We start from the raw sequence: 140,156 nt of genomic DNA, 5'->3' as shown, positions 1-140,156 counted from the left end.
ATTCTTCAGGTTCGGGGATGACTTCCTTCCACTCGACTTGATGGGTTCTGAGATGTTAAGTCCAATATGCCCAGACTGCCACATGTGGGCAGGTGTTGCTTGGAAGGTCACTTAAGTGAATTGCTTGGAGGTTTCTGCACTCTTTCCACTGCCTTGACTTGACTTCTGTGTGTTCCTGACGAAGTCTCTGTGTTCAAACCTCCCATTTTGGCCAGTCACCATGAGTTGGTGGAGATGTTTGACCTTTTCAGGGCATCACCAAAGCGTTTCAGCGAGGGTGGTTTTGAATGATTTAGTACCTCAATTTTGGGCCTGTTGGCTTGGGTGAGTATCTTGCTGTTGCGCTGCCTTTCTTGCCACTGGATTTGGGTGTTGCTGGCTGGTCCAGAATATATGCCCATCTCTAATTGCCCTTGTTCACAAGGCATTTTAATAGGCAACTACATTGCTGTGGGTCTAGAGTCGCGTGTAGGCCAGGCCAGGTAAGGATTTCCTTCCTAAAGGACAGTAGTGAACCAGATGGGTTTTTTGCATCAATTGGCAATGGTTTCATGGTCATCGTCAGACTTTTAATTCCAGATTTTTATTGCATTCAAGTTCCAACATCTGCTATGGTGGGATTTGAACCTGGGTCCCCAGAGTATTACCCTGGGTCTCTAGTCTCTCAACTAGTTCAGTACCACTATGCCACCGCCTCTTTTGGCAACACTGCTGTGCTACTGATTCATCTGCTGCAGTCTTGGAGAAAGACCAGTTTTGGCAGCTCCAAAATGAATCAAGACAATTGCAGAGTCAGCCTCCTGAAAGGGTAAGTAATGTGCACCCTGTACTTTTCACCCTTCTGAGACAAGGAAAGCATTTTTAACTATGTACAGAAGCAAATGCCTCTCTGTCAAAATTTAAAATGGCTTCTGTGCCTCTCCCACAGCAGGCAATCCTGGGGCTCCAAAACTGAAATCATCTTCCAGGGTCAGGAAATGGACCTTTTCTGAACAGAAACGAGCAGCCCAGGCTTCAACTTTTAGATTGCAAAAAAAGAACTTGGTTTGGGTATTCATTCTTCAGAACTTCGCTGCCGCTTTTTCTTAAATCAAAGTTTCCTGGACTGTAAACAGACACCTCACTTTCTTCACAATGGTGCCGATCAGGCCACGAGATCAGCAGACATCAGGTCAATGTTAAACAATGAGCTGGCAGCAGCGACGAAGCGCAACGACATAAAAACGGAAATTGAAACGTATATCGGAGAAACAGGCTCTAAAGAATAAACAACTTTAAAACAAAGCTACATTAACAGGGGAAGGGGCAACTTAAAGCAAGGACTTACTGTAGCTGGAAATGGAATTGCAATGTCATTTAAACACTCAACTATCACACACACATTTGGGCAGTAAATGTCAAGGTTATTCAACCAGGGGAACATCACAGAGCCCGTCTGATGGTCGCCCATGTACACTTTATAGGAAAGGTCACAAGCCAGAGGGGTAGACCAAATTATATTGAAATTAAATTCCCCAACTGGCATGGTGAGATTTGAACTCATGCCTCCGGATTATTAGCCCAGGACTCTGCTATGGCACTGCCAGTAAGTCGTGCTGAATACAAACAGTAGACTTAGGTTTTTTTTCAGCAGCAATTAGTTTGGACCAGGCATTTGTGATGAATCGTATTTGGGACTGAAACCTCACACAGCCCTTTGTTAATCTCATTGTGTTTAGCAAAAAGGAAAGTGCAAAACAAGGGACAGAATTTTAACTGCCAACATGGGGATGGATTGGTGTATGGGCAAGAGGTTACATTTTTGAACAATGCATAGATTGCCGGAAACCTGACAGGATCCTGCACACTTCCAGCTTTTACTGGGGCATGTTCCGAGGTGAGCAGGAAATACCCACAAAGTTGTTTGGTCAAAGTGTCCTTTGCCAGTCAGCTGTATGGAACTCACCAGGGTCAACAAAGCAAGAGCACAGCTAGGAGTCATTGCTCAAATAATCTGACAGGCTGGAAATTCTTCAGACAGTGAATCACACAACAGCTTCCCTGTCTTTGTGAAGAACTTGTGCTTCTGAGTGTGATTTCACTGCTTCACAGGTGATTTCCACTTTTAGGAAGCCATTTAATCTATTTTTGACTTTACTAACCTTGATCTGAACTCAACTCTCAGCCTTCACTGTAGCATGGGAGCAGCTTAGGCAGCTCTACCTTGGGCCCCTGATGATGAACAAAAGGAGCAGCCACACCAGCGCCAAGAGCAGGAACAGCAGGTGTCTTCTCCACAACCAGCAACATCTTGCTCCACAAGACAGAGGGGATGGACACAGAGCTCCAGCTCAAAGGAGGTGATGCCCCTAGAAAGGGTCTCCAGGCAGAGGATCAGCTTCGATGTGTCGGAGCAACGGTGCCTCAGGAAGGTTCCCCTTTTGTGGCAGGTTGCTGCTGACAACTGCAGCCTCCTGGAAACAAGATATCCTTCCAAGAGGGCCAGGTGGGAACACACTGCCATTGCCTGTCTACGTCACCATAGTCCTGAATTTCTTCACTTACGCTCCTTTCAAGGATCTACTGGTGACAACTGCAGAATTTCACAATCCGCTGTGCATATGTATATCTCCCAGGTGGCTACTGCCATGTTTGCCAAGGCTACCTCTTGCCACTTTGACACTGATGAGGCCAGTCAGACACAGGACTGTCACATTTGCAAAAGTGGCTGATTCCCATAGGTTCAAGGAGCCGTTGACTGCACATGTGTGGCAATCAAGGCGCACTCAGACCAGCCTGAAGTATTTATCAATCGGAAGGGATTTCAGTACACACCAACAACAATGTCAGGAATGGTGGTGGTCTGCTGTGAGAGGGAGGTATTGTGGCGCAATGGATAGTATCCTTGCCTCTGAGCCAGAAGCTCCAAGTTTGAGTCCCGCCCCAGGACCCAATGGCCACGGAAGTTGTGTTCATAACGTGGCCAACCTGTAGAATCCCTCCAATACACCTGTAGCAGGTGGTAATGGCACAAGAGTCTCCTGGTCAACCAGAACCATGTGGCAGCTGCAGTGCAACAGTCTCCCTGCGTTAAAAGACTTCATGTGCAAGCTCTTGCCACAGGCTGGACTCTGTGGCAAGCATCCTCCTTGCTTCAAGGAGCTGCTAGAGACAGAGAGAGAGAGGTCTGCTGTGTCTTGCACAACAACATGGAGCTGCAGGAGGCGGAAACTGCAGACCATTTGGCATCCTCTGACAAGGAGGATGTGACCAGACTTACCTGCAGCTGCTCACAGGCTCACTTCAGATAAGTGTGTGAAGCCACATGGCAGTCCAATTGTAAGCCCTGAGGGCCCCTCCGCCTAACCCCTGTCACTAGTACCACAACTCCTGACACCAGTCATTCCCACAGTCATAAACCTATTCATCACATTCACAGCCTTTGCTCATCCTCCACTGGTCATTCGATTCTCCTGAAAGCTATGTTCATGTGAAGTTCAGGGTGGGACAATGGAGATAACGGTGTAATGGAGAGTTCAAATAAAGTATTTGATTCATTTACAACTCCACATACAGGGCAATATTGATAATGTGACATAGGAACATATTTAGCCCATTGAGCCTGCTCCACCATTCAATGTGACCACGGCTGATCATCCACTTCAATGCCTTTATCCACACGATCCCCATATCTCTTCATGTCATTGGTATTTAGAAATCTGTCAGTCCATGCTTTAAACATACTTAATGACTGAGCTTCCACAGCCCCCGGGGTAGAGAATTCCAAAGATTCACAAGCCTCGTGAGTAAAAACATTTTTCCTCATCTCAGTCCTAAGTGGCTTCTCCCTTGTTTTGAAATCATGTCCCCTGGTTCTAGACTCCCCAACCAGGGGAAACATGTTACCTGTATTTACCCTGTCTATCTCGTAGGTTTCAATGAGATCACCTCTCATTCTTCGAAACCTTTCCCCTTTGCGGCGGCTGCCCCAAGCTTTAGTGCGTCCCTCTGCACGTAGTCCTGGACCTTGGAATGTGCCAGTCTGCAACACTCGGTTGGGGACAACTCTGCGCTGGAAGACCAACAAGTTTCGGACAGACCAAAGAGCGTCTTTCACCGAGTTGATGATCTTCCAGCTGCAGCTGATGTTTGTCTCGGTGTGTGTCCCTGGGAACAGCCCGTAGAGCACAGAGTCGTGTGTCTCAGAACTGCTCGGGATGAACCTCGACAGAGACCACTGCATCTCTCTCCACACCTTCTTTGCAAAGGCATAATCCACAAGGAGGTGAACAACGGTCTCGTCCCCACCACAGCCACCTCGAGGGCAACGTGCAGAGGGGGTGAGACTCCTGGCGTGTTGGAAGGATCTGACGGGGAGGGCCTTTCTCACCACCAGCCAAGCTACAACTTGGTGCTCGTTGGAAAGTTCTGGCGATGAGGCATTCTGCCAAATGACTTTGACAGTCTGCTCGGGGAACCAGCCCACAGGATCCACCCTCTCCTTTTTCCGCAGGGCCTCTAAGACGTTAGGTGCCGACCGCTGCATGATGGACTTGTGGTCAAAGGTGTTTCTCTGCATAAATTTTTCCATGAGGGACAGGTGGTACGGGACAGTCCAACTACTTGGAGCGTTCCACGGCAGCGTGACCAGACCCATCGTTCGCAACACCGGGGACAGGGAGAGACTTGGTATTGTGTAATGTGACAGGATTAATTAATGATCTTAGAGTAAAGACACCCCTAGGTATCAGCAACCACAATATAGTTGAATTTTACATATAGTTTGAAAGGGAGAGGAGTGAGTGTAAGGCTAGTATTTTAAACTTAAAATAAGGGCAACTGTGGGCGTGAAAGCTGAGCTAGCTTCCCTTACTCCCCCACCCCCCGCCCAGTCTACAATCCCAATAGACCCCTCCCCCACTCTATAACCCCAGTAAGCCACTCTCCATGTCTACATCCACAATAGAACCCACCCCCAGTCTACAATCCAATAGACCCCTCCCCAGCCTAAATCTCAATAAACCCCTCCCACATGTCTACAATCCCAATAGACCCCTCCTCCAGTCTACAATCCAATAGATCCCCACCCCTGTCTAAATCCCAATAGAGCCCTCCCCAACCTAAATTTCAACAGACTCCTCCCCCAATCTATAAGCCTTCCCTTAGATTCCTTCAACTGAAACTGTAAGTTTGTCATTCATTTTGTTTATTCTACATCTCATAGTAGACAAAGAGTGGAAACTAATGTGGGGCCTCCCTGTCCAATACAGATCGATGACACACGAGCCAATGCATTCACGGGGAGGAGAGTGTTTGTAACGACATCCCCCTTCCATCCTAACTGAGGTGTTTATGTTTAAATGATTTGATAGGATTGATAAAGAGAAACTATTTCCTCTAGGGCAGGAGTCCAGGACAATTAGAGCTAGGCTATTCATGGGTGATGTCAGAAAATGATTCTTCACACAAAGGGTAGTGGAAATCAGGAACTCTCTCCCTGAAAAACTGTGGACACTGAGGGTCAATGGAATAATTCTAGACTGAGATTGATTGATTGTTGCTAGGCAAGGTATTAGGGGTTGTGGAGCCAAGCTGGATGGATGGAGTTAAGATGCAGATCAGCTATGATCTAATGAATGGCAGAACAGGCTTGAGGGGCAAAATGGCCTACTACTGTTCCTGTGTTCCTCTCCTGTAATACTGGAACCATGCTTGTTAAATGCCTATCCTGTTACAGGCTTGGGATGGTGTTGGTTACAATCTTGTTCTGGAATGCTGGGATGATGTTAGTTACATTCCTATCCTGGGACTGTGACATCCTCTTCAGAAGTAAGAACCAATACAAAGTACCTAATTGAGTTAGAGCCATAAAAGAGTTACAGTGCAGAAAGAGGCCATTCAGCCCATTGTGTCTGTGCTAGACAAAAAAGGGAAAAGAGACCAGCCGCTCATTTTAAGCCCACTTTCCAGCACCTGGTCCGTAGCCTTGTAGGTTATAGGACTTATGATGCAGATCCAGCTACCTTTTAAATGAGTTGAGTGTTTCAGCCTCAACAACCAGTTCAGGCAGTGAATTCCAGACGCCCACCAACCTCTGGGTGAAAAGGTTTTTCCTTATGTCCCCTCTAATCCTTCTACCAATCACCTTAAATCTGTGGATCTGGTAATTGACCCCTCAGCTAGGGAAAACAAGTCTTTCCTGTTTATCCTTTCTAGGCCACTCATAATTTTGTACACCTCAATTAGATCACCCATTAGCCTCCTCTGTTTTAAGGAAAACAACCCTAGCCTATCCAATCTCTCCTCATAGCTGCAATTTTCAAGCCCTGGCAACATTCTTGTAAATCTCCTCTGCACTCTGTCCAGAGAAATTATGTCCTTCCTGTAATGTGGTCACCACGAGCTGTACACAAAATTCCAGCTGTGCCCTAACCAGCATTTTGTATAGTTCCATCATTACATCCCTGCTTTTATATTCAATACCTCACCCAATAAAGGAAAGCATTCCATATGCTTTCTTGACCCCCTTATCCACCTGCCCTGCCAACTTCAAAGACCTGTGGACATGTACTCCAAGGTGTCTTACTTCCTCAACCCCTCTCAACTTCCTATTTATTGAGCATTCCCTTGCTTTGTTTGCCATCCCCAAATGCATTACCTTACACTTTTTGGGATTGAATTCTGTTTGCCACTTCTCCACACACTCAACCAAACCATTGATATAATTCTAGAGTTGACAGCTATCCTCTTCACTATCAACTACATGGCCAATCTTTGTGTCATTTGCGAATTTCTCAATCATGCCCCCCAGGTTTAAGTCTACACCGTTAATATATACACCAAACAGTGAGGGCCCCAACACAGAGCCCTTTGGAACACCACTGGAAATCGCTTTCCATTTGCAAAAACGTCCATCAACCATTATCCTTTGTTTCCTGTCACTGCCAATTTTGGATCCAACCTGCCACCTTCCCATGTATCCTATGAAATCTCACTTTCCTGACCAGTTTGCCATGTGGGACCTTGTCAAATGCCTTACTGAAATCCATGTAGACAACATCCACTACACTACCCTCATCAATCCTCCTTGTTACTTCCTCAAAAAATTCTATCAAGTTAGTAAGACACAATCTTTTCCTAACAAAACCATACTGACAGTCCCTGATCAATTGGTGCCTTTCTAAATGACAGTTTATCCTGTCTCTCGGTATTGTTTCCAGTAATTTGCCCACCATCGAAGTGGTTATAGGCTGTCTGGCCTATAATTTTCTGGCCTATCACTCGCACCCTTTTTAAATAATGGTACAACGTTCGCAGATCTCCAATCGTCTGGGACTTCGCCTGTACCTAGTGAGGATTGGAAAATGATCCTCAGAACACCTACTATTTCCTCCCTGGCTTCCTTCAACAGCCTGGGTTACAATCCATCTGGTCCTGGTGATTTATCCACCTTCAAGGATTTCAGTCCCTCCAGAACTTACTGTCCCATTATACTTACTGTATCTAACATTTCACACTCCTCCTCTTTAACTAGAATGTCTGTATCATCTCTCTGTGAAGTCAGAGACAAAGTACTCATTCAGAACCCTGCCCACGTCTTCAGCATCAACCCACAAGTTACCATGTCACCTCTGATAGGCCCTATCTTTTCCTTAGTTATTGTCTTGCTCTTAATGTACTGGTAAAAAATCTTAGGAATTTCTTTGATTTTACCTGCGAATATTTTTTCGTATCCTCTCTTTGTTTTCCAAATTTCCATTTTTACTTCACCCCTCTACTTTGTATATTCCTTTAGGCTTTCTACAGTATTAAGTCTTTAGTGACTGTCATAAGCATTCTTTTTCTGCTTTATCTTGGCCTGTATGCTTCTGGATAACCAGGGGGCTCTAGATTTGGCAGTAACACCCTTTTTCTTTGTGGGGACATGCCTACACTGTGTCCGGAGAATCTCGCCTTTGAATGCCTCCCACTGATTTGACACTGTTTTTCCTTCTAATAGCTGTATCCAGTCCATTCTCGCCAGCTCACCTCAGCTTTGTAAAATTTGTCTTCCCCCAATTCAGAACTTTTACTCCTGTTCTACCTTTCTCCTTTTCCATAATGATGCTAAGTTTAAATGTCATAGAGTCATAGAGGTCTACAGCACAGAAAAAGGCCCTTTGGCCCATCGAGTCTGCACCAGTCAAACAAGTACCTAACTATTCTAATCCCATTTTCCAGCACTATAATGCATTATGGTCATTACTATACTGTACTATGGTTATACTGTATTACACTAAACTGTATTGTGGCCGCTATCTCCAAAATGGTCCCCCACTGCTTCTTCATTCACTTGCCCAGCTTCATTTTCTAAGACTAAATATAGAATTGCATCCCCTCTCATTGGGCTTGTTACGTGCTGGCTAAAAAAGTTCTCTTGAATGCAGTTCAACAATTTTGCGCCCTCTGTGCCCTTTACACTGTTTATATCCCAATTGATATTAGGGTAGCTGAAGTCCCCAGCGATTACTGCCCTATTGTTTCTGCACTCAGAAATTCGTTTACATTTTTATTCTTCTAAAACCTCTCCACTATTAGGGTTCTATAGTACACTCCTAGCAGTGTGGTCCTTCAGATATTTATTTATTTTCATACCTGGCCCCAATTAATTTCCTCAAAGGACCAACCTGGATCTTACATCAAAGAACTGAAGACGCCTCCCCCCAGTATATCAGGGCCATGGTGAGAACGTAGGACAGTGAGATTTGTTTTCATTCAATACAGGGCTATGATAGAGAGTGGAGCAGTGGGATTAGTTTGGGATTGATACAGGGTTCTGAGGAGAGTGCGGAGCAGTGGGATTAGTTTGGGATTGATAAAGGGCTCTGAAGAGAGTGCGGAGCAGTGGGATTAGTTTAGGATTGATAAAGGGCTCTGAAGAGAGTGCGGAGCAGTGGGATTAGTTTGTGATTGATAAAGGGCTCTGAAGAGAGTCCGGAGCAGTGGGATTAGTTTGGGACTGATACAGGGTTCTGAAGAGAGTGCGGAGCAGTGGGATTAGTTTGGGGTTGATGCAGGGCTCTGAGGACAGTGCAGAGCAGTGGGATTAGTTTGGGATTGATAAAGGGCTCTGAAGAGAGTGCGGAGCAGTGGGATTAGTTTGGGATTGATGCAGGGCTCTGAGGAGATTATGGAGCAGTGGGATTAGTTTGGGATTGATGCAGGGCTCTGAGGACAGTGCGGAGCAGTGGGATTAGTTTGGGATTGATGCAGGGCTCTGAGGACAGTGCGGAGCAGTGGGATTAGTTTGGGATTGATGCAGGGCTCTGAGGACAGTGCGGAGCAGTGGGATTAGTTTGGGGTTGATACTGGGCTCTGAGGACAGTGCGGAGCAGTGGGATTAGTTTGGGATTGATGCAGGGCTCTGAGGACAGTGTGGAGCAGTGGGATTAGTTTGGGGTTGATGCAGGGCTCTGAGGACAGTGCAGAGCAGTGGGATTAGTTTGGGATTGATGCAGGGCTCTGAGGACAGTGCTGACCAGTGGGATTAGTTTGGGATTGATGCAGGGCTCTGAGGACAGTGCGGAGCAGTGGGATTAGTTTGGGGTTGATGCAGGGCTCTGAGGACAGTGCAGAGCAGTGGGATTAGTTTGGGATTGATGCAGGGCTCTGAGGACAGTGTGGAGCAGTGGGATTAGTTTGGGATTGATGCAGGGCTCTGAGGACAGTGCAGAGCAGTGGGATTAGTTTGGGATTGATGCAGGGCTCTGAGGACAGTGTGGAGCAGTGGGATTAGTTTGGGATTGATGCAGGGCTCTGAGGACAGTGCGGAACAGTGGGATTAGTTTGGGATTGATGCAGGGCTCTGAGGTCAGTGCGGAGCAGTGGGATTAGTTTGGGATTGATACAGAGCTAAAGTGAGAGACTTTTGAATTGATGGAAGGAGAAGGTGGGATCAGTTTGGTAATTCTCTAGAAAAGAGCTGGCATATTCCCCTCTCAATCCCAACCAGGAGCTCTGTTCCTGCTACACTGCAACCGTGTATCTAACACGAGCCCACACCAATTTGGGGAATGATCATTTCGACAAGACCCTGAGGAACTGTTTCAGTGGCATGTATCCCAGCATGGATAGCTGGGATAAGGGTCCAGTATATGAGGAGCAAGAGAAAATGTCCCGCTGCTTACATTATCCTTCAACACTTCCATCTACTTAAACTTTGCAAATGTTTCCTCTTGTCCTTGGGAAGGTGTTTGACAAATTGCTGTACAATTCCTGCTCTGACTGATGGATAGCGCACAGTGTTCTTAATGACAGCTGGTGTGACAGGGCAGCAGGAGAAGGGCCACAGCTGGTTCAGGGTTTACAGGTGGAGGTTAGATTCCAATGAGGAGGATCCAGGGATAGGTGATTGAAGACAGGACACTGGATCCACTTAATAAATGCCAGTGGGTGGAATGGACACATAAGGTTGTCCTGGGCGGACCAGGTCAAATAGACTGAAGAAGTCAAAATAAAAGCAAAATACTGCGGATGCTGGAAATCTGAAACAAAAACAAAAATTGTTGGAAAAACTCAGCAGGTTTGACAGCATCTGCGGAGAGAAAGACAGAGTTAACATTTCGAGTCCGTATGACTCTTCTTCAGAACTAAAGAGAAGTAGAAATGTGGTGAAATATATACTGTTTAAGGGGGTGGGATAGGTGAAGCTGGATAGAGGGCCAGTGATAGGGGAGGCAAAGGAGAGATTGCAAAAGATGTCATAAACAAAAGGTCAAAAGGGTGTTGATAGTGGTGATACTGGCTAAAGGAGATGCTAATGGTGATATTAAGAGTAGAAAGCAGGATGAACAAGTGACAGATGGCCCTAGTGGGAGTGGGATGGGGAGAGGGGACGGTGTGGGAAAAAAGATTGGAATAGGCTAAAAGGTGGGGATAAAACAATGAATGGAAATAAATTTTAAAAATAATAATAGAAATAGGTGGGAAAAAAATATCTAAATAAAAATTTAAAAATAAACATTGAAAAAAGGGGATCAAAAAGGGGCGAGGATGGAGGAGAGAGTTCATGATCTGAAGTTGTTGAACTCAATGTTAAGACTGAAGAGGCCATGTTGTTGATATAAAGAGCAATATCACCACCCAGTGATAGAACATCGCTATTGCAACTCTGGGAGCAGCATCTGTCAGAGCCCAAGGTTTGGCAGGAAGGGCTGTGTGTCTGATGCACTCTTTGGTAAGTGTTCTTTCACCTTATATATAAATAATTTTGAGTCTTGCCTGTCCATCCTTACACCAGTTTCTTTCCTGTTTTTGACAGTGTCATGTCAGCAGTGTTCCGGTGTTCAGCAGCATGGAGAGGCCAGCGGTGCGGCGTTGGGGCTGGGTGGTGACAGCGGCTGTGGTGATCTGTCTGTTCGTGTACACAGGCACAGGTATGGCACACACTTCTTCCGCTACACAGAGAGGGAGAGGTGGGGCTGGCTACAACAACAGAAACAATAACTTTCATTTATATAGCATTGTAAAACACCTCCAAGTTTTTTGCAGTATTATCAAACCAAATTTGACAGAGGAAGAGGTATTAAGACAGGCAACCAAAAGCCTGGTCAAAGAGGGAGGTTTATGGAGTGTCTTATTGGTGGGGAGGGAGGGTGGGATGGGTGGAGGGGAGAAGAGGGGAGGACAGGAGGGAAGGGGAGGGAAGGGAAGCAAAGCAACGTGAAGAGATGCATAGTAGTACTGTTACTGCCCTAGTAATCCAGAGGCCCATGTTATCGCTCAGGGGACAGGGGTTCAAATCCCACCAGTGATGGAATTTAAACTCAATTAATAAATCTGGAATTAAAAGCTAGTATTGGTGACCATGAAGCCATTGTTGAATGTCATTAAAAACCCATGTCCCCTTCTCTGGCCTACAAGTGACTCCAGCCCACAGCAATGTCATTGACTCTTAAATGTCCCCTGAAATGGCCTAGCAAGCCACTCAGTTGTACAAAACTACAACGAACTCCCTCTGCCACACGGATGACTCACCACCACCTTCTCAAGGGCAATATGAGATGGACAATAAATGCTGGCCTAGCCAGCGATGCCAACATTCCGTGAAGAAATAAATTTGGAAAAGGTGGAAAGAGGTAGAGGGGTTGATGGATGTTGGATCCTTGTCTCCAGATCGTTGGATCCTGTTTGCACGCTTGTTGTAAGGGATGGCCGATTTGATACTAGTGGTTGAGTTGAGTAGCAGACACTTCATAGGTAGAAACTCTGTTTATTTACAAAGGTACTCAGCAACAACTAAACGTGTGCTTGCACTTCAAACTCTATCTCTACACTACTGCTGCTACTGACTACAGAGGTAGCCCGCGCTACTCTGCTATTGGATACTAAGATCATGTGGTCTTCCATTATAACATTCTTCTTAAAGGTATATTACACATCAGATTACCACAATGGAGTGAATTTCAGACCTCAGGGCCCAGTCAGCTGAAGGAATGACTGCCAATGGTGGAGTGAGGAAAACCGGAGATGTACTAGAGGTCAGAAATGGAGAAGCGCAGAGATCTTGGAAGGTTATAGAGCCGGATGAGTTTACCAAAACAGAGGGAAGAGGCCATGGAAGGATTTCAAAGCAAGGGTGAGAATTTTACTACCGACGCTTTGCTTAACTGGTAGCCAGTGTTGGTCAGCGAGCACAGGGGTGATAGGTCAACAGGACTGGGTGCAGGTTAGGACACAGGCAGCAGAGTTTTGGATGAGCTCAAGTTTGTGGAGGGTGGAAGATGCCAGGAAATTGTCAAGCCTCGATGTAAAAAGGCATGGATGAGGGTTTCAACAGTAGATCAGCTGTGGCAGTGGTCCAAATGGATAATATTACAAAAATGGAAGTTGGCAATCTTGGTAATGAGGAAGATATTGGTCAGGAGTTTATCTTGGGGTCCAATGGGATGCCAAGGTTACGAATGGTGTGCTTCATTTCCGACAGTTGCCAGGGAGAGGCATAGATTCGGTGGCTGAGGAGCAGAATTTGTGGCAGGGATCAAAGACAATGGCTTTGATTTACCCAACATTTAGTTCGAAGAACTTTCTATTAATTTTGGACTGCATGTCAGACAAGCAGAGTGACAAATCAGACAGGGAGAATTAATGAGGCTGGTTAAAGAAAAAGCAGGGCCAGCAGTCTCCGGGTAAAGGTGATGGAACAACTCCTGTCTGTGCCCTCTCATCCTGTACGCAGTTTCCTATCTCTCACCTGCTGTGAGTTGAGGGACAGCTCACCTTGGGGATCATTCAGGGGCTGTGTCGTTCAGTACATGAAAGTTTGTATCTGTGCTGCAGGTATATTGGCGCCTTATCAAAAAGCGGAAGGGAGTAGTGGGCAAGATTTAGAAAAGGCTCTGCCTTGATTCGGCAATTAGAGGGTGCAACAGGTCGCATGTTTCCCTTTCACCTCTGGGACTTGAGTTCAAATCCAGTCCAGGCTGTTGGGATGAACATTCCCCTGCCCGGCTGCAGGGGCCTCTGTGAAATGAGTCTGGCCATTCTTACCCCAATTTCTACTTGACAACAAGGTTCACTTAGATCCTTAAATTAGCAATTTGCTTGATGGGGCATCGGGTGGCGCAGAGTGTGTGGGAATTAGTACTGGTGCAGTAGATGGTGCTATTGAGCCTGAGATATATTATTGAGACAAAGCTCTGGTTAGGTAACAGCTCGAGTATTGCTTCCAGTTCTGGTCACCACATTTTAGGAAGGACGTGAGGTTCCTTGAGAGCAAATTTACCAGAATGGTTTCAGGGATGGGGAATTTTAGCTACAAGGTTAGGTTGGAGAAGCTGGGCTTGTTCTCATTGGAACAGAGGAGATTGAGTGGAGATTTGATAGAGGTGTACAAAATTAAGTCAGGGTTGGATAAGGCAGACAAGGAAAATCTATTCCCACTAGGAAGACTCAGATTTAAGGTTTTGGACAAGGAACGCAGCGGAAGAACTTTATTATGCATTGAGTGGTAATACCTGGAACTTGTTACAAATGAGGGTGGTGGAAATGGAGACAAACAATGATTTCAGAAGAAAATTGGATCAGAACCTGAATTAAATAACCTTGCATGTTTAAGGAGTAGAACGATGGAATGGCCCGGACTGGATTGATCCACAGGGAGCCTGTATAGACTTGATGGGCTGAATGAGCTCTTCCTGTACTGTATATAATACTCTATGACTTTTATGTGTTACATTTAACTATCCTTCTCATTTTTTATTACATTTCTGAGCTTTGTATCATTTGCAGGTACAGTGTGTTCCAGCTTATTAATTATATATCAAAGACAGCAGTGGATCAAATACTGAACCCTGGCTTCCCCATTCCCCTGCTCCCTTCTCTGTGCTCCCCCCTCCCTTCTCTGTGCTTTCCCCCCTCCCTTCTCTGTGCTCCCCCCTCCCTTCTCTGTGCTCCCTCCTCCCTTCTCTGTGCTTCCCCCCTCCCTTCTCTGTGCTTCCCCCTCCCTTCTCTGTGCTTCCCCCTCCCTTCTCTGTGCTTCCCCCCTCCCTTCTCTGTGCTTCCCCCTCCCTTCTCTGTGCTTCCCCCTCCCTTCTCTGTGCTTCCCCCTCCCTTCTCTGTGCTTCCCCACTCCCTTCTCTGTGCTTCTCCCCTCCCTTCTCTGTGCTCCCCCCTCCCTTCTCTGTGCTCCCTCCTCCCTTCTCTGTGCTCCCCCCTCCCTTCTCTGTGCTTCCTCCTCCCTTCTCTGTGCTTCCTCCTCCCTTCTCTGTGCTTCCTCCTCCCTTCTCTGTGCTTCCCCCCTCCCTTCTCTGTGCTTCCCCCCTCCCTTCTCTGTGCTTCCCCCCTCCCTTCTCTGTGCTTCCCTCCCCCTTCTCTGTGCTCCCCCCCTTCTCTGTGCTCCCCCACTCCCTTCTCTGTGCTTCCCACTCCCTTCTCTGTGCTTCCCCCTCCCTTCTCTGTGCTTCCCCCTCCCTTCTCTGTGCTTCCCCCCTCCCTTCCCTGTGCTTCCCCCCTCCCTTCCCTGTGCTTCCCCCCTCCCTTCCCTGTGCTTCCCCCCTCCCTTCCCTGTGCTTCCCCCCTCCCTTCTCTGTGCTTCCCCCCTCCCTTCTCTGTGCTCCCCCACTCCCTTCTCTGTGCTCCCCCACTCCCTTCTCTGTGCTCCCCCACTCCCTTCTCTGTGCTTCCCCCTCCCTTCTCTGTGCTTCCCCCTCCCTTCTCTGTGCTTCCCCCTCCCTTCTCTGTGCTTCCCCCTCCCTTCTCTGTGCTTCCCCCTCCCTTCTCTGTGCTTCCCCCTCCCTTCTCTGTGCTTCCCCCTCCCTTCTCTGTGCTTCCCCCTCCCTTCTCTGTGCTTCCCCCTCCCATCTCTGTGCTTCCCCCCTCCCTTCTCTGTGCTTCCCCCCTCCCTTCCCTGTGCTTCCCCCCCCTTCCCTGTGCTTCCCCCCCACCCCTTCCCTGTGCTTCCCCCCCACCCCTTCCCTGTGCTTCCCCCTCCCTTATCTGTGCTTCCCCCCTCCCTTATCTGTGCTTCTCCCCTCCCTTATCTGTGCTCCCCCCCTTCCCTGTGCTTCCCCCCCACTTCCCTGTGCTTCCCCCCCTCCCCTGTGCTTCCCCCCTCCCTTCCCTGTGCTTCCCCCCTCCCTTCCCTGTGCTTCCCCCCTCCCTTCCCTGTGCTTCCCCCCTCCCTTCCCTGTGCTTCTCCCGCTCCTTCTCTGTGCTTCCCCCTTCCCTTCTCTGTGCTTCCCCCCTCCCTTCACTGTGCTTCCCTTCTGCCTTCACTATTCTTCTCCCCTCCCTTCTGTGCTTCCCCACTCCCTTCTGTGCTTCCCCCTCCCTTATCTGTGCTTCCCCCTCCCTTCTCTGTGCTTCCTCCTCCCTTCGCTATGCTTCCCTCGTTGATTAATAAATTGGTTGTTAGTGAGGAGCTTCAGGAATTGATATCAGCAGAGAACAGGTATTGGAGAAACTATAGGGACTAAAAGCAGACAAATTTCTCGGAGCTAGGATTCTGAAGGAGTTAACTGCAGAGATAGTGGACGCACTGGTTATGATTATACAGAATTAATTCATTCTAGAACTGTACCAGTAGATTGGAAGTTGGCAAATGTAATATTGTGATTCAAGGAAGGAGGGAGAGGGAAACAGGGAACCACAGATCAGGTAGCCTGACATCAGGCATCGGGAAAATGCTGAAATCTATAATTAAGGAAGTTTTAACAGCGCACTTAGAAAATCATAATATGACCAAAGTCAACATGGTTTTACGAGCAAGCAATGAGGAAAGCAAGTGGTATGTAGCCATTTTTACAAATGGATTGGAGTATAGAAATAATGAAGTCTTATTAGAATTGTATAGAGACTTGGTAAGACCACACCTGCAGTACTATGTACAGCTTTGATCTCTTTAACTAAGGAAGGATGTACTTGCCTTAGAGGTAATGCAACAAAGGTTTGGTAGACCAATTCTGGGATCAGTGTCATAGAGTCATAGAGGTCTACAGCACAGAAGAAGGCCCTTTGGCCCATCAAGTCTGTGCCAGTCAAACAAGTACCTAATTATTCTAATCCCATTTTCCAGCACTAGGCCCATAGCCTTGTATGCTATGGCTTCGCAAGTGCACATCCAAATACTTCTTAAATGTTGTGAGGTTATCTGCCTCTACCACCCTTTCAGGCAGTGAGTTCCAGATTCCCACCACCCTCTGGGTGAAAAAATGTTTCCTCACATCCCCTCTAAACCTCCTGCCCCTTACCTTAAATCTATGCCCCCTGGTCATTGATCCCTCCACCAAAGGGAAAAGTTCTTTCCTGTCTATGCCCCTCATAATTTTATACACCTGTATAATACACCTGAGTAGATTGTTCTAAAAGGATAGATTGAATAGATTAGGTTTATATTCCCCAGAATTTAGAAGAAGGAAAGGTCATCTCATTGAATCATATAAAATTCTTAAGCAACGTGACAGGGTAGTTGCTAGGAGAATTTTACCCCCCAGCTGGGGAGGCTAGAACTAGAGAACACAGTTCTCAGAATAAGGGGTCAGCCATTTAGTATTGAGATTAGGATAAATGTCTTGATTCAAAGGATTATGTCTCTGGAATTCTGTAACCCAGAGGGCTTTGGACGAACAGTCATTGAGCATATTCAGGACAGAGATTGATAGATTTTTGGATAGTAAGGGAGTGGAGAGACATGTAGATTGTGCAGATCAGTGGAGCTGAGGTAGAAAATCTACCATAATCTTATTGACTGGTGGAGCAGACTTGAAGGGATGAATGGCCTAACCCTGCTTCTATTTCTTATGATCTTAAAATCCAGGAATGAAAAAAGACCATAATACGAAAAAGCTACGAAGAGCCCAAAAGAACATATCCTCCATTGCTGCAGCTTCCTCCAAGGAGTTTGGTTTCCTTTTTACTGCCAAACACTTATTTTCCTCTTCATCACGTTTAACTGCGTAAAGCCCAAATCCATTCAAGATATGGTTAGTACTATATTTTCTAGCAAGACTTTTTGGGTGTGTCTGTCACATTCCAGGACAGGGTACAAGAGAAAAGCTTTCATCTGAGAGGTGATCTTGAGGCTTGAACTTATCTCTCTACTGCACCCTTCTTTTCTTGTTTTAATGATACAGTTATGGTCAGTGCTTCTCTGAACTTTATTTTCCCGGTCCTTCTAAGCTCTAAAATATATTGTCTTACACCTTCTTCCTTCTCCCTCCATGTTCATTGTGTTGAAACCAAGACTCTTTGGATATTCTCTACGTTTACGTCTACTTTTGACAAGATCTTTCTTTCTTGCCTTCACCTTCAGTCCTTTAAAACCCACCATTCCATCTTTTCTGAAGGCCTCTATTGTTGAGGTATTGTTATGGGAGCACCACTTGGTCTCCAAAATATCACCTAATTCACTATCCTTGACCCTAATCAGCAAATAACAGCGGGTCATTTGGCCATATCGAACCATCACAGCCAAGCCTCACCTGGTCCTCACCTGATGTCCACCCAGGTACACTTAGACAGAACAGTGACTTTGGACTTGTGGTTCCCAAAGGACTCCACCACTGAGATTTGTTTACCTCACCTCATGTCTGGGTCTGTAGTAGGCTGAGTCATAGAAATTGATGGTTATGATTCATCAGTAACTCCATTATTGTTGTATCATCTGACTATCAGGATGGCAGAGAGTGAACTAAGTGGACCTTGGACTTTTCCATCCAGCAATTCACATCTTCCTATGTACAGGTCCTCCATGGTTCACAGGTAGTGAGAAGCAGCTAGACCTGAACAGATTTCTCCTTCTTGTCTACACAGATTATTGGGCCGGATTTTGCTGAAGTCGGACATCTCACAGTGTATATCATAAGTGAGACAAGAAACAGGAATGACAGAGATGGAGGGTGAATTAGAGCCAAATCAGGTACTGAAAGTAAAATAAAGAGAGGGAAAGCAAGATTGCATTTAAGAAAGAAAGAACAAAGAGACAGAAAGTAAGAAAAAAATTCAAATTAAAAATTGAAGTTTTTAAAATCTCTGCGAAGAAATTACTACATGCAGGAATGAGATTGAAAAGATTAAATTGGTCCCTTCCTGGCTGGAGAGGCATTGCATGAACAATTATCATGCTGTAAAAAAGGCTACTTACACCATTAATTGTGAGCCCAGAAAGTTCTGGAGATTTGCAATTCACGATGTTATTTGCTGTCCAATTTACACGTTAATAACAGAGCACATAAAAGAAACTCATAGAAACTTTGGGGGGTATTTGGACACTCTGAACATCCCTATCCCCCAGCAATGCCCAGGATTCTTCTTAAATGCATATTTTGTTTCAGATTGAACTACAAACATGTCCCAAAATGCTTCTGTTTTCTTTTAACAGGAACACTTCTTCTTTTGAAAGAATTTCCTTTAGGCCACCCGACTGAACATGGAGACAATGGGAGGTATTTCCAGGGTTGGCTGTCTCAGCTTTCAGATGAGATGGGTAAACTGAAGCCTGCTGTTTCAGGTGGATATAAAAGATCCTGTGGCACCATTCAAAGAAGAGCAGGGGAGTTCTTCCCATAACCTGATCATTTATCCCTCAACCAACACTTAAGCTAAATTAGCTGGTCATTCATTACACTTCTGGAATCTTTTTATGTAATTTCACTGCTGCATTTACCTCCATAACAACAATACTGCATTTCTAAACTTAAGCCATCAGCTGTGTAGTGGTCTGGGATGTGCCGAGTAAATTATATAGAATTAAGTAGAATTTTACAGCACAGAAACGGGCCTTTTTGTCCCAACATGACTATGCCGGGGGTGTTTATGCTCCACATGAGCATCCTCCCAACCGAAAAGGTGCTAGAATAAAGCAAGTCCATTCTCCTTCCTATACTATCAGGTCCTGGAACTGCAGCAATTGATGCTAATGTGCAAATGCTTAACTTATCCATCTGACATTACTCTGCTAGTTTAACTTTATCCCACTTACTTTAAACAGTTTAACACCTCTACTAAAATGACCAAAAAAGAAACTTCAGATGGACATCTAAACTATTCATATTTTAGTGTCACACTATGCTATTTCAGAGCCTGAGTGTTTTACAATAAATTGTCTTTAAAGTGGATTGGATGATCCAATGGGTTAGATACAGACCTTTAACCTCCTGATCCATTTACCAGGCAGAATAATGAGAGTGTTGGAGATGATCATTGCCTGGCACTTGTGTGCTGTGAATGTTATTTGCCACCTCTCAGTCCAGTCCTGAATGTTTTCCGGTTCTTACTGCATTTGAACATGGACTGCTTCAGTGTCTGAGAAGTCATAAATGGTATTGAACACTGCAATCATCAGCAAACATTCCCAATTCTGACCTTATGATAGAGGGAAGGTCATTGATGAAGCAGCTGAAGATGGTTGGGCCTAGGACACTACCTTGAGGAACTCTTGCTGTGATGTCCTGGGGCTGAGATGATTGACCTCCAACAACCACAACCATCTTCCTTTGTGCTAGGTATGGCTCAAACCAGCAGAAAGTTTTCCTCCTGATTCCTATTGACTCCAGTTTTGCTAGGGCTCCTTGATGCCACACTCGGTCAAATGCTGCCTTGATGTCAAGGACAGTCACTTTCACCTCAGCTCTGAAGTTCAGCTCTTTTGACCATGTTTGAGCCAAGGCTGTAATGAGGTCAGGAGCTGAGTTGCCCTGGCTGAACCCAAACTGAGCATCAGTGAGCAGGTATTGCTGTGTAAGTGCTGCTTAGTAGCACTGTCAACGACACATTTTGCTGATGATCGAGAGTAGACTGATAGGGTGGTAATTGGCTGGATTGGATTTGTCCTGCTTTTTTGTGGACAGGACATACCTGGGCAATTTTCCAAATGCCAGGTAGATGCCAGTGTTGTACCTGTATTGGTACATCTTGGCATAAGATGCAGCTAGTTCTGGAGCACAGGTAATCATTACTATTGCAGAATTTTGTTAGGGCCAACAGGGATAGATTCAGAACAGATTTAGCAACTCAAAACTGGGCATCCATGAGGCTCTGTGGGCCATCGACATCAGCAGAATTGGATACAACTACAATCTAACCTCATGGCCTGGCATATCCCCCATTCTACCATTACCACCAAGCCAAAGTTCAATGAAGAGTGCAGGAGGGCATGCCAGGAGCAGCAACAGCCATACCTAAAAATGAGGTTCCAACTGGGGAAGCTACATCACAGGACTATTTACATGCAAAACAGCAGAAGCAGCAAGTAATAGACAGAGCTAAGCGATCCCACAACCAACAGGTCAGATCAAAACTCCGCAGTCCTGCCACATCCAGTCTTGAATGGTGTTGGACTACTAAACAACTCACTGGAGGAGAAGGCTCCACAAATATCCCCATCCTCAATGATGAGATGGCCCAGCACATCAGTGCAAAATATAAGGCTGAAGCATTTGCAACAATCTTCAGCCGGAAGTGTCAAGTGGATGACTCATCTCGGCCTCCTCCTGAGGCCCCAGCGTCACATATGTCAGTCTTCAGTCAATTCGATTCACTTCCCGTGATATCAAAAAACTGCTGAAGCTACTGGATACCTGTTTGTGTGGTTCAATTTTATAAGTAACACGCAGTAAACTCTCTTTATGATTAACTCAGAGAGTTAGTTTGTTCCATATTTAAACAGGATGGGGTGTGGGAGTGGTGGTGGCAGGGGGCGGGGGGCAGGGGGAATGTTCATGACCCCTCTCTTACACAGACACATGTACAGTAAGGGGGATAGAAAAGAGGGAACTATGGATAACAACAGTAAAAGAACCACATGAATGAATATTAGCTCACGTGATTCCCAGAGTCCAGGAAGTCAAAGTCTAGGGGGTGTTTCCTTAGTGGTGGAGTTCAATTCAGATGATTTCTTGATTGGAGACAGCAGTGCAAAAATCATTGAAAGTGAATGAGGATGCAGCACAATGAGGTTTCTGTATGTAGATTGTTTGGCAGATGATGGTTGAATGCTTTTAAAAATAAAACAGGCTTTTGGAGTTGAGAGCTGGTGGCCAGCTGCTTGGTCAGCTGGGACCCCTGCTCTTGTTCTTTTCAGGTTGGAAGTACTGACTGACTGATCCGTGAGGCTAGAAATGTAATAGTAAAACTGTCCAAGAGGCTAGAAGCATTGGGTCATGTGATGTGGCCCATTAATGAGCAGTTTCTATGCTTCTGGCCAAAATCCATTGTTTCTCTTAGGAATGAAATGGTGACTGTTAACAGTTTCTCAGGTATAATGAGTTTTGATGGCTCTGTGGTATCGCCCTGGCTGGGCAGCCAATTCTTCTGTTAGCTTTCTAGTTTCATGATTATAATGTAGCCTAACAATGGGGTGTGAGAGTGGAACTCTTTTGTTCTTGTAATCTCTGTTGGAATCTTCCAGGACGGACAGCCAATCCTGTGTGCCATGTGACCTGTAGCAGCCATCTTTTGATTCAGCAAAAGTCCATCTTTAAAAATGGCAAAAAGAGAATAAAATTTTGCTGCACATGATTTCAATTTTTTTTCATGCCTTATTTATACGACAGTCCTTTCGCCCACAGGGGAAAAAATGAATTCTACTTTATCTTTTTTTATATATGGTCTTACAAAGAAAAACATAGACGTTCTAGACCTAGTCTTGGGGAACGAAGAAGGGCAAGTGGGTGAAATGACAGTTGGCAACCATACCGGGGACAGTGATCACAATTCAGTTAGATTTAGCATTACCATGGAAAAGAACAGAGATAAGGCAGGAGTAAAAGTCTTGAACTGGGGGACGGCAAATTTTGCAGAAATGAGAAGGGACTTGGCTGAGATGGACTGGACAGCACTGCTGGAGGATAAAACAGTGAAAAACCAGTGGGAAGCACTAAAAAGCGAGATCCTAATTGTACAAAGTAGACATGTCCCCTACAAAAATAAGAGTGGTACTGCCAAATCTAGACCCCCCTGGTTGTCTAGAGGAATACAGGAGAAGATCAAACAGAAAAAGAAAGTGTACAATAGGCACAAAGAACTAAGCACTGCAGATAGCCTAGACAAATATAGGAAGTGCAGGGACGAAGTAAAAAAGGAAATAAGGAAATCAAAGAGAGGGCATGAAAAAAGATTAACAAGTAAAGTTAAAGATAACCCAAAAATGTTTTACCAATACATTAATGCTAAAAGGTTAGTTAAGGAAAAAGTGGGACCTATCAGAGATGAAGATGAAAACTTGTGTGTAGACGCAGAGTCTGTGGGAAGGGTTTTGAATGAATATTTTGTCTCCGTGTTTACAAAGGAAAGGGAGGATGTAGACATAGTAGGCCAGGAGGAATACTGCGAGATATTGGATGGGATAGTCATAAAGAGAGAGGAAGTACTCGAAGGATTGAAATCCTTGAAAGTTGATAAGTCACCAGGGCCAGATGGATTGTTTCCGAGGCTGCTGAAGGAAGTCAGGAAGGAGATAGCAGATGCTCTGAGGATGATTTTCCAATCTTCACTAGATACAGGAGAGGTACCGGAGGACTGGAGAAATGCAAACGTAGTTCCATTGTTTAAAAAGGGATCAAAGGAAATGCCAAACAATTATAGGCCAGTTAGTCTTACATCGGTGGTGAGCAAATTAGTAGAATCAATCCTGAGAGATGGGATTAACTGTCATGTGGAAAGGCATGGACTAGTTAGGGATGGTCAGCATGGATTTGTTAAAGGAAGGTCTTGCCTCACAAATTTGATTGAATTCTTTGAGGAAGTGTCAAGAAGGGTTGATGAAGGTAGTGCAGTGGATGTTGTGTACATGGATTTTAGCAAGGCATTTGACAAGGTCCCACATGGCAGATTGGTCAGGAAAGTAAAAGCCCATGGGATTCAGGGTAATGTGGCAAACTGGATAAAAGGTTGGCTTTGTAACAGGAAACAAAGGGTAATAGTCGATGGATGCCCTTGCGAATGGAAAGTTGTCTCTAATGGTGTTCCACAGGGCTCGGTGTTGGGACCCTTGCTGTTTGTGTTATATATTAACGATTTAGACGTGAATGTGGGGGGCACAATTGGGAAATTTGCAGATGACACAAAGATTGGCCAAGTAGTGGATAGTGTAGAGGATAGCCGTAATCTCCAAAATGATATAGATGGGTTGGTGGAGTGGGCGGTAAAGTGGCAGATCGATTTTAACATAGAGAAGTGTGGGGTCATACATTTAGGGAGGTCAAACAGTTACAGGGATTACAAAATAAATAGGAATATACTAAGAGGGATAGATGAAGTGAGAGATCTTGGCGTACAAGTACACAGATCCATGAAGGCAGCAGTTCAAGTAGACAAGGTTGTAAAGAAGGCATATGGAATGTTTTCCTTTGTTGGCAGAGGTATAGAGTATAAAAGTAGGGATATAATGTTGGAATTGTACAGAACACTGGTGAGGCCACAATTGGAGTATTGTGTGCAGTTCTGGTCACCACATTACAGGAAGGATGTAATAGCTCTGGAGAGAGTGCAGAGGAGGTTTACAAGAATGTTGCCAGGGTTAGAAAAATGTAACTACGAGGAGAGATTGGATAGGTTGGGGATATTTTCCCTGGAACAAAGAAGACAGAGAGGTCACTTGATTGAGGTGTACAAAATTATGAGGAGAATAGATAGAGTGGACAGGATAAAATTGTTTCCCTTGATGGAGAATTCTAGAACCAGGGGACATAGATTCAAGATAATTGGCAGAAAGTGTAGGGGGGACATGAGGAAGAACTTTTTTACACAGAGGGTAGTGGGTGTCTAGAATTCGCTGCCCAAATTGGTGGTAAAGGCAGAAACTCTAAACTCTTTTAAAAAGTACCTGGATCTGCACCTTAAGTGCTGTAAGCTGCAGGGCTATGGGCCGGGTGCAGGAAGGTGGGATTAGAAAGGGCACCTAGGTGTCCTTGGGCTGGCATGGACAAGATGGGCCGAATGGCCTCCTTCTGTGCTGTAACTTTTCTGTGGTTCTAAGTAAAGAGGTATACATTCATTCTCTCAATCACATTGGTAAGCTAGCAGGTGCATTGTCATTTTCTGCTGCCTTTCTGAGGTTTAAACATGGGATAGGGCATCAGCAATGTCAATGCCCTTTCCCACAATGCGGGTAATGTTTAGGTGATAGGGTTACAATTAAAATCTGTCTTTATTAGGAAAGACTATTCTGGTATTAGAGTTCTGAATTTTTTTGCTCTTTTGCGGGTCAGGCATAAGCAACGATGTTGATTTCAGAACTCAGTGCCTGCTCCCTTCTTAAATCCCGATTATGTATTGTCTAAAGGGTCTTTGGTTTATACATGGTTATTAACACCCAGGTTTTTAGTAACAGTCAAGGTCTTCTTGGTTACCTGTAGGGGGATTCTGTGTTCCTCACTATGTAAAAACAAATTATTTTGACTGTAGGGCTGAGCTGCTCCTGTGTTAGGAAATAGAGATAGCTTAAGTAAGTTATACTTGTATTTGTGGATGTTAGGAATAAGTTTTAGCTTTAACGTTTAAGTTTGATTTGTATTTCTGTATCTGTGTGTTAAGAAAGGTCAAATGGAGTTTCAGTTTCACTTTAAAAGGCTGCTTGCATTTCTAATGAGATGTTTACGATCCCTATAAAGTGAAAGTAAACACATAAGAGTAGGAAGAACAATGCTGTTGCCTAGCAGCAGGGAGCCAGATAGGCAAGTTCCCCCCACAGACACACACACAAAAAGAAAGACAGCAGTTTGTTTTGCAAACCATTTGAGTTCAGTTGGCTTGAAGGCAGCTGTGGAACAGAAGCAGCCAAAAAGGGGACAGATAGCAAGTCCCAAGCTAAGAAAAACCTCAAAAGTCCAGGTGAGTGGAAGAAGAAAAAGCCCAAAGAAGACCTTATAGTTAAAGGAAAGACAGGAACCCGGGAAAAGGTCCAGTTAAGTGAAGTTAAGAGTGAGGGGCAGAGAGAAAGGCTCCAAGCTTCAGATTTAAAGTGGGAACAGCTTGCAAGAAGCAAGAATGTTCAAAGAGACAACTGATGGTCTGTAATTCTTTGCTATGGGCATGTGAAGCAGTGATGTACTGTTAAGGCTGAGTTGGCGAGAGAGAGTGCATGGAAGACAATTTGAGTGCATGTAGTGACCCAGGGAAGAGGAACATCAGAGAAGGAGAGTTCGAAACCCTGGAGGTGAGCCCTTTGGAAGGCATCTGAGAGAAAATGCCAGTTTGGGAGAAGATTCTAAAGCGAGGCCCTGGAAAGCGAAGATTGGAAACCCGCGAGTGAAGGACGGGATTCAGTGAGACTGGTTGGCTCATGGTGCGACAAGCGTCTGGGGGGAGTTGAGGGGAGATCCATAGCATTTGGTTGAGGTGGCATCTGTCACTTGGTTTCAGAGAGTGGTGTGTCTGACCACAGGGTGCCATAGATTCCCATAGACTGTGTACTTGCTGTGAACATTAGAGTATAAGATAGCTTTTGTAAATTGTGTTATCCTTACAAATCTGTATATATCTGTAAAGTATAGTTGTGGTTGAAGGGGTATTGTAATATAGTTCATCTTTTCTTATTCAATAAATGTTTTATTCTTTTATTAAAAGTTCATCAGCTGACTCCTAAGCCTCTGTTCCATAGCTACTGTCCACTTATCTAAACAAACAAAAGTAAAAGTTAGAATCCATTAAGCTGGGTTCCTCTCTGGGATCAGGCTTGTCCAGGGGTAACATCAGCTGGGATCAAAACATCCTGTGAAGTTTAACTCTTCCTTGTCCACCTTTGTAACCTGTGAATTTATCTGGTCGAACCCAGGCACTTTTACCAATCTGATTGCGCGGAGACTGGTGGGCTTTAATTTGACTTTTGCCTCCTATAGGGATTCCAATTTAGCATCCGGCTTGGGTGCAAGTACACCTGGGTGGCTCCAGTAACTGCTGCAAGGCTCTATTATTTGGAGCTGCAACATGTAGTTAATCCCCTCCCAAACCTGGGCTAGCTTCTCTGGACCCAGGCGATAGGGATGTTGCCTCATGGGAGTGGTCTCTCCACATCCACATCATGTACAGCTACAGTGGTGCGGCTGGGCTTGTTGCTATAGGTGCTTTTAAATGCAGTGAGCAGTCCTGTCAAGTCTCCTCACTGTTCTGCATTTTGGTGGGTGAGTATGGAGTCTAATTTCACTAAAACATCTGTGTTTGTTAGCCGGACAAGTAGGAGGTTCAATGTGGGCCACACCCACATCTCCCTGCAATTCATCCTCACTGTTCCTCTCGTCCTCTTTTGTTGGGAATGGGTTTTCCCCTAAAGTGTCCCATGTCCTCTGGAACACTATTGCCCTCAGGTGGATATTCAGCTCCTGCTGTACTCCCCTGGTACTCATCAACTAAGTGGGACATCACCCTCACTCTTTCTTGGTCTATCTGGGAACTTCCCTGGTCCCCATTGAAATCTGCTGTGAAGATATCTGCTAAACAGATCTTTGGCTCATTAGCTCGCTCCTTTATCTTGGCGTTCCCCTAACTTGTTCCATGTCCCCTGGAATACTTCTGCCCAAGTGGATGTTCGGCTCCTGCTATCCTCCTTTGTGGCTCTTCAAATGGATGAAGCATCTCACTCACTATCTGCTTGTCTGTTTGGGAACTCCCTTTGTCCCTATTTAAATGTGGAAAGTAGCTATACTTCAGGCAAATCTTCAACCTTTACCTTTCCTGTTTTAACAATTTGCTTTCCATCAGACTCTTCAGCTAATTAGGGCATTTCCCTCACTGTCTCTTTGTCTGCTCAGGGACTTATCTGGTCCCTGTTTTATTCTAAGAAAACTATTTCTGCCAACCCATTTTCCAGGTCATTCTTTTGGTCTGTTTTGCTTTCCACTTTTCCTTCTTTGACCTCCTTTAGGTCTACTGGCCTAACCTTGGCCCTTTTAAATCCAAGCAGCTCTTTCCTAGCCACTCCAACCATCACATGTTCTGTTGCACCCTGTAGAGCCTCTGTACGTTCTCCTGCTCTCTGCACTCCTGCAGAATTGTGCTTTTTGTTTCTGGTCTCTTTAAATGCAAGTAGCCCTTTGTTAGCTACTCCAAACCTCAGGGGTACTATCACTCGCTGTAGGACTACCAAACCTCTCGTGGTTCCCTGCATTTCTACAGATTCCTGCTGGCTTTCTCCAGCCTTTTCAGCCCCTTTTTCCCGCTGGTGACCACCTTACTGCCAGCCAGATCATTTCCGAGGAGGAAATCGATCCCTGCCACCAGCAGCTCGGGGACAATTCTTACCGTAGTCGGGCCTAAAACTAGATCACACTGTTGGCGGACTCAATGGAAGGGGACAGACATGCATCCTCTCCCAGTCCACTGATCAGTGCTTTGGCTTTCAGGGAGGACTCAGGCGAGTAGGCTTATGTTTCCCTCCAACAACAAGGACCGAGTGGCCCCTGTATCCCAGGACGGCACAAAGGACTTTCTCTCATCCTGGAATGGGTATAGGGACACTGTTCCTAGAAGGACCAAACTCCAAAAGCTCTCTAGAGTTTGTTTGGCTTGGCCACTCATAGGTCGATGCCCTCAGGGGGGCTAGTTTGTGCAGTGAGAGACCCTACCTGCTCTGCTGCGCAACCTACTGGCGCATCCTTCTAGAGGCTATTCTAATGGAGCCCTATAAGACCCACAGGCTTCCCTTTTAACCCCCAGCATTCAGGCCTGGAGTGCCCTATCTTGTTACAGTGGGAACACACCAGTCTTCCGTGTGTTCTTCTTTTGGGCTTGGGGAGGGCTTCTCGCCCCCTCATTTGTAACTTCGCCCCTGGGTGTAGCCCTGTTCCTATCCATGTCGTCCTTCTTATCTTTTCAATGGTTTTGGGGGTGGTTTGGAAAGGGTTTGCCTAAGTTTCCAGGCCTGTGGGTGAGGTCAAAGGTATCTGCATTCCTGGCGGTGAGGATTTTTTGCACCTCTAAGTGCATTCTTAGGTTGGAGGGTATGCAGTTTTTAAATCCCTCCATCAATATTAAATCATGCAACCCCTCTTGGTGTGCTGTATTTTTAAGGAGCGGACCTACTGGTTAAACGTGATTTGCTTCAGCCATTTGAGCTCTAGGTAGATCTGTGTGGGTTTCTTACGAGTGACCGGAATTGCTGGCAATATGCCTCAAGGACTAACGCATAGGCATTAAGCATGACAGCCTTGGTCTGTTCATAATTAGTGGACATGTAAGGAGTCAACATGGAATAGACCTTTTAGGCCCTCTCCAACAGCTGCCCTTGAATCAAAAAGTTCCAAAATCTGATGGCCATTTTAGCTGTCCTGCTTCTTTCTCAAACGTGGCAAAAAGGATTCCACATCACTCTCTTCAAATTTGGGAAAGAATCTAGTGTACCTAAGCACCTCTGAGATTGGTTCTGGGGTAAGGAGGCTTGGACAGTTGCCCAGTAGATAGAGGTTTTCCCTAGCAGCTTCCATCTATCTAATCTCTGTCTCCCTTTGAGCCGCTAACTCCCATTTCCAATTTTTGGAGCTGGAAACCTTCTCTTTCCCTTTCTCTCTCCCTTTCTCTCTCTTGAAACTCTGGCCAGAATTTTCTGGCTGATGTGCGGGTGGTGGAGCCTACACATCAGCACTTAAGATGTCGCGCGAGCATGCCAATGTCACTTCGTGGCATCGTGATATTTCGGTCGGCGGGGCATTCAACCGCCATTAATTGAAGGCCTTGTTAAGGCCCTTAACTTGCCAACTGTCCTGGATTTTGAGGGGTCCGTGCGAACTTCGGGTCAGCGCACGGGCGCAACGGGCAGGGGGGTAAGAGATTTTTTAATAAAACTCATGCAATGTCGGGATATGTAGACTCAGAGGGGTTGTTCATGTTTTCCACGAAGTTCTAATTGCAGAAAGTGTTTTAAAGTTGCCTGTTTGATTGTTAGCAGTTCTCATCAATTTCCAAGAGCTTTTTTACTTTGAAACCAGTCTGCAGACAGTAATCTTTCTCGGGCCTGCAGCTTTCCGGAGGCCTCCATTTAGCCTGGGGATATGGGTTCTGACATCTCCACTGGAGGCAGCTTCTCTGAGGAGGAAGGGAGGGATAGAATAAGGAGGAGGCCAGGAGTGGACAATCAGCCTCCAGGGGAACCTCCTTTGGGTGGCCAGGTGCAGGCACAAGGGGCGGCAGGGCCAAGAGGTTGTCCAAGGTGCAAGGGGCCACAGAAGACGCCACTATCCTGTTGCCAGTGTATACAGGCGGCGAAGCAGCTACCTCAATATGACTGAGGTGCAGTGCCAAAGGAGGCTCCGACTCTCAAGGGAGACAGTCAACTATATCTGTTAGATGATTGGCCCTGAGATCTCCCCATAACTGTGTGGGTGGGCATCCCATGCCAGTGGCTCTGAAGGTCACAGCTGCCCTCAACTTCTATACCTCTGGCTCCTTCCAGGGCTCGGTGGGTGATCTTTGCAGTGTCTCCCAATCAGCTGTCCACACTTGTGTCAAGCAGGTTATAGATGCTCTGTTCAGACGGTTATTGACCTTCATCCACTTCCGTTGGGACCAGGACACAGCGAGCCAGAGGATTTGCGGCCATTGCTGGGTTCCCTCGCAACCAGGGTGCTATAGACTGTACACATGTGGCTATCAAGGTGCCAGCAGGTGAGCCCGGCACCTTCGTCAACAGGAAGGGCTTCCACTCCATGAACGTGCGGATAGTGTGTGATCACAGGATGCTGATTCTACAAGTCTGTGCAAGGTACCCAGGCAGCTCCCACGACGCCTACATCCTCCGACACTCCCAGGTGCCGGGGCCCTTCAGTGCTCCAGCTCGTCAGGTTGGTTGGCTGCTGGGTGACAAGGGCTATCCCTGCGAAGGTGGCTCATGACGCCTCTCCGTCGTCCAAGAATAGAAGCTGAGCAGCGGTACAATAAGAGCCACAAGGGCTGTGGTGGAGAGAGCCATCAGTCTTCTCAAGATGCACTTCCGTTGCCTGGACCACTCAGGGGGCGCACTCCAGTACCCCCCAGATCGCGTCTCTCTGATAGTGGTAGCATGCTGCGCTCTGCACAATCTTGCGCTGGAAAGGGGGGATGCAGTTGACGATGAAGACCTTGATGCCCTGGATGAGGCTGCACATGATGAATCCAGCAGTGGCTCAGAGGATGAGGAAGCACAGGGCGATGATGAGGGGCAGAACACCGACCCACAATTACACCAAGGAGGCAGGGACACCCGGGACAATTTAATCTAAAGAACCTTCAGCCAGCTCCACACACATGGATCTGCAGGAACAGCATTGCCTGGCGCTTCTACATGTGGCACTTAGGTGCTACATCTTTCACCTTATCAGCTGCAACTAAGGGCTTAATACAGAAACATTAATGTCCACTCAAACACTCATGATAAATATGTGAAAAAGAAAAATGCACCACAAATGAAACACCCTCAGCCATGGTAACAAAAGTGGACTTTATTATGTCCAAAAGAAAAACAAACAATACTCCACTGCAATAAGAACAATTTGGGTCCCTGTTCTAAGGCCAACACAAAATCACCAGTGACATACCCGTTGAGTGCCTAACGTGCCTCATGCTTACGTTTGCGGGTGCTATGTCTAGGGGCCGCCCCATCAGTCGGAGTGGTTGAGAGACAGCCTGTTGACTCTACTGTCCTGTTCGCCTCAATGACCTTGGCGGGCGTCCTCTGGCCCGTGGAGCCTGTGATGGCTCCACCTGGGAGGGAGTGGCCAGTTCCTGAACTGGCACCTCCCCAGTTGTCGCAGCCTCAACGGAAGCAATGTTGACTGGCAGAGGGGCGAAGGAGCTGCTGCCCTCATCCGGAGCGCCCTGATAGGAGCTTGTAGCAGCTGGCTGGCTGGCAGCTGCTGCGCCGACATGAGGTCCCTTTCGACCTCCCTGCTCACCGCAGATGCATGGGCACCGAGTGCCGACGCCTGGTGCCCACAACATCTCCCACATTGGGAATGACCACCCGTGGCCAGTACCGCTGTGAGGGCTTGCAGGTCAGAGCATATCCCAATCATAAAATGTTCCATTCGATTGAAGCCCCTCTCAATGAGAGTTGCCAATCTCTCATTGAAGAAAGCCTGAAGCTCTGCCCTGAGGGCCAAACCTTCACGTGCGCTCTGCCTGGACTCCTCCGTCACAAAGAGCAACTGAAGCATTCCCTCATGCAACCCCGCCAGATGCAAACGCACTTCCTGCCGCCTGTCCTGCAGCTGCTGCAATGGGGACAACTCCAGAGGCACGTCATCAGTGCCGGACTCAGCGTGTGCCTGGTCCCCTGCAGCCCACCAGCTACTGGCGCCATCGGCACTCTCTGCCCCTACCATCTCCTCCATCGATTGTGAAGTGCCCTCTCCACTGTGACCCAGGACACTAGCCGACGATAAATCCCCCACTGAGGTATTTGTGTCTGCGCTGGTGCCTGGCTGGCCGAAATGATGTGCCACAAGTTGCACATGTTGGGCCTCAGGTTTGGAGGGGGAGCTGGGGTGTCGAGGTATGGGTGGCTCTGGTGGTGATGCTGAAATTAACAACAAGGACAGTGCATCAGTTAGCGTACAGTCAGTTCAGCCTTTCATCCCTTTCCCCCCCCAGCCTCACAAGTTGCTCACCCTTCAAGACCCTAAGGAGACGAACATTGGTGGGGTGGAAAGAAGTCAAGAGAAGCCCCAACCATTAAACGCACATGCAGACAGGCTGGTCAGATGGCCTCAGGAATGCCACATGGCATGTTATGTACCATTGGAGTGGGGAGAGTGCAGAGGTACCTGACCTGGATGCATGCTGGCCTGGAGAGTTGTGGGGCTGAGGAAACATCACAAACACTTGCGACATTTGCCGTGGATCACAGGAGATTGAGAGGTCACATTATTGACCTTCATTCCATTAGGAGGGGCATAGACCGGGTGGGCAGAAGGCAACATTTTCCCTTGGCGCAGGGATGAGTAACGTGGTGGCATTTATCTAATTGAGTGCCATGAGGTTCACAGCTGAGGTGCTGAGGACCTTTTGGACAAAGTAATGTGGGGCACACTGGCTGAAAGGATGGTGGAGGTCCCAACCCCCCTAAGATGAAATAAGTCTTTGGCTGTGCAGCAGTGATGCTATGGCATGTTAGACCATGGGGATAGTGGTCACAAATGGGATAAGGTGACTCTGGAAGGTGATGGAGATGCGAATCCTCAAGGGGACGAGTGTCCCTTCTGTATGACCCACACGTCAGAGTGTCTCAGTGTGTGAATGAGCAGTGTTGCAGCATTAACGATTCCAGCAGCCATCAGTGGTTTGGATGGTGGGCAGACAGAGTGGATGGGGCTGTGGACCTCAAATACCTGCCTGCCGGACCCCAGCCTCGCCGTCCCCGGCTGCCCTGGCCTCCTGCCTCCTCCCCAGCTCCATAGCCTGCTCTTCAAATGTGGTGGGGCGCTGGAGGAGGGCGTGCCCACCTCCAGTCCTCTGGCACTCCCATGAATTGTGCTGACTTTTTGCCTGCAGAACAGAGAAGAGCATTTATTGGTGCTGATTGCTCATGTACTCTGCACACGCACACAGCACCCCAACCACAGTGGCCCATCTGAGGCCTCCAGCGGCTCCTGTCCACACTACTGGTGATCAGTCCCCAGAAGATAGCATGGCTGGTCCCAACCCCCTCCCCCAACGGCCACCTTGGACACATTCGGCGTCCATCACTTTGAATAGCACACGGGTCTTAGTGCCCACGGCAAGGAGGCGCAACTAGGTGTGGCGCCAATGCCAGCAGATGGCACTTGGCCAAAACACCTTGAGGCACCCCTTGCACCATCTCATCACCATCAATATGACACGTGTTGGAGTTCTGAGTATGTGTCTAGCGGCATCCCTTCAACCACTAAGGCTGGTGTAAGTATGGTCAGTACCCATTTGCCCACCCAGCATGTGGCAGATATAAAAACAAAAAACTGCGGATGCTGGAAATCCAAAACAAAAACAGAATTACCTGGAAAAACTCAGCAGGTCTGGCAGCATCGGCGGAGAAGAAAAGAGTTGACGTTTCGGGTCCTCATGACCCTTCAACAGAACTGAGTAATATTAGGAGAGGGGTAAAATATAAGCTGGTTTAAGGTGGGGGGGTGGGGGGAGAGAAGTTGGGGGGTGGGGGGGGTGGTTGTAGGAACAAGCAAGCAGTGATAGGAGCAGGTAATCAAAAGATGTCACAGACAAAGGAACAAAGAGGTGTTGAAGGTGGTGATATTATCTAAACGAATGTGCTAATTAAGAATGGATGGCAGGACACTCAAGGTACAGCTCTAGTGGGGGTGGGGTGGAAAGACTGACAGGGCATTAAAGGTATAGATTTAAAAATAATGGAAATAGGTGGGAAAAGAAAAATCTATATAAATTATTGGAAAAAACAAAAGGGAGGGGGAAGAAACAGAAAGGGGGTGGGGATGGAGGAGGGAGTTCAAGGTCTAAAATTGTTGAATTCAATATTCAGTCCGGAAGGCTGTAAACTGCCTCATCGGAAGATGAGGTGCTGTTCCTCCAGTTTGCGTTGGGCTTCACTGGAACAATGCAGCAAGCCAAGGACAGACATGTGGGCAAGAGAGCAGGGTGGAGTGTTAAAATGGCAAGCGACAGGGAGGTTTGGGTCTTTCTTGCGGACAGACCGCAGGTGTTCTGCAAAGCGGTCGTCCAGTTTACGTTTAGTCTCTCCAATGTAGAGGAGACCGCATTGGGAGCAACGAATGCAGTAGACTAAGTTAGGGGAAATGCAAGTGAAATGCTGCTTCACTTGAAAGGAGTGTTTGGGCCCTTGGACGGTGAGGAGAAAGGAAGTGATGGGGCAGGTGTTGCATCTTTTGCGTGGGCATGGGGAGGTGCCATAGGTGGGGGTTGAGGAGTAGGGGGTGAAGGAGGAGTGGACCAGGGTGTCCCGGAGGGAACGATCCCTACGGAATGCCGCCGGTGGGGTGAAGGGAAGATGTGTTTGGTGGTGGCATCATGCTGGAGTTGGCGGAAATGGCGGAGGATGATCCTTTGAATGCGGAGGCTGGTGGGGTGATACGTGAGGACAAGGGGGACCCTATCATGTTTCTGGGAGGGAGGAGAAGGCGTGAGGGTGGATGCACGGGAGATGGGCCGGACACGGTTGAGGGCCCTGTCAGCGACCGTGGGTGGAAAACCTCGGTTAAGGAAGAAGGAGGACATGTCAGAGGAACTGTTTTTGAAGGTAGCATCATCAGAACAGATGCGACAGAGGCGAAGGAACTGAGAGAATGGGATGGAGTCCTTACAGGAAGCGGGGTGTGAGGAGCTGTAGTCGAGGTAGCTGTGGGAGTCGGTAGGCTTGTAATGGATATTGGTGGACAGTCTATCACCAGAAATTGAGACAGAGAGGTCAAGGAAGGGAAGGGAAGTGTCAGAGATGGACCATGTGAAAATGATGGAGGGGTGGAGATTGGAAGCAAAATTAATAAATTTTTCCAGGTCCCGACGAGAGCATGAAGCAGCACCGAAGTAATCATCGATGTACCGGAGAAAGAGTTGTGGGAGGGGGCCGGAGCAGGACTGGAACAAGGAATGTTCCACATACCCCATAAAGAGACAGGCATAGCTGGGGCCCATGCGGGTACCCATAGCCACACCTTTTATTTGGAGGAAGTGAGAGGAGTTAAAGGAGAAATTGTTCAGTGTGAGAACAAGTTCAGCCAGACGGAGGAGAGTAGTGGTGGATGGGGATTGTTCGGGCCTCTGTTCAAGGAAGAAGCTAAGGGCCCTGAGACCATCCTGGTGGGGGATGGAGGTGTAGAGGGATTGGACGTCCATGGTGAAGAGGAAGCGGTTGGGGCCAGGGAACTGGAAATTGTTGATGTGACATAAGGTGTCAGAGGAATCACGGATGTAGGTGGGAAGGGACTGGACAAGGGGAGAGAGAAGGGAGTCAAGATAATGAGAAATGAGTGCCGTGGGGCAGGAACAGGCTGACACGATCGGTCTGCCGGGACAGTTCTGTTTGTGGATTTTGGGTAGGAGGTAGAAGCGGGCCGTCCGAGGTTGGGCGACTATCAGGTTGGAAGCTGTGGGTAGAAGATCTCCAGAGGAGATGAGGTCAGTGACAGTCCTGGAAACAACAGCGTGTGACAGATGCCCTATGCAGTAATGACAGCAAGACGTAGCTCAAAGGCTAAGGCTGCTTTCTGGGTCAAATGGCCAAGACCGACATGGTACTCACCCATCCAGAGCGAAGCAAATCATTGAATCTTTTTCTGCACTGGGTGCCAGTGTGCCGCACATCATCATGGGTGCTTACAGCGTCACCCACCTCCTCCCATGCCTGGCTGGTGACATGGGGGGCCCTCCTCCTCCCATCCTCCCGATACAGCAGGTGCCAACAGATAGACACCTCTTGGAGGAGGACAGCAAGGCATGCATCAGAGAATCGGGGGGGCACAGTGGCCCCCCGCTGGCCTCTCCTGCAGCCTGCCCCCCTCCTCCTGCTCATGCTGCTGTCCACTCGGACCTCCCTCCCTCTCTCCATGAGTGGCCATGGTGCACTGCCTCAAGCAGGCTGCCTGGCCACTCTTTATGCAGACTACAGGTTCACGGGAGTCGCTAACCCTCTGGGTGGGCCTTAATTGGCCCGCCCGCGGAAAATGGTGGCGCGGCCCGTTTCGGCAGCTGCAATCAGCTGCCCGCCCACTGCCGAGTTGGTCGGGCCCACCTGACCGGCAAACAGAAAATTCTGCCCTCTAGCTGCATTCTGAGCTTTTCCAGCTCAAACTTGACTAGAGGAAGGGGTTTGGTGTCAGGGTTTAAATGCTCGTCTACCTGTTCTGGTTGATAAGTGGGGCCCAAATACTTGACCAGCAACTGGAATAGCTCACTTCTTTTGACCTTACTGAGTATTTTAACTTGTACCTCCCTAGCTTTGGCTTTCAGTTGTTCTGTGCTTAGGGATATTAACGTTTTGCAGTTTAAGTCTCCTTGCTTTACCCACATCTATGCATCGAAATTTGCCATTTTTCTAATGTTAGGGGAAGGGAATTTGCAGAGGTCATTTAATTGTGGTTTACAGATTGTTTCAGCCACTGAACTTTCCCTCTTGGCTTCCAATTGATTCCTTTTGTATTAGGTTCTGCCCGTTTCTTAAATTTGGACTTTGGTCAAATTTTTGGTCCGATTTTAGCTCGCTTGCAATGTGTCTATCCCGGACCAGAGCTCCCAATTTCTGTTACGGACAGGAGAGAGGTAAACTGAACTTCTTTATCCTCTCACCATCTGTCTGTAAGCAGAGGTGTTTTTGAATTATTTTTAAAGTAGGCTGTGGCACGTTCCCCCAAACCCTCGGTTTGTGTGATCCAATTTTGTAAGTAACAAGCAGCAAACTCTCTATACGATTAACTCAGAAGGTTAGTTTATGCCACATTCAAACACAGAGTGATGGTGGGGGATGTTCGCAAACACACACACAAGCACACATGCACACACACACACGCACACACACACATACACAAACACACAGTAAGGGGGGAATAGAAAAGTGGGAGTTTTTACAACTATGGATAACAACAGTAAAAGTACCAGAGAGATGAATATTAGTTCACGTAATTTCCAGAGTTCAGAAAGTCAAAGCCCAGAGGGTGTTTCCTTCATGGCAGAGTTCAGTTCAGATGAGTTCTAGTTGGAGAAAGCAGTGTGAAAATCCTTGAAAGCAAATGAGGATGCAGCACGATGAGGTTCTGTATATAGACTGACTGGCAGATGATGGTCAGATGCTTTTAAAAATCAAACAGGCTTCGAGTGATGGTGACCGGCTGCTTGGTTAGCCAGGAGACTTGCTGTTGCCCTTTTCTGGTTGGAGGTAGTCAGCAGGCTGATCTGTGAGACTAAAAATGTGTTGGCCAGGGGCTGCAGCTGAATTGCTGACACAGGCAAAAGAAACTTTTGATCTGAAGTAACCTGAGTCCAGTTACTGGCCTGAGCAACTTTTGAAACCTGACTCCAGTCACTGGTCTCAGCTGGTTGGAACCGGTTTTAAAGTAGCTGAGTGTCTTGAAGACAAAGGAAATGTGATGAGTCCTTATTTAGGAAAGGAAGAACGAGGTGATATTGCAGGTCTTGGAACAGAGCCAATGAGAACGTGCCACAGATCAGGCAAGCAGGCCTAAACCAACGGGAAAGAGACAGCACAGCTTGAAGAGATGAGATTCAGTATAATACTGGGAGGATTTTGGGCGTGGGGCAGCAAGACTCCGGAGACCAACCATCGCAGAAGCAGAAGAACCTACGTCAGCAACGTAGAGACGCAAGAGAGAGAACGGAACGCCTGGCCAGCGTCAGCTCTCCTTTTCGGGTATTAGCTTTTATATTCTGTGACCACTCAGGGAGTGTCAGAGAAACCTAGTGGGTGTGCGTTTAGATCCTGGTTTTGGGTATAAAACTGTATAACCTGCTGTAAACTGCATGTCTATATTTGACCAGATGTATAAGCTATATGTAGATGATCTAACGACGTGAATAAAGCGAGTTTAGAGTTAAGAGAGAGAATTGACTCTTCTCCTCTTTGTACTAAGCCAATAACCGTTACCGCTGACCTTCGGCAACATATTTGGCGTCGCTGGTTGGGCTCAAGGATAAATCTCTCTGTTGAGTCAGCGGGAGGCTCGAGCCGAACCAAGCTGGCAAAGTATACAGAGAACAGGAGTTTGGGTTAATTCATAGCTGTTAATATAAGATGATGAATCAAAGGGAATCTCCAAGCCCCGGGGGCTTGGGCTGTTTTGACTGGAAGGGACTCCTTCAAAAATACGTAATAGGGAAGTGGCCGCAATACGGGGAATATGCGGGTCACATTGGTGACAAGGGAAAACCCACTGGGGAAGCGCTTTGGAGAATTGTGCAAACAAAGATATCAGATAAGAAATTTAAAAAGGTACAGAAGTCCGTAGTGGTCGGATGTTTATTTGAGGAATGGATAGAATGCCGACAGCAGGCTAGGAGAGAGCGAGACAAACTAGAGGAAGAGAATAAGAAACTCCATGAGGAGATAGCCCACCTCAGTGAGAAGGTAACTGATTTAAAGGGACAGAGAAGTGCGGATTTGATGCACATGAACCAATATCAGTTTCAGTGCGAAAAATTGGCTAATGAAAAGAGTAAGAGAGAGGGAGAAGCCCAAGCAGCTAAAGCTGAGGTGGAGGGATGGAAACAACCATGTAGTGATTTAAAAACTGCTATGAGTGTGATTCACAGAGCAGCTCAGGAAAAGAGGATCAGTACTGGTGATCACACAAAGTGTCAGAAACTGATAGTGAAGATGCAAGATCAGCTAGCCGCACAGAGGGGCATACTGTGTGTTTTTGCACCCGGAAGAGGTGAAGAAAACGGACAAGGGGGTATAGATTGGGATGATTTAGCAGATGGGGCAGATAGAGACAGCAACGGTGATGGGGAACCTCCACCAGAGGATCCACCGCCGGCATATATTCCAGAGCCGGAAAAACCGTCTGCCCCAATGGCCCCCCTTGTAACCACTACAGCACAAGCAGGGGCAGATGGCCTGGGGCCAGCCGGCCCAAATATGACATATTCCACCCCACTCAGGGTACAAGAACTGAGGGATATTGCAAAAGATATAGGGACGTGTGCGCCCGGGGATGATCCTGGGGAGTTGTTCTTAGCGGTCAAGCAACAGAGAGGGGTACACGGTTTAGACGATGCTGAGGAAAGAAAATTAATCCTAATGTGCCTATACCCACATATACACTCCGCCCTGCCAGAGGAGCAAAAACTTGGTAGAGGCACAAATGAGGCCTTAAAGAACCAGGTATTATCTGTCATGGGCGATAATAGAGGGGACCCAGTGGAGGCGCATTTTTGGCTCGCATTTGGGCGGTGTTTCAAGGGGTCTATGGCACAGGCCTAGATAAGGATAATTTACAGCCGGAGGTTAGGAACACTATTGTCGCATGGCACTGAGGAGTCGAGGAAAGCATTAGATCAGTTTGATCCCACTGATGACACACTTACAGAGCCCTGGATAATTAGGAAGATGGTTAGAGTATGGGAAAGGGAAACACCAAAACTACCCAAGGCATCCAGGGACAGAGCAATGCCTGTTAAGAATCAGGCGACAACCTGGAGAAATGAAGGGAGGGGACCTACTCAGAGGGAACCCCCTCCAGCTTATCAGACAGTGGGTAGAGGTAGAGGAAAAGGAAACTTCTCGGGAATGGGGAGAACTCAGGGCAAGGTGTCCAGGTGCTATAACTGTGGCCAAGAGGGACACTTCGCAAGGGACTGCCCAAACTCGAGACGAGAGAATGCAGGTCGGGGAGGAAACCAGAGCCTACACGTGGAAGGGCCGAATAGACCAAGTCCTTAGTGTGATATGATAGAAATACCACCGAGTTCTGGGTTGTACCCCGAACTGCAATGACGGTCTCAAGCCTCTCCGTTATGGGTGTGTGATACACGGTGGGATGACACGGGGAGACACCTAGTGAATGGAAGGGTTGGAGGCCGCCCTATTACATTCCTTTGGGACACAGGGGGATCCCACATCACCGTTAACACCACTCAGATCAATGACGTAGATTGGAAAATTCAAAACAAAATTATTCTACGTGGATTCACAGGGCATTCACAAGTAGGATATGTGAGTGTACCGTTGGAGGTCGGTGTGGGAGACATATTGATAGAGCATTCAGTGGTCCTTATCAAATTAACCAGAGAACAAGAACATATATATTGGGGAGTGACTATATGGCCAAAGCGGGACTCTGCTTTGACCCCGTTAATTGTATGATTTGGCAAATGCCTTTGGGGATGGGCAGTATAAATCACACACTCGTCCCGGTGGGGGAATATCAGGATAGGATATGCACGATTGGGGAAATGTGGATAGAACCAGGAGTGACGATCGTGAAGTACAACAAATTATCGCACAAAACTCAATAGTATTTGCCCAACATAAACATGATTGTGGGAAAATGACCGGGAGTGTGTGTATACAAGGTCCAGACCCCAAACCACAAAAGCAGTATGGTTTCCCAAAACAAGCAGAAGAAGAGATAGAGAAGGTGATACAGAGTCTGCTGCAGCAAGGGATATTAAGACCAATAGCTTCTACTAACAACGCGCCTATTTGGCTGGTAAGGAAACCCAACGGTAGCTGGTGACTAATGATAGGCTACAGAGAATTAAATAAAGTCACCCCGTTAACAGCCCCTACTGTAGCAACTAGCCCAGAGACAGTAGTCTGACAAAAAAGGATGCGCAGTGGCTTATGGTTTTGGACATAAGTAACGGTTTTTGGTCTATTCCACTGGAGAAAGAATGTCAATATAAATTCGCATTTACTTTCCAAGGACAGCAATATACATGGACCGCCCTGCCCCAGGGATTTCACAATTCTCCGTCCATATTTCACCAACGGCTGAGGGAAGGGTTAAAGGATTCTCGAGGCCTAAATGCCTAGTGCAGTATGTAGACAACTTACTCCTACAAACTAAAACCAAAAAGGAACATTATCAACTGTTAAGTGAATTACTGCAGTTGTTACATGACTTGGGATTAAAGATTAACCCTAAAAAAGCGCAGATCATGAAACAAAAAGTTACTTACTTGGGAATAATTCTGACACTGGGGAAGAGGGACATTGACAAGCGAAGGGTAGAGGCGGTTGGCAGACTCCCTGTTCTGCAGGATATAAAAGGGTTAAGGTCCTTCTTGGGTTTGGTGGGATATTGCAGGGACCACATTGATGGATTTGCCACAAAAGCGGCCCCACTAATGGAATTATTAAAAAAGAATGTGGCCTGGGAGTGGAAAACAGAGCACACCCAGGCCATGACTGCTCTAAAGCAAGCACTAGTTGCAGCACCTGCTCTGAAAACCCCAAATCCAACTGAACCGATTTTATTGGAGGTGGCTACCACAGACACCACCCTTTAGGCAGTTCTATTACAGGAGGCACACGGGAAATTACAACCAGTAGCATACGCCTCACGTATGCTCTCACCAGTAGAGCAGGGGTATACGGTATGCGAAAAACACTTGCTAGCTGTCTTTTGGGCAGTACAGCATTTTACCTATATAGTGGGACTAAACCCACTTACAACATTAACAGAACACATCCCTGTACAGCTACTGTTAGACGGAAGGATTGAGGATGGTGCAGTTAGCCAAAATAAAATCGCTAGATGGACATTGTTGCTGCAAGGGAGAAATACAGCCGTAAAGGGGGTAAAAACCACCACTATGTTAGTAGACAACTTAGTTTATCAGGGAGAAAAACATGAGTGTCAATTGATGATAGCAAATGACCCCAAGGGCCCATTTGTATCAAAAAAAAAGGGAGGGAGTAAGACGGGGCCTGAAAGTAGAAAAACAAAGGAAACAGGAAAGGAAGAACCCTATTTTAAAATTTTTGTGGATGGCTCTTCATCAGTACAGGATGGGGAAAGGAGAACTGGCTGTGGGATATACATGGAGGATGAACACGGACAGGAAAGATTTAGTGCGGCTTTGAAATTACCTAAAACCATGGGTGCGCAGGCAGCAGAACTAGCAGCTGTCGCATATGTGGTTGGTCACCCGGAATACTTTCCGCCTAGATCAGTCAAATACTCTGATAGCATGTATGTCTGTAATAGCCTCACAGAACATTTACCCCTATGGGAAGCGAGAGGATTTGTCTCAGCGGACAGAAGGCTCCTTCCTTCGTCCCCGCTATTACGGTACATCTTTGAAGAAGCACAGGGGAAAGGATTTGGGGTCACAAAAGTGAAAGCTCATTCAAAACTATCCCCCAAAGGGAACAGGAAAGCTGATGAACTAGCCAAACGAGGTGCTGTAAGTGGACAGGAATGGCAGCCACTGATTGGGGAAATCGGGGGCCAGACAGAGAAGCAGGTTAAAGTAATGGATTTAACGGAGGAGCAAAAGAAAGACGGAGAATTGAAAAAACTAATAGGAGCAGAGTCAGATACATATAAAAGGCACGAGGGGGTCTATATTCAAGACGCAGTGGTTTTATGTGAGGGAAAATTTGTGGTGCCAGAGGGGGGACGAAACCAAATTATCCACTGGTACCATGACTTACGGGGACATAAAGGAATGGAGAGCACCCTGGATCAGATAAAGGAGGTGTGCTGGTGGCCAGGAATGAAAGGTGACATGGAACACTATGTCAAGAATTGTTTGATCTGTGCACAACACAACCCCGATAGAAATGTTAGGAAAGGAGCCCTCCGACATACTAGACCAGTAGAAGGGCCTTGGACTAATTTACAGATAGACTATGTAGGACCCCTTCCCCCAACTCCAGGAGGATACAAGTACATTCTAGTAATAGTGGATACCTTCACTAAATGGGTGGAAGCTTTTCCGACCAGAACAAACACAGCCAAAATTACTGCAAAAATTCTATTAGAGGTTGGGGTTTACCCCAAAGCATAGAATCTGATCAGGGAACACATTTTACAGCCCACGTAATGCAAGATGTTATGACCTTCTTTGGGATCAGACAGAGATTCCACATACCCTATAGACCACAGTCTAGTGGAATTGTGGAAAGAATGAATCGGACATTGAAAAACATGATAAGCAAAATGGTGCAGCAGCACAAGACAACCTGGCAGGTTGTTCTGCCCTATGTGTTGATGAAAATCAGGAATACCGTGGCTTCATCAACAGGCTACACTCCTTATAGACTCATGACAGGAAGGGACATGAGGGGAATGGAGGGGTTGGTAAGTTTGGATTTGTCCGAACCCGAGGTAGACCACATTATATCAGAAAAATGGGTACAACAGCTAGTAGAAACAGGAAAGGAAGCAAATTATGCAGCTGTTCACCAACAGGGAAAGAAGAAACAGCAAAACGAGGCTTATTTTGACGCAAAAGCCAGCCTGATAGAGTTGAGCCCCGGACAAAGAGTAATGATTAGAATACATCAACCCACCTCATTCTTGAGTCCAAAGTTTGCTGACCCCTATGAGATAGTAGATAAAGCTAGCCCATCTGTATACAAGATATTAATGACCAGATAAGAGTGGCTGGTATCACATTAATCAGCTAAAGTTAGTGGGAGAAAAACAAGATAATCACCATTGGCATGTGCTGCTTGATGCTAATGATGTTCTGAATCCCGAAGGTCAGTGAGATCAAGAACAGGACCAGCTACAGATCAAAGAGGAGGTGATTGAAAACAAATTTGATACTGTCTGTTCACATGTAGAGGCGAATCCAGGAAAAAAACAAAAGAAAAATAAAACAAAGAGGGGGAATAAGTGGGTTAGGAGAAATGGACGGTTAGAATCTGAAACAAATTGGGAACAGGATATGGACAGTCTGGCTCAGTATATGGAGAGACTGGACTTAAAATAGTACTCAAAAGAAACTGTAAATAAAAGCAGAAATTACACTTGTTCATTACAGGTCCAGCCTAAAATGAAAGGGGTAATGCATTTTGTTGCTATCGGATTGACCATCATCAGAACTGCGGTTGAACCTGCCTCGGAGCCGTCACAACGAATGAACGTGCCTGAAGCAGTGTCTACAGAGGAGGGATATCCCGAGACCAGGAACAACTTTGCTCTGCAGAATAAGACAGTCCGAACCAACAAAGGGAAAAGAGAGGACTTAAATTTTTATTAAACGGGAATGGATGGGTCAACGTGCGCGGGAAAAACTTTGGGTATACCGGAGGGAACGGGAGTACAGTTTTCATGCAACAAAGTTCTAGAGGTGATATTGTCAGTAATCCCAGAGGGAAAAATTATTAGTCAATTTGTGGGTCCATTTATTGAGCAACCATCGGGGAGCGACGGTCGAGGTAAAATTATGGTCCATTGGGACCACACCTATGTGAATATTGACTGGGGTAGCAACTCATACCAGAGATCTCTATTCTGCCTGTTAACAGCCAGTCCTTTTTACAATACGCTCTTGTGGGACAAACGTATTACATAGCCACAGCGGCTACGAACTATAGCAAAGGATGGAAACAGTGCCCTCTTGAAGGACACAATGTGGCCATTAACAATGTGATCTTAGACCTGCTTATCGGTGGACAAGTTCTGCCTAAGCCAATAATGAGGATGGTAATAAATTAAAACCTCACAGTCCAATGTACCGATATAGACCAAGATCTGTAGAAATATGTTCCTACTGAACTACCACCTATTCCGCACCTGACTGCGGATTGAACGCAAATAGTGGAGAAAGCCAATGAGATAATTCATCAATGGACTAAACATACTAAAATAATTAGAACTCATGCTGATAAAGCAGAGGAACTGCTACGGGACCCCAAGTTCTGGGTTAAGTTTTGGAATTGGGGATCTAATGTTTAAATACATCCATGGGTCAGGATTTTATCACATGCTGCTGTACTTGTGATCATATGTGCTTTAATGCTTGTCATATTCAACGTATTTCAGCTTAGAAGGTGGAAAATAGAAATTTTGCACCGATTGAATGCTAGTGCTATAATGAAACAGAAGATACGATTATCAGTATAAGGACATTGTGTGAAGAATATTTTGTATACGCTTCTCTTTTATATTTTCATATAACCATATAACCATCACAGATGTAACATGTCCATTGGGGGACAATGATAACCCCAGGAGTGGTACACAGAAAAGGAGAATAATGATCCTATGATAAGTATCTTTGGATCAGAAGGGGGGAGATGTTGGCCAGGGGCTGCAGCTGAATTGCTGACACAGGCAAAAGCAACTTTTGACCTGAAGTAACCTGAGTCCAGTTACTGGCCTGAGCAACTTTTGAAACCTGACTCCAGTTACTGGTCTCAGCTGGTTGGAACTGGTTTTAAAGTAGCTGAGTGTCTTGAAGACAAAGGAAATGTGATGAGTCCCTATTTAGAAAAGGAAGAACGAGGTGATATTGCAGGTCTTGGAACAGAGCCAATGAGAATGTGCCACAGATCAGGCAAGCAGGCGTAAACCAACGGGAAAGAGACAGCACAGTTTGAAGAGATGAGATTCAGTATAATAGTGGGAGGATTTTGGGCGTGGGGCAGCAAGACTCCGGAGACCAACCATCGCAGAAGCAAAAGAACCTACGTCAGCAACGTAGAGACGCAAGAGAGAGAATGGAATGCCTGGCCAGCATCAGCTCTCCTTTTCGAGTATTAGCTTTTATATTCTGTGACCACTCAGGGAGTGTCAGAGAAACCTAGTGGGTGTGCGTTTAGATCCTAGCTTTGGGTATAAAACTCTATAACCTGCTGTAAACTGCATGTCTATATTTGACCAGATGTATAAGCTATATGTAGATGATCTAACGACGTGAATAAAGCGAGTTTAGAGTTAAGAGAGAATTGACTCTTCTCTTTGTACTAAGCCAATAACCGTTACTGGTGACCTCTGGCAACAAATGTAATATTAAAGCTCTACGTGAGGCTAGAGGTATGGGGTTAATATGATGTGGCCCAGTAATGAGTTAATTGCAGTTTCTGTACTTCTGGCCGAAATCCATCATTTCTCTTAGGAATGAAATGGTGGTGGTTAACAGTTTCTCAGGTATAATGAGTTTTGATGGCTCTGTGCTATTGCCCCAGTGGGGAATCCAATTCGTCTCTTAGCCTTCTAATTTCATGATTATAATGCAGCCTGACAATAAGGTATGAGATTCCAGAAGGATGAGAGTAGAACTCTTTTGTTCTTGTATTCTCTGTTGGAAGCTTCCAGGGCAGATGGCCAATCCAGGGAGCCATGTGACCTGTAGCAGCCATCTTTTGTTGAGCAAAAGTCAATTTTTTAAAAATAGCAAAAAAAGAATAATGTTTTGATGTACACAGTTTTGATTTCTTTTAATGTCTTATTGACATGACAGTATCCTTAATGTGAAGATGGGACTTTGTTGTCACAAGGACTGTGATGTGGTCACTCCTACCAAAACTATCATGGACAAATGCAGCTGGACAGGTTGGTTAGTGAGGAAATGGCTGAGCCAGGAGTGGGAATGTTTGATGCTGAAACACTGACACTGGGTGCCTGAAGTAGAAAGGTTTTCAATCCTAGTTCAGCTTTTGTGCAGTAAGACAAAGTAATGTTCTGTCCCAAGTGTTAGCACTGTATCATTGAGATATTTTTCCATCCTGTGAGTTTACAGAGAGATGGACAATTTATTGGTCATCCATTACTCTGCAGTTGCAATCTTACCTGAGTCAGTGGGTCACAGGTTCATGTCCCACTTGAGAGACTTGAGGATAAAATCCAAGCTGACACTCCAGTGCAGTCCTGAGGGAGTGCCACACTGTCAGCAGTGCAGACTTTCACCTTAGTGAACACAACAGGAAAAAGTTTAATAAGTTACTGCATCCATTTGTCATCTTGGCTCCATTGGTACCACTTCCACTTGAGTTATGGGAGCATAATCCAAGAATTCAGCTCATCATCCACTTCAATACAGTACTGCAGTTCAGGCTGCCACTTCAGTGCAGTACTGAGGGAGTGCTGCACTGTCAGAAGTTCTGTCTTTCAGATGGGTTGTTAATCCCGGGCTCAGTCTGCCTGTTTTTTTGGGTGTTAAACATCTCACGATGCTATTGGAAGAGGAGCAGGAGAGCTTTTCCCAGCTAGCATTCCACCTTCAACTAAAAACAGATCAGCCAGTGATGTATCATCTACTGTTTGTGAGTCTTTGCTGTAAATTGGCTGTGTTTCTCAAACTTAACAACAGGAGTTACGTTCAAATAAAATAATGAATGAGGATAAAGTGTTTGGGACACCCTGAGAATGTGATGAAGTCTTATATAAATACCAATCTTTCTTTAATTGGGTGGTTGTTGGACAAATGCAGTTTCATAGATCACCTGGAAAATACCCGAATGGTTGGAAGGAACACTAGTTATTATCTATTCATCTATTAAAGGATGGGTTGAAGACACAGGTTATTTAATTACCAAGACTATTGAACCCTGTCCAGCACAGATTGTTGCCTGTGGTTACATCACTCTGGGTCTGAGCACCAGACTCAACTTTACGCAGTGTGTCTGCTGGCTACCTGCAGGCATCCTCAGGCTAATATCTACACTATTAGCAAGTGAATGGGGTTCCACTGGAGCTGAAAGCTGAGCAGCCAACGCTGACTTTTCTTATGTCAAAGTGCTATGGATGTACAATTGGATGGACATATTTCCTTGATTAATTATTCAGTTCACCTTTCATATAGAGAAAACACATGGGATGCCTCATGTTCATTGTATTTCAACTGGGGGTTCATTATATTCAGGTGGTGGGCATTAATTGGGGACACTATTGTGCACATAGCAGCAGAAGGGGCAGTTTATTAATTTGTTTATTAGTTAATTAGTTTATTTTGTTGGTATACTCCAAAAGAGTGTATAAGCGCAGACTTAAGGGACTATTCCTCACCCACTCCACCCCACATCACTCCCCACCCACCCCCTGCAACCCACCCCTGCCCCCAGCCCCCCATCCCCAATCCCCCCACCGCCCCCACACCCCTCACCACCCCCACACCCCTCACCACCCCCAATCCTCACCACCCCCCACCCACCACCCCAACACCCCCCAGGCCCCTACAACACCCCCTCCCCAATACCCTCCCCACCATACCCCACCACAATCAGATAAGCCATGATCTTAACAAATGACTGAGCAGGCTCGAGGGCTCCTACTCCTAGTTCGAACGTATGTATAAATTCTTGGATTGCTTGATAAGTAAGTATGTGAGAACGGCCACAGTAGAAAATGTTGGTATGTGAATTTGGCAACGGCCACGTAGACAACTCCCCTCCCATACGTACATTGCACCTCCCTCTATTTCCTGTTCTCCAGCTTTTGAGTGGCCAGGTTGCCCTTGGTGAGTAGTTTGGGGTAGAGACTGGTGGGCAGCACTTAATTATCTCTTCGATATTTCCAACATAGCAGCACCTGTTTGTCCTTGAACAATCACCAATATTTTCATTGCAGCTTGAAGATCATAGAAAAGGTCAAGTTAAAGTGCATCAGCCATTGTGTGGTGTGAGAACTGGAGTCTGTGAGCAGAGGCAGTGGAATTATCAAAGAAAATTATCCTGCCAACTTCCCCGGCCACTTTTAAAATGAGGGAAGAGCAACCACCCCAGAATGGATTTCAACACTGTGTTTAAACGGCTCTGACAGATGCTGTCAGCTTTTCACTCAGCCCCCTGAGAGCGGTTGCAGGTAAATGCTTCCTTTGCTGAAGGGTGATGATTGAGTTTTACCGTTGACTAACCTCAGTCAGGACAGTAGTGTTGGCTTTAGCTCTTGTGGGCTGGTAGGAAGGGAACAGCCAGGGTTCCTGGTTCTGTCCTAACCCAATGCCCACCTACCAGCCGAGGTGGTGCTTGCAGATTGGACAGCCCAAGCCCTTGTTCTCCTTCCAACTCCCGGAACCTGCATTGGGGATGAAACCTGCAATCTTCTGGTCAGTCTAGCTCAGTGCCGTACGCGGTTGTACATTTATTCTCTGAGCCTTTGGGGGAACTGAGGATAGCATTTTGATATGAAATGGGAGAATGTGTACTGAGTGAACAGGAAGTAAATAGCCAAGGAGCTCCTGAAAATTCCTTCAGGCGCTTCGCTGGATAGGGAATAGAGCTGAAGTATAGGCTCAGTGCAGAGGCGCTGAGCCACAGACATGTCTGCTCTGCCGGCCACCAAGAAAATGACCTTTTATTGACAGTCAACAGGTTCAACTACTTAATCAATGGGATGGAGTGTGGGGAGGTGCTCCAAGGGTAGTAAGAGGACCTGGGTTGGGGGGAGACCTGAGGTGTACAGCCATGCTTGGTGGCGAGTCCGATGCTTTAATAGCACCACATATGCCTAAATAAAATATGTTGGCCCAGCTCTCACTAACATTCCCTGAGAATCACTTTTTCGATGAATGACCCCTAACTTCCTACCATTTGTCCAATACGTAGATCATACGTTCGCTATATTTGAATCTGCAGCTGTATGTAAGAATTTCCATCCTGTGCTCAAACTTACTTTTGAAATGGAACAGCCTAACCAACTCCCTTTCCTTGACATACTAGTTGAGGAATTTGTTAATGGGTTCCCTGCTACTGTCATTGGTCACTATACACATTGGGATTCCTACAGCTCCATACACTATAATATTGGCCTTATTAGCAACCTGATAAATAGGGCCTGAGCCATTTTCTCACCATGCAAGTTTGATGCTGATATAAGGCACCTCAAGGCCATTCTGTGGGATTATGGCTGCCCCGATCAAATCATTGCTCGCTGTGTATCACACAGGCTCATGAATGGGCCGAAGGCTGCCACTTTCGAACCTGAAATGTGTCCAGTCTACCTCAGATTACCCTGGAAAGATAAGGTGTCTCAAAAATTGGAGCAACAAGTAAAGCTAGCCATTTCACGCTGCTACTATGCAGTAGCAAAATGAGTGATATTTTCCACTAACAGGGCGCTACTGTCAAGCCAAAAAAACATTCTGCCTACCACACAAATGAGTAATATGGCATATGAATTCAGTGCCAGTGTGATGCCAGGTATGTCCCAATGACTGGTAGATTGTACCAAATAGCATGTCCCTTCGGTTGTTCATAATAGGCAGAGTACTGACTGTACTCAACCAGCCCATGCTTGCAATACTCAGGACATAATATCTAACACTAGTAATATTGCATGAAATTCAGTGTCATTTCTGGACAATCCCAATTGTGCGAGGAACTACACTAATAACCAATTTAAGATTATCAGTCGGGCTCGCAATGAGGCTCACTTTTGCTTGCTGAAAGCAAGCATGGGTCCTATCCTATGCAGGGACCTATCCTGTGCAGGAAGAAGGAAATGTCCAGGAATTATAACTTTATTGATTTAAACAAAAGCATGGAGGACAATAGTTCCCTGGTGCATTCTCCATTGCAATCACAGTCAACTTGCCAATCAGCACCCTTTTCTCATGCGGTATGAATTGTTGCTCCCTTTGAAATTTGGCATTCTTGCATCTGTCCCTATGAGTGCAAGATGAAAACCTTCAATAGCATTTCTCTCTTTTCTGCAATACTCAAGTTCTGTATTACCAAATGACTAATTGTTGATTTAGATGGGCAGTGTTCTACCTGAACCATTACCCACCACCAGCCTCTTCCACCTCTTCATTTTCTTCATTGAGACACCAAGGCCTCTGCTCTTCTCTTCCCCACCTTCCCCGCACCCCCCCCCACCCCCCTCCACCCCCCACCACCTCCACCACCACCCCATGGTCTCTGTCCTCTCTCCTGGCTCTGATTTTGAAGTTACTGCATAGCTTAATTGTGTTTTCACAGTGTCTGACATTGAATGTCTCATTACCCTTCAGGCAATGAGCTATCTTGTGAAATATGGCGACAGTTGCCATGTAGGTGAACATGTGATCTTTCTGTGCACCAGTCACTCAGACCATTCTTAAGAACATAAGAAATAGAAGCAGGAGTAGACCATATGGTTCTCAAGCTTTGACTGCCATTCAATATGATCATGGCTGATCTTCTCCCTCAGTACCTCTTTTCCCCTCACTCCCCTTACCCCTTGATTCTCTGAGAGATCAAAAATCGATTTATCTCAGCCTTAAATGAATTCAATGATGGAGCATCAACAACCCCTCTGGGTAAGAGAATTCCCTCTGGGATAGAGAATTCCAAAGATTCACAACCCTCTGAGTGAAGAAATTTATCCTCATCTCAGTGCCAAATGATCAGGCCCTTATCCTGAAACTGTGCCCCTGTGTCCTAGATTCCTCAACTAGGGGAAAAACTTCTCTCAGTAACTACCGTGTCAAGCCCCTGCAGAATCTTGCAGGTTTCAATGAGATCACTTCTCATTCTTTTAAACTCCAAAGAATATAGACCCAATTTACTCAGCCTCTCATCATGGGCCAACCATCTCATCCCAGGAAACAATCCAGTGAACTTTAACTGTAATTTCCTCCATGGCCATATCCTCCCTTAGAAATGAAGACAAAACTGGACACAGTGTTCCAGGTGTGGGCGCACTAAAACCCTGTACAATTGTAGAAAGACTCCTTTATTCTGTACTCCAGTTCCTTTGCAATAAAAGCTGACTTGCCATTTGTCTTCCCAATTGCTTGCTGTACCCATATGCTAACTTTCTGCATTCCTTGTACAAGTACATTCAACTCTCTCTGAACATCAACATTTGAAAGTTTCATGCCTTTTCATAACTATTCTGTTTTCTATTCTTATGACCAAAGTTTTATATCATCTGCACACTGGGATACATTACTCTCAGCCTCCTCATCTAAGTCATTAGTATCAATTATAAGTAACTGAGGGCCGAACACTAATCCTTGCAGCATTCCACTAGTCTCAGCCAACTTGAAAATGCCCCATTTACTACTTTCTATCCATTAACCAATCCTCTATCCATGCTAATAAATTACCCCAACTCCATGAGACTTCATTTTGTGTATTAACCTTCTGTGTGGCACCTTATCAAATGCCTTTGGAAATCCAAGTACTAGCTCCCCTTTATCTACCCTATTTGGTTACATACTTAAAAAATCTCTCAAAATTTGTCTAGCATGATTTCCCTTTTGTTAAACCATGTTGGCTTTGCCCGTTCATACTATTATTGTCTAAGTACATTGTTCAAACTCCCTCAATAATATACTCCAGCATTTTCCTAATGACTGATTTCAGGCTACTGGTCTTTAGTTCCCTGTTTTTTCTCTCTCTCTCTCTCCTTTCTTGAATAGCAGCGTTACATTTGCGAATGACCAATCCACTGGGACTGCTCTAGAACCTAGGAAATTTTTCATAATCAGTACATCCACTATCTCTTTTGAACCCTAGGATGTAGGCCTGGGGATTTGTCTGCTTTTAGTCTCTTAAATATCTCTAACGCTTTTTCGCTGCTGATAATAATTACTTGAAGTTCTTCACTCTTCTTATCCCTTAATTACACTCTATATAATTTATGTCTTCTACTGTGAAGACAGACACAAAATATTTGTTCAATTACTCTACCATTTTTTCTCATTCTCCATGATAATTCTCTTATCTCTGCCTATAAAGGACCAACATTTACTTTAGTTACTATCCTTTTTATATACTTGTATATGCTGTTATAATCCGTTTTTATATGCCTGACTAATTCATTTTAGATTTTTCCTTTTTATGGCTTTTCTTGCTTTTAAACTGGGTGTGTTTCCTGACTGGAACGTGTCTCTCTGTAAAGTGAAGGTGCTTCTCTCACACTGCACTTACTCCGTTCGGAACCTGGAATGCCAACCCTTGTCTCAACATTTGCACTGAGAAAGGGAGTAGGATTTAGCTGTGTTAATCAAGGTGTCAGCTTGTGGACTCAGTATCTCAAGACCAGAATAAACAGTGACAGTGTGAAGTAGCTTGGGTAATTGGCCATTGCAATATAAAAAACAAGTAAAGGATTTAATCATTAGGTAAATAATACACACAAAGAACACTTGTTTCCAGCACCATGACTGCAGTCTGGTCACAGAACTAACCTTCTCCTGTTATCCCCTTACTTCAATAAATATACTTTGAAATCATTCATTTATCAATAGAAAATTCAGAATGTAGGACACAGGAAGGTACAGAAAAACATTCCTTTATTTAACTGAGCAGTCCCAAAACCCGATACTCCATGATCAGCCACAAATATCTATCCAATTCTCCCTTCCCCTACTTGCTTCCCCTTGACAGCACCTTCAAAACCCATGACTGCTACCATCTAGAAGGACAAGGGCAGCAGACAGATGGGAACACCACCACCTGGAAGTTCCACTCCAAGCCAATCACCATCCTGACTTGGAAATATATCGCCATCCCTTCACTAGCGCTGGGTCAGGATCCTGGAACTCCCTCCCTAACAGCACTGTGGGTGTACCTACACCACATGAACAGCAGCGATTCAAGAAGACAGCTCACCACCACCTTCTCAGGGGCAATTAGGGGTGGACAATAAATGCTAGCCTAGCCAGCGACGCCCACATTCCATGAGTGAATTTTTAAAAAGTCAATTTCACATGTTCACCACCCTCTTCATGAAGTAGTTTAAACTGATTTTGGATCTCCCTCCTAAAGCACCCACTGGTTCTAGAGCTTGTGTCAACGTTGGATTTGTTATTGGGAATCAATTCTCTCAAACCTTGGATAAAACTTCTCCCAAGCCTTATCTTCACAGTAAACAGTCCCAGGTTCTTCAAATTTTCCTCACAGCTCAGATGTCTTAAGCTATTTATCAGTTCCATTGCACTACCTCCAATGACAGGATATTCTTTCTGTAGCATAGCAGCCAGTATTGTAAGTATTGTTTGTATTTCTATAGCTACACATCCCACAGATCAGTTATCTTTCCTTGCTGCTGCCATATGCTTCAATGAACTATCCATCACTACCCCCGATCACTCTTCTGTTGTGTAGCCAAGTCACTTTGTTTATATTTGCAGTGTTAATTTGCCTTTCCTAATTAAATAACATTCCCTTCCTAACCGCACTGGGTGTACTTACACAAGGTGGACTGCAGTGATTCAAGAAGACAGCTCACCATCACCTTCTGAAGTGCAATTAGGGATGGGCAACAATTGCTGGCCTTCCCAGTGACACCCACATCCCATGAAAGAATAAAAAAGCCACTCACTTGCCAACTTTCCCAAACTAACCACTTTCCTGTGTATTTTGTCTCTTCTCCACTGTTTGGAGTCATCTGCAAACAGTTTCATTTTTGTCCCCACCTAATAATGTGCCCTCAGCAGTGATCCCTGTGGCACTCAATCATGATCCTTTTTCCACTCTGATACAGCTCCATTCACAAAAACACTTTTGCTTTCTCTAGTTTCATCAATTTTCAATCCTGCTCAGACCCCTATTGGATGTATTTTGTATTCTGACCACTTGTTTGGTAATAGTGTCAGAAGCCTCGCTGAAATCTCAACATATCAAAACATCAGATCGCCAGGATTTCACATGTTGTGTTCTGTAGCTGAGAGCAATTTAATTATTGGGTCGAAGAAACAAAAGAGCTTATATTTCCATAGCGCCTTTCACAACCTCAGGATGCCCCAAAGCGCTTCAAAGCCAAGTAAGTATTTTTGAAGTGTGGTCATTGTTATAATGTTTGAAACATGGCAGCTAATTTGGACACAGCTCGATCCCTCAAAGAGCAATGTAACACCACCTGTTTTAGTGATGTTAGGCAAGGGATAAATATTGGCCAGGACACTGGCAAGAACTTCCCTGGTCTTCTTTCAATAATGCCTTAGGATCTTTTATCCAGTTGAGAGACAAACAGGACCTTGGTTTAGCATCTCACCTGAAAGACACTTCTGACAGTGTTGACATCGGGTGTCAGTCTGGATTCTGAGCTGAAGTTCCTTGAGTGAAACTTGAACCCTTCTGACTCCAAGGTGAGAATGCCACCCACTGAATCACAGCTGACATTGGAATGTTTAGAGACATGACTGAACTCCATCTCAAAGCTTTCAGGACAGCCAACAACCCTTAGCTCAGTAATGTCAATCCCTATAGCTTGCAGGTTCTCTACAGATCTTTCACCTAGCAGGAAGTACAAGAACCCCAAACTGCCTGGCCCTGCAGGATTTCTTCACAAGGAGCGACTTATACATGATCGGTGGAAGTTAAGATGGGATCTACATGCGGAGCCTGAGCCTGAACATCGTGATGTGCACAGCTAATATTAACTTCAAGGTATTTGCATTTCCTTCTGATATGAACACTGAGGTCATCCTCTTCTGTCTTTCCCCAGCCCTGTGTTTTGTTTTGTTGATAGTTAGAAAAGGTAAAGTTACCCTCTTATTTGTAAGTTTCAAACATCTGGGATACAAATAGGGCAAAAGAAATAGTGACAGAATGGTAGTAAGTCTTTCTTCATTCTAATTGGAGTTCTCTTAAAAAAACACAACGGTGTGAACTTTGGAAGTCTCTTTGAAGGGAACTGAATGGAGGGATACTGGTTGTGGGTTAGAGGGTCCTGTCCTTTTACTAGCTGCTCTTCGGCGGGGCAAGTAGGAATGAGCTGAGTGGGGGCAGGGTTTGAGGAGAGTACCAGGATTAAACAAGTGGTGTGGTAAGTATACAATAGAATGGATTAGTGGGTAAGCACATCTTCTCCACAACCTCCACTACATTAGAGGCTCCTTGCATTGGAAAGGAAAGACAAGACAGAAAGGCAGAAGCAAAAAGAATAGTTAAGATGAAAGAAGCAGGAACAAAGAGAAAGCAATATGAGACATCAGGGACAGGCCAGAGATATTCTCTGACTTACTGTTACATGAGATCGTTTAGTTTCCATTATACATTCCTATGTCTACATTTATAATAGAAACGTCATTCGTAAACTTTTAACTTCGTAATTGCACCTTCCTAAAAATGGTGCTGCAGCACCTCCATTGGCAGGAAGGTGTGATTACATTGCTAAAAGTTTACATAGACACTTTACATTCTAAATGTGGACATAGAAGTTGATAAGGGTACAAATTGACAACAGGAAGTTGGCTTTTGTAGATAGGAAATACATGCAATAAGAAGATATAAAAATATTATCATAGGTAGATTTTCACCCTATGGTGTTTTAATATCCAAATTTTCATTACACTTTTGAGTTATTGTCAATGTCTATTTATCCTAATCCAGTGTGGATCTATCCTTATTAAAGCATGACATTATATTAACAAAATCTGCATTTATAGAGCACCTTTTAAAGTAGAGAAAAATCTAAAAATGCTCCAGAGGTGCAACCAAAATGTTGGGATGTTGAACTAAAGAAGGAGATATTGGAAGGGTGAGCAAATGCTTAGCCAAGGATGTGGTCAAGTTTAATAATGTTTGCACATTAGTTATTTCCTGATACCCTCCATTAATTCCATGTGTTTTTTCATTCTTCTCTTCCCCCTGCTCCAACTCCGAAACATGACTGACAGACTGGGGCATTTGAAAGCAATCTGTTTATTTTCAATGCGTGGTATATTCCAGATTGCTGTGAGGCTGTACACATTCACACTTTAAAGGAAACATTGCTCTCCTCCCACTCGTCACATTCTCCTTGATTATCCATTAGCACTTCCACCTCTCGCTGGCCCCAAGCCACCTTTCCTCTAATATGTCAATTGTACATCTGCTCTCACATGTCCCAATCCACCTCCCTCCTCACTGATCTCGTTCTGCCTGAAACCTGCACCTATCCAGTTCTCCCTCCCCTTACCAATCCCATTCTCCCTCATTCTCACATCCCTTCCATTCTCCCTCTCCTCAGGCATGCCATTCTCTCCTCTCCACACATCCCTCCTGCTCTCCTCCTCCTCACACATCCCACTCTCTCCCTCCTCATGCCCTTCCCACTTTTCCTAGCTCCCCTCACAATTCCCACATCTGAGCTGTTAGCTCTCCTTTTCCTGACACAAGACCTCACTTTCAGGAGAGATTATGAAATATGAAAGGAGAGGGGAGGATGTACACAGCTTGTAAGTATTGGCTTAGAACCTTGAAGATCCATTCATCTCATTAAGCAACTAAATGAAACTCACATAGTACAGTCAATCTTCCATTAGTCATTAACATAGACAGCTTCAATTAAATTACGGTTTCCATGCTGCTGTAGGTAGCTCAGTCAATGCTAAAGTTAGGTTCCCGTGTTGTTCCCTTTACATTTGGTATTCTTGTGAATTGTCCTGATGAGTGCAAGATGAAAAGCTTCGACAAAAATGTCTTTTTTCAGAAATATTAAAGTTAGGTGTTCATTGGTCATTCTCCATATGCATGATCAGTAACCCAATCTACATCACAACCTGCCCATCAGAAAACACTAGGTTTTTTGACATTGAGTCATTGATCAACTTCACCTCAGGCTCTGTGTGTGTTTATCTGTCCATGATGGGTTGTGCCCACTGGATTTATGGCTTAAAGTGGTTTTGAGCCTTTGGACTCCAGGCTGAGTCCTGGGGCATCGAGAGCTGCTGAATGTGGGGGGTAATCCTGGGTCTCACTCTGATCTAGGGCTGTTAACCAAATGTCCCGCAGGCTCATCACCTTCATCCACCTCAGCCCTTCTCCATTCGGCTACTGAAAAATTTTCAGGTGTCTTTCTTTGTGCCCTGACCAATGAATCTGGAGTGTGCTCCCCTGCTGAAGCTCAGTCCCTTTAGGCACTGAAAAACTTTTCTACTCCACACTTACTACCCTCTCGCCACACGCAGCTCAATTTTTTCTTTCTTTATTCTTTCATGGGGTGTGGGCATCACTGGCAAGATCAGCATTTGTTGCCCATCCCTAATTACCCTTAAACTGAGTGGCTTGCTCAGCCATTTCTGAGGGCAGTTAAGAGTCAACCACTTAGTGGTGGGTCTGGAGTCACATATAGGCGAGACCAGTTAAGGAAGGCAGATTCCTTGCTTCCCTAAAGGATATTAGTGAACCAGACGGGTGTTTACAATAATCAATGATAGTTTCATGGTCGACATTACTGAGCCAAGCTTTATATTCCAGATTTTGTTAACTAAATTTAAATTCCAGCAGCTGCCATAGTGGGATTTGAACCCATGTCACCAGAGCATTTACCCTGGGCCTCTGGGTTTCTAGTTCAGTGACATTACCACAACACCACAGTCTCCCAAATTCTGGGCACAACTCCTCTTCCCCACAACCCAGGTGCTTGGAGGGTCTGGTGGTCATTTATGTGGTTCCTGGTGGATAGCATTCATTGTACTCCGGCCAAAGGTGAAAATTCCCAAATACACCATGAAGTGTGTATCCAGCATTCAGTCCCATCAGCTGGAGTGAGACCTGCATGGATTTCCTTTAAAATTAATGGATGATGAGAACAGCTCAGATTTTTCTGGAGCAGGACATCTCACAGTGTGTCCACTTAGTTAGATTTTGTCCCTAACCCTTCAGTTCAAAATTCTTTTACCCTGTAATTTGCTTAAGTGTGAGCTGATATCAGCATGGTGAGGAAAAATGGGCATCTGGGAACTTTGTGGATGATGGTGTTTGAGGATTGACAAAGAAACAGGAAAATGAAAGAGACAGAAATAGGATGAACTGGAGTCAAATCAGGTATAGAATTAGAAATAAAGCGCAGAAAAGAAAAATTGGATTGTGTAAAGAAAATATCATTTTTCCAATATTACTGTAGGATACCGTAAAGCAGGCTTGTAGTGTGTGTGTGTGCATGTGTGTGTGTGTGTGTGTGTGTGGGTGTGACTAATTTAAATTAACTGAAGACAGTCAGACTGTAAGGTTTAAATCATCAAAGGGTTATGTGTAAAAGCAGGCATTTTGAAGTGGAAATGAACAAGCTAAGGTGGGATACCGGTAAATAAAACATGAATAGGAATTCACATTAGGAGATGAGTGAGGAGTTGAATTTTTAGCTGTTGAATTTTAAAGAAAAATCAAAGGAAGTTTTACAACTGGCAAAGATCATAAATGAATAAAGCAAAGTTATTAAGTTTATTTTTCCTGAAAGTTGTGGCCATTTAAGGCAACATGAAAGATTTTTATATTCTGGGAAAAGTAACTTCCAAAGAAAGTTAAGAACAATGGGTTTAAAGATGAAAGAGAAAAAACATATTTAAAGAAAGATTGAAAGCTATATGAGGGGTATGTGGCCAAGTGATCTTGAAGAGTGTGCTGTGCAAGGACAAACTTGTGAGGTTAGCAGCCTCTAGCCACCCCAGAGAAGTGTTTGTTTGTTCCAGAAAGTAAGGTTTTGTTACAAGCCTTAGATTTCCATTGTCGAGTGAGAGGAAGAGAGAAGCCCCTGTGAAATACCTCCCTTATAGCAACAATGGGTGTTTTGCATTAATACTACCGAATTTTCTATAGATTAAGAACCTATAGGGGATGTTGTCTGGAAAAGGCTAGAAAAGACTTGAGAGTCTAGCTAAGTAGAAATCTTTTGGGAAATGTTGTGAGACTAAATTTAACTGTATAGCTGTAATCTTGTGTGTTTAAGTTTTCTTTTCTTTTGTTAATAAATGTTCTAATTTAATATTTAAAATTTCCAAAAATGGCAGTGGAATCTTTACATCTGACTTCAGTACACATACCCTCTTGTAGTAAAAATACAATTTGCAAATCGTTGTGATAGTTTGTCCAAGTTTCCCTTTGAGATTTAGTCAGCCTGGCAATTACCACCTGCCATAACAATTGTGAGAAACCAAAAGAAAAAATAAGTCAAATTCTAAGCGTTTAAAGGTTGATCATTTTTTAAAAATCTAGTCAAGTGTTGCATTTAGCATTTAATTTAGTTTTAACATTAACTTGTCATTCCTTCCAGTCTTAGCCTGTGTTAAACAAGCTGCCCGCTACTGGCAGCTGGAGTTGGTTAATTAGGTGGCTAGTTAGAACTGGTTCCCTAGTCAGCAGAAACTGATTCAGATTTTTAGAGTTTTAGCTAGTATAAATGAAGGAGATTTTTGGAATAAGTTGCACAGAGGCCAGCTTGATGGAGTGCTACTAGACAGAGTACTGAACTTGGGAATATGGTGAGTGAGGAGAGGAGTTGCAGTTCTGGTCTTTACAGAATAAGGAGTAGTCCAAGAGAGGAGGAGACAGTGAGACCTGAGAACTGAAAACTGAAGTCCAGAGGTATTAATTAGGTAAGCATGTATGTGATTAGTTGATGTATTTTAACGCTTCTTTTTCTCTAAACTGGGGCAGTAGATTAAAATAGTATTGGGGAGATATTAGTACTGTATTAAATTTAAAGCTCAGCTAGGTAAACTACTTAATATAACTACAAATTACCATTGAACATTATTTCTAAACTTGAAACCTTAATTAGTTAAACAAAATACATTAAGGATGACAGGGCAGGTGATGTCTTGCAGTTGCAGCATGTGGGGGCTGGTGGTCTACTTGAGGTGCACTTGAGGAGCTTCGGCTCAGAGTTGATGAGCTGGAGTCCAAGCTTTGGACACTGTGATGCATCAGGCAAGGGGAAAAAGTACTGGGCTAGGATCAGAATCCCCTCCAACTGGGAAATTTATGGAACATAATTTCAAACCCATGGATATGTTTTGACCTCATGATTGGAACGATAAATTACAAAAGGTAAACTGCATTCAGCAATACAGGGCTGGGCAGCAAGGGGTTAATTTGGACATTTAGTGAAAAAACAGTGACTTATCAAAAAGGTTTGGAGATTGACTGACTGCTATCAGGGAACAGTGGTACCAGGGGAATGCCATTATCTGCCATCAACTAATGCAGTCAAGAAGCCTGATGACCCAGTATAATGGCACAAAGGACATATCATCAATATAATACACTCAAGGAATTATGCGACTAAGGTCTGCACCACAGGCACTAGTACTGGAATAGGGTCATTCAAACCCTCATTTACTTTGGAGCCAGGTGCTGTTACTGTGCCATCTCAAATAGCAGGAAAATTGCTCATACAATGAGAACTGATAATATTCGTCTGGATACATCTTCCATGAAAAACCCTATATTGTTTCAACCAGCAGGAGCTGATGACATTTGTCTAGACTTTGCATGGAGTCAACTAAATGGACATTGGAACAACAGGAAATATGTTTTGATATGTCTGAGTTAAATTATTATAAAAGAAGAGCAGATCTGAATATCTGGACTGCAGTTGGAAGGAGGGTCAGAGTTGGTCACCTTGACTCAGGCCTACATTCTACACCGGACAGACCATTCGAGTTGGGGATTGTAAGTTTCAGCCAAATTGTAGTGATATTGATCTGAGGGTTTTGTGAACGTTTGGGGTGAAGACTTGGTGCTTTTTGCTGGTACGTTGTAACTTGTTTCAGCCAAATCTTGGTGATATTGGTCTGAGGATGACTTGTGGGGGAGGGGGAAAAGGCAGCTGTGCTGTTGAGGTGACTTGTGAGGAGGAGATGGGCAAGGGCAGCCCTGCCATTGAGGCAACTTGTGGGGGGTGGCAAGGGCTGCCTCATGTTTGAATATAGTGCACAAGCATTTGGGGTGGAGGTAGGGTTAGCGAGGGAAGTGGCCACGCATTAGGGAAACCTGTATAAAGTGACCATTCCTCTACAACTCAGACAGTTCAGACACAGCCACATTGATATGATTGGAGTCAGGTTTCTAGCTTATCTGCCCACTCAAGCAATGCAGAGGTATCAAAATGCCACTAAGTACTCCAGAGCTTTTCAAGCACCTATCAGGCAAAACCAATGACTGAGGAAGAAGTGAAGGATCTTACAAACTTCCATACCCAGTCAGATGATGCAGAACCCAATATGTTTAGGGGATGGTTCCGTCGCTCTCCACCTGCTAATGGGTGGAACTATACAGATCATGGGATAAGAATCAAGCCTCCTCAGGAGCCGATAAACGCCACCTGTTGGTGTTCGAACCTTGCAACCGGTACCTATAACCTGGGAAACAGTAGTTGCAAGAACACCATATCTACTAGCCCTGGCAGTTATGACCCTCAAAATCCTCTAAATGGTATGTACTGGGTTTGTGGGGAAAAAGCATACCCCTGGTTGCCTGGGATGCCGTAATTATCTTCCTTCTTTAATCAAGATACCGGAAGTTTGGGCAAGGGCGCTACCACTCCCACCTGGAGTGGTTGCTGCTACCTAGCATATTTGAATCCCCATCTTCGCTATATAAGCAAATTAGATATTCACCCGCATCAGCGTCTACATCGCTGTGACATCTCGGAATCTGAACGATTCTGGATGATTGCTATCCCCTCTTATGGAGCTGCTTGTAATTCCCGAGAGATTGTCAACCTGGCAGCTGCACTTGAAAAATTTATTAATTCAACAGCTGATGCTTTGATTGAGACACAGAAACAGATTTCAGCTACCACTACTGAAATGATAGCCCTACGCCTGACCGCCTTACAAAATAGAATGGCCCTTGATTTCCTCCTAGCTGAAAAAGGTGGCACTTGTGCCATGATAGGTTCAGAGTGCTGCACTTATATGCCTGATGTTTCTGAGAACATTACTAACCTGGGACAGCATGTTATGGATAAAGTGCAAGAAATAAAGAAAGTTGGGGAAAGTCTGAGTAATTTTTATAACAAGGATTCCTGGTGGGCTACAGTAATGGGGTGGTTCTCCGGTTGGGGAAGTTGGCTGCTGTATGTTTTAATTGGGTTGGTCATAGCATGTGTTATAGGGTGTTGTGCATGTGTTGCTCTGCGAATTTGCTGTTCCCAGGTTATTAACAGTGTCTCTACTGGATTAGGTGGTGCCCCAATTGTTCCCCATATGATGTGCACTGGCCCCAGTGAAGCCCACTGGTGGGGAGAAAAGGTATACCCTGCCAGAGATCGGCCTTTTCCTTATGGTTATGAACCCCCTTATGAACTACAGGATAACAAAGGGTTAAGTGGTTAAACCATAGTGGAATACTACAACGAAGTCTCCTTGCACCAGTAGCAGACAAACCTGTGCTGTCAGCTATTGTGAAGGAAGAAAAACAAGTATCATAAACAAACTACCAGGAGTCTTTGAAACAAAGTTAGGATGTCTGTTATCAGCACATGAGACAGGGCCTAGTCATGCTATCTGTTGTCTGTCCAGATGACTAGTCGCCAGATGGGCTACTCAAGGTTTTGTGTAACTACTCAAGGTTTTTGCGTATTATAAACTAAGACAGAACAATTGTATGCATGCCAAAGATAAAATTTCAATGTTATTAATTACGCACGCTTTTACTATAACTATGTGTGTACTCTGATGCTTCCTCAGAGTGCCGGCTAGCTCCGTTGTATGCTGCTGGGCTCTCCATGATATCATGATTCAATAAAGACTTCCGAGACAAGCCTCCTGGATCTGAGAGTTCACTCCGTTTTTCGCAATATAGTCCACAGAGGGTGTCACACGTCGTTGTCGTCTGCTGCACCCTTTACAACCTGGTGCTGCAACAGGGAGAGGTGCTGGCTGAGGAGGGGATGGAGGGCTGTAGGTCTGGTGTATGCACCGGAACTGCATCTTCAGCAAGTTGCAAGTTGCAGCATGAGCCTCGTGAACGCCAATGTGGATGAGGGTGAGGAGGTCCTCGGAGGTGGCGATGACAGGGATGAGGTCCTCGCACTGGCTAGACGAGGCAGGCACACTCAGGAGGCCCTCATAGCTGCCAGATTTGTGGAGGATGATGACAACATGCAGTGAGGAGACCCCATGGATCCTCTCATTGCATCTATGAATGTTTGACTCCAGTCTGGCTTATGGCAGCATGCATACCCTCTTTGATAATGATCCTGTCATGGAGATGCAGTGGAGACCCTAATTGTCACTCGATTGCAGGAGGATGATGACGACATGCAGTGAGGACACTCCATAGATCTTCACATAGCCTCTGAAAATGTCTGTACGAGGGCAGCTCGCTTGCACTCTGTGATCAGGATCATATTATAGAGACACAGCCATGAAACTTTAGAAGCAGCTGATCCTTTGTCCGCCTTCAGCACCTGAGCCCTTCATGAGCACAGTGTCACTGGTCACAGATGCCGAAGAGTTGGGGGCCAGCCCCACCTTAAAGGTGCTGAGAGCACACAGAGAGAATGATGGAACTCTGTGACACCTGCCCACTACATTCTGCAATGACCAGCACTGCCAAGGTGCAGGCATCAGTAATGTGTCCAGGGAGTGTGAGGCTGGACCAGCCTTTGGCCTGAAGGCTGCACAGAGCACAGGGAAGAGGCCCTGGATTGAGACACCTGCCTTTATCTTGTGCAGAAAGGTTTCACATCTGAATGACACAAACACTGCCCATCAGAACAAGGAGCCATAGGCAGGGTGACATTCTTGGGAGTTTATTTACAATAGTGAACAGTATGTACAAGTGATTAACACCCATGCCCAGACTGTGCAACTCATTCTTCTTAACCTTCCTAACCCTGTCGCTATGTCTTGGTTCTCCCCTGACATCCGCAGCAGAGGTGGAGGCAGCCTGCTGATTTCAACGCCCTGTCTGTAATGACCTTGGTGGGCATCCTCTGGTGGGCCGAGACCTGCAGGGCCCCAGCCTATTTTCGGGGTCCTCTTGTGTGGCAGGGGCACCCTCCTCGGCCTGTGGAGCTGGAGCTGCTGAGGGCACAGGATGGGCCAGACACTCTTGAAGTCACCTGGATATATGGCCCCGGAGTGTGCACCTGCTGATCCTCATCCATATGGGTGCCCGACTGTCCCAGGCTGACTCCTTGAGGAGATGGAGTAGCTGGAGTGGGATTGAGCTGCCCAGCACCCCTCTCGTGTACACACTGTTGGAGGTCAACGGTGGCATCAGTGATGGAGTTGAGTCCATGCAGCATTGCAGGGCCAAGGTCTCCATGGCGGCCACCATCCTGCCAGTGTTGACCTTGGTGCGTTGGCATGCCGGTGCTATCACCTCAGAGTGAAGGTGGACAGACTCCTCCATCATGCCTTGCAATCTGAGGAGTACAGCAGACATCCCTTCATGATGTTCCCAAGCTTACCTTTGCAGCTCCAGCAACCGTGATATGACTGAGTCCAGAGGCTCGTCATCTGACTCAGACTCAGCAAATTTCTAGCCTCCAGCAGTCCTCCAAGTGCCGGACACCTGGGAAGTCCCTGTCATCGCTTGATGTGCTCACCAGATTGTGATTCTGAGGCTATTCTAAAGCTAGGTTCCACTGAGGTATGTGTCTCTGTGCTGGTGGAGGGTATGGGTGAGTGCTGAGATGGGACTTCAGGAGGACGTCTCTAGATTCTTCTTCAGAAGTTTCTTCTGGGCTTGATTGGAGGCCCTGGGTCGTGGACTCTATCAGCTGTTTCCCAGATGTTCATGCAGAGGCAAGGGGAAATAATTAGTGCATGGCAGTGGCCTGTGAAACAGGACACATCATACACAGCATGGTTGTCTGATGGATGTTGCACTGCTGGGTCCTCACTTGGTAGAGCACCACCGACCTCATCGTCAGCACAGGACTGGTCCAGATCATCGCCGGCCAGCTGGATGGCTCTGTTTTCAAATTCTGTGAGGACCTTGATTTCAGGCATCCTCCAGCAGTCTGTGACCTCTCCCACTTGTTGTGTGCTAGCTTGTCCTGCATGAATAGAGATGGGGAGAGTGTAAGCAGGATGCTTGCCAGATGATAAATATGCCTGGCTTGTGTGGGTGGTGAGTGGTCCCATGGACGGGATGAGGACAATGACAGTGAGTGAATGGTGATGTCCATTGAACTGGTAGTGAATGAGGTCCCTGTGGATGTGTGATGGGCTTGTGAGTGTGAGAGTTGAAAGTGACTTACCCTGGCAGAATGGAGAAGATCATTCATCCTCTTGCAGCACTGGGTGACTGTCCACTTTTGAAGGGCGTTAGCGCTGACCACCACTGCCACTGCCTCCCAAGCTGGGTTAGTGCTGTTGCTGCCCATCCTGCGGCCAGAGTGGGAATGGAGGACATCCCGGTGGGCCTCCATGGCATCCAAAAGGCGTTCCAGTGACGCGTCGCTAAACCTGGGGCTACAGTCTTTTTGCCTTTCATGGACACCTTTCCTGCAGCAGTCGTGGGCTGGAAGCACTCAGATGTCTGCGCGTGGCTGGACTTTAAATATGGCGCCCAGCATGATGGAGCGACGAGGTGATGGTGGGCAGGCAAATGAGAGCCCACCTGCCATTGAAATGGCGTTTTTCCCAGGAACGCATAAATAATGTGGCTGGTTTGGGATGATACAGCGCTAAAACCCGCCATCACAGTCAGCGGGTAAAATGTCGTTTTACCTGCCTGCTACCGCATTTAGTGCAAATCTGGGATGATTCCACCCTTGGAATTGGTGGGAAAGGATCCAGTTGCTGTGGTCACCATGGGTACCGATGACATAGGTCGACTAAGAAAGAGGCCCTGCTAAGGGTGTATGAGTAGCTGGGGACTAAATTAAAAAGCAGAACCACAAAGGTAATAATCTCTGGATTACTACCTGAGCCATTAGCATAGGGTAAATAAGATCAGAGAGGTGAATGCATGGCTCAAAGATTGGTATGGGAGAAATGGGTTTCAATTCATAGAGCACTGGCATTAGTACTGGGGAAAGAGGGAGCTGTACTGTTGGGAAGGCCTTCACCTGGATCGTGCTGGGACCAGTATCTTGGCGAATTGTATAACTAGGGCTGTAAAGAGGGCTTTAAACTAAATACTGGAGATCCATTGGTGGGGGAGATGAGTTCATATGAGGGAAGATTTAGAAAGTTATTGTGAGGTCAGGCAATTGTGCAGGCTCGTGATATGGATAATGATAATCAGACCCAAATTTCTCATCTTTGAACTGAATGTGAAATTTGATCACGTTATGATCACTCTTGTACAGAGGATCCTTTACTATAATATCATTAATTAATCCTGGGAAAGGGAAATTGTGTTTGACAAATTTATTAGAGTTTTTTGAGGATGTAACAAGCAGTGGATAAAGGGGAACCAGTAGATGTTGTGTATTTGGATTTCTAAAAGGCATTCATTAAGCTGCTACATAAAGGTTACTGCACAAGATAAGAGCTCATGGTGTTGGGGGACTAATATACTAGCGTGGATAGAGGGCTGGCTAACTAACAGGAAACTATGTGTAGGGATAAATGGGTCATTTTCAGGATGGCAAACTAACTAGTGGGGTGCCACAGGGATCAGTGCTGGGACTGCTTCTATTTTAATGGCTTGGATAGAGGGACAGACTGTATTGTAACCAGATTTTCTGACAATACAAAGATAGGTAGGAAAGCAAGGTCTGAGGAGGACACAAAGACCCTGCAAAGAGTAATAGGCAGGTTAAGTGATTGGACAAATATTTAGGAGATGGTATATAATGTGAGAAAATGTGAGGTTGTCCACTTTGGTGTGAAGAATAGAGAAGCAGAATGCTATTTAAATGGAGAGAAACCGCAGAATGTTGCAGTAAGGAGAGAACCACAAAAAGTTAGCATGCAGATACAACAAGCAATTAGGAAAGGAAATGGCATGTTGGCTTTTATTGCAAATGGATTGGAGTACAAGAGTAAAAATGTCTGGCTACAACTGTACAAGATTTTGGTGAGACCACACTTGGAATACTGTGTGCAATTTTGCTCTCCATATTCAAGCAAAGATATACTTGCATTGGAGTCACTACAGTGAAGGTTCACTAGATTGTTCCCTGGAATGAGAAGGTTGTCCTTTAATGAGAGGCTGAGTAAATTGGGTCTATATTCTCTGGAGTTTAGAAGAATGAGAGGTGGTCTCATTGAAACATTCAAGATTCTGAAGGGGATTGACAGGGTAAATACTGAGAGGTTATTTCCCCTGGCTGGGGAATCTGGAACACGGGGACACAGTCTCAGGATAAGGGGTCAATTATATAGGACTGAGATGAGGAGAAATTACTTCACTCAAAGGGTTGTGAATCTTTAGAATTCTCTACCCCAGAGGGTTGTGGATGCTCCATGTCTCAGTCAACTCACCCCTCATACATGCCTAATTGACTTTAAACTTATGATTCTAATTTCTAATTTAACACCACCACTTCAATACTTAAATTTTACCATATTGTGATCACGCTTTCCCAGAGGATCCTTTACTATATACTCACTGAATGTATTTAAGGCTGGGATAAACAGATTGTTGGTCTCTCAAGAATCAAGGGATATGGGGAGCGGGTGGGAAAGTGGAGTTGAAGCCCAAGATCAGCCATAATCGTATTGAATGGTGGAGCAGACTTGAGCTGTATGATCTACTCGTGTTCCTATAAAAAGAAAAAAAAGAAGAAAAAAGAAAAGAGAGATACAAAATATTTATTTATCTAATTTGCAGTTTTCTTATTCCTAATATAATTTCCCCTCTCTCTGGTAAGTAACATTCACCCCACACAATTAGTGATTTCACTAATCACTTGCGTTTTACACACCTGTGAAAGCCCTTACAATTTCTCTTTATATTTTCTTACTAATTTACTCTCATATTCTGTTATCTCATTCTTAATCAATTTCATGGTGATCCTTTGCTGAATTTTTAAAAGTCCTTCCAATTTTCAGGTTTTCTACACTCTTTGGCAACATTGTTTTCCTTGTAATCTAATACTGTCCTTAACTTCTCCAGTTAGCCATGATTGTACCACTTTTACGTTGGAGTTTTTATTCCTCAAGAGAATATGGATTCTTTGAGAATTAGAGTTATTTCCTTAAATGGCTTAACTACCATCATATCTTTTAATATAATTTCCAAATCTACCTCAGTCAACTCACCCTCATACATGCCTAATTGACTTTAAACTTAAGATTCTAATTTCTAATTTAACACCATCACTTCAATACTTAAATTTTACCATATTATGATCATGCTTTCCCAGAGGATCCTTTACTATGTGATTACTAATTAATGTGTTGCATTACATAATAAAATAGTCAATTCCTGAATGTGTTCTTTGACATATTATCCTTATTACTATTGTTGGTTATTCCTGCAGGGTACATCAGCATAGTGATTATATTGTTGGACTAGTAATCCAGAGGCCTGGACTAATGGCCCAGGAATATGAGTTCAAATCCCAACAAGGAAGCTGGGGAATTTAAACTCAGCTCATTAAATATATCTGGAATAAAATGTTAGTCTCAGTAATGATGATCGTGAAACCACCAGCTTGTTGGAAAAACCCATCTGGTTCACTATTATCCTTTAAGGAAGAAAATCTGCTGTTCTTACCTGGTCGGGCCTACATGTGACCCCAGACCCACAACAATGTAGTTAATTCTTAACTGCCCTTTAAAATGGCATGGCAAGCCACTCAGCTGCACCTAACCACTATGATAAAGTTGAATAAAAATAAACTGGCAGACCACTCAACATCGAGCTAGGCGCCAGACAAGACAAAGGCACACCCTGCCCAGATGACTCCGCAAAGTTCTCCTCACTAACATCTGGAGACTTGTGCCAAAGTTGTTGAGTTTTCCCATAGATTAGTCAAGTAACAGCTGGGCACAGTCATAATGATCATACCTCACAGCCAATATCCCAGGCTCCTTCATCACCATCCCTATATTTCTCCTGTCCCACTGGCAGACCAGGCCCACCAGAGGTGGTGGCACAGTGGTATGCACAGTCGAGAGGGAGTGGCCCTGGGAGTTTTCAACATTGGCTCCGAACCTCATGACGTCTCATGGAATCAGGTCAAACATCGGCAAGGAAACCTCCTGCTGATTACCACATACTGCCCTCCCTCAGCTGATAAATCAGTGCTCCTCCATGTTGAACACCACTTAGAAGAAGCACTGAAAGTGGCAAGGACACAGAATGTACTTTGATTGGGGGCTTCAATGTCCAAACCAAAAGTGGATCAATAGCACTCCAAGCTGGCCGAGTCCTGAAGGACATACCTGCTAGACTGGATCTGCAATAGGTTGTGAAAGAACCAACACAAGGGAAAAGCTGACTTGACCTTGTCCTCATCAATCTACATGTTGCAGATGCATCTGTCCTTAATAGTATTGGTAAGAGTTACCACCATACGGTCCTTGTGGAAAGATTCCGTCTTTATACTGAGGACATCCTCCATGTTGTGTGGAACGACCATCATGCTAAGTGGGATAGATTCATAACAGATGTAGCAGTTAAAGAATGGGAAGCCTTGAAGTACAGTGGACCATCCACAGCAGCAGAATTATACCCAACCACAATTTGTGACTTCAAATCCCTCACACTATCATTAGCATCAAGACAGAGGAGCAACACTGGTTCAATGGGAAATGTAGGAGGGCGTGCCAGGAGTAGCACAGGGCACACCTGCAAATGAAATCCAGCCTGGTGAATCTACAACACAAGGCACATGCTATAGACTAAGCTAAGCAACCCCACAACCAACAAAACAGATCAAAACTCTGCAGTCATTTCACATCCAGTCATGAATGATGGTGGACAATTAAACAATTAATGGGAGGAGGAGGCCCCATGAACATTCCCACCCTCAATGCTGGGGGAGCACAGTAATGGAAGGTGTAGAAAACAGTGCTATCAAGCAGCACTTACTCATCAATAACCTGCTCACTGGTGCTCAGCTTGGGTTCCACTAGGATGACTTGGCTCCAAACCTCATTAGGGCTTTGATCAAAACATGGACAAAGAACTGAACCCCAGAAGTGAGGTGAGGGTGACTGCCTCTGACATCAAGGCAGAATTTGACCAAATGTGTCATTAAGGAGCCCTTGTAAAATTGAAGTCAATGGGAGTTGGGGGGAAAATCTCCCCTTGTACAAAGGAAGATGGTTGTGTTTGTTGAAGGCCAATCGTCTCAATCCCAGGACGTTGTTGCAGGAGTTCCTCAGGGCATTATCATAGTCCCAACATCTTCAGTTGCTTCATCAATAATCTTCATCCATCATAAGGACAGAAGTGAGGATGTTCGCTGATGATTGCACATTTTCCAGTACCATTTGCAACTCCTCAAATAATGAGGTAGTCTGTGCCTGCGTGGAGCAAGACCTGGACAACATTCAAGCCGGGGCTGATAAATGGTAAGTAACATTCACCCCACACAAGTGCCAGGCAATGACCATCACCAACAAGAGAATCTAACCATCTCCCATGACATTCAACAGCATTGTATTGTTGAAGCCCCCACTATCAACATCCTGGGGCTTACCATTGACCAGAAACTGAACTGGACCAGCCATATAAATACTGTGGTTATAAAAGCAGGTCAGAGACTGGGAATTCTGTGGAAAATAACTCACCTCCTGACTCCACAAAGCCTGTCCACCACCTACAAGGCACAAGCCAGGAATGTGATGGAATACTCTTCACTTGCCTGGATGAGTGCAACTCCAACAACACTCAAGAAGCTTAACACCATCCAAGACAACAGCCCACTTGATTGGCACCCCATCCATGACCTTAAACATTCACTCCCTCCACCACTGACACACAGTAGCAGTAGTGTGTACCATCTACATGATGCATTGCAGCAACTCACCAAGGCTCCTTAGACATCACCTTCCAAATCCACAGCCCCTACAACCTGAAAGAAAGTTCAGCAGATGCATGTGAATGCCACCAACTACAAGTTCCCCTCCAAGTCTCACACCGTCCTGACTTAGAACTATATCACCATTTCTTCACTGTCTCTGGATCAAAAGCGTAGAACTCCCTCCCTAACACCAAGATGCGAATGCCTACACCACATGGTCTACACAAGTTCAAGAAGGCAGCTCACCACCTCAAGGGCAATTAGGGAAGGGCAATAAATGCTGGCCTTTCATCCCACATCACAAAAACAAATAAAAAATGAATACGAACTGTTTTAGGACACCTTGAGAATGTGATAAATTGTTATATAAATAGCAGTCTTTCTTTAATCAGGCAGTTGTTGGGCAAACACAGTTTCCCAGGGGACGTCCTAGAAAATATAACAATGGTTGAAAGGAGCACTAGTTATTATCTACAGTGTATTCATGTATTTAAAGGACATGTTGAGGACACAGGTTATTTAATTACTTTACCAAAACTATTGAACCTTTCCCAGTACAAATGACAGATTATCACCTGTGTTTAAATCATTCCAGTGTTTGTTTTAATACCTTGTGATTTGTTTCCTTATCATGTGTTAATATTATTATAATTCCCTGCCTCCTTGTGTGATTTTCCATCAGTCATGTGATCATCCTATTCCTAACCCGGTTAAAAAGGGAGTTGGCTGCCCCAGCCACCACATTCCTCAGGGACTCTCTGGGTTCTGGCTGTTGATCTCTCAGTCTCTCTCTCTCTACCTGCTTTGCAATGATGTGGCGGTGTTTGCTGTTGCTTTTTTGCGTGAGCAGTGCTCTGGGATACTTTGCCCCAGATGAAGTCCTGTCCTTGCCGGGTTTCAACACCAGACTCAACTTCAAGCAGTGGTCTGGATACCTGGAGGCTTCTCCTGGCCAACATCTACACTACTGGTAAGTGAATGGTACAGGAGGTGAGATACTGGACACCCTACCCTGGTATTGGGGACAAAGTAGAGCTCGTATCTGACAATCTCCTGAGCTCTCAGTGGGTGAAGATCCCAGATTAGATCCCTGGTTCATATAGAGTTGGACATTATAACTGAGCTAAACTAAACTCTGGACTTGTTGATGAGTTGGAGTTGGGGGAGATTGTCATTAAGTGAGACAGAAGCAGTGAAAGCTGCACAAATCACTTTCCAGTTAATTCCTGAGCGATGCCCTCCACTGTTCAATATCTCATTAAGATCCAATGTTTGGGATTGGGCAGGAAGAATGGGTGGGGGTGTGGTAACATAGTGGGCAGGATCTTTTGGTCGACAAGGGGGGGTGGGGCCCACTTGCCGACACGTAAAATGACACAGGATGACATCGGGCGGAACTCCCGACCTCACCCTGCGTCATTTCCATTTTCAGGTCAGCGGGGGCGCAGCCGAGTCAGCTGTGCACCCACCGACCTGTCAACAGCCTATTGAGGCCACTTAAAAAGTAATTAAGGTAATTAATGGACCCACCCATCCAACCTTAAGGTTGGCGGGCAGGCCGGGAGCCCTGGTGGGCTTCGGAAAAAGCATGAAACCTCAACCATAGGCGGGATGAGGTTTCATGAGGGTATTTAAATTTTTATCAAACCTTTCAATAAAAGTTATGGACATGTCCCAACTCATGCGACAACGTCACATGAGGGGACATGGCAGGGAAATGTTTTTATCATTTGTATTAAAAATTTTAATTCGGAGCCAATCAGCCTTAGGGAGATCTGTGCGCTCTTTCGTGCGCATGCTGAGGGAATCCTCCTGGCTGAGGGAATCCCCGCCCGCACAGGGAGCACATAGCACTTCCGAGCGGACATCACGCTGGGCGAGCCTTAATTGGCCCACCCTCATAAAATGGCGGCGTGCTCCCAATCAGGGGCGCCGATCGGAGGCACACCCACCCGTGCCCGCTCCCGCACTTCCCCCCCAATGGGGGGAAAATTTTTCCCAGTGTGACTGATTGTGGGATATACCCAGCAAGAGTCAGAGGGGAGAGAAAAGAAAGAGTTGCATTTATATAGCACTTTTCATGACTAACAGATGTCTCAAAACGCTTTGCAACCAATGAACTACTTTTGAAGTGTAGCCACTGTTGTAATGTAGGAAATGGAGCAACCAATTTGTGCACTGCCAGCTTCCACAAACAGCAATGTGATAATGACCAGATAATCTGTTTTTGTGAGGTTGATTGAGAGGGAAACATTGGCCAAGGTACTGGGGCGAACTCCCTGTTCTTCTTCAATGGGATCTTTTGGGTCCACCTGAAAAGGCAGGCAGAGCCTTGGTTTAACATCTCATCCAATAGATGGCACTCTGACAGTACAGCATTCCCTTCACTGGAGTGTCAGCCTTCGTTCCTTTTTAACAAAAACCCATTGGCCTGTTTCTCTCTCCACAGCTGCTTCCAGATCTACTGACTATTTCCAGCATTTTCTGGTTTAATTTTATATTATTTTACACACTCAAGTCCTGAAAGTATAGGACTTGAACACAGGATCTTGTGACTGAGAGGCAAGAGTGCTACCAGCTGAGCCTCAGCTGACACAAAGGAGAAGAAAATAAGTCTTACAAAGCCAAAGTTCTCCATTGTACCTATGTTTCCCCCATCTTCCCCACCCCTTAATGTCCCTATTGACTCCCTCCTGCTATAAGTGGCATGATGTGCATTGATGGAGAGGGCGCAGAATCCTGGAGTTATCCTAAATGAAGAAGATTGGAGGGATATTTGAGGGGGGTTTAGGCTGAGATGTCATTACACACACAGCTGTAATGTGATAGGATTTATATTGTACAGTTATTGCAGCGTGGTTAAAATAAATAGTTAAATATAAGATTATTTGCTACTATTACCTCTCGACTCATTTCTGGGTGGCCTCCCATGTTCTACCCAGTTTTCTGCAAATTAAAGATCTCAAGGGATATGGGGATAGTGTGGGAAAATGGCATTGAGGTTGAAGATCAGCCATGATTTAGTTGAATGGCAGGGCATGCTCGAGGGGCTGAATGGCCTACTCCTGATCCTATTTCCTCTGTTCCTACCCTCCACAAACTTGGCATCATCCAATACCCTGCTGCCCATGTCTTTATTCCTGTTCACCCATCACTCCTATGCTCACTGACCTATTTGGACTCCCAGTTAAGCAATGCCTCAATTTTGAAATGATCAACCTTGTTTTCAAAACCCTCCATGGACTTGGCTCTCTCTATGTCTGTAAACTCCTTCAGCATCCCTCCCAACCTTCCAAGGTAACTTTGCTTCTCTAATTCTGGTCTCTTACGCACCCCATTTTAATTGATCCACCATTGACCATGCCTTTAGCTGCCTGAGCCCAAAGTTCTGGAACTTGCTCCCTAACCCGCATATTCCATCTTTAAGATGCTCCTCAAAACCTACATCTTTGACCAAGATATTGGTCATCAGCCCTGATATATCCTTAACAAAAACAAAAATACCTGGAAAAACTCAGCAGGTCTGGTAGCATCTGCGGGGAGGAGCACAGTTAACGTTTCGAGTCCAAATGACCCTTCAACAGAACTAAGTAAAAATGGAGAGGTGAAATATAAGCTGGTTTAAGTTGGGGGGAGGGTGGGGGGGGCAAGTAGAGCTGGATAAAGGGCCAGTGATAGGTGGAGATAACTAAAAGATGTCACAGACAAAAGGACAAAGAGGTGTTGAGGTGGTGATATTATCTAAGGAATGTGCTAATTAAGGGTAGAAAGCAGGGCAAGCAAGGTACAGATAGCCCTAGTGGGGGTGGGGTGGGGTGAAGGAATCGAAATAGGCTAAAAGGTAGAGATAAAACAATGGATGGAAATACATTTAAAAATAATGGAAATAGGTGGGAAAAGAAAAATCTATATAAATTATTGGAAAAAAATTATTGATATATCCTTATGTGGCTTGGTGTCAAACTTTGTTCTATAATGTTCCTATGAGCGTGTTTTATTATGTCAAAGGTGGTTGTTGTTCCTTGCATGTTTATTCAGTTTACCTTTCATATAGAGAACACATGGGATGCCATGTGTTAAATGTATATCAATTTGGGGTTATTATATCCAGTTGGTAGGCATTAGTTGAGGACTCACTTGTGCACAAATATATAGGAGCAGACTGAAAATGTGTTTGTTGCATGAAATGCAATGTGTGTTTCTCTGTTAATAAAAGCTTATGTGCATAGAGACTGGGCTCCAGTGTTTGCTCCTTCACTGCCTGACTGAGTTTGAGCACCATATATTATATTTCAGTAGTTAGCACATGCAGCAAAGTTCCCTGTGATGATCCTTGTATCATTCACCTAGGTTTTGGTGGGAAAGGGTGTCCTCCAGATTAGATTTGAAGGGGGAAATAGTACTTGTTCTGGAAGTGGAACCTGAGGTGTTTGGAGATGGATGCACTGAAGGGAGAGATGTAAAAGTTCCACTTAAAAGTCAGGGGAAGCATCCAAGAACATTGATAGATGCAGAGGCACTATGGATTAAATCATCTGATAAATGCAGGGATAATCCTTATCTTGTTATTTCAATGCAGATGCATGGATCAGGAGCCAGAGAGTCAGCTGACCAATAATTTTTATTTATCAAGTACTTGTGAAAGAGGCACCTTTTTAATCTCAAGAGTAACAAACTCATTGGGGCTTTGTGAAGCCCTCTGACCTCCCTCTGTAACTTATTTACAGTTCCGGCACCCTCACCTACCCAAAATCTAGGTAAATGATAGCATGACCTAGGGATCACAACAGGAGGCTTGACTCTGTACACAGACAACTGGAATATAATGCTTCCCATTCTGTGCACTCTCTCTATATGAAAGGTGAATGGGTGGCGTGAAGGTAAGGTGTGCAATTATATATAGTTTATATAGTTATATATAATATATATATAATATATATTTATACAGTTCAATGCGTCATGTTAACATAAACATGTATATTGTGACTGCACCAGAGAGACTACGGACATGAGCACTGGAGGCTGACTGTTTGTTAAAAGGGCATTGGAAAAGGTGAGCAGCAATTAAAAGCTCAGCTGGCCGAGAAGAGGGCCCAGAGAAAACAGAGGCCAGAAAACCCTGCACCTTCTCAGCCCGCTGTCTTCCTCAGCAGAAAATGAAGCAGAGATGGCCATGCCAAAGTGAGGCTCCTTAGCCACACCAGGCGATGCTAAACACAGCACTGACCACCATGACACAAACCATTGATTTATAAGATGGAAGGCTGCCTTTCTCTCTGGAGAGGAGTTGACGAGAGGGTGGTGAGGGTCTGAAACTCACTGCCTGAAAAGGTGATAGGGCCAGAAATCCACATTGAATTTTAAAAATACTTGAGTTATTTCAAGCGCATAACCATCAGGCTACAGATCAAGAGTTGGAATGTGGGGTTAGGATGAATAAGCCTTTTTTAGCCAGTACAGATAGGATGGGCCAAATAGCCTCTTCTGCACCATAGATTTTTTATTATTCTATGATAACTCAGTATGTAAGAATGGCCACAGTGCAAAATGTTGGTAAGCGAGTTTGGCAGCAGTCACATAGACAATTCCCCTCCCACATGCGCATTATGGCTCACTCTCTCTACTTATTGTTCTCCAGACATTTCACATGTTTGAGAAGTCAGGCTGGCCTGGGGTGGGGCAGGCTGGTGGTGGACAGTGGTGTCAGAGAGCACTTTCTTATCTCTTTGAACACTCACCAACTTTACAGACATGTCCCCTCTCAGTGCAGTACTGAGGGAGTGCTACACTCTTGGAGGTACAGTCTTTGGGCGAGATGTCAAACCAAGGCCCTATCTGCTTCATCCTGTGGATGTAAAAGATCCCAAGAACAGGGGTGTTCTTCCCGCTGTCCTGGCCAATACTTTTCCCTCAACCAGCATCACAAATCTTGGTGATCTGGTCATTATCAAATGGCTATCGTGGGAGCTTGCTGTGCACATAGTGGCTGCAGTGTTTCCTATATTACCTCACTCCACTTCACCCCGGTTCAAAAGTACTCCATTGGATGTAAAGCGCTTGGAGATGTCCAGTGGTCGTGAAAAGTGCTATATAAATGCAAGTCTTTTTTCTCTCACTCGACTTACACTCCCATCTTTTAACTCTCCATGATCAAAGCCCTGTTAACCCCATAATCAGTACCATCCTACTTTATTTACAATTCTGAACATTGGAATTGTAGGTTAGACTCACAAGACATATAAAGGAACTGACTTTGACTAATTGAAACATTTTCATTGCCTCTTTGAAGGTTACAGAGGTCAAATTGTTGTGCATCAGCCATTGTGTGGTGTGAGAACTGGAGTCTGTGAGCAGAGGCAGTGGAATTATCAAAGAGAATTATCCTGCCAATTGCCCCGGCCACTTTCCAAATGAGGGAAGAGAAACTGCCCCACAACAGATTTCAACATTTTGTTCAAACGGTTTTGACAGGCACTGTCAGCTCTCTGATAGCAGTTTGGGTATAGCAGTTGATTTCACTGCCTCTGGGATAGGGAAGTGAAAAGTGTCCAGGCTTCACACAGCTAATCCTGTTGGAACAGGAGGCCATTCAGCCCCTCCTACTTTCTCCCCCATTTATTGGGCTGAATTTTTTTTATTCATTCATGGGATGTGGGCTTCGCTGGCTGGGCCAGCATTTATAGCCCACCCCTAATTGACCTTGAGAAGGTGGTGCTGAGCTGCCTTCTTGAACCGCTGCAGTCCATGTGGTGTTAGGGAGGTAGTTCAATGATTTTGACCCAGTGACAGTGAAGGAACGGCGATATATTTCCAACTCAGGATGGTGAGTGACTTGGAGGGGAACTTCCAGGTTGTGGTGTTCCCATGTGTCTGCTGCCCTTGTCCTTCTAGATCAGTGGCAGACAACCTGTAGCCCGCAAGACATTTTGTTGAGTATTGCTCACATGGAGGGTTGCCAGATTCCGCCGGCTTCTGTCTGCGTAATTTTTTTCCTACCGGTATTACTAAAGTAATATGCACGCAAAGCAAGAGCAGTGCCAGGAAGGCATCAGTAGCCACTGCCGGAAGTAATGGTGAAGAGAGGATCCCAATGCCTTGGAACCCCACAGCAGGTAATTTGGGATCTTGGGCTGGGATGGTTTGGGTAGGTTAGGGAGAGGGGCAGTGTTGGTGTGGGGAGGTGGGGTGGGTGGTGTTTAAAGAAGGAAGCAGGTAGGAAGGAAGGGGGTGTTCAATCTAAGAGGGGCCACCCCACAATCAGTAAAAGGCAGCCCCCAAAAAGCAAACCACCACTGCCCACCCCACTTCCTTGCCGCCCTCTAAGCACTTGAAGTAAGTGCCCGCTCCTGCCCTGCTGCCCACACCAAACATTTTATGGCGTGGGCAGTGTATTATCAGAGTCAATTATCTTCATAACAAGTCTAATTGACCCTTAATTGTTCATTTAAATATGGCAGGCGGGCTGGCAATTTCAGTGCCCGCCCCCCTCCCCCGTATTATGGGGCGTGCTCAGGGATGGGCGGGATAGTTGGATGGGCATCCACCCATTTTACATGCCCCCCTCTATTTTACATGCCACCGCCCCCCCCCCCCCCCCCCCCCCCCCCCACCCCCCCCACCTACACTCCCCCCCACCCCTGTGGGAAACACATCCATTAGCTCATGGCTGACCTGTACCTCAACTCAATCTTCCCAACTTTACTCAATAACGCTTGGTGACCTTACCTAACAGAACTCCTGAAAGCTCCAATTGCCCCCCAAAATCCCTAGCCTTTTTGGGGAGACCTCAAGATTTTCACTACCCTATGGTGGAAGAACTACTTCCTAATTTCGTTCCTGAAGGGTAATCCAATAAAGGAAATAGATGATCCACATCTACCCCATCAAAGCCTTTTAACATATTAAAGACCTCAATTAGATCGCCCTTGCTGGAAAATGTCAACATAGAAACTAGGAGCAGGAGTAGGCCATTCGGCCCTTCAAGCCTGCTCCGCCATTCATCATGATCGTGGCTGATCATTCAACTCAATAGCCTGTTACCGCTTTCTCCTCATATCCTTTGATCCCTTTTGCCCCAAGAGCTATATCTAACTCCTTCTTGAAAACATACAGTAAAGATAGAATCAATACTTTCAGAAAACGAGGGTCAGAAGTGACCCTGATGGACTGTCCTGCAAAAGGGTTAGTGAATCCAGTGACGGCAGAGTAGATAGGGAAAGACTGGGTCAAAAAACCAGAGGACATTGATTTAAAGTGATTGACAAAAAAACTGAGGCAACATGAGCAACAACTTTTTTACATGGTGAGTGGTTAAGATCTGGAGTGCATTGCCTGAGAGTGTGATGGAGGCAGCTTCATTTGTGATTTTCAAAAGGAAATTGGATAATTACCTGAAGGGAGAAGATTGGCTGGGCCACAGGGAACAGACAGGGAAGTGGAACTATCTGAGTTGCTCTCGCAGAGAGTTTTTTTTTCATTCATGGGATGTGGGCGTCGCTGGCTAAGCCAGCATTTATTGCCCATCCCGAATTGGCCTTGCATTTAAGAGTCAACCACATTGCTGTGGGTCTGGAATCACATGTAGGCCAGACCAGGTAAGGACAGCAGATTTCCTTCCCTAAAAGACATTAGTGAACCAGATGGGTTTTTACAACAAGCGATAATGGTTTCATGGTCATCATTAGACTTTTAAATCCAGATTTTCATTGAATTCAAATTTCACCATGTGCTGTGGTGGGATTTGAGCCGAGGTCCCTGGAGCATTACCCTGGGCATCTGGATTACTAGTCCAGTGACAATCCCAGTTGGTGTGGTTGCAATCGTCTGAATATCTTACTCCCTGTGCTGAACCATTCTATGATTCTGAAACCATGCCTTATCTCTCCATGATCTTACAGGGTTCTCAGTGGCAGACATTAATTCCAACTTGTTTTGTCTTCTGCAGGTTTCTGACATCTCAGCAAAACCCAACTAATGACCCTGTGGTCCTGTGGCTGAATGGTGGGCCTGGGTGCAGTTCCATAGAGGGACTCCTTGCTGAAAATGGACCTTTACATGTAAGTGCTTTCTTTACTGAAAGGTAATGATTGAGTTTTATTGTTGACTAACCTCATCAGGACAACAGTGTTGGCTTTAACTCTCCTGGGCTGGTGGGAAGGGAACAGCCAGGGTTCCTGGTTCTGTCCTGACCCAATGCCCACCTACCAGCCGAGGTGGTGCTTGCAGATTGGACAACCCAAGCCCTTGTTCTCCTTCCCACTCCCGGAACCTGCATTGGGGATGAAACCTGCAATCTTCTGGTCAGTCTAGCTCAGTGCAGTGCACGGTTGTACATTTATACTCTGAGCCTTTGGGGGAACTGAGGATAGCATTTTGATATGAAATGGGAGAATGTGTACTGAGTGAACAGGAAGTAAATAGCCAAGGAGCTCCTGAAAGGGGCTGTGGGGTGGGGGGAGCTATTGATGAGAGGGGTGCAGTGGTGTGTTGAGTGTGGGGGTCCAGGGATGGGGGTGGAGGAGTTGGTTAATGCAGATTTATGTCGATAGGTCACATCCTGTTAACTCCAGTGTGTTTGCTTCCAGGTGAATGAAGATGGCAGTACACTCTACATCAACAAGTACAGCTGGAACAAAGTGGCCAACGTTCTGTACCTGGAGTCCCCGGCTGGGGTTGGCTTCTCCTATTCGGATGATCAAAACTACGCCACCAATGATATTGAGGTATTGTGCCCAACCTGCCACTCCTGTTAGGACATCCCAGGTGGTGAGAGCTGTTTGCTGGGAGCTGGGTCACCATTTCCTGGCTAGGAGTGGGTAGAAATGCGCTTGTAGATTACAAAACACCAAACCATTGAAACACAGGGTCATTCATTTCTTGCATCCAACAATCAATGTGTCACACGAGGTAGCTATTTGAGCAGTGGGTGTTGACAATCCCATCCAGACTGTTGATTGAGGTGGACCTAGTTCTACCTGAACCTTTACACATCACCAGCTTCTTCTTCATTTTCTTCATTGAGAGACTGAGGCCTCTGCTCTTCTCTCCCCCCTCCCTCTCCAGTGCTCTCTGCCCTCTCTCCTGGCTCTGATTTTGAGGGTGATGGGTCTTCTCTCCACTGTGTAGCTCAATTGTGTTTTCACAGAGTCTGACATTGAAATGTTTCATTGTCCTTCATGTAATGAGCTATCTTATGATATGTGACAACAGTTGTTGTATAGGTGAACATGTGATCTTTCTGTGCACCATCGTCCTGGCAGGACTTTTCTTGCTTTAAACTGAGTGTGTTTCCTGACTGGGGCATGTCTCTCTGTAAAGTGTACGCTGCAGGGCCCTCACTACACTTGCTCTGTCTGGAATCTGGAATACCAACTCTTGCCTCAACATTCCCACTGGGAAAGGGAGTAGGATTTAGCTGTGTTAATTCAGGTGTCAGCTTGTGGACCCAGTGTCCCAAGATCAGAACTAAACAGTGACAGTGGGAAGTAGTTTGGGTAACCAGGCCATCGCAATATAAAAAACACTTAAAGGATTTAATCGTTAGGTAACTGGTACACACAAAGAGATCCTGCCTCCAGCACCATGACTGCAGTCTGGTGACAAAACTAACCCTCTCCTGCTAACCACTTCAATAAATATACTTTGAAATCTTTCATTTATCAATGGAAAATTCAGAATGTCAGGACACAGGAAGGTACAGAAAAATATTCCTTTCTTTAACTGAGCAGCCCCAAAATCTGATACTCTGCGATCAGCCACTGCCTCAAATATCTATCCAATTCTCCCTTCCACTACTTCCCCTCCTCAACAGTCCATTTCACACGTTCACCACCCACTTTATGAAGTAGTTTAAACTAAACTGTGCATCTTCCTCCTAAAACACCCACTGGTTCTAGAGCTTGCGTCAATGCTGGGTTTTTTATTGGGGTTCAGTTTATCAATTATTTTAAGAATCTTGGATAAAACTTCTCCCAAGACTTATCTTCATCACAGTAAACAATCCCAGGCTCTTCAAATTTTCCTCACAGCTCAGATGTCTTAAGTTAGTTATCAGTTCCGTTGCACGACGTCCAATGCCAAGATATTCTTTCTGTGGCATAGCCACTAGTATTGTGTGCAGTTCAATACTCTACTAGAATTTTCCTTCTATTCTTGTGGTTACACTCCACAATATTCATCTTACTGCTACCACATACAATGTTGTTGGCTTCACTGAACTCTCCACTAGTACCCCATATCACTCTATGTTGTGTCATGTAGCCCAGTTATTTGATTTATGTTTGCACTAATAATTTCCAATTCTTAACTAAATAACATATGCCACTCATTTGCGACTTTCCCAAACTATCCACTTTCCTGTGTATTTTGTCTCTTCTCTACTGTTTGGATTCATCTGCAAAGTTTCATTTTTGTCCCCACCTAATAATGTGCCCTCAGCAGTGATCCCTGTGGTACTCAATCATGATCCTTTTTCCACTCTGATGCGGCTCCATTCACAAAAACACTTTTGCTTTCTCTAGTTTAATCAATTTTCAAACCTCCTCAGATTTTTGACCGCTATTCGATGCCTTCCTACTTTGTATTCTGATCACTTGTTTGGTAATAGTGTTAGAAGCCTCGCTGAAATCTGAACATATCAAAAACAATAGATCCCCAGGATTTCACATGTTGTGTTCTGTAGCTGAGAGCAATTTAATTAACAGGTCAAAGAAAGAAAAGAACTTGTATTTCTATAGCGCCTTTCACAACCTCAGGATGTCCCAAAGTGCTTCAGAGCCAAGCAAGTATTTTTGAAGCGTGGTCATTGTTGTAATGTTTGAAATATTGCAGCCAAGGTTGGATACAGCAAGATCCCACAAATAGTAGGACACTGGCAAAAATTCCCCTGGTCATCTTCATAGTCATGCCATGCATCTGTAATATCCACCAGAGAAGCATTTTGAACCTTGGTTTAGTGTCTTGTCTGAAAGACAACACATCTGACAGTGCAGACAACCTCAGTACCAGGACTGAGTGTCAGCCTGGATTATGCGCTGAAATCTCTTGAATGGGGCTTCAACCCATAAGTTCAGAACCTGAGGCAAAAGTGCTACCCACTGAGCCACAGCTGACATTGGAATGTCTTGGGACATGAAAAAATTCCATCTCCAAGCTTTCAGGACAGCCAACAACCCTTAGCTCAGTACTATCAATGACTAACGCTTGCAGGTCCTCTGTGGGTCTTTTCACCCTGCAGGAAGCACAGCACTAACCCCAGTGTCGTATTCACCCCCACTCCTCCCCACTTCAACAGGTCGCAGAGAACAACTACCTGGCCCTGCAGGATTTCTTCAGAAAGTTTCCCAGCTTCAGGAGCAATGACTTCTACGTCACGGGTGAAAGTTATGGGGGTGTCTATGTGCCAACCCTGAGCCTGAAAATCGCAAATGGCCCAGCGAAGATTAACTTCAAGGTATTTGCATTTCCTTTTGCTATGGAACCCAGGATCAGCCTCTCGTGTGTTTCCCCGGCCTCGTGTTCCTCCTTCTATTGTTTGGGTGGTTGTCCTGCTGTAATCTGGGTCACTGCCCCCATCCCCATAAATGGGATTGAAGCATTTTGTTATAGGGTGTGTTAGTGTGAAAGAATGAAGAGTCTGTATTTGATACAGTACGTTATCACAATGCCCCAAAGAGTCTCACAGCCAAGGAAGTACTTTTGAAGTGTCGTCATTATTTAATGTAGGAAACGTGGCAGCCAATTTGATCACAGTAATCTTTCACAAACAACAAAGTGATAATTGTCAGGTAATCTGTTTTACTGATCTCTGATCAATATAATTTGGTCAGGGAGAATTACAGAGCTGTTCTTAGATATGGTGCTGTGAGATCTTTTATCTCCACCTGAGATGGCACGGTGAAGATTTGGTTTAATGTCTCATCAAAAAAAACAGTACCTCTGACAATGAGGCACTCTTACAACAGCACTGAAGTGTCAGGTTCAATTTCTGTCCTCCAGTTTTTGGAGTGGGATTCAAATGCAACACATCCTGACTCAGAGGTGAGAATGATACCCATTGAGCCACTGATGTATGCTGCTGTCCTTGGGTATCTTGGTGAGTAGGTGCAATGGAACAACCTCCAATCCCACAGCCAATCCCTGGTGTCATCTGTTTTACGCACATCGCTGCTGTTGGTATGGGGAGCATTGGCCCCAGGATCCTGCAAGTGAAGACTGGCTCCAATGGACAAAGCGGTAGTGGAATGCCAGCACTCGTATATCCTGGAGTCACCGTCTTCCAGGTGGGGGGGAGTTGGGCAGGAGCCCAGCTTGTGGTGATGCTACATTCTGTGTTCTAGGGGTATGCAGTCGGGAATGGACTGAGCAGCACATATTTCAACGACCAGTCACTCGTCTATTTTGGATATTACCATGGGCTGTTCGGCGACACGTGGGTATTGTATTTGAACCTCCAAACCGGGTGTTCTAAATCACAGCGTGAGGTCGGTCTAAAAGGGGCAGCATCCTCACCCGACCTGAAGCATTGCACAGACCAGGTCGGCAGCCCTGTTCAACGGGGCATGACCTGTTCCCGTTGAAGCAGCAAGGCTGCCATTCAAAGCAGTGATCTTATTAAAACATATAAGGTTCTGAGGGGGACAGAGTAGATGCAAAGAAAATATTTCCCCTCATGGCAGAACCTGGAACAAGGGCCGGAATTTTCAGGCCCCATTGGTGTTGGGCATCATGGTGGGGGCTGGGGGTGGGTTGGGGGTGGTGGTGGGAGAGCAATGTGGCAAGAAGACCAAAAATCAGTTTAACACTGGTGTGACAGCACAGTGGGATCACCCGATGGTGTCCGGCATGGCAGAACACCAATCCCGGTGGAGGCTGGCGGGAACCCGCTTTGCATCCTGCCGGGAAAACATGCCAGCCCAGGACTGGACATGTGTGATGTGCAAAAGTCTGGGCTTACTATTAGGGTCTTGCTCCAATCACTGACATCCGAGGAGCAGATGCTGGAGCCCTACAGCTACCAGACCCTGGGGGAGCACGTGTATCACATGCTTGGAGGATTCTCATGGATTTGGCTCCACTGCAAAGCAGCTCACGAAAGGTGGGAGGTCCCTGTTGATGTCTCGGGTCTACTTCGGGGCATCACGGTCTTGGCCATGGGCTGCTATAGATGATCGGTGGGGGGGAGAGGAAGGTGTGAGTCGGAGAGGAAGGTGTACTGAGCCGGGGGAGTTGGGAGAGGAAGGTCTAGATTTGACTGGGAGAGGAAGTGTACCAGTGGGGGGTTGGGAGGGGGGAATGAAGGTGTCAGGGGGAGTTGAGGTTGGAAGGTGGGGGAACAAAGGTGTTGGGGAGGGTGAGGTTGGGAGGTGGCGAAGGTGTTGGGGGGTGAGATTGGGAGGAGGGAATACAGGGGGAGAAGAGAGTGTAACAGGGGAGAATTTCATGGGATGTGGGCATTGCTGGCAAGGCCAGCATTGTTGCCCATCCCTAATTGCCCTTGAACTGAGTGGCTTGCTCAGCCCCTTCAGAGGGCAGTTAAGAGTCAACCATATTGCCATGGGACTGGAATCACATGATAATGATGGCAGATTCCCTTCCCTAAAGGACATTAGTGAACCAGATGGGTTTTACAACAATCAATGATAGTTGTCATGGTCACCATTACTGAGACTAGTATTATATTCTAGATTTTTTTTATTCTTTCATGGGATGTGGGCATTGCTGACTAGGCCAGCATTTATTGTCCATCTCTAATTGCCCTTTAGAAGGTGGTGGTGTGGTGACCTGCCTTCTTGAGCAGCTGCGGTTCATGTGGTGTAGGTACATCCACAGTGCTGTTAGGGAGGGAAATTTATGAATTAAATTTTATCACTACCAGCTGTTGTGGTGCGATTTGAACCCATGTCCCCAAACGATTAGCCTGGTTCTCTGGATTACCAGTCCCATGATATTACCACTACACCACTATCTCACCAATGAACCTATTAGCTCCTACCTGCTGAGGTAAGGAACTCAGTTCATGGAGGACCAAGTAACTTGACATGAGGAGACCGGGACAAAGGGTTGGAATGGGAAGAGGAGGAAGTCTCTTATAATAAGGGTGTCTGGTCCTCAACACACAAAAGGCACAGTCAGATGTTATGACTTGGATCACAGTTTTCTCTCTTTCTTTCTTACCCGATTTAGCTTGTGGAAAGACCTGAACACATATTGCTGCCAAGGTGAATCCTGCAACTTCGTCAATAACAATAACTACTACTGCCAAGAATCAGTAGGTTCCCTTCATTCACTTATTGCCCCCAGGTCACTCGCTCACTGTCTTATTCTGCACACTGTGGACATATGAAAGAAAAACTTGTATTTCTATAGTGCCTTTCACAATCTCAGAACATCCCAAAGTGCTTGACAGCCAGTGATGTACTTTTGAAATCAAGGTATTGCTGTAAATGGGAGCCAATTTGCACACAGCAAAATCCCACAAATCACAATGTAATATACCAGATCATCCGTTTTCAGTGATGTTGACTGAAGAATTTTTTTTAAAATTCTTTCATGGGATATGGTCATTGCTGGCAAGGCCAGCATTTGTTGCCCATCCCTAATTGCCCTTCACATGCTAGGTAATTTCAGAAGGCAGTTAAGAGTCAACCACATTGCTATGGACCTGGAGTCACATGTAGGCCAGACCAGGTAAGGACAGAAGATTCCCTTCCCTGAAGGACATTACTGAATCAGATGGTTTTTACAACACATGGTTATTATTAGTAAGACTAACATTCAATTCCAGATTTTTTTTCCTTTTAGTTGAATTTATTTTCCACCAGCTGCTATGGTGGGAGCTGAACCCACATTCCCAGAGCATAAGCGATTGGATTATTAGTCCAATGATGTTACCAATACTGCACCCTCTGCCTCTAAGGGCAGGACGCGGGAGAATTCCCCTAATCTGCTTCAAACAGCACCACAGAATATTTTCCTAGTCCTTTTGTTCTACTAAGGTTGACAAGTCTCAGTTTAACATGTCATTTAGCACAACTTCCTTAATTTTGCACTTTCTGCCTCTGTGTATAAATCTCAGGATCCCATAGTGTTTTTCAACAGCCTTACCAACTTGTCCTTCCATCTTCATGGATTTGTGTCTGTGACTGTCAGTTTATATGTAGATATAAACCTAGCCCAGATGTATGTTCGCAGTTGAAGAGAGAGACAGATGTGATGCAAAGTTGACAAGATTATACGTACTCAATAACCTGAAAAAACAGTCAATGAAAAATTATTTTCTTTACAGGTCAGAGAAGTCTTTACGATCATCTACAATAGTGGACTCAATATATACTCGCTGTACCTGAAATGTGCTGGGGGAATAGGAGCAAGTAACTCGCGCTTCCTCACAGAACTCAAGAACCTCTTCCGATTTTACAAGTTTGGAATAACAGAGGTACAAATCATCTATTACCATTTTTCATACCAACCCTTTCCCATTCACCCCCACTGTATAGAATCCCAATGAGCCCAGCCACATCCCATTCACTCCCAATGGACCAAACCACATCTCATTCAGTTCCACTGTATAGAATCCCAATGAGCCCATTCACTCCCAATGGACCAAACCCCTTCTGTTCACTCTCACTGTATAGAATTCTGATGTGTCCAACTCTTTCCCCTTCATTCCAGTTCTACAAAATCCCAATGGTGCATTTTCCTTCTATATATATATATTTCTTGATCTCACTGTAAAATATTTCCTAATTATCTGGAGTACATTTTTAAAACCTTCTTGCCTATCTTCCTGTGATTTTTTTTTTATTCCTTCACGGGATGTGGACTTCATTGGCTGGGCCAGCATTTATTGCCCATCCCTAGTTGCCCTTGAGAAAATGGTGGTGAGTTGCCTTCTTGAACTGCTGCAGTCCATGTGTTGTAGGTGCACCCACAGTGCTGTTAGGAAGGGAGTTCCAGGATTTTGACCCAGCGACAGTGAAGGAACGGTGATATATTTCCAAGTCAGGATGGTGAGTGACTTGGAGGGGAACTTCCTATCCCACCTATCTGCTGCCCTTGTCCTTCTAGCTGGTAGTGGTTGTGGGTTTGGAAGGTGCTGTCTAAGGAACCTTGATAAATTCAAGCAGTGCATATTGCAGATGGCACACACTGCTGCTACTGTGCTTCGGTGGTGGAGGGAGTGAATGTTTGTGGATGTGGTGCCAATCAAGCGGGCCGCTTTGTCCTGGATGGTGTCAAGCTTCTTGAGTGTTGTGGGAGCTGCACTCATCCAGGCAAGTGTGGAGTATTCCATCACATTCCTGACTTGTGCCTTGTAGATGGTGGACAGGAGATGAGTTACACAGTGCAGGATTCCTAGCCTCTGACCTGCTCTTGTAGCCACAGTATTTATATGGCTAGTCCAGTTCAGATTCTGGTCAATGGTGACCCGCCAGGATGTTGATAGCGGGGGATTCAGTAATAGTAATGCCATTGAACATCAAGGAGCAATGGTTGGATTCTCTCTTGTTGGAGATGGTCATTGCCTGACATTTGTGTGGCACAAATGTTACTTGCCACTTGTCAGTCAAAGCTTGGATATTGTCCAGGTCTTGCTGCATTTGGACATGGGCTGCTTCAGTATCTGAGAAATGGTGTTGAACATTGTGCAATCATCAGCAAACATCCCTAATTCTGACCTTATAATTGGAAGGAAGGTCATTAATGAAGCAGCTGAAGATGTTGGGCCAAGGACACTACCCTGAGGAATTCCTGCAGTAATGTCCTAGAGCTGAGATGACTGACCTCCAACAACCACGACCATCTTCCTTTGTGCTGGGTATAACCAGTGTAGAGTTTTCCCCCGACTCTCATTGACTCCAGTTTCGCTAGGGCTCCTTGATGCCACACTCGGTCAAATGCTGCCTTGATGTTAAGGGCAGTCATTCTCACCTCACCTCGGGAGTTCAGCTCTTTTGTCCATGTTTGAACCAAGGCTATAATGAGATCAGGAGCTGAGTGGCCCTGGCGGGACTGGGCATCAGTGGGCATGTTATTGGTAAGCAAGTGCCACTTGATAGCACTGTTGATGAACCCTTCCATTACTTTACTGATGATCAAGAGTAGACTGATGGGGCGGTATTTGGCAGGGTTGGATTTGTCCTGCTTTTTGTGTACAGGACATTGTTGGGTGATTTTCCACATAGCCAGGTAGATGCCAGTGTTGTAGCTGTACTGGAACAGCTTGGCTAGGGGCATGGCAAGTTCTGGAGCACAAGTCTTCAGTGCTATTGCCAGAATACTGTCAGGGCCCATAGCCTTGCATTATCCAGTGCCTTCAGCTGTTTCTTGATATCACGTGGGGTGAATTGAATTAGCTAAAGACTGACATCTGTGATGTTGGGGACCTCCGGAGGAGGCCGAGATGGATAACCCACTTGGCACTTCTGACTGAAAGTTGTTGCAAATGCTTCAGCCTTACCCTTTGCACTGATGTGCTGGGCTCCTCCATCATTGAGGATGGGGATATATATACACTGGGTTTAGTTGTTTTTGACATGTATGTGTATCTCATCGTGTTACTTGTACTTTCTCTTTCTTTCTTACCAGAATGCAGGTACACAAAGGAACTTGGCTCCCCCATGTGTGAATGATACTGCTGAGTGGATCTGGCTAAATCGCGCAGATGTGAGAAAGGCCCTACATATCCCAGACTTTGTGCAGCCATGGCAACTCTGCAGGTTAGAGAACATGTGGGCAAACTGGCATTATTGACCTGCAGGACACACCTTTGATAGGTAGTACTTCCAGCAGTGTAGCACCCCCTCAGTATTGCACTGAAGTGTCAGCTGAGATTTTGTTCTCAAGTTTCTGGAGTGGGATAAACTGGGCATCATATCAAGTTAGTCTAACCTCAATAGTGGCCGAATGTTCCTGTTCGTGGATCAAATGCCTGGGTTGCACCTGGCCCAGTTTCTAACCCCTTCAAATGGGGTCAGTGGAAATGAAAATCAGGAAGGTATAAATTGGACAGCTGACCTGTTACCTCCTGTAGGTAAAAGTGAAAATTCACCCCATAACCTTGAAGTTTGCTGATGTCCCCCAAAAGTAAAAGATTTGGAAAACAACTGAGGACTGGAAAAGACTTCCAGCGGACATAGAAATGTTAATGGATGAGTTGTCAGCTGGAAACTTCCACATGATGTGGATAAGTGAGAGGGAATAATTTTAGGAGGAAAAATTAGGGTGATGGAGTGTGTGCTTAATGGAAAGACATTGAAGGGTGTGGATGAAGAGACCCCCAAGAGTTCAAATTATTAATTCGCTGGAAGTTCAAATAAAGATAGATAAAGCAGTTGTAAAAAGGCCAATTGAATTTGGATTTTATAAATAATGGTGAAGAGATAATAATCAACTTATACAAAGCGTTGGTTGGGCCACAGTTACAGTATTTTGTAGGTTCAGACCTCCTATTATAAAAGGGACTCTACTGGATAGATTCACCAGAATTCTGCCAGGAATGGGGAATAACAGTTATGAGAGAATCGAGATGCTAGGACTACTTTAATTGGAGCAGAGAAGGATAGGAGAATGGTCTTCTCCTGTGCTATAAACTACTAATGAGTCTATTTTTCACTAGTTGATATTTCTGATGTCTGTTCTGGCTTAGTTTATTGTAATGTATTATTTTATTCAAACCAAGTTAGGAGGAGTGAACAGGCTCCTCTCCGTGTCCCACTCCTGAGTTGGTTTTACAGAGTTTGAATTTAAAAAGCGACATTGCCATTTCAATATTTATAAATATACTTAAGTGTACTCAGTGTAAGCCAGCCAAGGTTCCTTAAGTTAACAAATAGTGTTAGTTTTCAGAAGTTATTAACAAAAGGTTTAAAATTTATAAATATGTATATTTATACAAATATACCCACTAATGCAAAAACAACACATACAACCACCCCTCAAGCAGGCAAAAGAGAAATAAAACTCTGTAGAATATCAGATCTTAAAACTTGCCCAAGTAAAAAGTAAGATCAGAAAAAATTTATTCACAGATTGTCTGGATGTTTGTTTATAGCTGAAGGGTAATTTCCACAGGAGCTGCTGGTATTTGGGTTTCACACTGGAACAGTTATGGCCCATTAATTCTCTTTCCTCTTGGAGACAGTGGTGTTGATTTGGAATCCTCCTTTAATAGGTCTCAGTTTACAGCAATGAGGTCTTCTGGTGGGTTTTCAAATCACAAACAGCTCAGCTTTGACAGAGGCTCCAGAGAAAGAGGCTTAAGGTTGTTGCCCCAGTGCCAGTCTCTCTGTTAGTTCAAATTCAGTATATTTTACACCCAAGAACTGGGTCATGTGACCTTTCAGTCACTGTTTCTGAGAGCTCCGCAAACTGTGTGCCTCCATAAAACAGCATGTGTTCTTCACAAATACAACATAGTAGCTGCTGTGGGCCAATGTCCTTTGCTTAGCAAAAGTGTTCTTGCAACAAGTTCTATATGATCAGTCAATGACATTATAAATTAGATGTCCAGCTGATGATATAAATTATTATTCTATATAGTACATCTTCATGACAAAATGCTTTGGTTATCTCACTGGTTAAAATGCATGTTACATTAAACCTGTTTCTAAGAAAGAAAATTAAGTAAAATGCAGCAACTGTAATGATCTAATTACCTGGATTTACAATTGGGTGCGTTCAATACGAGCATTAACAGGAGGAAGTCCAGCCCCTCGAGCCTGCTCTGCCATTCAATAAGATCATAACTGGTCTTTCATTCAATTCCATTGGTTCTTTGACCCTTAACCCCCTTGACTAACAAAAATCTAACCTATTGACTCCTTTTTAATTTTAAACAACTTGGTTGGATTACCCTTCGCCCTTCTAAACTCAAGAACTGAAACTGGGATTAATTTCGATGCACTTATTCTAACCTGAGCTAAACCATTTCCTCCACTTGCAGTACAGTGGTTAGTGACACCTACGAACGTATCTACAGCACCATGCATGATTTCTACCTGCAGCTGCTCAGCAAAGGTCTCCGTGTGCTGGTCTACAATGGTGACACTGACGTGGCCTGTAACTTCCTGGGTGGAAACTGGTTTGTGCAGTCACTGAATCTGCAGGTATGTAGGATAGTTCTCGATACGCGGACTGGAGCTGAAACGTATCATATTGATTTTCAAAGCTTCATGGCTCTGTAAACTTTCCAAGTTGTAATATTATTACTGTCACATTTTGTGCTCCGTTAGGCAGCTGATTCAGCCCCAGGTGTAGGGGCAATGGAGATGTTTGTAGTTCAGGAAGGGGCAGATAGGTGGGAGTTTCCCTGCTGCTGATCACTGACCCCTGCTGGAAAGTGTGTGGGTGGATGTGGGGTGAGGCTGGGATCAATGACGAAGAGTCTGCTGAAGTTTCAGGATTTTTATCATTCACGGGATGTGGGCTTTGCTGGCTAGACCAGCATTTATGGCCCACTCCTAATTGCCCCTGAGAAGGTGGTGGTGAGCTGTCGCCTTGAACCTCTGCAGTCCATGTGGTGTAGGTACACCCACAGTGCTGTTAGGAAGGGAGTTCCAGGATTTTGACTCACCGACAGTGAAGGAATGGTGATATAGTTCCAAGTCAGAATGATGTGTGGCTTGGAGGGGAACTTCCAGATGGTGGTGTTCCCATGCATCTGCTGCCCTTGTCCTTCTAGATGGTAGAGGTCGTAGATTTGGAAGGTGCTGTCGAAGGAGCCTTGGTGAGTTGCTGCAGTGCATCTTGTAGAAGGTACACACTGCTGCCGCTTTGTGCCTACGGTGGAGGGAGTGAATGTTTAAAGTGGTGGATGAGTTTATTTCTCCTCGATGGTGTTGACATATTCATCAAATGAAGGATGATGGTCTTGGGAAAGATGCTAGGTCTGTACGACTGAACCCAAATAAGAATCAACAACCTCGGGTGGAGTGGTGGGGAGAGTGTGGTCAACGTTCTGGTTAAATCTGTTTGCACCTTGCAGATGGGAACTTGCTGTGGTCCCAGATACTGAGTGCCTGGCCCTGACACGAGTCAACACTCCAATGTCCTATCTATATGAAAGGCCAATAGCATTTCTCTAACAATCTGTTGAACTGCCCCTATCACACTGCTGGGCAGATTCTGAGACACTGGGATAACAATGTATCTTGCAGCTCATTAATGTGGAAAATATAATCTCCAGCCTGTGTGGAGACTTTGAACTTCAGTAAGAGCTGAGCTACAGGTGTGTCATTCCCAATGAATAATTAATTAGCTAACTAACTGACTGTTTCACCACCAGAAAACCTTGGACTACCAACCATGGATTTACAATGACCAGATCGCAGGGTTCTACGAGCAGTTTGGGAACCTCACCTTCCTGACTGTCAAGGTAACTCCTTCTTTATGTTGCTTTTCCCTTAGACCTAATGTAGAATCATGTGAGTAATCGTGGAATCTGCACCCTCAGTGACACAAGCAATAAAAGTGTAACATAAGATACACTGATCACACGTCACTGAATGAAGCAGAGTGATGACTACACTTACACTTATGTGAGAAAGAAAGAACAACATGCATTAATATATCACCTTTCTCAACGTCAGCCTGTCCCAAAACACCTTACAGTCAATTAAGTTTTTTTATAAAGCGCAGCTATTGTTGTAATGTAGGAGTCACAGCAGCAAAATTATGTCCAGCAAGGTCCCACAACCAGAAATATGATCATGACCAGATAACCTGTCCTGGTGACCCTGTTTGAGGTACAGTTATTGTCCCAGACACCGAGGAGAACTCACCCCTGTGATACCCCACTCACTTCCCCCCAACACCTGACCCCTGGGATGTCCCACTCACCTCCCCAACACTGACCCCTGTGATACCCCACTCACCTCCCCAACACTGACCCCTGGGATGTCCCACTCACCTCCCCCCAACACTGACCCCTGTGATATCCCACTCACCTCCCCCCAACACTGACCCCTGTGATACCCCAATCACTTCCCCCAACACTGACCCGTGATATCCCACTCACCTCCCCCCAACACTGACCCCTGTGATACCCCAATCACCTCCCCCAACACTGACCCCTGTGATATCCCACTCACCTCCCCCAACACTGACCCTTGTAATACCCCACTCACCTCCCCCCAACACTGACCCCTGTGATATCCCACTCACGTCCCCCCAACACTGACCCCTGTGATGTCCAATTCACTTCCCCCCAACACTGACCCCTGTGATACCCCAATCACATCCCCCAACACTGACCCCTGTGATACCCCAATCATATCCCCCAACACTGACCCCTGTGATATCCCACTCACCTCCCCCCAACACTGACCCCTGTGATGTCCCACTCACCTCCCCCCAACACCGACTCCTGTGATATCCCACTCACCTCCCCCCAACACTGACCCCTGTGATGTCCCACTCACCTCCCCCCAACACTGAATTCTGTGATACCCCTCCCGATACTCTCCCGTCTCACACTGACCCCTGATATAGTCCCGTCTCACACTGACCCGATACTCTCCCCCCGTCTCACACTGACCTGATACTCTCCCATCTCAATGACCCCGTAACACTCTTCCCGTCTCTCACTGCCCTGTGATACTTCCCCCATCGTCTCACTGCCCATACTGCCCTCCCGTCTCTCTCTGCCCACAATACTCCCCTCCCCGTCTCTCACTGCCCATGATACTCCCCTCCGTCTCTCTCCCCCTGCGATACTCCCCTCCGTCTCTCACTCCCCCTGCGATACTCCCCTCCCCATGATACTCCCCTCATCGTCTCTCACGCCGTGATACTCCCCTCATCATCTCACTCCCCCTGCGATACTCCCCCCACCGTATCTCACTCCCTGTGATACTCCCCTCATCGTCTCACTCTCTGAGATACTCCCCTCATCGTCTCACTCCCTGTGATACTCCCCTCATCGTCTCACTCCCTGTGATACTCCCCTCATCGTCTCTCACTCCCTGTGATACTCCCCTCATTGTCTCTCACACCCCCTGTGATACTCCACCCTCCAATCTGTTTTAATTCCTCCTGGGGCTTTGCTTGCAAGGCTGTCATTTATTGAACATTCCTAGTTGGCCTGAGATGTTGGTGGTGGACGCTTTTCTCTATACAGGCCCCGTCACTTCCTGTAGTTTTCTACTCCAGAGATCTATAACATCAGCTAGTCACTGGCTCTCGATCTTTGTTCCCCATTTTCATCCCTGCTCTCTGAGCTTGGCTGATGTTCTACACTAGTCCTTCACCTAGAATTCTCAATAAAAAGGACAGAATTGATTAGGAGGCAGCAACTTTGTGACTCATCAGAAAAGACCCAATTGATTGGAAATCGCAAATCCACACATGGCAGTGATATTTGTGATCAGATTTGTGTTTGAATATTGGGTAGCTGGTTGGCATGGCAACATTGCTATCAATAAAACTCTGTTGCTAAGTTACATCTATGATGTCATAATATTCAGGCTTTATGACTGCTATGACATCACTGATACAGTGTCAAGCAATCAACCTCACTGGGCATTGGTTATTATGGGCTGTTTTTAGTTCAGAAAGGGAAAAAGATGGAATTGGTGTGTGGAGTCAGAGTTCTCAGCGTGATGGTGATGTCCATTGATCCTAACTCTTCACTCTCTCTCTTCCTCAGGGAGCTGGACACATGGTACCAGAGTGGGCACCAGCACGAGCCTTGAAGATGTTTGAATCCTTCCTCTCCAACTCTCCATACTGATGGGGTCACCATCTTGCCCTCACAGCTCGCTGCTCTGCTATCTTGTTGCCTTATCATCCAATTGTTAAATTTTTCTCACACAAAATGGGATTTTTATTGTAGCAGAGACCAAAGCAAATCACACTAAGCTGAGCCAAATGAAAACTAGCAATACCTCATCTTGTAAGAGTAGATCAGAACAAATACCAACGCTAGTTAGAGAAGAGTTGTTATCAACAATCAGAGAATTATCTTCCATGAGATTGAAAGAGGAAAGAGCTCAAACTGACAGAAATGAGCTCAATATGGCCACTCTGAGATTTCCTAGTCCTATTAAAAGGGACCCTGGCAGTGTTCCTGGGACTGCCTTTAATGGTCTGAAAACCCATGTCTAGGAGTGATTCCCTCACCGCTGCACCATCCTGGTTATTCTCCTTCTGTCAGTGACGCACAATCTCTGGGTAACTAGGGTATGGGCAGCTCGCCCACAGCCAGAAACAAAATGGTGGACCCAGCACAATGATCATTAGGAAAAGATAAATCTCACCCAGAGGCAGATTCAGAACCTCTCACATCACACTTTCATATTCAGGTTTCAGCATTGCCCTGGGTAATGGCTTTACCACCAGAGGCAATCGTGTCCATGAAATGGGATATTAACATGTCCTCGGAATCAGGCTCCTCCTCTCAGCCCAGTGGAAACCCTTGGACAGGGAGGCTCATAGTAGAGTCTGGAACAGGGCCCTGCACACACAGGAAATCCTCCTCAGCCCAGCCTGGGGCCCTGCACGCACACACGGAGTCCCACCCTCAGCCCAGATTGGTGCTGTTGCTATTTTGAGGTAAAAATCCCATTTTGGAATGTGGCTTCTTTTGTAATCTAAAGATTGCTAATCATTGGAATGTCCAAAGCAATCAGTTTCCTTAGGGAGCTTTTTAATCAATCTTTCAAGATAAATGTTAAAGATGATTGTTAACAAATGTCACACTGCTGAATAAACTCACTGCTTTCTCCAGAAAATGACTTTTGATGCTTTTATTACACAAGTTCTTCCCTGTATGGTGAAAACAGCTGTGTTCAGCTCCCCGTGAGCAGGCGAGTGTTCCACTGGGGCCTCTGAGGACCCCCTACAGGGCTTTACCGTGAGCGAGGGTACCTCCCCCCACCAGGCCTCCTTGCGGGGGGTCGAGGCCCCTACAGAGGGTCAGGCTGAGCTGCAGCACTGTTCCCCTACAGCAGATGCAGCAAGGCATTCAAATCTCTGATGACTTGAGAACTGGAAGATCCCACCCAGTGGGTTCATTCATTCTCTTCTGTTTAATTATAAAAATATCAGAGGGAGGGAAAAGGCTGTTTGACTAACAGTCATAATCCCCCAAATAGGCAATGGAGATAGTTTGATTTCTGTTTGGTTTGGTGGAAGACTGGTCATCTCAGGTGACCAATGTGTGGGGATTTCTTAACACACTCTGCTTATTGGAAAAGGTCAGCTGATGAACAAGAGCAAATCATTCAACAGGGAACCTCAGAAGTACTTTTGAAGTGTAGTCACAGTTGAAATGTAGGATAGCTGACAGTAAGTTCCCACAAACAGGTCATGACTGGATAATCTGTTTTGCTGTTTGAGGAATAGATGTTACTTAGGACGCCAGAGGGCCCCTGCTCTTCTTTAAATAGTGCTATGGATTTTTTTTTATACCCACCCGAGGGCAGATAAGGCCTTGGCTTAATTTCACATCCAAAAGACAGCACCCCCAACAGTATAGCATTCCTTCAGTACTGCAATGTACTGTCAGCCTGGGTTACGCGTTTGTCCTTCAAGGTGACACTGAACCAACAATTCCCAGAAATATCTACTCTAAACATAAAAGCACCAAATAATCAGGGGTTAGGGAAAGACAACGCTAACATTTCCTCCCAGACAGCCAGACCACATGACCTACTCCTACCCTGAACACCAGCTTGGCTATGCCTCCTGCTTGCTCAGACTCAAAATGCCTCTTGCACTTAAAAGTAACCTCAGCTCTTTTCTGCCACAATCGTATATGCAAGAAAACTATATGGACGACTCAGGGCAACCCGTGTGAATATTATGGTATTGATGGCAGGTATTGATGAACCAAACTCTGGACCCAGTTTGATCATAATGGGCATCGACAATAAACCTCAGCCAATCTGGATCCCCTCTCTCCTACCTCCAACTCCTGGCTCAATGTGATGAAATAATGTGACAGAATCTGAATCATTGAGTGCTCAGCGTTTATTGAAGTCAGACATGGTGGAATGGTACGAGATGGGTCCTGGGTGACTGTTAAACAAGAATCACTGCATTAATGAGGCCCATTGGTTCAGTTTATTCATGCACAGAGCTCAGGTTGAAGAGCCCAGACTCTCTCCTCGACGCTTAACATTGTGTTGACAGCCAGAGTTACACATCCTGATCACTATCCAATGCCCCATTCAGGAAACTGCACAAAGGAACAGGCCTGCCACAGTCAAATACCTTCGCTACATTCACTACCCAGGTACTGTTACAGGTTAGGTAATGAGGAAGGTCAGTGGCCATGAATCCAAAGTCTCAACTAGCAGGGGTGCCTCGAGAAGGGACGGGGAAATGTAAGCTAAACTCGTCCTTTGAGTGTCCCAGTGTTACCTCCACTCGGAGAGGTTAGATCCAAATTTTCAGGAATTTCTCTCCCTTCAGATATTTCCCCTCAGGGGACACATTTTCATATAATACCTTCATATAAAAACCTCACATACAAGGAGTTACCTTTGATGCACAGTATATTAACATCAGGTCACATCACAGCTTATTTTACACATAACCAAATCCTTCCAACTGTAATGGGTAAATAACTGGTGGTTGATGAAAGACTGTTACCCAGGACACCAGGGCTGCCACATGAGGTACTGCATTCAGCTGGAACAGGGTAGATGGAGCCTCACCTGAAGAGCATCAACCTCGACACTGCATCACTCACTCAGTTCTTACGGAAGTCTTGGCCTAGATTAGTCTCGAGTAACACTTTCCAGCAGTAGATAGTAGTCAGGAACCCTGGTCTCCCTCCTTCACCCAGTCCATGGAAAACTACTTGCATTTATATAGCACCTTTAACTAGCAAAACATGCCAAGGTACTTCACAGGAGCGATGATCAGACAAAATCTGAGTAACACCAGAAGAGATTAGGATAGGTGACTGAAGGCTTGGTCAAAGAACACGTGAAAGAGTGTCTGAAAACGAGGGAGAGGGGCAGGGAGGTTTAGGGACGGAATTCCAGAGCTCAGGGTCCAGACAGAAGACATGGCCGCCAATGAAAGGGCAAAGGAAATCGGGCATGGGCAAGAGGTCAGAATTGCAGTACAAATATCTCAAGGTGGGGAGGGGTATTGGGCTAGAGGAGGATACAGAGAAAGGGAATTGCTATGGAGGAACTCGATGCTCAGGTATCTCTCAGCCATGGCTGCGATTGCTTAACTCAGTGCAGACCAACGATTGAGCCTTGTGGTGTGTGCGCTGATTCACAGCCCAGTTAAGGCAGTTATCACTGCAGTATAAGCAAGTATTCTCTCAGTACAGTATATTTTTGAAGAAAGTGGATCTAGTGAAAAATGTAAATTTTACAAAAAGTTGAGAACCATTAGACAGCAGCAGTGATTTTCATTATCAAACACAGTCACACAGTGGTACAGATACAGGCTGGCTGAGTGTTTCAGAGGACAGGCTTCACTGAAACAGGGGAGAGCGGGTTACAGCTGCCAACCCGAACCCACCATCTGCAACCTGGAATTAGTGGCTGGCAAGCTGCCTGATTCTGCCATTAAACCAACCCTGTCCTACAGCTCAACAGCTGTGAATCAGAGCTTCTTCCCTCTGTCAATCATTTCAGCAGTGCCCTCCCTCCCCAGCTGTGGGAGAAATGGACAGCAACCAGGTCAGTAAAGACCATCCTGAGATTTCGGCAAAGGATTTGCTTTGCACAGCCTTCCTGCCCCTCCAATGAATATTTTTAAGGCTGAGTTAGATAGATTCTTAATTAACAAGGGACTCAAAACAGTATAGTGAGTAGAGGGGAAAGTAGAGTTGAAGCCAAAATCAGATCAACTGTAATTTTATCAAATGGCAGAGCAAGCTCAAGGGGCTGAATGCTCTTAATTCATATGCATGTAATATCAACCTTGGGGCAACACTGGTGAAACGTAGCAACAACAGCTGCTCAGGAGCTGCCTGATGCTGTCGCTAAGGATAGAAGGTGACTGGTGACTGGGAAAGAGGAATCAGGAAAGTTTCTTTTTATTTGTTCACGGGATGTGGGCTTCACTTGCTGGGTCAGCATTTACTGCCCATCACTAATTCCCTGGAGAAGGCGGTGCTGAGCTGCCTTCTTGAACCGCTGCAGTCCCTGTGGATGTATGTTCAGTTATACTGAACATTATAGCTCAGGGCACTGGGTGTTAACAGGATGAGTTGGACATCAGACTCCCCAGTTGTTCTAGAGGGAAATCCCTTCTGAAGAGCCTGTTCGAACCTCAGCTACTGACCAAAACTGCAACAAGCTGCATAAAGAGCTCGATAAATAAACAGTAGCCCAACACAGTAACACACAGGGCAGAGTTAGTGTCACCAGATTTGTGAAAGCCAGAGTTAGTAATGGGCTCAGGGAGGGAGAGGATGTTCATGTGCTTGGTGTTTCAGTGAGAGCTGGGCCCATTCTCAACTGCACTATTTTATTGCTGCCAGAATGGCCACAAGATTCAGACAGAAACTGTTATGTTAAAAATCTCACCATAAAGAGCAATCGTTTACAAAGTTTTCACCAACATCATCACATCCACACTTGTAACACACAGACACAGGAGTACAATGCTGTGCTCAGACATAGGTAAAGGTCACGGTTCAACCACAAGCTTAAATAAGGTGACCTGAAACTCACCCATTCCAGCTCAGTCCTGATCAACAAAGCTCAAATCATGCAGTGTGCCTCACCAGTTGGGAATGAGAGACATCCTGCCAGACAAAAAGATAAACCACATTCTGGAGAGAGAATTGTCAGCACCGTAGTCCCAGGATCAAGAACAGAAACAGGAGTCACACAAACTGCTGGCCATGCAGTTGGAAACCGAGAGGTCACACTGAACCAGGTCTTCAGGGGAGAGGAGGGGGTGCTGGGGAGACACCCTAAAGTCTCCTGCGACAACAGCACCTGCTGCATAGCAGTGACGGTGGAGTGTCTGAAAAATGTGCTGCCCCATTGCTTCAGCTACACCCTGGACAGCTGCAGAGTAAACAGGACCCTGAGAAAAAAAAACTGACGAACGAACGTTTGAGTGTCAGAATCACCCGGACTGTAACACTCATAAGCAGGAAGTACCAGAGCACAGAGATTATTGCAGAATCTGATCGTGCCATGGCAGACGCTGTTCTAGCCGTGTCTCAGCTCACAGGCCAGGCAGAGTCTCTGTAAACGTTGTACTGATGATACAGTTCAGTTCCCTTAAGACTGGGTCAATTAGCCACCAAGCCTCTTGTGTAAAATATTAAAGGAGGTGAAGAGAAAGCCTGCAGGGTCTGTGGTCATTTATGTACGTCCTGGTAGATAGAGTTCGCCGTGCTCTGGCCAAAGATGAAAGCTCCCATACACACCATGAGGATCCCACAGAGCACTAACGCCCACCAGCTGGAGTGAGACAGAGAAAATCATCCCATTAGTGAACAGAAACTCATCACCAGAAAACCAGAATAAAACAGAAGCTAATAAACGGTCAAGCAGACAAAGTAATGAATGGAGTTATTCAAATATATCCCACCTTTTGACACAGGTTTCTCTCTTTTCAGCGTAGAAGCAGCAACTCCTCAGACACTGGAGCAGTCTGTGCCCACACGCAGCAAGGCACGGACAATATCCAGGTTTGGGCCGAGAAGTGACAAGTAACATTTGTGCCACACAGGAGCCAGGCAATGACCATCTCCAACAAGAGAAAATCCAATCATCTCCCCTTGACATTCAATAGCATTACCATCACTGAATCCCCCACTATCAACATTCTGGGGGCTTACCATTGACCAGAAACTGAACTGCAGTAGTGATATAAATTCAGCAGGCAATAAGAGCAGGCTGGGAATTCTGCAGCAATTTTTTTTTTATTCATTCACAGGATGTGGGCTTCGCTGGCTGGGCCAGTATTTATTGCCCATCCTAACTGCCCTTGAGAAGGTGGTGGTGAGCTGCCTTCTGGAACTGCTGGAGTCCATGTGGTGTAGGTACACCCACACTGCTGTTAGGAATGAGTCACCACCTGACCTCCCACAGATTCTACAAGTATGAGTCGAGAGTGTGGATGCTCAAATGAGTGCAGTTCCAACAACACTCAAGAAGCTCGACAGAATCCAGAACAATGCAGTCCACATGATTGACACCCCATCCACCACCATAGGCATTCATTCCCTCCAACCTTGATGCACAGTGGCAGCAGTGTGTACCATCTACAAGATGCACTGCAACTCACCAAGGCTCTGTCGACAGCACCTTCCAAACCCATGACCTCTACCATCCAGGAGGACAAGGGCAGCAAATGCATGCCACCACCTGGAAGTTCCCCTCCAAGCCACTCAGCATCCTGACCTGGAAATATATCACTGTTCCGTCACTGTCGCTGGGTCAAAATCCTAGAACTCCCTCCCTACATCACATGGACTGCAGCAGTTCAAGAAGCTATCTCACCACCACCTTCTCAAAGACAATTAGGGATGGTCAATAAATGTTCACCTAGCCAGTGACGTCGACATACAAAATACAGTAGAGGTGTCAAACAGTTATTTTGTGTTTGCCTTTACATTAGAAGACAAAAAAAATGCCAGAAGTGGTGGGGAACTGAGGGTCAAAGGAAAATGAGGAATTATTTGTAATTATTATTAAAGAAATAGTACTGGATAGTACTGGAGATGTTAACGTGACTAAAAGTTGACAAATCCCCAAGACCTGATGGCCTACACCCTCGGCTTGTAAAATAGATAGCTGCAGAAATAGTGGATGTGGTTATGATTTTCCAGAATTCTCCAACTCTAGAAAGTTCCCAACAGATTGGAAGTTAGCAAATGTGATGTTGCTATTCCAGAAAGGGAGAAAACAGGGAACTATAGGTCAGTTAGCCTAACAGGGAACATTCTCCAGAGTCCTCTTGCCAACCAGTCAGCGCACTCTTCTCAAGCAGTAAAAATTGCTGTTCCCTTCACAATTGGTATAGACCCCTCCCCCAGTCTACAATCCAAATATACCCCTCACCCCCAATCCACAATCCCAATAGAACCCTCCCCCAGTCTACAATCCCAAAAGATCCCTGCCCTCCCAGTCTACAATCCCAATAGACCCCTGCACCACCCCCCAGCCCACAATCCCAATAGACCCTGCCCCTGCCAGCCCACAGTCCCATTAGAGCCCTATCCCTAGTCCACAATCCCAATAAGCCCCTCACCCAGTCTACAGTGCCAGATTCCTTCAAATGAAACAGCTGTCAGTTTGTCCAAAGTATAATCATTTTATATACTCCACATCTCCCAGTCGGCACAAAATAGAAATTCAGCTAACGACAGTGGATTTTACGACCAGGGTGTTTACCTGGCAGAGTCGACATGCTGGATTTCCGCAAGTTTTGCTTCAATCAGACAGAGTCCTAAACACAGAGAATACTACATTAATGAGAGTACAGACAAAATCTGTTTCTTCTGTCCCTTCAGGCAGTGCATTCCCAATCACAACAATACACTGTCATAGAAATCTCATTCCACAGGGAGTTGCAGCCTGGCATTGACACTGCAGCCCTGACCCCAGTAACCTGCCAGTTAAAAGTCAACCATATGTCTGTGAGTTTGGAGTCACATGTAGGCCAGACCGGGTAGGGATGACAGATTTCCTTCCCTAAAGGGTATGAGTGAAGCAGGTGGGTCTTTACAATGATGCAACGGTTTCATGGCCACCATTACTGAGACTAACTTTTATTTCCAGATTTTTATTTAATTAATTGAATTTAAATTCCTCGTCCCTGTGGTGGGATTTGACTTCATGCCTCTGGGTTAGTTCAGCACTAACATAACCACTATGCTATTGCAATCCCCCTGCTCTAGCTCCACAGCCATCTCTGCACACAGACACTGGGAAGAGAACATCACACCATGCCCGTTTGCCCCTGACCCTTCAGGGGCTCCCTTCCCTGTCTGTCACCCCAGAGCTACCCGCCAACTTCGCTTAATCACCTCCCCACCCCACCCCAGCGAATCATGCACCTGGGAAGACGAGGATGAAGCAGGCAGCCAAACCTCCAATCACAGAAATCACTTTCCCAATGTCTGGAATGAAAAGTGCCAGCACCAAGGTCAGGAAGAACCAGGTCAGGGTCTGCAGCACCCGGCGGCGCCTCTCCCGTGTCATGTCGACATCCTCACCCTTGTAACGAAGCCAAAGGCCCTCAATCACCGCCCTGGATTGGAGAAACAGGAAGCACAAAGTCAGAGACAGAGGGGGGAGGGACGGGGGTGGCCAAAGGGGAAGGGGAAAGAGGGCCCCAGAGTTGGGGGGGAGGGAGTGGGGGGGGAGAAGAGCCCCCCCACACACAGAGAGCTCATTGAGCCTCTCCATGTGTGGATACATCCTGACAACACACTGGGCTCATTTATCACCAGCACTGACCAGGAACAGCCATGGACTAGCTGCTGGGGTGCTGCATGCCCTGCGGGGTTTTTTTTTGGCCGGGGAGGGGTGGTGGTGTCTACATGCCCTGGTTTTCTGGGGGTGGAGGGGGGCCAGGTTTTGTGCCCCCGAGGCAGGCTGTGTGCCCAGGGGTGGTCGGGGGGGGGGGGGGGGGGTGCTGCACCTTTCCCCTTCTTAGTCCATTCCACCTTTCCTGAAGGTGGACTCCTGTCCGGGGTACAGCCCCAGTCTCACGCTCAGTCCAAATGGCCACACAACCGTGATTCTAACATGGGAACGGGGGTTCTCCTGAGACACACAGCTAACCCCCCACATTTGCTGCAGAAATCCCCCTAGCCTAGAACAGAGTGTTACAGAGCAGCAATTCCAATCAGAACACCCAGCCAGAGAGACTCTCAACTCTTCCATTGCTGCAGCAACTGGTTTATGAACAATTTCAAGTTGTTCCTGCCAGCGTAACCAGTTACATACTAGTTTGCTGAGGGCACAATATCAGGAGGCAGAGTGCGCTGTATGGACGGTTTTCAAAATGGTGAGAAGTCAGGAACTGTGAACAGAGATTTAGGGAACTAGGTACAGAACATACTAAAGAAACTAGTAGCGAGGTAGAGGACCCAATCAGAAAGGGGTTGCAAATGAATGGGGACCCTTTCTTCAGAATTGGCCAATTGATCTTGGAGAGGAAACGGGCTGACCAAGACACCACGAAAATTATCTAGGAGCCATGAAAATGGAATATTAATGGTTTCGAACTGGGCCAATGACGGGTAGCCGTCGGTTTAGCAGGCACGAAAGAGAATGTTAATGAGCCAATATATATTTTGCCTGTCTTCCCATTGTGTGTGTGTAAACTGCTCTGTATCTCTCACTGCTTAACCAAGTGAGACATGCATATGCAGAAAGTTGGAACTAAATAAGCAATGAATTCTTTAGCTTAATTCATTTATTGCTTAAATGTACTGTTTCTCGGAAGTAGAAATCGCCTCTATCTGGTGAAGAGCTGATGGGGTTATTCACCAACTACTTCACCTCAAGGCTCTCACTCCCCCTGTTACCAAGGGTAACAGAATGGTGGATATTCCCTCAGTAAGGACTGGAATGGAAAAGTGAGAAAGCGATTATTTACAGTTTTATGTAAGCTTCTGGTCAGACTCCATATGGAATAGCTGTGCTCAGATCTGGGCACCTCACCTCTAGAAGGAGATATTAGCTTTGGAAGGGAGTGCAGTGCAGATTCAGCAGAATGATACCCAGACTGAAAGGGTTAAATAAGGACAGGTTCCATAAACCATCCTGTGGCATTGCATGGTGCATCTGATCGGGGTGGAAATTTTAAATTAAATTTAAATTTTAAAATTAATAAAACATAGCCACAGAAGTAGTTGAAACCAGTTGACAGTATTTTTTTATTCATGGGACGTGAGCATCGCTGGCTAGGCCAGCATTTATTGTCCATCCCTAGTTACCCTGGAGAAGGTGGTGGTGCGCTGCCTTCTTGAATCACTGCAGTCCATGAGGTGTAGGTACATCCACAGTGCTGTTAGGGAGGGAGTTCCAGGATTTTAACTCAGTGACAGTGAAGGAACGGTGATATATTTCCAAATCAGGATTGTATGTGGCTTGGAGGGCAACTTCCAGGTGCTGGTGTTCCCATCTATCTGCTGCCCTTATCCTTCTAGATGGTAGTGGTTGTGGGTTTTGAAGGTGCTGTCGAAGGAGCCTTGGTGAGTTACTTTAATGGCAGGGTAATGCTAATGATATACACCCCATCATAGCAGGGATCAGACAAACACCTTTCCCCCACACTAGCTATAATACAGGTCACATTGGTGTATTACATGCGAAAGGTTGGGGTCTGTAATGAGAGGGTCTATGATGAGAGGATCTGTAATGAGATCCCTCATTTGTTCTCATGGAGGTGTTTAACATGACTAAAGGGTTTCATAGATGAAGGGGCTGTCTTAGGAAGAAAGGTTGGACAGGTTGGGCCTGTATCCACTGGGGTTTAGGAGAATGAGTGTTGATCTCATGGAAACATATAAGATCCTGAGGGGATAAAAGCAAAATACTGCAGATGCTGGAAATCTGGAACAACTTAACAGGTCCGGCAGCAGTGGAGAGATAAACTGAGATAACATTTCGAGTCTGTATGACTCTTCTTCAGAGCCATATGGACTTAAAACTTTAACTGTGTCTCCCTCCACAGATGCTGAGAAGATCCTGAGGGGACTTGACAGGATGGGTGCTTCCCTTTGTGGGAGAGACTAGAACTTGGGAATATAGTTTAAAAATAGGGGCCTCCCATTTAAAAACAGAAATGAGGGGGAATATTTTCTCTTATAGTTAGTCTGTGGCCCCACAGGGTGGCAGAGGCAAGGTCACTGAATATTTTTAAGACTGAGTTAGATAGATCTTGATTGACAACAGAGTCAAAGGTAATAAATGGTAGGTGGAAAGTGGAGTTGAGGCCACAATCAGATCAGCCATGATCTTACTGAATGGCAAAGCAGGCTCGAGGGGCTGAATGGCCTACTCCTGCTTCTAATTAGTACGCTCGTATGAAACTGTAATGGAGCTCTGAAACTCGCTTTCCAAAACAGCTGTTAAAGCTTTTCAAAATTCAAAACAGATTGAGAGATTTTTGTTGGTGAGTGGATGGAGTTAAGATACAGGTCAGCCGTGACCTAACAGGCTCAAGGCGCTGAATGGTCTCCTCTGCTGAGCCCCGATTTCAGCAGCAAAGGTGCTAATCGAGGAGTGAGCATGGTTACCAAGCCTTTGTCTCATTTGCAGCCCTCTTTCCCACTCCCGGGCCCAGACAGAAGCCTTACCTGCCGCAGAAGTGAAGGATGGGGTAGGATGTGAGCACACAAAGGATGATAGAGGCGCGTGCAATGGTAACAGCGATATCGTTTGATGGGTAGGACAGCAATACATCAACATTCACACTGGATCCAAACGTCAGGAAACCACAGACTCCTGGAGAGAGACATTCCATCAGGAAACAGCAAGCTGTCGTACCCACACGCCTTGGGAACAAGTACAGGGAGGCCACTGGGGCCAGATTTAGACACCCTGCACAGATCACTGATACATAGGCACTTCAATTAAAAATAAAACACATGATCTGAGTGACTAAAGTCCCATCAAACACTCCCAGGACAGGTACAGCACAGGGTTAGATGCAGAGTAAAGCTCCCTCTACACTGTCCCCATCAAACACTCCCGGGGCAGGAACAGCACAGGGTTAGATACAGAATAAAGCTCCCTCTACACTGTCCCCATCAAACACTCCCAGGGCAGGAACAGCACGGGGTTAGATTCAGAGTAAAGCTCCCTCTATACTGTCCCCATCAAACACTCCCAGGACAGATACAGCACGGGGTTAGATACAGAGTAAAGCTCCCTCTACACGGGCCCAACTCTCCCAGGACAGGTACAGCACAGGGTTAGATACAGAGTAAAGCACCCTCTACACTGTCCCCATCAAACATTAACAAGGGGGTTAAAGGTTATCAGGGGTAGGCAGGAATGTGGAATTGAGGGCACAGTCAGATCGGCAATGATCTCATTGAATGGCGGAGGAGGCTCGACAGGCTGAATGGCCTACTCCTGCTCCTAATTCGTATTTGTTTGAATATGACTCCATCATATTCGCCTTGAAATGTTAACTCTGTTTCTCTCTCCACAGGTGCTGCCAGATCGGCTGAGTATTTAGAGCAGTTTCTGCTTTTATTTCAGACCTTCATCATCTGCAGTATTTTGCTTTTAGTTGTGTACAATCCTCCAAAGTTCACTTGATTTGGGAACCATTCCTTTAGATTGGAAGATTGTGAATGTCACACTGCTAAAGAAAGAAAGCGGAACCAGGGAATTTTAGACCAATTAGTCTAACTTGTAAGGTTGAGAAATTATTGAGCCTAGAATTAAGGATAGAGTGACTGAATACCTTGAAAATTTTTTGCTGATCAGAGAGGGCCAACATGGATTGGTAAAGGGTGGGTCACGCCTGATGATTTGGATTAAAATTTTTGAAGAGATGACTAAAGTAGTGGACAGGGGAATGTCTGTGGATGTTATTTATATGGACTTCCAGAAGGCACTTGATAAAGTTTCTCATTAGAGACTATTAGTTAAAGATAGGCCTCTTGGAATTGAAGGCAAACTGCTGACCTGGTTCTGAAATTGGTTGAGTAGCAGGAAGCAGAGAGTAGGGATAATGGGCAGCCACACTAATTGGCAAGATGTGACTGGTTGCGTCCCACAAGAATCTGTGCTGGGCCTGAACTATTCACGGTATTTATTAATGGCTTAGATGATGGGACAGAAAGCCACATGTCCAAGTTTGCCAATGACACAAAAACATGCAGCTTTGTAACGAGTGTTGATGAAGGCATAAAATTACAAAAAAAACTATCAATTGATTCGATGAATGGGAAAAACTGCGGCAAGTGGATTTCAGTGTCGACAAATACAAGGTCATCCACTTTGGGTCGAAAAAGGACAGAGCAGGGTACTTTCCAAATGGTGAAAAGCTAGAAACAGGTTTGAGTTCAGATACCTAGATCATAAAAATAATCAAAATGCTAATGGAATACTGGCCTCGAGATCTAGAGGACTAAAATGCAAGCTTCAGCTATATAAAAACCTGCTTAGTCCACACCTGGAGTTACTGTGAGCTGTCCTGGACACCACACCTTAGGAAGGATATACTGGCCTTGGAGGGAGTGCAGTGTAGATTTATCAGAATAATACCTGGACTCCAAGGGTTAAATTGCAAGGGCAGATTACATAAACTAGAGGTAAATTACACGGAATTTAGAAGATTAAAGGCTGATTTAATCGATGTTTACAAAATACCAAGGGAACAGATAGGGTTAATGGTGAGAAACTATTTCCTGTGGCTGGGGAGTCTAGAACTAAGGGGGGCCTAGTCAAAAAATTAGAGCCAGGCCTTTCAGGGGTGAAATTAGGGCCATCAGCACACAGAGTGGTAGGTGTTTGGAACCCTCTTCCACAAATGCCAATTGTTGGGAGATCAATTTTGCTAACCAAAAGGATACTTAGCAAAGTGGGGTACATGGAGTTAGGTTGCAGATCAGCCATAACCTCACTGAATGGCAGACAGACTCGAGGCACTAAATGGCCACCTCCTGCTCCTATGTTCAACATCTCAACAACGTCTCAGGCTCAATAGCACCATCTACTGCGCCAGTACTAATTCCCACACACTCTGCGCCACCCGATGCCCCATCAAGCAAATTGCTAATTTAAGGACCTAAGTGAACCTCGTTGTCAAGTAGAAATTGGGGTAAGAATGGCCAGACTCATTTCACGGAGGCCCCTGCAGCCGGGCAGGGAAATGTTCATCCCAACAGCCTGGACTGGATTTGAACTCAAGTCCCAAAGGTGAAAGGGAAACCTGCTCCACCTCTGACCTCCAAATCAAGGCAGCAAGTCTGAAATTAGAAGAAATTTCCTCCAAATAAACATTGGAAAAGCAGAAGCCATTGTGTCCTTCAGCTTTACCACAAACTCCATTCCTCAGCCAGACTCTATCCCTCTCCCTGATAACTGGCGCTGAACCAGACCATTAGCTACCTTGGCATTCTATTTGCTAGAGATGAATTTCTGTCCAATATCTTCTCCATTACCAAGAATGCCTACTTCCACCTCTAATATTTTCTAACTCCATCTCTGCCTCATTCCATCTTCATACCTTAGTTATTTCTAGATTTGACTATTCCAACACGTTTCTGTCAGCTCTCACATCTTCCACCCTCCATAAACCTGAACTCATCCAAAACTCTGCTTTCCATATCCTCTCATATCTAGTCCTGTTCATCCATTATCCCTGTGCTCACTGACCTACAATGGTTCCCAGTCAAGTACCACCTCAATTTTAAGATTTTCACCCTTATTTTCAAATCCCTCTATGGCCACCTCCCTCCCTAACTCTGTAATCTCTTGCAGCCCCACAACCATCCGAGATATTGGTGTTCCTTTAATTCTGGCCTCTGTGCATTCCCCAGTTTAATCTCTTTTAATTGGCGGCTGTGCCTTCAGCTGCCTGGCTCCCAAGCTCTGGAATTCCCTCCCTAAACCCCTCTGCCCTTCCACCACGTTTCCCTCCTTTAGGATGCTCCTTAAAACCTACCCTTTTGACCAAGCTTCTGTTTATTTACCCTAATGTTGTCTTATGTGACTCACTGTATCAAATTCAGTTTGACAAAAGTTCCTGTAAAACACTTTGGGATATTTTACTATGCGGTGGTTGGTGGGTAAGAAAGATGACTTGCACTTCTATAGCTCCCATCACTACCATCAGAAGTCTCAAAGTGCTTTACAGCCAACAAAGTCTTCGAAAGGCGGCACCTCCAACAGTGCAGCACACTCTCAACACTGCACTGAAACGTCAACCTCAATTTTTGTGCTGGATTGGGACTTGAACTCATGGCCTTCCAACACAGGCTTCAGTGTTCCCAACTGAGCCATGGCTGACACACTATATAAATAAAGGTTGTTGTTTCTGTTGTTATAGCCAGCCCCGCCTCTCCCCCTCTGTGTAGCGGAAGTATGTGCCATACCTGTGCCTGTGTACACGAACAGACAGATCACCACAGCCGCTGTCACCACCCAGCCCCAACGCCGCACCGCTGGCCTCTCCATGCTGCTGAACACCGGAACACTGCTGACATGACACTGTCAAAAACAGGAAAGAAACTGGTGTAAGGATGGACAGGCAAGACTCAAAATTATTTATATATAAGGTGAAAGAACACTTATCAAAGAGTGCATCAGACACACAGCCCTTCCTGCCAAACCCTGGGCTCTGACAGATGCTGCTCCCGGAGTTGCAATAGTGATGTTCTATCACTGGGTGGTGATATTGCTCTTTATATCAACAAGATGGCCTCTTCAGTCTATTTGACCTGGTCCGCCCAGAACAACCCCATGTGTCCATTCCACCCACTGGCATTTATTAAGTGGATCTAGTGTCCTGTCTTGAATCACCTATCCCTGGATCCTCCTCATTGGAACATAACCTCCACCTGTAAACCCTGAGCCAGCTGACCCCTGAACCCCTCCCCTGCTGCCCTGTCACATCAGCTATCATTGAAAACTGCTCAAATTTCTCCGCTAATTGTTTTAAATCTGGTTATCGACCCTCCTGCCAATCGAAACAGCTTTTCCATCACAACTCCTCATAAATCCGAACACCTGCATAAAATCTTCCATTAATTTACTCTGTTCTAAGGAGAGAACTGTATTTTTTGTTATTTTATTTGTAAATGGGATGTTGGTGTTGCTGGTAAGGTCAAGGCCAGCATTTATTGCCTGTTTGCTCCTCCAGTCTCTCCAGATACCTGAAATCCCTCACCCCTAGTACCCTTCTAACAAATCATCTCCACACCCTCTCCAAGGTCTTGACATTCTTCCTTTAGTGTCCAGAATTGAACACAATACTCCAGCTGAGATCTAACCAGTGTTTCAGAAAGGTTGAGTTTAACTTCCTTGCTCTTGTACTCTCTGTGTAGAGGAAAGGATCCTGTATTCAAAGAAAGGCTTCAACTTACCTTACCGCCTTCAAAGGTTTGTGTTTGTACACGGACAGGTCTCTCTGTTCCTGCAACTCCTTCAGAATGGCACCATTTAGTTCATATTTCCTAATTCATCCTTCCAAAATGTGTCACTTCACACATTAACACATTAAATTTCATCAGACAGATCTGCCAATTTCACCAATGTAGTTTCTTTCATTCCTTCCTGGGATGTGGACATTTCTGGCAAAGGCAGTATTTACTGCCCATTGGTAATTACCCTCAAAAAAGTGGTGAGCTGCCACCTTGAACTGCTGCATGTGGTGTAGGAACACCCACAGTGCTGTTAGGAAGGGAGTTCCAGGATTTTGACCCAACGACAATGAAGGAACGGTGATATATTTTCAAGTCAGGATGGTGAGTGACTTGGAGGGGAACTTGCAGTTGGTGGTGTTCCCATGCATCTGATCTTGTCCTTATAGATGGGAGAGGTCGCAGGTTTGGAAGGTGCTAAGGAGCCTTAACGAGTTCCCGCAGTGCATCTTGTAGATGGTACACACTGCTGCTACTGTGCGTTAATGGTGGAGGGAGTGATGTGTAATGAGGTCAGGAGCTGAGTGGCCCTGGCGAAACCCAAACTTAGCACCAGTGAGCAGATTATTGCTGAATAAGTGTCACTTGATAGCACTGTCGACGACCCTTTCCATTGGATTTGTCTTTTTTTTTTTAAGTGTACAGGACATACCAGGACAATTTTCTACATAGCCAGGTAGAAGCCAGTGTTGTAGCTGTACTGGAACAGCTTGGCTAAGGGCGTGGCAAGTTCTACAGCACAAGTCTTCAGTACCACTGTCATGACGTCATCAGGGCCCATGGACTTTGATGCATCCATTAGGCTCAGCCATTTGGGGAAATCACGTGAAGTGAATCGAATTGCCTGAAGTCTGGCATCACTTTTAAACTGAAACTGTTCAATGTGGATGTTCAGAGACACTTGGGTGTACTCATACAGGGAACACAGAAATTCAGCATCTAAGTACAACAAACAATTAGGAAAGCAAATGGCATGTTGGCTTTTATGGCAAGGGGACTGGAATATGGGAATAAGGAAGCCCTGCTACAATTATACAGGGCTTTGGTGAGACTGCATCTGGAATACTGTGCGCAATTTTGGCCTCCAAGTCTAAGGAAGGGTATACTTTTATTGGAGGCAGTAGAACAAAAGTTCACTAGATTGTTCCCTGGGATGAGAGGGTTGTCCTATGATGAGGCCGAGTAAATTGGGTCTATATTCTGGAGCTTAGAAGAATGAGAGGTGATGGCATTGAAACATTCAAGATTCTGAAGGGGATTGACAGGGTAACTACTGAGGCTATTTCCCCTGGCTGGGGAATCGAACATGGGGGCACAGCCTCAGGATAAGGGGTCAATCATTTAGAATGGAGATGAGGGGAAATTTTTTTACTCAAAGGGTCGCGAATCTTTGGAATTTTTTACCCAAGAGGATTGTGGATTCTCCGTCACTGAATATATTCAAGACTGCGATTGACAGATATTTGATATTTCAGGGAATCCAGGGATATGGGGAGTGGGCAGGAAAGTGGAGTTGCGGTTGAAGATCAGCCACGATTGTACTGAATGGCGGAGCAAGCTCATGAGGCCAAATGGTCTTTCCGGCTCCTATTTCTGGCTCTTATCTGTGATGCTGTGCACCTCACGACAAGGTTGAGATGAATCATTCATTCAACACTTCTGGCTGAAGATTGTTGCAAATGCTTCAGCTTCGTCTTTTGCTCCAGCATGCTGGCCTTCCCCCATCATTAAGGATGGGGGTGTTCTTGGAGCTTCTTCCTCCGGTTAGTTGTTAATTTTCCACCACTGAATGAATATGGCAGGACTATTTGGTTTGGGGATCGCTTAGCTCTGTCCATCGCATGTTGTTTCCACACGCACATAGTCCTACGTTGCAGCTTCACCAGGTTGGCATCTTATTTTTGGGTATGCCTGGTGCTGCTCCTGGCATGCCCTCCTAACCTCTTCATTGAACCAGGGTTGATCCCCTGGCTTGATGGTAATGGTAGAGTGGGGGATATGCTGGGCCATGAGGTTACAGATTGTGGTTGAATACAATTCTGCTGTTGCTGATGACCCACAGTACCTCATGGATGCCCAGTTTTGAGTTGCTAGATCTGTTCGAAAACTATCCCATTTAGCACTGTGGTAGTGCCACACAGCACGATGGAGGGTATCCTCAGTGTGAAGCCGGGACTTTGTCTCCACAAGGACTGTGCAATGGTCACTCCTTCCGATGCTGTCATGGACAGTTGCATCTACAACAGGTAGATTGATGAAGATGAGGTCAAGTAGGTTTTTCCCTATTGTTGCTTCCCTCACCATCTGCTGCAGGCCCAGTCTAACAGCTACGTCCTTTAGGACTTGGCCAGCTCAGTCTGTGGTGGTGCTACCAGGCCACTCTTGGTGATGGACATTGAAGTCCCCCACCCAGAGTACATTCTTTATCTTTGCCGCCCTCAGTGCTTCCTCCAAGTGGTGTTCAACATGGAGGAGCACTGATTCATCAGCTGAGGCTGGGGGAAACAGCAGCACATGATAGTCAGCAGGAGGTTTCTTTATCTATGTACTCAGTCTAATTGAACAGGTGAATTCAGATGGATAAGGGATAGCAGAACTACAAGGAATACACTGGAAATACACAGGGAAAGAGTTAGGGAGCCATTTTCCACTCACTCCCATAATTAGAATCATGGTAATGGTTTGGTAACAGACCAACAAGACATGTGATGTTTACAGAGTTGCTCCAGTCCTTTAAAAGGGAACCTGACAACTCCTTAAGAGAAGGGGTCATTTCCAGTTTTTGATTAAATTTCCAGTGAGTTGAGATTGTGATATGCGCTACTACAATCTTAATTGTTTAATTGCCTTAGGGAGTTAGAGAGAAATTTCACAAAATTGTTCCCAAATTTCCCACATTTGACTGTAAGCTGTGACCAAGGAGGCACCACAGACAAATCCTAACCCGCCCTCACGGTCACTTTCCATAGGGAGTGTGGACCTCGGCTGCACCCAAAGACGTGAGGATCAATTCTCGCACCCACACTGTCAACGACTGCTGCTCCAGCTCAGATCACAAATCAAACTAACTCCTGTGTAACTAAACCTCAGCCATCATGGAGAGAGAGGGGAACCTTCATTTATAAAGATTGGGAGCAGGATCCAGGAGCACAGGAACACAGGGGACAGGGAGTAACATCAATACCTGAAAACCAAAGCAGATGGTTGGAATCGCATTAAACACGGCCATCCAGGAGGACGGGCTGAGGAGAAGGGGAGAAGAAAGGGTTAATATTACTGACAGCTCTACAAACCTTTTATAAAACTAGTACATTCTTCCCCCTCATTCTACATTCATTGCCTGACTCTGGACGATAAGAAATCAGACAACACTTTGGGGGTCTCATTGTCCTCAGTGCCCACTACAGGGCACAAGCTGGGCTCTTGTTCTCCAGTGTAATCACCCACATGCCCGCCACTCAAGTCGAGACAGCGTCCAGGCAAATGACTTGGCTAAGATCAGTAATTCAGGTTATGTAGAATCACCACACACACTATTCCTGCATAAAGGAGAGAACCGTGCCACTCATGGCATCAGGCCATTCGGCCCATTGCTGGTACTTTACTAGAACAACCCTAGACTACACCTGATGCTCTAGCCTCTCCCCACAGCCCTCTAATTTCCTGTTTCTATTATGCATCTGGTTTTACTTTAAAACATGCAATGGTTTCTGCCTCAAACAGTCCGTGTGCTAAAGCCTTCCATTTCCCAACAATCTGCGAAATAGATTTCTACCAGCCCCTCATCACTCAATGACTTCTTCTTTCCTCTTTCACAGGATATGGACATCGCTGACTAGGTCAGCATTTATTGCCCATCTCCAATTGCCCTTGACTGGTTTAAATTGATGACTCACCAGCCCCATGAAGAAATACTATTTACCTAATACTAACTAAACCCTTCTTCAACCTCAAACTGTCTGCCTCAAATGTTTCCCAGATTATGACAGTGATGAAAGTGGCTGTAAAGAGCTTTGAGACATTGGAAATTTGTGGAAGATGTGATATTCCCCCTCCCCACTTCAGTACAAGGCCATGTTGAAACCACATCACGCACACACCACCAGGTCAGCAGCTTTCATAATTCTGCCTGGGAAAACAATTTGTAGGCCCCACCCATCACCGGGGCTCCACTCGCCTGCGGCTTCATATCTCTCTGAGGCCTGGTTGACAGCCTCCCAGCTGCGAGGCATTGACCGAGCGGGACTGACCGCTTTTCCCACCTCCTCTTCTGGTAAGGAAATGCCTCTCCAAGGCAGGATTATCTCAGGTGCCTCAAAGCGAGAGGAAAGGTTCCAGTTAACACAACTACTGAGCCAATCCATCTAACTTGCCCCAAGGGTGATAGGGTAGGCCTCCATTTAGGAAATGTCCACAATGGACAAGACATGACTCTGTAGCCAATCATTCCATTGAGCAACAGCCCCATGAGTGTTCATGACCTCGGCACCATTGAAATCATGACCCAAGACCAAAAAGTCAATGAGCAACATGGGCAGGCCATACTGAAGAGTTTTTCTCAATAAATAAGCATCTGTGACAAGCTGGTCACTGAGCAGCCAACACTTACCGGGTTGGGATATCGCCGATATTGATACCTTGATCTGGCCAGATGTACTTAACGATAACTATGATGGTCACATACCAAGTCCCCAACACACTCAGGGTACTAAAGGCAGACAGAGAGAAAACAATCAAAACAGGTCCAACATTGGCTGTGTGCATCCTCCTATAGGGTAGGTGGCTAATGGGCTGCCTTAAATCCAAAGCTCCAACGGAAATTTTAGCTTTGAAGCGCTTCAACATCCCTTTACAAACTTGTTGGGCTGCTGTTGGAAGGAACGAAAGCTCTGAGGAATGATACACTTTGTATTTCAGATACCTCGGATTTGACAACTCTCAGAAATTCATCGTGACTGTCTCAATTTTTGAGCCTCATTCACGATCTCACAAATCTCACAATTTTGCTTTTTTCTAAACACAATCACCCATGGAGGCTGTGACTTCCCCCCACCCAAGGTTTACAGGGACAACAGTTCTGGCAGGTCAGGAGAGTCCAGCCTGGGATGCGTGCAGCTGACAACGATTACCCTTTCCAAGTAATCAGTTGGCTCATGCAATTGTTTGAAAACTGGGGTTGAGAAATTTCCCAGGGCATCCAAGAAAAAGGTCGCAAAGAGGAGAGGCAGAAAAACACAAGGAGGAAGAAAAGCCAAGTTCCCCACTTAGCTTCAACTAACTGGTGTCAGAGCCACACCAGGAGCTGACAAGATCGACTCTCAAAGCAATAGGGAACTGAGACATGACCCTTGCCATAGAGGCAGCAATGACACCAGGAAAACTTTGGACAAGTGAGAGTAGAGATCGGATGGCAGTGGGAGGGATTGATGGTAAGCTGAGGAAGTGATACTGGTTTTTTCCAGAGGAACGGTGCCTAAACACTTAGGGCAGGAAAGGTGAGGAAATGGGTGGAGAGAAAAGGAGATCAAAGTGAGTCTTGAAGAAATTAGCTTTGAAAAGGCTGGTGGGAGATGAAGGAGACAAAAGCCATAAGATGGAGTGGGGGATTGGGGATAGGATTGAAGAGCAGGAATGATCAACATCAGAGAGGCAGCCACACATATGCTCTCAACCGTTTGAGATGAAGAAATCAATGAGTTCCTCAGGCTTGTTAAAGAGAGGGGAATTAAAGGAGACTATTTGTCAGCAGTAACTGGTTGTGGGATGTTCACCATTCAGAAACAGTCGGTCACAAGAACAATAGTCGTATGAGTTTGTCATGTCAGACTAAAGAGGCCAATGGTGGGAGCAAATGGATTAGAGATGGAGACAGTGACTGATGCAAACAAGGTCTTTGGAACTGTTCAGTAGGTCATGTGCAGCCACAGGATCATTGTGGATAGAGGACCAGAGGAGGGAGAATTTGGGAGTCAGAACAAGCTGGTGAGATAGATGGAGGGGAAGATACATGTAAGGGAGAAAGCATGGATATGTGTTAAGATTCCTGAGAGATGGCACAGTCGAAGGGTGACCTTTTGTATGGCAGGGTGGTGGGGAAATAGAGGTTAAAAGGTAGGAGAGAAAAATAATGGAGGGAAGAGAGGGGGGACTTTTTATTAGAAGTCCTTTATCATCCAAAGTGGGGAGAATGGAAAATGGTGAGCAATCCCTCAGATTAAACACAGTGGGATTTGGTCACTCTGCTTGAGCCATCTGGCAGACAGGCTTCTGAAGGGCAAGTCCGGGATCATCAGATTTTCTTCCTCACACAACATGGGGATTCGGTTAGGATGGGATAATGGAGGGAGATGTTGTGAACTGTATAGATTACCTTGTCACACCCCCATCCTTTTGCATCTACCCCTCAAAGCCACTTGCCATGGCATGGGCTGAGGTTCAACATGAGACCTTACAGGATTGTTTCACCTACTGGCACCAGGTCATCAATAGATCAAGGTGGTGAAAGCACTTACCTGGCATATTTCTGGAATCCAATCTCTTTGGGAATGGAGAGGGGTAGGATGACCAGAACAGAGATGACTGAGATGGTGAACTTGCGGTCACTATACCAATGGCTGTTGACTGAAGCATCTCCCTCAGGTGTGTGCATCAATGCCCCAATTACTGCAAAGCAAAGCATTCAGAACCTTTTCCATACTGAATATTTCCCTTTCACTCAACAGGTTGCTTAACATTATTTTAGAGTTAAAGGACAACATGTGAAATAGAGGTACAGAGCAAGTCTCTCCACTCGTCCAAAACAAATTCCTCACATCACATTGTGCATGATGTAGTGTTCAATTGTACCCCGGGTCTAAGGGTGTTCTCAAGCATATATTCAGATCAACGCCCCACTTAATCCATACGAAGAGGTCTCACTGCATGGGTATTTACCAACAGTCTATAACAAAGCTCTCTCAATACATCCACACGTGATCAACATAGCCTAAAACATATTATCTAGTAATTTATCACATTGTTTGTGGGATCTAACTGTGTGCAAATTGGTTGCCATATTTCCTTCACAAAAAAGTACTTAATTGAGCAGAGAGTGCTTTGGAATGTTCGGAGGTCTTGACCCTGTAGAAAAGCAAGTCTGTTTTTCTTTTGCTGTTACACAAAACATTGTGTTCCAAGAAGACTTTGATTCAAAACCAGTCCCAGTGAGCAATGCAACAAAGCATTTGGTTCTTCCAAACACACCCCGAACCCCTGCCCCACCCTGCCCCCGGAACCCCCATCCACCCTGCTATCCCCACCGCCACTCACCTACCCCACCCCTCACCCCGATGTCCTCTCTCATTTTTGCTTGGTCCTCAAAATTTTCACCTTATATTCAACTGACAAGCACAGAATCTGATTATAACACCTTTATCTGCAGTCTGACAATCTTACATTTGCACAATGTAGCTCAGTTATACAGTGGCTAGTGGATTGATAACAGTGTTTAGTTCAACACTGGGTAGCGGATTGATAAGTGTTTGGTTTTACAGAAAATGCTGGAGATACTCAGCAGCTCAGGCAGTGTCTGTGCAGATGGAAGCAGGGTCAATGATCATTCATCACAATCTGAAATGTTAATTCTGTTTCTCTCTCCACAGATGCTGCCAGGCCTGCTGAGTGTTTCCAGCATTTTGTGTTTTTATTTCAGATTTCCAGCAGCCGCAGTATTCTGCTTTTGTAGCTTTACAGTGGATCGGTAACTTTGCAGATTGATTCATGTAAAACCAGGCAGCATTGTTCCAGCCTGCAGGTGCTCCAACATCTTCCACCAGATAAGATTGTTTCCACCAGTCCCTTCGCAGTCAGCGAACCCCAACTCTCCCTTCACAACCCCACCCCTCTCCCCACACAGCAATACAAACAATGTTTGTGATCAGGAGCAGCTATGTGTGTGTTGACTGTAAAGCTGTGCGTGCTTATTGTCCTGTAACAACAATCACAAAAACTACTCTGCATGCCTGCTTATTTCAGAACCCGTTCACCAGTTACTCTCAAAACCTCTGGGCGAGATCAACAGCTTGGGGGTTGACCTCAGCATCACTGGGATTCTTCTCCCCAGAGCAGAGAAGGTTAAGGGGAGATTAACAAGGGTGTTGCCAGGACTGGAACTTGCAGTTATGAGGAAAGGCTGGGGTTGTTCTCCTTGGAACAGAGGAGGCCGAGGGGAGATTTGATTGAGATGTACAAAATTAGACCATAAGACATAGGAGCAGAAATTTGGCCATTCGGCCCATCGAGTCTGCTCCGCCATTCAATCATGGCTGATAAGTTTCTCAACCCCATTCTCCCGCCTTCTCCCCGTAACCTTTGATCCCCTTACCAATCAAGAACCCATCTATCTCGGTCTTAAATACACTCAATGACCTGCCCTCCACAGCCTTCTGTGGCAATGAATTCCATAGATTCACCTCTGGCTAAAGAAGTTTCTCCTCATCTCTGTTCTAAAAGGTCTTCCCTTTACTCTGAGGCTGTGCCCTCGGGTCCTAGTCTCTCCTACTAATGGAAACATCTTCCCCACGTCCACTCTATCCAGGCCTTTCAGTATTCTGTAAGTTTCAATCAGATCCCCCCATATCCTTCTAAACTCCATCGAGTATAGACCCAGAGTCCTCAAAAGTTCCTATGTTAAGCCTTTCATTCCTGGGATCATTCTTGTGAACCTCCTCTGGAGCCTCTCTTGAGGGGGTCCTGGATAGAGTGGATATGGGAAGGGTCTATTTACTTTAGCAGAGAGGTCAGTGACTAGGGGGCATAGACTTAAAGTAATTGGTATAAAGATTGGAGGGGTGATGAGGAAACATTTTTTCACCCAGGGGGTTGTGGGGGTCTGGAACTCACTGCTTTAAAGTGTAGCAGAGGCAGAAACCTTAACTCATTTACAAGGTGTCTGGATATGCACCTCAAGCACCGTAACCTGCAGGGCTACGAACCAAATGCTGGAGAGTGGGATTAGGCTGAGTGGCTTGTTTATCGACCGGCACAGACACAATGGGCCAACTGGCCTCTTTCTGTGTCGTAAACTTTCTATGATTCACTAAAGGTGTTCAAAAATGATAAAAGCTTTCGATATAGGGTGACCAGATTTTCAACAGTCTAAACCGGGACACGTTGAAAAACCTTGGGAAGGTAGGGCTCTGAGGATTGGCATGTTGAGCAACCAATGGCAGGAGTCTGGGGGAGGTGCAGTTGAAGGTAGGGGGTCACATGATGACATATCCTGGAATACGTCCAGCCGGTTGGGAACTTATTCCGTTGATCTTGAGTCACCAAGTGTCCAATCAATTTAATTTTAACTCAGCATCTCTGCCATTGGAACACACTTCAGGCCATCAAAGAACCATTTCAATCCTTCTTTAACCTGCTGTAATTTTACATATTGCATGCTACTCTACTTCAGCAGAAACAATATGCAGTGAAATTATAGTAATTATGAGTTAACTTAGAACAGCATTGTCAGCAATGCAGCTTGTTAATTACAGTTGAACATGAATAGATTGCATTAGCAGGCAGCCAGAGGATTGCATTTACAAGCATTTACCATTTATCACTGAAATTCATTTCCTCAAACGTACACATCTGTACCTGGTAATAGGTGCATCATGAGTATTAAATACTTGGGTTACAATTTGTACCCCCAATCCTCGTTTAGTGATGATTTTAAAAAATTCTTTCATGGGATGAGGGTGTCGCTGGCAAGGCCAGCATTTATTGCTCAATCCTAATTCCCCTTGAACTGAGTGGCTTGCTCGGCCATTTCAGGAGGCAGTTAAAAGTCAACCATATTGCTGTGTGTCTGGAGTCACATGTAGGGCAGACCAGGTAAGGACGGCAGATTTCCTTCCCTAAAGGACATTAGTGAACCTGATGGGCTTTTAAACAGTTGTTATGGTGACCATCACTGAGACAAGGTTTCAATTCCAGATTTATTGAGTTTTTATTCCACCAGCTGCTGGGTGGGATTTGAACTCGTGTCCCCTCAGCATTAGCCTGGGCCTCTGGATTATTAGTCCAGTGACATTACCACTACACCACCATCTCCCACTAATGGATTGATTTGCTTAATCAATCAAATAATTCGAAAGTTTAATGGAAGATTAATTGTGCGAATGAGATATCTGCAATGAACATTCCGCTGGGCTGCTCTAGAGGCCAACCAGGTCAATGGGAGGGATCACCCTAACCTGCAACACGACTGACAGCTCCTGACAGCCACTTGGATGGCACATTGGGGACGTGACTTCTGGAGCAGGAACCAGTGGGGTTGGCAAGGGAGAGGGCTGAGAGGCGGAGCAGTTATAGGGCACCAGCAGCAGGTTGGGTTGAGCGGCACGTGCCATGACATCAGGCCCCGGGCCAGTGACTGGGTGCTGAAAGGACGTTTCAAAGATGTCACCAACAATGGAGCTGTTGGCGCCAAAAAGGTCACGATAACATCCTTGGCCTGAACTCCGGCTCTTCCCAGCTGTACAGCAACGGTGGCAGCCATTGCTAAAGCGCTGAAGGATCCATAATGGAGCTGGCCCCAATTCCCAGGGTGCAAGGGCGTTTTGTGGCTGATAGTAAATTGAACCCAGTAGATGGGTTAAAGAGTAGGGCCCTCAGCGGAGCTGAAAACTGGAAAACTGTCGGGACACTGGGTCGCTTCATGAGAAGCTGGGGCCATCCAGCCAAACAGTGAGGTTGCTCACCCTGTTTTGAAAGAATAAATAAGGAGAAACTGTTTCCAGTGGCGATAGTGAGTAACCAGAAGGCATGGTGTTAAAGTAATTGCCAAAAAGACCAGCGTGAAAGGAGGAGAATGGATGAAAATTTGAAAAGGTAAGACTGTCAGCACTGTGGGAACGGAGCAGGGGAGCGGAAGGAGTTGGATAGCTCTTTCAACAAACCACATAGACATGCTGAACGGCCTCCTACAGTACTGCAAGATTCGATAAATGCCTATTGCGGACTGTTGAGGGACTGGGCTGAGACTGTGAACTCATATTACAGACAACCCCCATGGTTAGAGAGCAGGCTTTCACTCATCAGCCCAAGGTGGCTTTAAGCTTCGCCCAGTCCCTGCTCCATCGTCTGCCCACAACGATATTTCCCCGCCATGGCTGATAGGCTAATGCACCCATTCCATACTCGCTCACTCACTCTTGTCCAGCTGATCTCCAATGATGATTAAGAATGCGATGCAGGTGCCAAAGGTGTAAACAGCGATGAGGATGTCACAGATGGTGCCAACCACTTGTCCACAAGCTGCCCGCACCACCTCCTGGTAAGTGGCCTTGCTGCTGGCCTGTGAGCAGTAAGCCAGAATCACCAGCCCAGCGATTATAAACAACACTAAACACTGCAAGAAATAAAACACAGGGTTTGCTTTGTCCAAGACGAAGGTGAAATCCATCATAGCAAAACCACAGCAACAGCTTTTAAAAAGCTAGGATTTGGTACAAGCATGAGGGGTTTTGTTAGAGTACAGAGGGAGAAACTGTTACCATTAACAGGAGGATTGGTAAACAGAGACCACAGATTTAAGACAATTGGCAAAAGAACCAGAAGACATGAGAACTGAAACAAAAACACAAGAGTGTTAAATTCCTCAATGGTTTTCCTCTCCCCATCCCAGTAACCTCTTTCAGTGCAACATCCCTTTCAGAACTCCGCATTCTTCCAACTCTGGTTTCGATTCTATCCCCTACTCCCTTCACCCCCGCCATGATTGCCAGCCCTGCACCAGGCTCTGGAATTCCCTCCCGAAATCTCTCTACCTCAGACACATTCCTTAAATCTTACCTTTTTGAATAAGCTTTTGTTCCTTATCTCTCATGTTGCTCAATATCATTTTTTAAAAAAAATTCATTCACAGGATGTCGGCCTCACTGGCTAGGCTAGCATTTATTGCCCATCCCAATTTGCCCCTGTGGTGGTGGTGAGGTCCCTTCTTGAACTGCTGCAGTCCATGTGGTGTAGGTACACCCAGAGTGCTGTTAAAGTGGGAGTTCCAGGATTTTGACCCAGCGACAGTAAAGGAACAGTTTCGGTCTCATATTTAAGGCAGGGTATACTTGCATTGGAGGCAGTACAGCTAGATTGGTCACTGGGATGAGAGGGCTGTCCTATGATGAGAGACTGAGTAAACTGGGTCTACCTTCTTTGAAGTTCATAGGAATGAGAGGTGATCTCATGGAAACATTCAATATTCTGAAGGGGCTTGACAGGGTAGACTCAGAGGTTGTTCCCCCCTGGCTGGGGAATCTAAAACACGGGGGCACAGTCTCAGGATAAGGGGCTGATCATTTAGGACTGGGACGAGGAGAAATTTCTTCACTCAAAGGGTTGTGAATCTTTGGAATTCTCTATCCCGGAGGGTTGTGGATGCTCCATTGTTGAATGTATTTAAGGCTGGGATAGACAGATTCTTGGTCTGACAGAGAATCAAGGGATCTGGGGAACAGGCAGAAAGTGAAGTTGAAGCCCAAGATCAGCCCTGATCGTATGTCAGGCTCAATGGGCCAAACAGTCTACTCCTGCTCCTATTTTTTATGTCCTTATGGCAGAGCGATATAGTTTCAGGCCAGGATAAAATTCCAGTGAAAGACCCCGGAATATTTTACTGTGTTAAGGGTGCTACACAAACACAGGGCATTGTCAAATGTCCCTAATGGGGGCTGTTGATGCAGCTCCTGCCTTCAGTTGAAGACGCTCCGTCAGTAGTGAGGACATGCTCGACATGACACCTCTCTCTTGTGGATGATGGCTGACCCGCTGTTCATTTTGGAACTGTGCCTACCAAAAACAAGGAGCAAGCAGCTGAGGAACCAGCAGGAACAGATCTGACCCTTTGGCAATAGTCTCTGCTTTGCACACCTGTCATAGAAAGCATCAGCCAGATTATTAACAAGCTGTGAGGTGTGTTGGCAGGGGTGGGGGGGAGAACAGCTGAGCACTCAGAGGGCCACCCAAACCCACCAGACACAAACATCCCACTGGACGGCAGCTCAGTATTCCAAGCTGGAATTTCAGTCTCCACTTACTGGGACTGTCTGGAGCAAGATTTGAATGTAGTACTTTCAAATTCGAGGATTCCTGTCCGAAACTAACATTGAGCTAAAGGTTGGCTCCTATACTGGAACAATGAACTAGTGCTGGCAGACCATCACCGGTGGTAATGGACACAATATCTATATCACCCCACATTAAACACTCATGGTTCTCCCATCGTAATTCCTGGGTAAGGATTAGGATGGAGGAATGTGCTGAGAGAGGAGCAAAATCCAGGTGTTCTCCAACAGCCCACTTCAAATTTGTGTTCTCCCCACTACCTCGTGCTCCTGTTCAGCAGCCAGGGCACCAGGGTAGATTGGTGTTTCACACTCAGCCATTTCTGGTATTCTCTGTGGAGAAGTTCCAGGTTCACTCACTCACTGGCTCTTGTTAACAGCACAGATTAGGCTGGAAGAGACATGAAAGAAGGGTGCCAAGAACCAACTCTGTACAGATCGAGTGGCCAGGTTTTAACTAGCTCACCAGCTGCAGGACGATCCCAGCCACCACTCCCCCAGCCACAAAGAAGGCGTAGGGAAAGTTGAGTAGCCCCGCACCGAGCGCGGCATTCACCACGATGAACACAGCCCCGTAGGCTGGCGTGCCTCCTTCCCGCTTACTGCTGCTCCTCAGCCGCTCGGTAGTCAGTGGGTTCCGCAGGAGGCTGGCCTCTTCCCCAGCCTCAGTGTGGCCCCAATCCTGCCGGTCACTGTTCACTGTGGCTTCGCAGTAGGCCATCCCCACACACCGCCCACGGCTTCGACCAAACAGGAAAAGCCACAGTCTTGAGCTCTTAGTCAGCCAGCCAGCAAGGCAAAGCTGTCGACAGCTTAAACTACGTCAGACCGCAAACCTTCAAACCATCCAAGGAGAAGTGAAAAGTACAGACTTCCTCTTCATTTATTCAGCCTCAGCATCTAAAATAAAGTTGGAGGGGAGAGACAATGAAAACAAAAATTTGTTAAACCAAAGAACATGATGCACAGTTTATCCCCCATCCCTAATTATACAACACTAAAGCCATTCTTCTAACAGTATCATCTTGGCTCAGTGGCTGACAGTGTCACCTGAGTCAGAACAGCATCAGTTCAAGTCCCAGTCCAGACACACTCCAGGCTTCCACTCTAGTGCAGTGCTGAGGGAGTGCAGCACTGTCAGAGCGAGGCACCGTCTTCTGGATGAGACACAAAACCTGTAAAAGATTTTGCAGCCCTATTTGGGAAAAAACAGAACAGCTTGCCCTCCAGTGAGTTGGTCAATATTTCTCACTCAACCAACATCCTTAACAGATAATTGGACATTGCACATATCAGCTGCTGCATTTCTTACATTTAAGTGACTACATTCAAAAATATTTAATTGGTTATGAAGAACTTAGCACAAATAAAAGGTGCTGTGGAATACAAGTTTTCTTTCTAATTAACACAATAAATGCAATACTGCAGCTGAGATAGTTTTAATAATCTGCTGAGCCACTCGCAGCATGTGAGCAAACATGTGATGCCTATCTCAGTACGGTTGTGCAATGGGAACCAGTGGTTACCAGTACACACCCGATGCAACTTAAAAGAGTAATATTGCTTGGGCTGCTCAGATTTCCAACAAAGAATCACTAACTACATCTGATATAAATATGTACCCAGCAGAAAAAAAAAGCCAGATGAATGTATTTTAAAAAGGGACAAGATGTAAAATGATGATGCCACCAATGCTGCCAGACCTGCTGAGTTTTTCCAGATAATTCTGTTTTTGTTTTGGATTTCCAGCATCCGCAGTAGTTTTTTGTTTTTATCAAGGTGCAAAATGGAATGGGCAAGGTCCCTTATGAGGAAAGGCTGGACAGGCTAGACTTGTAGAATTTAGAAGAGTAAGAGGCAACTTGATCGAAACCTTTGAGATTCTGTGGGGCCTTGACAGGGTGGATGTGGAAAGGATGTTTCCTCTTGTGGGAGAATTTAGATCTAGGGATCACTGTTTAAAAATATGGGGTCACCCATTTAAGACAGATGAGGAGAGTATTTTTCTCTCAGAGAGGCGTGAGTCTTTAGACCTCTCCCTCAAAAGGTGGTGGAAGCAGAGTCTGAATATTTTAAACCCAGAGCTCAATAGATTTTTGGGGAGGCAATGGCGTAGTGGTATTGTCGCTGGACTAGTAATCTAGAGACCCAGGGTAATGCTCTGGGGACCTGGGTTTGAATCCTGAATTCAATAAAAGTTCTGGAATTAAAAGTCTAATGATGTCCATGAAATGATTAGAACCCCATCTGGTTCACTAATACCCTTCAGAGAAGGAAATCTGCTGTCCTTACCTGGTCTGGCTTACATGTGACTCCAGACCCACAGCAATGTGGTTGACTCATAACTGCCCTCTGAACAAGGGCAATTAGGGATGGGCAATAAATGCTGGCCTAGCCAATGGCACCCACACCCATGGATGAAGAAAAGCAACAGGGTGACAGGTTACTGGGGGTCAGCAGGGATGTGGAGTTGAGGTTAAAATCAGGTCAGCCTTTGAGTGAAATTTTACGACCCCCACCCGACACCCCCCCCCCCCCGCCTTTCCAAACCCCACCCGACACCACCCCACCCGACACCCCCCACCTTTCCGAACCCCACCCGACACCCCCCACCTTTCCGAACCCCACCCGACACCCCCCTCCCTTTCCGAACCCCACCCGACACCCCCCTCCCTTTCCGAACCCCACCCGACACCCCCCTCCCTTTCCGAACCCCACCCGACACCCCCCTCCCTTTCCGAACCCCACCCGACACCCCCTTCCCTTTCCGAACCCCACCCGACACCCCCCCTTCCCAAACCCCCCCTTTCCAAACCCCCCCTTTCCAAACCACACCCGACACCCCCCCTTTCCAAACCCCCCCTTTCCAAACCACACCCGACACCCCCCCCTTCCCAAACCCCCCCCTTCCCAAACCCCACCCGACACCCCCCCCTTCCCAAACCCCACCCGACGCCCTCCCCTTTCCAAACCCCACCCGACACCCCCCCCTTTTCCAACACCACCAACCCCCGCACCCCCCTTTCCAAACGCCACCGAGACGATTACCTGCGGAAAGCTGCAGATTCGATGAAGCCGCACGGATAACTCTCACTGACTGCCCGCTGCCGCTGTGTCACATGATCGCCGGGGTGCCCCGGGGGGGGGGTGGTGGTCGGGTGGTCCTCCCACGTGACTTGAGCTGCCGCGGTGGACACCGGGAACCCGTCACGACATGCCGGGAGTTGTAGTGCATGTGCGACTCCGCTCTGAGGTCCTCTGGCGGTTGGGAGGAGTCATTGCGGAAGCTGGGAGTCTGTCATAATCAGGTCGCAGTTTCTTTTCTCTATAAAACAAAAATAAAAATACCTGGAAAAACTCAGCAGGTCTGACAGCATCTGCGGAGAGGAACACAGTTAACGTTTCCAGTCCGTATGACTCTTCAACAGAACTAAGGAAAAATAGAAAAGAGGTGAAATATAAGCGGTGGGACAGGTAGAGCTGGATAGAGGGCCAGTGATAGGTGGAGATTGCCAAAAGATGTCACAGACAAAAGGACGAAGAGGTGTTGAAGCTGGTGCTTTGGAAGAAGGAGACATTGGAAAATTTGCAGACTGGCTAGTTAGATGGCAGATTAACTTTAACATAGATAAATATGAGGTGATGCTCAATGAAAACCTCTCATAATTATGAACATATCTGTTAGGTCTTCTCTTTGCCTAGTTTGTTCCAATGGAAAAAACTCCCTTTCCAGAAGTATGTCTTCCTAACTAAAGGTCATTAGCCCTACGATAATCCTAGTAAATCTATTTTATTCATGGGATGAGTGTCACTGGCAAAGCTAACATTTATTGCCCATCCTAAATAACCTTTGAGAAGGTGGTGTTGAGCCACCTACTTGAACCAGTGCAGTATAAAGGGTTAACAGAATGGACATGTTAATCTATGGGGGACATGATGGTGTGGCTCTGATGTCAGGCATGATGGACAGCCCTGAGGGGGTGATGTGCCTTCCTGATAACTCACTATGTACATACTGTAAATAGTGTAAATAAACTAGTTTTTAAATAGATACCCTGATATGCCTGCAGCTCCTCCTTGCTAAAATTCAGACTTAGCACCTTCTACAATATGGTAGCAGCGGTACAACACCAATTTAGCCTATTGTTGGTACCACACAAAGAATACCTATGGTCCAAGACGACTACGGTTCCGCTTTGCCAAGATGCCTTGTTGAGCATCCCAGTGACACACCTGGTGGTACCGATGGTGTCGGGTAACGATGGTGTCACAGACAGAACAGTCACTGTCTCTACCCCACTCACTTTCAAACCTCGGGGACACATACGGAGACTGTTGCTGCAAGACACGACTTGGGAAGTATCCACAACCAATCCGGGTCAGTCCTTTCCCTTCTTTTGCGGGGCCATGATTGGTAATTCCAGCTGGGCCGAAACCTGCCAAAACAGGACAAAAGGCAGGAATCTGCTCTGCCACCATTTTGAAACGTCTGCAGTGTGGTATGAGACGACAGCACAAACAGCAAGATTGCTCAGTGGGGGATGCTGAGCATTTTGGATGCAGCAAGACAGGATATTTTCAGCATTTCTGTTCCACTAGAGGCTCTAACAAACGGGACAACTGATGACACAACCAGCAATTGGCACTTCTCTCAGACTCCCTAGGCAAAGTTTGCCAGCATTCTTAGGACTTCTGTTCCATCAATTTAGAGGTCAGAGGGTTTTCAGCATGCTTTAAACTTGACACAGGCACAGGGGTACCTGTACTGGCTGATCGCCTCACCTGGCTCCGCACAATTCCTTTGCAGCCTTCCGCTATGAAACTCCAGGGGCCGGGTCGAATGACCCTACATTTTCATGGCCAGTTTACTGCCACACTGTGCCATAAGGGCCAACAGATCGTGGAAACCCTTTATGTTGTCTGCAACCAAGCCATTTCCCTACTGAGCATGAAGGTGTGTGTACAGTTATGCATTATATAAAAAGTCGATGAGATTCTTCCATGGATCACATTCCGCCAGGAATTTCCATAACTTTTTCAAGGGCTGGGGAAGTTGAAGACCAAATATTATATCTCTCTGCTACCAGACGCCATGCCAGTCTGTCTGTTCGCCCTTAGGAGGGAACTGCATCCTCTATTACCGAAGGTTAAGGAGGAACTTGACCGCATGTCACACAGCCAACCTGCTGGTGTTCTGGTCTGGTCATCATTCCCAAGCCTAATAGTCACCTCCGGCTTTGTGTAGGTCATACGCAGCTTAATAAAGCCATACAGAGGGGAGTCCACCCGATGGGGTCGGTGGACAACAGTTTGGCTAAGCTTGCCAATAGCGTCCTTTTTACGCAGCTTGATGCAAACAGCAGCTTTTGGCAAATACCCCTCAACAAAGGATCTAGGCTCCTGACGACCTTTATCTCACCCTTTGGTCAATTTTGCTTGAACCACTTCCTTTTCGGCATATTGTCTGCTCTGGAGATATTCCAATATACCATGTCAACAATTCTCGAGGGCAAACAAGGGGCTGCCTGACATGTGGACAACATCCTCATATGTGGTTCCACAACATCCAAACATGAGAGTATGAGAGATCCTCAAGGTGCTCCAGGAAGCAGGTTGACACCTGACGCTGAACAACAAATGTGAGTTTGCCAGAACCAACATAAAATCCCTAGGACACTTCATCCAACAGCATGGTATCACATTTGATCCTCAGAAAACAAGCAGACAAACACTACTGAGCTTCTGAACCAATGCGCAATACCAACTTTCAAAGTTTCCTGGGGATGGTAAACCAGATGGGAAAGTTTATCCCTCACTTGGCCACACTCACGGAGCCCCTGAGAGATTTCCAATGGAAAGGTCAACAATGGTTCGAGGGCACTGGACAAATAAAGGCCTTTCAATCTCTTAAAGATCACCTGGTCAGCAAAAGGTGGATAAGCATACTGGAAACTCAAGTTACATGAGCCTGATTATGTAATAAGATTAGGAATAGGCATCTTTTTCATTCTTTGAGGTGAAGATGACCATGTTCATCATCTGGAGTGTTTGGTAGGGTTCCAGTGGGTATGTGGATGATGGCTAAGGCTGATCTGCTCCTGGAAGGTTCTGCTGCCAATAGGACAGGATACCGCAGACGACTGAGTTTTGGACAAGTTGCCGGCTCGGGTTTCCTTTTCTAGTTATTTCTCCCTGCCTCTGATATGCATTTGCTTTCGAAGGAAGCAGCACCGGTTTTTATTTGGTCGCACCACGTGCAGCGATCCTGGGCAAGCTTCTCCCAGGACTCAGGGTCGATTTCAAAACTCGTAAGTGAAGCCTTCAGAGTGACCTTCCTCTGACCACCATGAGAGCGCACTCCAGACCCAAGTTCTCCTTCGAGTTTTCGCTTTGGCCAGCGAAGATCAGGCATTCTGGTCACTTGAGCAGCCCGACTCAGTTGTGACTGTTGTGAGGATGCTTGGCATGCCAGCTTGAGTGAGCACCTCAGTGTCTGGTATTTTGTCCTGCTATCTACTCTTCAGAAGCTTCCGAGTAGACATATCCTGGCAATAAATGGGGAATAGAGAGAAGGCAATAGGAGGAAGTCCAGAGTTAAAGTCAGATCTCATGGCGAGTTAAAGTTGTTGTAAATAGAGTGGAATCAGCTTGGAGCATCAATAAAGCGTGTGCAGGTTTGGATACAGGTGCCTACAGAAACCTAGGCAGCAGAAGGCACAAGAAGTAATGATGGGCGATGAATATTCTTTTAAAGTTTTACTGTCCTTACTTTCCTTATTTATCTTTGCTCAATGTATCATCTCACGTTTCTTTGTCTCAAATTTCACTTGATATCTGTTTTTCCCAATCTACTAAATTGCGTATGTTCTCCTGAAATTGTTTACAATCCTCTTAAGTTAACTGTCCTCACTATCATTGTGTTGTCTGCAAAGTTTGATATGGTGTTGCTTACACCCAGGTACAGATCATGCATTTATGTGGAAAAATGGATTGGACCTAACACTGGCCTCTGTTGTATCTTGAGCAATTTACCAGTGAGTCATCCAGAGTAACAAACTTTTTGAATTTGGCAGGGATGATGTGGCATTTGGCAGGTCTGCATCAACTGTAGAATCCATTAATACAGAACTAGCTTGTCAAGTTATAAACCTTCCAAATCTCCAATGTCCCACAAAAAGTATTTGCAAAAGAGTCATATTTAAGTATTGTGTTTGAAATTAAAATGGGTTCAAACTGTATTTAAAACTAATAGTTAATTAATGATCTTATTCCAGACTCCCTGCAAACACCCACACCTTATTCTTACCATGACCCTATTCATTCGGTTTGAGGTGTCTGCTGGAAATCCCCTGGGGTTTGCAGGGAGTGTGTAGCTGAGTTTTATCAACAGGAGGACTGGTGAATCACCAAATAGGAAAGAAGTGGCAGGAAATTGGCCCTGTTTCCTGTGGTCAGAAGTTAAAAAAAACAATCCATTTTCAAGGTTAGTTGAGAAGGTCACCTGAGGGAACAGTCAGGGCTATGTTATTAATTGTAAAACCATGGCTTACACAAACCGGTGTAAGTCTTGATGTGTTTCAATGTAAAAGCAATTGTATTCACCCCATTAACTAGGACAGGGGTGAATGTTTTATTAAAAACAGAATATTTTTTAAATAACGAGAGACTGGGAAATGCTGGTATTCAGGGAAAAACCTGTGTCCTCATACATGAATCACAGAAGTTTAACATGCAGGTGCAGCAAACAATTAGGAAGGCAACTGGTACATGAGCATGAGAGTAATAAAGTCTTACCACAATTACAAAAGGATCTTGGTGAGACCAGGCCTGGAGTACTATGTACAGCTTTGGTCTCCTTACCCTTCTCTCTTTGGTAGCTGTCCAAGATGGTTTGTGCCTTGGCTGTCAACTCTGTGTTAAACATCGTCTAGCGTGGCTCAGGAACCCCACTCTGATATGGCAGTCTCAGCCACATTTGCTGCAGATGTGGACAGCGGGGTGAGAAGGTCCAGAATTCACTGGCCTCTGTTTTCTCAGAGCCCTCTTCTCACCAGCTGAGCTTTCCTTTTCTCCCCTCCTCCTCCAATGCCCCACCAGACAGTCAGCTTCCAGACGTCACAACTGTCAGTGACTGTCTCCCAGTCCGCCCTCTTCATATCTTGTTTGCAAGTGTCCTTGTAGTGTAGGTGTAGATGTCCAGCAAGTTGCAGCCCAGTGGCCGGTTCACTGTACAAAAGATCTTTGGGTATACAGCCATCACCTATCTGATGAACACAGCTGAGCCAGGGCAGACATCATTGGCTTAGCAATGACTGTATGCTGTTGGAATTAGCATGCTCCAGGACTTCGGAGTTGGTGAGTTTGTCCTGCCAAGGGATGCTGAGGATATGTGTGAGACAGCAAAGCTGGAAACGGTTCAGCCTTTTCTCCTGTCTAGCATATGTTGTCCAGGTCTCACCACTGTAGAGGAGTGCGCTGAAGATGTAGGCTTTCTGGACTCACAGTTTGGTGTTCTCAGTCAGGTTGCTGTTGCTCAACACTCTCTTACTTAGCTTTGATAAAACAGCTATGGCTTTTATGATGCATGTGTTGATTTCATCATCGAGTGACAGATTGCTGGTGATTGTGGAACCTAGATATGTGAAGCTATCAACAACCTCCAGTGTCATATTGTCAATGCTGATAGATGGCAGCATAGCAACACCCTAGACCATGACATTTGTCTTCCTGATGCTGAAGATCAAACCAAACTCTCTACAGGTGTGAGGGAGTCTGTCCACTTGCTGCTGAAGGTGTTCCTCGGTATGGAATGTTAGTGCAGCATCGTCAATGTAGAGCAACTCTCTGATGAAAGCACCTTTGTTTTGGATCTCAGGCGAGCAAGGCTGAACAGCTTTCAGTCAGCTCTCATATGTAAGTAGATACTCTGTAGATGACCTGATAGCATATGACAGCAGCAGAGAAGAATACGCCCAAGAATATTGATGCCAGAACACAACCCTGTTTGACCCCGCTGCAGATCTCAAAGGGTTCTGATGTTGCCCTGTCATAGCTGACCTGACCCATCATGTTTTCTCCAGCAGCTTAAATAGACCGCCTCTGCTCATATGGTCAAATAACTTGGTGTTTTTCATTTGAATGGTTGGGGAAGCAGTTATAGTTCGATGCCGAGGTTAACAATCCATTCAATGGCTTCAGCTGACGCAGTCTGAATGGTTGTGATGCTGCCCAGAATGGATCTCTCAGGGCACGAGTTCAGTATGTGGGAGATGATCTGACTTGGGAGGCTCCAGACGCAACTTGAGCTTTTCCTCATGTTCCACTTGTAGAGCAAGTGGTCACATCTTCCCTGGCTCATCCTCAAAGAGGTTGAGGGCTGCCCAGATTTTCCATGGAAGGTTGAAGTCTTGACTCGAGTCAGTTACCAGGTTGTGGTTGGTGATGTTTGCAGTCAATCAGGAGGTGTGTCATCTAGAGGTGGGGGTATTGTCAGTTTGTAGGAGGTGAAGAGATCAATGAAGACAATATATAGTGGACTCCTTTGTTCACGGCATTTCTCTTGCAGCTGCCGGACTGAGAAGATCATGTCAATTGTAGATCTTCCAGTTCTGAAACCACACTGGGATTCAGGGTAGATGCGTTCAGCCAGGATCTGCAGTCTGACAAGGGCAACATGGGCAAATACTTTTCCCATGATGCTCATCAGGGAGATGTCTTGATAGTTGTTACACTTGATAGTAGTACAGTCGCTACCGTCGTCCTTGTTCTTGTACAGGGTCAAAATCTTCCCATCACACATATCCTGGGGCAGTGCCCTCTCCCTCCAGCAGAGACAGAGAAGTTTGTGCAGATGCTGCAGGAGTGCCCGTTTCCCGTGCTTGATGAGTTTAGGTGGTATAGCATCAGCACCTGGAGCTTTGCCCATGGCAAGTGAGTCAATAGCTTTGCTAAACTCTTCCATTGTGGGTTTTGTATCCAGCTCTGCCATAACAGGCAGTCTTTCTGTGGGGTCTGAATTTCCTCAGTGACAGGGTTCTCCCTAGAGTACAACTCAAGGTAGTGTTCCACCCATCTCTCCAACTGTTTACTGCAGTTGGCGGTGACCTCTCCTGCCTTTGTTTTCAATGGAGCTGTTTCCTTTGCTGATGGGCCGGTTGCCTTTTTGATCCCATCATACTCCCTCTAGTGTTCCCTATGTCAAAGAGCACCTGGAAAGTTTGGCAAAATAGTCATTGGCATAGTAGTGTGTTGGACTTTACTTAGAGAGGCTCTTAGTACATTCAGAGTCTTCTCGATCAGATCTCTCTTGTCATTAATGAGAGCAGACCGCTTGGTTTCAATGACAGGTTCCATTATGGTGATCGTAGCCTCGAACCAGTCAGCACTTTTCCACTCATTTCCACCCATATGTTGAGAGTATTACAAGAGTAATGAAGTCTTACTATAATTATATAGGACCTTGGTGAGACCTCACCTGGAGTACTGTGTGCAGCTTTGGTCTTCTTACCAAAGAAAGAAAGTACTTGCCTTAGAGGGAGTGCTATGGAGGTTCACTAGACTGAATCCTGTGATGAGGGAATTGTCCTGCGAGAGGAGATTGGAGATTAGAAAAATGGAAGGTATTTTCATTGAAATAAAATCTTTAATGCGCTGAATAAGATATGTGCAGAAAGGATGTTTCTCCCGGACATGGAGTTCTTATCTCAGAATAAGGAGCCGACCGTTTCTGACTGAGGTGAGGGGTAATTCTTCAGTTAGAGAGTTGTAAATCTTTGGAATTCTCTATCCCAGATGGTTGTGGATGCTCAGAATCCAGTCAGATTTCTACAGCTATTTGGATACTAAGGGATATAGGGATAGTGCCGGAAGGTGTAGCCAAGGTAGACGATCAGCCGGAAGCACATTCAATGCTGGAACAGGCTTAAGGTTCCAAATAGCCAACTCCTGCTCCTATTTATTATGTTCATTCTGCTCTTATTTTAGTTTTCCTGTTCAGAGGAGATGCTTATATAATTGGTTGATTCACAACCCGATTTACATCACTTATGGTTTTCATTTAGAAACATAGAAAAATAGAAGCTGGTGTAGGTCATTCAGCCCTTTGAGCCTGCACTGCCATTCAATATGATCATGGCTGATCCTCTATCTCAATACATAGTCCCACTCTCTCCCCACACCCACTGATGCCTTTAGAGTCTAGAAATCTATTTCCTTCTTAAATATATTCAGTGACTTGGCCTCCATAGCCCCAAGCGGTAGAGGATTCCATAGGTTCACCACCCTCTGAGTGAAGAAGTTTCTCCTCAACTCAGTCCTAAATGGTCTACCCCATATCCTGAGATTGTGATCCCTTGTTCTAGACCCCGCCAGCCAGAGGAAACATCATCCCTGCATCCAGTCTGTCCAACCCTGTCAGAATTTTATACGTTTCAACGAGATTCCCTCTCATTCTTCTAAACTCCAGTGAATACAGGCCTAATCGGTCCAATCTCTCCTCATTTGACAATCCTGCCATCCCAGGAATCAGTTTGGTGAACCTTCGCTGCACTCCCTCTATGGAAAATATACCCTTTCCATCGCCCTCAAGGGAAATAAAAAATGATTCACTGTTGTCCATTTTATACAATTGCACAAGGTCAAAATGACCCCCTCTGTCTGTAATATGAAGCAGTTCAACAATTTGCACCAGGCCTTATCTCACTGAAGTCTTACCAGTCTGTGTCCTGCACCCAATTGGGGAGTAAATGAGAGGGCCTGTGGGAAAGCTGCAATATTCTGTTCGGATCACACTACTATTATGGTATGATTAGATATTGGGCAGTATGGGGCACAGTCCTGAATGGAAGACTTGGGGACCACTGATGGGAGTGACCAGCATTGCTGAAATCTAGAGAATATCTCAGGCAGTGGGAAATTTGCCAACACCTATGAGGGAATACTAAGCAAAGCAATGGAAGCAAGACATATGTCGGCTGTTCACCAGTTCTCTGAATCTTCCCTGGAGGTGATGCTGGAGACAATGAAGACCCGAAGAAACATATTGTTTCCCATGAATGGGTGAAAGAGGCCAGCCGCCCAAACTAAACAGACTTGACTGGAAGTTTCATTGCGGCCGAAGAGGGGCTGGATATCCACAGGGTGGCACAGTCCATGGGCATAGGTGATGGCGAGTCTCCCACAGACCTGGTGGCAGCATTAGATATCACACTGCTACCTGGCACATAACATTTACTCATGTTGAATTGCTTTGGAGGTGACAGTGACATAGTGGTAATATCAGTGGACTAGTAATCCTCAGGCTAATGCTCTGGGGGAATATAGGTTCAAATCCCACCATGGCAGCTGGTGGAATTTGAATTCAATTAATGAATTTGGAATTGAAAAGCTAGTCTCAGTAATAGTGATCATGAATTGACAAAAGGAGTAGATGTAAGGAAATGTTTTTTTCACCTAGAGAGTGGTTGGAGTCTGGAACAAACTACTTGAAAGGGTGGTGGAGGCAGGTTCAATCAAGGTACTCAAAAGGGAGTTGGATTGCAACCAGAGGAGAGAGAATGTGCAAGGTTACAGGGATAAGGCAGGGGACAGAGACTAGGTGGAATGATCTTTCAGAGAGCCAGTGCAGACTCAATGGGCTGAATGGCTTCTTTCTGCACTGTATAGATACTGTGATGAAACGGTTGTTGAAAGCTGTAAAAACCCATCTGGTTCACTCATGTCCTTTAGGGTAGGAAATCTGCTGTCTTTAACTACATGTGACTCCAGATCCACAGTAATGTGGTTGACTCTTAACTGCCCTCTGAAATGGCGTAGCCTGCCCCTCAGTTCAACATAGGAGCAGGAGTAGGCCATTCACCCCCTCGAGCTTGCTCCACTATTTAACTAGATCATGACTGACCTTCTACCTTAATGCCACCTCCCCATTTTATTTTGGAAATCTTCTTCCTTTTACAACATTTCTTTTATACTCGCGAGGTCAATCCCCAACCTCTTTTCCGTCACACTCTGTGTTAAATGGACATTGTCCCAGAGCGAATGGTTAGCTAGATAGCATTCTATAGGCATATTTTTCCCCAGTTGCCCCTTATATAGGAGTTCCTTTAAAACACTCGATAAATACATAGCCGTATTGGTCGCTTCTACCAGCGCGTGTCTCCACAGTCAAGGTGCTTTTAACTAGTCTCTTTATTTTTTTTGATTCCCAAGCTAATGGACAACATTTATTGTTTCCTTGCACTAAAAATATAATGAATCCTGCTGTATTCAAACAACCATTGGCAAGGCGTGAGGTGTCTCCAAGACTAATTTCATTCCTTCTGGGTCACCCAGGTCTGGAAGTCTGATCATACATTCTTCTAAGCTTAAGTTATTCAATGTCTTATTTGATTTTAGCATTTCCCCAACAGTAGCACATTTTTGCATGATGCTCAATTCTAACACATCATAGCATGAATTCCGGTCTAGCTTGTGTGCATAACCCGCTTAATTGCCCAATTAAGCTTAATTGATCTGCTTCTTCCTTGGTTGTGGAGTCTTCCTTTTGTGAGGACCTGACCTAATTTATCGGGATCCTATTAACATTTTCAAGCTAAGACTGTTGAGTCAGGGTTATTCCCAATTTAATCTGCCTAATGTCCAACCCTATATACTTAAAAGCTCCAGAAGCCAGACTTCCAATTTTCAATTCCTTTATCATTTTATCTATCACAAATTTCTCAAATGTCACAGATCCCACCTCCCCCCACTGCACAGGAAATCATCTATTTGCATTAAGAAAACGCCTGCTAGTTTTTCTTCATTGTACCCATGAAACATTTCTGGACCTGCTTTTAGCTGAAGACAACCAGCTTTTAGTAGGATGGACCGAACTGAAAACTACCTTACCCTGGATGCATTGTTTAGCCCGTAAACAGACTTGTTTATCCTCCATAATTTCCCCTGTATATCCCCAGCTTCTTTTGGGGACTTTAAGAATATTTTTCTTTGAAATTGTTCCCCTTGCAAAGATGCTGCTATGACATCAGTGGATTTACATTCCCATGTGTAAGTCGTTAAAAGTGCTAGGAGAATCCTCAAGCTTGCTTTTCCCGCTGTTGGGGAGTCTACTCGAACTGACGGCCTGATTCTATACCTCAAAGCTCTCCTGATTTTTTCTGGAACCTCCGCCTTAATAAATGCTCTCCTCCCTGCATGCATGGCATTCAAATGTTCTGCAAAAATTTAACTAATGGTTGTCCCATCTAAAGCCGGGGGATGGTCCAACATTATTGAAAATATCTTCGGATTCCTGCCACAAACTAATTGATAGAGGCTGCAGCCCCCAACCATCTGAAGCGTTTTTTTTGCATGTACTGCCCACGCAAGAGTAGTTGTCAATTTATGATTTGGTTGGTCAACTAAAATTTTTCAGAGCATTTCGTCAATCATCGTGTTATTTCTCTCACATATCCCATCGCTAAAAGGAATTCCTGCTGCTGTGTGCATTGCTACAATGTTCAAATTTTCACACATACTCCTGAATTCATCATTGGCAAATTCTCCTCCGTCGTCCATTAAGAATTTAGCTGGTGTTCCCAGCCCCATTCCTATCCATCTTTCCATTATTTTATCGATAATTACTTTTTTGTCTTTGCTATAAATTACCATTGACAAATTGAATCTAGTTGCTGCATCTACAAAATGGAGAAGAAAAAT

At 45.7% G+C, this 140,156-nt stretch overlaps 2 protein-coding genes across 4 annotated transcripts; one reads left to right on the top strand and one right to left on the bottom strand.

Moving 5' to 3' along the window:
- Positions 1-72,085: 72,085 nt before the first annotated feature.
- LOC144673293 (lysosomal protective protein-like) lies at positions 72,086-96,466 on the top strand. Its single transcript, XM_078535207.1, has 11 exons — positions 72,086-72,291; positions 80,266-80,377; positions 80,906-81,043; positions 83,614-83,772; positions 84,659-84,750; positions 86,505-86,589; positions 87,607-87,756; positions 89,910-90,040; positions 92,266-92,428; positions 93,607-93,696; positions 95,968-96,466. Exons 1-11 carry the CDS (start codon positions 72,131-72,133, stop codon positions 96,049-96,051), a joined length of 1,365 nt encoding a protein of 454 aa, XP_078391333.1. The 5' UTR covers positions 72,086-72,130; the 3' UTR covers positions 96,052-96,466.
- A 1,031-nt stretch (positions 96,467-97,497) lies between these two features.
- Positions 97,498-128,595, bottom strand: LOC144673292 (sodium-coupled neutral amino acid transporter 7-like). 3 transcript variants are annotated; one of them, XM_078535204.1, is made up of 11 exons: positions 128,511-128,595; positions 125,929-126,362; positions 123,553-123,751; positions 118,884-119,034; positions 116,981-117,079; positions 115,556-115,613; positions 111,325-111,439; positions 107,569-107,716; positions 104,314-104,507; positions 103,649-103,703; positions 97,498-101,710 (listed from the first exon to the last, which is right to left on the bottom strand). In XM_078535204.1, exons 2-11 carry the CDS (start codon positions 126,181-126,183, stop codon positions 101,608-101,610), a joined length of 1,377 nt encoding a protein of 458 aa, XP_078391330.1. In that variant the 5' UTR covers positions 126,184-126,362; positions 128,511-128,595; the 3' UTR covers positions 97,498-101,607. The 3 variants fall into 3 exon arrangements, with proteins under 3 accessions (XP_078391330.1, XP_078391332.1, XP_078391331.1); XM_078535206.1 differs by having other exon boundaries at positions 104,399-104,507; XM_078535205.1 differs by having other exon boundaries at positions 123,553-123,697; positions 128,511-128,582.
- Between the last annotated feature and the right edge of the window lie 11,561 nt (positions 128,596-140,156).

This window comes from Cetorhinus maximus, unplaced genomic scaffold, assembly GCF_964194155.1.
Source record: "Cetorhinus maximus unplaced genomic scaffold, sCetMax3.hap1.1 HAP1_SCAFFOLD_325, whole genome shotgun sequence".
Lineage (NCBI taxonomy): Eukaryota > Metazoa > Chordata > Chondrichthyes > Lamniformes > Cetorhinidae > Cetorhinus > Cetorhinus maximus.
Note: the sequence above shows the minus strand (reverse complement) of the source record. Positions and strands in the feature narration are given on the sequence as shown.

What these genes read in the sequence shown, in the direction of transcription:
- LOC144673293 (XM_078535207.1), top strand. Translation starts at nt 72,131, where the DNA reads ATGATGTGGCGGTGTTTGCTGTTGCTTTTTTGCGTGAGCAGTGCTCTG. An exon ending in GGCCAACATCTACACTACTG is followed by an intron (nt 72,292 to 80,265) that starts GTAAGTGAATGG and finishes TGTCTTCTGCAG; the next exon opens with GTTTCTGACATCTCAGCAAA. An exon ending in CTGAAAATGGACCTTTACAT is followed by an intron (nt 80,378 to 80,905) that starts GTAAGTGCTTTC and finishes GTTTGCTTCCAG; the next exon opens with GTGAATGAAGATGGCAGTAC.
- LOC144673292 (XM_078535204.1), bottom strand. Translation starts at nt 126,183, where the DNA reads ATGGCCTACTGCGAAGCCACAGTGAACAGTGACCGGCAGGATTGGGGC. An exon ending in CTGGGATCGTCCTGCAGCTG is followed by an intron (nt 123,752 to 125,928) that starts GTGAGCTAGTTA and finishes TATTTCTTGCAG; the next exon opens with TGTTTAGTGTTGTTTATAAT. An exon ending in TGGAGATCAGCTGGACAAGA is followed by an intron (nt 119,035 to 123,552) that starts GTGAGTGAGCGA and finishes TTTGCTTTGCAG; the next exon opens with TAATTGGGGCATTGATGCAC.